The sequence below is a fragment of the Pecten maximus genome, chromosome 19 (genome assembly GCF_902652985.1).
Source record: "Pecten maximus chromosome 19, xPecMax1.1, whole genome shotgun sequence".
Taxonomy (NCBI): domain Eukaryota; kingdom Metazoa; phylum Mollusca; class Bivalvia; order Pectinida; family Pectinidae; genus Pecten; species Pecten maximus.
Window position 1 is genome coordinate 20570715 of NC_047033.1, and position 126504 is coordinate 20697218.

The window sequence follows — 126504 nt, forward strand, 5'->3', positions numbered from 1 at the left end:
TATTGATTTAAAGTAAAATGATAAATATCTTCACATAGTTGAGGTTAATTAATGAGCATTGAGTATACCACGAGGATGAACGGTAGTCATCGTGCTATCTATGAAACATGTAGGTGAATATGTCGGGGGAAAAGTACATTGATTGAACACCATTTTGATCATCACTAACGAAGAGAAATAAGAGTCAGCCGAATTGCATTTAGCCAACAACTATATGTTTTTAATAGTAAAGTGAATCTTATATTCACTGTTTTCTTTCACGTAGGGGAAAAAGGGGAAAACATGCGAGAGTTATTTTTTATTTATTTTATTCTGCTTAAAAAAACAAACAAAAAAAAACCATTTTTTTTGTTTTTGTTTTTGTTTGTTATGTTTGTTTTTTGTTTTTTTGCTTTTGCTTTTTTCGGGGGACATAATATTACATGATGCAAGTTTGAAATGTTTAATATCTTTTAATTTCATTCAGAAATACTTTCTGTATTGTTGCTAAGTTTCATGCGTCTACTATTTGGCGGTTTCGTCAGTTTGCACTACAAACTGTAGTTCGCATGCAAACACGCATTTTAAGCATTCAACAGTAAACATACTTCTCTTTGTATATCTAAATATTTACTGGGTTTTCATTTTCGCGGTAGAAGTGATGACCATGAATTAAGAGAAGTGAAATTTCCTTCGAATATTTCTCACTGTATAATGTACTTTTAGGCACTGACATCTTATATTTCTGCTTATCATTCTCCAAGCGCATTGCCATGACAAAGGATAATATTGCCCTGTGTTTACTTTATCAATAACTGGTAATGCATAGCTAGATTTCTGGCCACACGTTTGCTGGTTAGTATTTGATTTGTTTATGCTTTAGGTGTTAAACGTCCAAGCAACAGCGAGGGTCGACAGAGGACGGGTGTCAGGGCGACAAAAGTCGGGGTCGTGGATTGGCGTCAAAGAGACACAAACGGCCAGGGTCATATGAGGACGGGCGTCAAGGAGACATCAACAGCCAGGGTCATATGAGGACCGGTGTCAAGGAGACATCAACAGTGAAGGTCACAGGAGGACGGGCGTCAAGGAAACACCAACAGTGAAGGTCACATGAGGACGGATGTCAAGGAGACATCAACAGCCAGGGTCATATGAGGGCGGTTGTCAGGGAGACACCAACAGCCAGGCTCAAATAAGGACAGATGTCAATGCGACAACAGCAACCAGGGTCATATGGAAAGGGTGTCAAGGAGAAACCGACAGTCAGAGTCATATGAGGATTGTTGTCAAGACGATACAAACAGTCAGAGTCATATGAGGATTGTTGTCAAGACGATACAAACAGTCAGAGTCATATGAGGATTGTTGTCAAGACGATACAAACAGTCAGGGTCATATGAGGATAGATGTCAAGGCGACAACAACAGCCAAGGTTACATGAGGACGGTCGTCAAGGATCCTCCGACAATCAGGGTCATATGAGGTGAGAATCATTGGGACGCCTATATCGAAAAACACAGAGACAGAACAATCAGGAACGATAGGATGAAATTGTCAGTTGACGTTCTAAGTAGAGACTCAATCACCAATGAATTAGCAGTTTATATATAATGTATGCAATCATTGTTCATGATTTCTTCCTACAAATGTTAAAAAAATGAAAAACGGAAAGCTGTCGAAACTTAAAATCTACAGTCAAATTCTATTTTAGAAATAAACCAATTACAAATACAGTCGCGATGATTTTATTAAGTCTATAGATGTGTTGAGCAAAACATTATTTTCTTTATAACCTACGTTGTGTGTATTGTGAGTAGTTGTTACAGCAAAAACTCAGCTCGGGACTTTGTATGTGACATACCGTTATTACATATAAATTGTTAACCGATCGATATATTCTGTCAAGTCTTGAAAAACAAATACGGGGGTGTTGATAATCTGCATATGCTACTTAGCGGAACATTTGACTGCCGGTAATCTTCAATATATTTCAGAATACCACTCCCAATACACCCCAGAGTTTCATTTATCTTAGAAGGAAAAGCATTCTGCGGTTATGGTGAAAGGGTTTTGAAAGTCTAGTATAGACTTACAGTATAAGGTTGTATTTTCATTCACGGACTGGTTACCGGTTAGGATTTGTATTTGTTGCGTGGTTTTATAAGGGCTTACAATTTAATTTCAAAACTATCTCTCTGATCAGGTCATAAAGCATTACCCAAAAGTACAAATATAATAATATACATGTTATCATGTTTGTTAAGAACTTTACACGACCTTGAATGTAATATTGCGGCACTAAACAAGCTTATGAATTTCGTATAAAATAGTGGCGTTTAAATGAAAATAATATTATGTTTCAAAATTAATTAAATTAATTAAATTAACTATTCTCTATTTCGAAACAGGTGAAAATGATATCTAACACATTTCTAGTATTGCTTAATATACCGACGATTGATATAAGTACTCATTTCAAATAACATGACAGCAGTGTGAGTTTAGGTGAGCATGATGTCATGAAGGAGTTACCAGAAAACAATGATATCTATTAAATTCATGTCAATGACAGAGAAGTGAAGAGATAAAGTAGGACCCGGATTAATTGTACTTGAATACACAGCCGGTTTTGAAGAGAAAACCTCTAGCACATGTGACCAAAACTATTTTTGATAGCTGCAACACAATGTTCGAATTATCGCTTAGGACCAGGAAACAAATAAAAGATGAAATACTTTATAAATAAAAGCGACTCTGATAAAACTATGTTTGATCTATCTACAAGGTTTATAAAACATTCGCACGTAAGAGCCTCATCCGTATACTGGCCAAGTTTATAACAACCAGACCACGTGCTATTCTCCTCCCTTCCAATGTTTGACTCTCCAGGCAGTAGAGGTACGATAATATGTATTACATAGACATGAGTCAGACATATGACCTTTGATCTACTGTTTTCCAAAATATATGGGTAAGCATAGCAGATTGCGGTAATTATATTCACTATTTATCAGAGGTATTTGTTGATTACGACTGAAGTTAGTGAACTATTCAACTCCCTTATGTATGACACAAGGTCGTTTTGTTGTCATTTCGTTCTATAATCCAGGTTTACATTCAAACTGATTACTATTGGCTAGAAGTAGGCCAGCTTTTATGCCGAATTTATCTCGTTCTTAAACTACTAAACTACTATTACTTTCTTTCTCTCCCAAATTTCCATTATGCAAATGATATTTTTTTTCTTATCCATGTAAATCTGTTTTATGTATGTTTTGATGATTTTGGAATGAAAGTAAAAGATTTCTCAATGAACATAAGTAATAAATACAATAACTACTATCACTGACCCTTATTTGAAAAGGTTCAAGTATGTGTGCAAAGAAAAGATGAAAACTTTGTAGAGAAAAATTGAAATTTAATGTATTTATTTTACCTGGCGGCTTCAGGTCAGGAAAAAAAACAACAACTTCGAAACAGCTCGATATTTTTCAAATTTATTCTCAAATGTTTTTCTCTAACATCACTGAGGATTCCAGGTAAGGCAAAACAACGATGTAGTTAAACATTACTCGGCAAATATTGTGTTTTTACAAAGTTTTATGTTAAGGTGCTAGTCGTCTGCCTTACCATTGAGCAGTCAAACTGGCTTGCTCATTAAAATAGAATATTATTTACCATATAACTGCCTAGTGAAAGATCTAATAATATTAGTATTTTTCACTTTCATTCAGTTGTCTTTGACACAGACATAATGGTCTATGGATCGGTTAGTGTTGATCAACAGGATTTGTGATAGTGTTAGATATAAACGTTGCTCAATTGTTTGATTTCAGCAAACCCTTTAGGTTATCATATGATGAATTTTAGATGAACGATATATATATGTATATATATAACTGGTTTGTTATTCATCATACCTTTGTATATGTTTTACAGATTACTCTGTCGAGGTACATTATGTTATGTAGTAAGCACCTTGAGCTGTGGAAAACATCATTTTCCTGACTCTTCGATGATGCTAGGTGCCATTAGTTTGAAAACCAACAACGGAAATTTGGCCTAAGCAATTATATCAAACTTACATCTGTTTATTTTGATTATTTTGTTATTTTATACACCAGATATGTTAAGACATAACAAAAGCATATTCATAACTCGCTCCTCTATTGGTACAAATCTAAACGACAAATTTAGAGGACAAAGGCAATCCTGAACATTTATATCTAATTAGAGTTTGTTGAATATAGACATACTTAGCATCATGACTAGAACTGATTTCTCACTGTCAACTAGTGAGTGGACAATTTGAATTATGGACTCTGGTCTGTCAACATCAAAATCGTTCATGAATAAATGTTGTTTTTAGTAATGAGACAAAGGAACGAAACAGATTTTGATAATAGAGGAAAGAGAAAGGATGGATATTAATAAGCTAGGCTTTCGATTTGTAGATAAAGCAGTAAAGAACCATGATTGTATAAATCACTTCCTTGTTTCCTATAGAGTATTTTTGGCGTTAAATATCAATGATGTGCGCTTTATTACATTTTGAATGTTTCCAATGCCTAACCGTCCTTACAAAATGTAATTATGACGTGTCTAGGCGAGAATTCTAACGCAGATGCGGGCAAATGTAGGTATTCGTTGGGGAAGTAATACAGAATAACTTGTCAGTTTTAAAACAGGTGCCTACAATTTTAAACGAAAGGGTATAGACAACAGTCTGACTCTTAAGTTAGGCGATGGGAGCGGCACTTTGTTTTCATTAGACAAAATAAATATCTTAGATTTCATTAAAAATGCAGAAAGTTCTACGGGTGATGTTTGACCGCAAAACAACGAATACGTCCTCCAACTGAATTTCACAGATGTGTAATATCAAACACAGCTAACTGACCTCTAACAATTTACACTAAACATATCATGCCGTCAACATATACCAGTTCTTGTTTCTTTATAACAGTTGGATTACTTCCGTTTAGATGAAATGACTTTTAAGTATCTAACATGAATACTGGCATAATAACGAAACCGTAATTCTAGCATAGAATCGATTAACGATGGCAAAACATACATACATGTATATATATATATTTGCATGGGAGTCGTTGAACAAGTACAAAGGGAATAAGACCAGGTGTTCCATAAGTGTAAGTGTTTTCTGCTTCATCGACGACACCCAAATTTTCAAGCAAATGATATAAAAGCCGACGTTTTCTTAACCTTTGTACAGGTTCATAATGCTATTTTTACTTCCAATGACATTAATTCTGACGTTTTTCCACAATTGTTATTTTCACAGAATACTATTGAATATTGTCTCTTTTATATGCAAAGTATATTGACGAAATCCGAGCGGAAAATTTAAATCAAGAACTCATGTATAAAACACTGCTTTCCTCGTTAAAGTTACAATTTTAAGTTTTTGTTATAGAAATATTAATTCAATAATTGAAAGAATACTAATTTGACTATCAATGTACAGACCGATAGTCAAAGAGTACCATTTACATCAAACACTCGGTTTACAATAGTGTATTTCAGGTTCTAAGGTGTTCATTCGAATTTGATAATGTGCTTTACAATACAAGCGCTATATCTCCTACGACTAAGAAAACAATATAATTTAAGACTGTGCTTTGTTATTGTAAACATGGGTACATAGATATAGGTAGGTGGTAAGGAGTACCACCGAAATCAAGGTTAAGTAATTTGTCATTCTTAAACCGGATACAAACGTACTTAAAATACACAGACTTAGACAATAACATGAATATAACCCAAAGATGTTTTTGTTTATTTTTTCGTTTTTTGTTAACGAGAAAACTTTTTAGCTTTCAAAACACATGCAAACATGTTATACTCGAGGTTGATCGTATTGTACCGCAAGGACAATAATCATCTTTTAAAACGAATTCTTAAATTTCAGACATAAGAGAAAACTGCTTACGGGTAAATCTGACGTGCGGGAGAAATTTATATAAGAGAAAAGACGCTTTGTCACACAAACGTATTATTCAACATTTCAATTCCCGTTCTCAAACAATTAAGATACGCTTTATATATTCGTGACGATAAGGTATCTGCGCGTTGCATTTATATGAAAAAATATTGTAATCCTTTCATATATACATGATATATTTTTGTTCCTAGTTTTGATCATCGGATTGTACAGAGAATGAAATATATAGTAACTGATTGCGGCAATAAAAAATAGTGATGTTACAATATGCAACAGGAACTAGCTCACTTGAGCTTTTCCCCCTAACTACAGGATAATTTTTGCAAGCTATAATACGCAGCATGAACTAGTCCATTTGGAATTTTACATCTAACTTAAGGATAAATTGTCATTTATACTTACTTTGCAAATAGTGCAGAAGTGTAAATGATAGTTATATTAATCAAACATTTTAATTATTCATGTAAAATGGTGTTAAGAGATTTCACAACAGAATCAAGTTCATATCACTACGCGCAGATAAATCAATCGAACATGCTATTGACTTCCGTACCGTTTTTGTAATATCCTCTCACTGATTAAGATGTTAGTGGTTGTTTTACTATGTTTGTTAATTGTTTTTATATTTAAGAGTAAAATGTGATAAATATACACAAGCATAGAGCAGCTGGTGGACCAAGTGTCAAGCTGGTGTTCCCACACATTGACCAGGAGAGTGGCTGGTGTTGGGCTGTCGCCGTGTGATCCTCTCCGTCACATTGGTAAATAGAGGGAGATTATTTAGTACTCTATTAAATTTGGTGGATTACTAGGTAAATAAACAGCATACCACTATCGATCGTGTGGAATTAAATCGCCATCTCATGAACAAACGGGCCACCTCTATGGTTGATAGGAGAACGATCACATTGAACTTAAATGAAAATTAAATTGTTATGATATATACTTGACACACTCAATTTTCTGATAAACCATTACTGAGCGGTAAGATAACACGACGTCGATATAAAATAAATGCTATATTTAGTATATTTCATTGAGGATATAAGTAGAAAATCTATATATTGATATATATTATTTTTTGAATTTTTGAAAACGTACAAAAAGATGTACCACCAAAACTATGTAAAACAGGGAAAATATACAAGTGATAGGAAAGAAACAAAACAAGGAAATGAAGGAGTTCCTGGTATTTAATAGAAATAAAAGGATAAGGAAATGTGTCTGTAAAACATTTAGTATTAATGTATGTAAACATCCTATTATACCGGGAAACTACATAATGGTGGGATATAATTATCTCTTTGCTATAGGTATTTTTTCGTTATCGGGACCGTGGATTCAACATATCAGTTCTGAGCTTATAAAGTAAGAAGTAGTCATTGCGTCAGGAGGTAAATATTTCGTACACATTATTTCTCAAACAAGGGAGATAACTACAATCCAACATGTCACTTTCACTTTCTCCGTCAAAGGTTCGTTATCTTGTGTTTATAATTACCAGAGGACAAACAACAGCTCCCTATTCCTACACGCCCAGGGGTTCATCAGCTGCAAAGGTATCCAGCCAATCCCGGTTACCGCAAAGTGACGTCACAATTACGGGTGAAATTGGGGTAGGCCTATAGCTAACGGGTATGCATTGACTGCATATTTAAGTGGCCGGGTGCTTCGGTATCTAGTAAAGTATAATTACGTAACAATGTGATTAGATGATAGTTAAAATTTTAAGTATTTCTTTAATGTTTCTTTATCTAAATCTCCTGTTTCCTATTAACTCTTTTACGGATGTGTTTCAAACTTAACTTCATAGTATCACTAATCTACACAAGAAAATATCGAATTCACAATAACTGATAATAATCGGTATGAAGTTTTTAACAAAATGATTTTCAGGTGTCTGAACAATAAGAACAAATCATCTTCGATGTTATCATAGATAGAGAGGGTCTAGTATGTAAGAACGACGACATGATCCAATATCGCTGCTGGATCATAACAAACATATGCCTATTATTATAAATAGATATTTGGTCAAGTAGTAATTACGACAGTACAGACAAGTAAATTGCCGAATTTTCGCGTTAATCTGCCCCTTTATCAAGACACTAGTAAATTCCAAAGGATCACATACATATATATGACATAAAACAGTTACATAAGTTTATTAGATAAACAACGAAAAAATCGTTATAGGTTTTTGTTAATGATTAGATCGGTCGATAATTCATTCGTCGTAGGCCTATATTGTAGTTTATTAGAAAACATCTTGGGGTGTGTATGGATTGTATAAACTAATAGCCGAATTATAGGGGTTAGAAAGTAAAAGCGTGAGGTGAAACGATTTACTGACAGCGGATGCTACGTAGTCAATATTTTTTTTGTTTATCTCTATAGTTGGTTCGCAATATGTATATTTACAGATTATTTTTCATATCATTTTTTAGTTATTTATCGTTTGTTTTTGTTAATGAGATAGTAGAGTCTCTGTTTTGTTCATTTGAACTAGCATATGATTTCTTGGCAAATACAAATCTAAAGTCAAAACAGAGATCTCTATAAAAGCTACCATATTCATGACGTTTGTTTTTCTATTTGACGATCGAATTAAATAATCAAAAGCTAATCCACTGGAAATGAAATACTTTGTCTATTGTACTATTTTCCGCTTACAAACTCTGACTCATATTAATTATATTTATATATGATATAAGTAAAGTGTACTAGATAATTTTTTTATGAGGACACGTTTAAGCATAATGGACTATGTATCACCTGTTCTATTAGATTTGTTATGCAATGATGCAATATAAAAATGTATAGCCTGAATATACATTGGAATAAGATATACAAATGTAAAACAGCATCTGGAAAAAAAGGGAAGCATGTATACATTAGAAGACTTATCCTTTGCGATTGACAAATGTTTGGTGTAATTTTTCAAAACTCCTATAAATAAGAACACGTGTATGTTTAAACGAAGCATGTTTCAAATTGATGAAGCCCATCCAAACAACTTACAACCCATTTTATATACAATAACTAGCTCTCAATTCGTAGTTTTTTTTAACTAAGATAGAAACATGAATACAAAGTTCAACACTGACAACACATTTTCGCTAAAAGAGGAAATGTTCATATAAACCGCCTACTTATTGATAATTGCTTCATTTCTCCTCCCAGGCTTCCGGCCAAACGAACGCTTTCGCTTTTATAAAAGTGCATACATTAACATTCATCTCTTATTCAGCGTCAGTAACATACTGGATTGCATCTCGTAAATGTATACAGTCTGATCTGTGAAATGCAGTGTACATCTGATATATGATGGAGATTAAGATTCAGTTAGAAATATGAATTATTAAAATTGTGTTTTCTAACAGTATTGATAGTCATGTTAAATAAATAGAATAATTGTAATGCCATGAATCGCATTCTGTCATCTCAGTATATCAAAGACGAAAAAAAACGGAGCATTTTTTTTTCTAGTTTGATGTGACATTGTAAGAAATAATCTTCCAAGCGCTGTTAAAATTTGTAATGAGAATGAATCATACTTTACCTTCCTGCTTCTAGAGGGAATAACACGACACTTATCCTCGGACATACGGAATCCAACTGTTTCCTCCAAAAGATCAGGTTGTCCACTAAGCGACAGGTATATTGGTGTAAAATACAGCCATTTACAAACAGTTTGTGTTTGTCGATTAGCACTATATAAGGATGTAGATACCATATAGGTCTGTCCTGGATAGCTGCCTCGCTAGATACCTTGTCCTCTGGATGCCAATTCCCTATTCTGGCTGCTCGTCTTCACCAAGCCACCGACCGTCCACCGCTAAAAGGTGTACCGATATCTGTCCAAAGCATAGTCAGCTTAAAACCATGATTCCACTTTCTATATTCGGTCATCTGTTTGTTCATATATTACTTTTTTACGATAAAAAAATAAAATATTTCGTTATAAGTATTAAGATCGTTGTTCCAATTTAAACTTACACATTGAACAAAAAAGACAAAACGGTTTTGTAGAAAAATTGGTTGTTTTAATGCTAATGGGTCTTCGGTAACGTTAGCTAATTTGGAATCTACTTACCTTCGGAATGAATACGTCAAATTGTTTGGCGCAACATACCAACATAGACGATTAAAGCCCATATCGTCTGATAAACAACTAGCGTTTTACTGCTTAAAGTCACGATAACGTCCAGGTCAAAGTAAGAGTTACCACCTGTCTCTCATAATCGATGATTAGGACAGTCTTATACGTGTTCATTTATCTAATAAGGACTTCGGTAAAAACAACTTTATAGAGACATACATTTATTCGTTATAATCCATCAACGATTATCAATATAAAACCGTGCTTCTAACTCAAAACAGACAAACGATGGGTTGGTTATTATTTAACGCTCTAGCAGCTATGGTCATTTAAGGACGGCCTTCCCTCTTTACGAGATGCATATTGTGTGTCTTTTGGAGGCTGCGGTATATCCGTGATGGTCTGCTGGTGATAGAGCAAACCTAACGCATATAATATAGTGCTATATACTGACGAACACTGCCGAAGACTTCAAGCAAGGCATGCCACCCAGTCTCATTATACTGACAACAGGCGAACCAGTTGTCCCTCTCTCAAAATGCTGAGTTTTATGCCGGAGTATAGACTACCATTTTTACATTTTGATATGTCTCGTTCGGTTGACAGAAACAAAAACCTTCTCACAGGGGCGAACTCTCAATTAAGGGTCCAACGTTTGTCAGCGTCAAGGCAGACATTAGAAAGAAGAAAGTTGTCATTTTTAAGAATTAATTCGCCTCTTCCGATCAAGTAACAGAGCAATAGTTGTTACAATTGTTACGCTCTACCTGCATGACTTGACAAAACGATAGCAATACCAACACGTGATAGATTTGCGTGGAGACTGTTGAATACAAGTAGGAAAAGCTAAACTTGGTGTTCCAGTGGAGCAAGTGTCTTCTGAATCTAGGTCAAATGCAGATGGCGTATTTAGGTCTCATTATCAAAATGAGAACGGAAATAGTGATGACATCGCGCCCTTTGACAAGCCAAGGTCTTTTTGTGGTCGTTATTTTGACCAATTCCAAAACAGATGAGAATAATCCCTGTTTGATATCAAATCAAATGAGAACTCTGGTAGGGAAAGTAGGTCCCTACAATTAGTTACCTCTTGCGACAGTCAGTGAGGTACAGCAAGTATATTCTTCCCCGGCTTCTGCGTCGGTTTTCATGAAGACAGATTTTATGTGTAAACGGGAAACTGATCATCCATACATATATAAATTGTGCGGTGCGATATATCTAGTTCTTATCAAGAACGAGTTATTACCAATGCGGAGATAAATATAACTATTTCTATTTATTGTTACAATTACCTATATGTCGTTACTAGGGAACAACGAAGCAATTGAAAAAATAGATTTTTGAAACATACTCTGTGTATTAGAAAGTTGAGCCAAGGATAAAATGTCTGGCAGCCACTGATTGGCCAGTATGTTATGAAGTAAGAAAATAGTTATGAAGCCTGATAGGTAAACTATCCATAAGAAATGTTGATATAAATTTCGTAAGTCCGATTTAATTTTTTTTCCAAAAGTCCAGGTAACAATAATTAACAGGTTAACATTTGATATATTGACATATTGATTCTTTGTATTTCTTTCTCTTCATATAAAATCTAAGGAAGATTACAAACTCCTACTCTCAAAATCCAAGATGGTTGCCTTATTGCTTTTTTGCTTTCCCTATCAGACATAAAATTGAATGAGAACAACTATGGACCAACGAAAACTTTCATATTGAATTTCAAATGCTTCGCAAGAAATAACGATAACAAACTTCAACTGTCAAAATCCAAGATGGCTACCTCATTGCTGTTTTGTTTTCCCTATCAGACATAAAATTGAATGAGCACAACTATGGACCAACGAAAAACTTCATATCAAATTTCAGAAATGTAATTGCAGTGCTTCGCAAGAAATAACGATAACAAACTTCACCTGTCAAAATCCAAGATGGCTGGCTTTCGGAATTTCATTTTCGCGTTCAGACTTAAAATTAAATGCGCTCAACAAGGGACCATATTAAACCTACGTTCTAAGTGCGGGTGATAACTGATAATGGTGGCTTAAATATAAGGCAAATATATTGATGATTGAATCATATAATGGTTAATGTAGAATTGACTTAATGTTTCTATGTAACCAGTAAATGAACGCAAATCCAACCTTTGAAGCTTCACTTTCCACTTCATAATTCAACGCATATGTATGAGAAATAACAGCTAGCATTGGTAGGATGAAAATGTAAAGAAAATGTATTCCTGTGTGGAATCTCAGGACAAATCGATAAAAATGTTTTTCATGATCGAATGTAACTTTCTATTTTAAGTAATACACACATGAAACAATTAAACAAGTCTATTTTATAAACACTTTTGTGTTTACCAATTTGAACGAAAATACCGGCTGGTCCAGTTATCAAAATCAATTGCAGTAGATTTTAACGCACAATATCATAACATAAATGGAATTACGGAGATCAAAATGACACCCTTAATATCATCGTGTATCTCATAAAAAATGGATAGAAGTCATATACAATCGCAATAGTGAATCATCTTAGTAGAGCTACAAACAAAGTTAAATCGATCTAGCTTATATCTATAAATCTTGATTGAATTACATATGAACACGTTGAGATATTAATTCTGTAATCAATGATGCCAGAAACCATCGATATCATCAAAGCATATTGCAATAACATTATAGTTAATAATTCATCTTTAAGGTTGTGTTATAATTCACTGAAGCATTTTTCAATTGTGGAGAGGGAACTTATATATGGACATTCTGCTCATTTGGATGTCAAATTAAAACACTAAAATTGACTCCTTTTTGTTTCAGTCGACGCCACTATATGTCTAGAACAACTACATTGTAAACATCTACTCAGTGTCAACAAGTACAATTTGGTCAAAACACGAAGGAATAAATGTTGAAAACAAGTGTTTGTTTTTTATTTTAGTTTTTATCATTTTGCTAAACAAACGACTAGGTGTGCTGACCACATATTACCCGCATATTATTGACATACTCTGTCTCTGCCTGTCTGTCTGTGTGTCTGTGTGTCTGTCTTTGTGTTTGTGTGTCTGTCTCTCTGTCTCTATGTCTGTCTGTCTCTCTGTCTGTCTCTGTCACTCTCTCCCCTTTAACATAACACATTACACATCGCCCTAGTATGATCAATGTATAAACATGGCATGTTCTTGACACAGAAAAAAGTGCAATAACTCTGTAAATAGGGGGTTGTCGGCCTTAACTATAGTACACTGTACATTGTTTTAGTCAAAGTGATACCTAATGATCCCTGCTTGTTTTATAATTTCCCAACACTAGCAAGGTAATTAGAGCCAAAACATGACGAATAAATAGCCAACGACAACAACAACGACAACAACATAAAAAAATGTGTAGAAAATGTGGAAATATATTGGTACACGTAATGTAAAAGTAGCTTTGGTTCCTCAGTTCTTGTGGTACAGACCGATAGCTTTTAGAAAGCTTGTGGTTTTTGTGTTTGTTAACAGTCTCGAATTCTTATGCTGTTATATAAATCCTTCCCTTGTAAGTTGTAATCCAATGCAATGCAATCCAATTATTCCTTGCAATGAATTGAGGCTGGCGAGCGTGCATTAATAAGTAGGAATGTATATATGGCCTATCCTGAGATGAGCAAGGACAACCTCGTCTCGGAGATTGTTTCTGTAATTAGGAAATCATACACCGATATATTTTATTAACTATGTGTAATCTCTTGTCTACATATTGACTACATACTTGTTCACTGTGATAATAAAACTGTTAGATACAAATGGTTTAAAATTGGTAAAATGAGCCTTGCCTAACTATACTGCAAACAGGAAAAGGATGAACGGACAAAACGACATCGTTATGCTCCTTCGAATAATTTGATGAGCATTAAAGAGGAACTGTATTGCAAATGACACGAAATCGAGAACGCTGCAAATTCATTTAGAACAAACGGGGAATTATTAAAGTGAAGCTGTTAACGGTATCATTGTTATGTATCGATCGATATCCGTGTAATCATATATCTCAGCTAACCCTTTAGTGTTAGTGACTTGGTGTGGGGTATCTGAGCTGTTCGTTACCTGTAGCAGCAATGCATATGATTATCTCGTGCATCCTTCTGGCGTTTCTCTTTGCTGGTTTCTTGTCTTTTTCTTACTCAACATGTACGGATTTGAAAGACTGCTTTATGAAAGTGAGACCGGGGAGATTAGATGGATTCATCATTAAGAACTTCTCCGACAAGGGATACCGTGATTGTTTTAATGAGTGTTTTCGCCATCGAGACATTTGCGGTTCATTCAACTACAACAAGTTCTCTGGACACTGTGAGCTGAACAACAAATCTCATGATTCCGTTAGTGTTATTGAGGAACCCGCATTTGTGTATAGCTTTGTTCCCTCTGGACAGGTAAGTAAATCTCCCTTTATGTCAGACTACAAACATACTGATTACTGCTAAAGTAAAACCATTCCAATCCAATACACTAATAATAAAAATGTCGTTCAGATGTCTATATCAGATTCCAACTGTATTTTATTAAGAATTTTGTAAACCTGCTAGTGGAATTAATTTTCTCATTTTGTTCAAAACTTTCATCATAGTTGATATTAAAAACTATCTGCAAAGCTGGATTTTAAAATGGGGGAATATTTTGGGAGAACGACGTTGGTTCCCAGTTCCTATTTCCTAATTTCGTTTGAGAAAAACGGAACTGAGAACCAGGGCTCGGTTTCGTTAAAAAAAACAACTTGAAATTGGGAACCATATACTATTTCCATAAACGGAACTTGGAACTAGACACTATAGATTTATTTCAGTTATCAGCAGTCAGCATAACTCCAGTAATGTTGTTCCTTTAAACTGGACTGGATCCCAGGCCGTTGTTACGTTTAAGATCATGTCTACCTAACAAATCGGAAAGTTCTAGGAGCATAATTACATTTGAACCTAGTACAATAATGAAAACACGTAACCTTTCAAACAAAAATAAGACTATCGTAGCCTTTAATAAGTAACGGATCTAAAACTGGACTGACATCTAAACTCCAGTTACATCAAACTTAAACGGAACTGGGAGCAAGAGCCAAAAGTGAAGATGTTGAAATACAGCGTTAGTATGTCTTCTTGTGGAAATTGAGAAATACCTATATTAAATTCCTCAAATCGATAGGATCATTACGAATGGTTTTGCTTTGTTTTGTTTTATTTGCTTAATGTCCTATCAACAGCTTAGGTCATTAAAGGACGACCTCCCGTGCGTGCGATATGTATGCGTGTGGTGACTGCGTATGTGTCTTTTGGGAGGCTGCGGTATGTTTGTGTTAAGTCTCCTTGTGATAGGGCGAAACTTTTGCCGATTTATAGTGCTACCTTAATGAAGAATACTGCCGAGGACACCCAACAGGACATTACACTCGGTCACATTATACTAACAACGGGCGAAGCAGTCGTTCAACTCCTTATATGCTGAGCGCTAAGCAGGAGTAGCAACTATCGTTTTTGAAAACTTTGGTTTGTCTCGGCCAGGGGACAGAACGCACAACCTTCCTTCCGCGGCGAACACTCAACTAAATGCAAAAAGTGAGGCACTGTCCAGGGAGACATACGGAGGAGAAAGAAGAGGAAAGATAAGATTAAAAATTTAGTCGCCTCGCTGCATTACGAATGAATACATATATCTGGACTCCGTTCAGGAATCGAACCCACACTATTTAAAACAAAAGTTAAAAGGGTCGTTGAAATGAGTTGCTGCTATAAAAAGAAAAACGGTAATCATGTATTTTCCTCAGCTAAAGTAATAAACTTGATGTTGATGACGAAAAAATGTGATGTCCCCTTAAACAGTCCCATGAAGAACCTATTCAGAGGTTGAAGGCCTGGAGATGATAACATCGTATTTTGGGTCACCTCAAACGAAGCATCAACTTTCGACTTCTTCTCAGAAACCCCTGATGTAGTTTCAATGAAATTATGAAGAACCTTTCCCTGACCAAATATCAACAAATTTGTTTATTATATGGTCCCAACATATATATGGTTTATTTTGTTCTTTCTGTATTTTTTTCTTTTTTTGTGTATATTTTTGTATTTTTTTTTGTATTTTTTTTTTTTTTGTGGTTGTTGTTTATTTATATTCTTAATTCACCTACATAACATATTCAAGAAAATTTTACTGACTTGTAATGAAAATGAACCCCATAATCGAGATTGGTAGAGTGAAAGTGTAACTGTGCGTGTATAAATGTGAATGTTTGTCCTTATTCATGTTTTTTGTTTGTGTTATGTTCCGTTAACAAAATTTAACACTGAATAAAAAATAAATTATAAAAATCGTTATAAAATATGGTCCAGTACTTCTCATCAATAGAAGGGTATAATGGTGTCTTTCCAAAATAATGGAGTAAACTGTACTCAAGTTAAATCAGAAAATCACAATTTTGGCTATCCGTTGTTGCATTTCTATTGGAATTAATTCTTACTTCGGTGGAATCATCAGAATGGGTAGCAGTTTAGTTATATGCACATGCTAGCCCTGACTGACCCCCAAGGACGAATTGATGGGTAGAAAAGGGGTCAAATTGACTGAAATTAAAAAAAAAACAAATTCCTCTTCTCAAGACCCAAATAAGTTAAAATGAAACAAGAAAAACAATATGACCGATACGATTGGGAATGTAGATACACCATCGGACACTTTGGTATGTAGGTACATCATAGGACTCCGTTCACACTCGTAGATAGTGTTTGATTTCAATGAAATTGGGTATGTAGGTACATTATCTGACACCAGTTAATTTTTTGTAAACTTACTTTCACATGTTAAGAAAATTTTGACAGCCATTCCCTGCCTTCGGATTTGTGGGAATTAAGATAGATTTCTTTTTTTTTTGAATTTTTTTATTTTTCAATATTTATTTCATAAATACAATACATTTGAAACATATATGCACACACATTCTCACACTTACTCCCACAGTAACTATAATCCTTACTCATGATTCATCATCATCATCATCATCATCATCATCATCATCATCATCCTACTCCTCCTCATCAAAATCGGTTCATCATCATCATCATCATCATCACCCTCATCACCATCGATTCATCATCATCATCAAAAGAATCACACTTAATCATCATCAACTATCATGATATCATCATCCATACTTAAATCAATATAATTATCTTTTTTTTTCATCACAATAAAACATCATCGTCCCTATCATCACACAAAAAACATCATCCTCATCACCATCATTTTAAGCTAACATCTATAGCTATACAGACGTCATTCTTGTCATCATCCTATTAAGAGAAATTATCATTTTCATTGTGATTATCATCATTAACATCATCTTACATTCATCATTCAATCACAACAATTGAGTATCATCATCATCATCTTTACATTTTATTATCAAGTTCATTTTCATCATCATATGATGTGGAGTTAATAATAAGGAACTTGAATCACAAGCCTCACATCTACTTACATTATTTACATATTAACACACATACATAACCTAACCTAAATTTATACAGAGTGAGAGAGAAGCAGACAGACGCACCATCACACAGACACACAGACAAGACAAACAGACAGACACACACATATACACAGACAGACGCACCATCACACAGACACACAGACAAGGCAGACAGACACACGCATAGACAGACGCACACTCGGACACACCATCACACAGAGAACACACACACACACACAGACAGACAAACACGACAGAAGCATGGGAGAAAACTTCTTTAAATGGTAAAAATAAAAAGTATTGGAAAGGAGCTAGAACAGGCGATGTCAGTCTTTGGGGACATAAAGCTATATATGCAAAGAGGAACTATCTTTTTCAGATGACTATAGATCTAGGACAAGTTTCCATTTCTTCCAATTGAGTTCAAATTGCCTTTTAATTTTCTCACTTTTACTGTAATTTATATATTGTTGAATCAAAAAATGATCTTTGATGACATTAATAAGCGCATTGAGATTTAAAGAGTTACTGAGATATCTAGTTTTATAAATATAATGCTTGATAAGAATTAAAATTTCGTTATCAACATAACTGCAGTACTGTGATACTATACCAAACAGGAAGGATTCTTTATTATAAGCAAGCGGAATTAAAAGTGTATCAAGTAATGCTTCAAACCTCTGTAATAGTGACTGAACCTCTTGGCATTCCCGTAAGCAATGCATTATTGTTTCACGCTCCATACAACATAAGTTACATTAAATACTAGGACTTAAGTTTATTTTAAAAAGAAAAGTGTTTGTTACCAAAATATGGTGTATAATTCTCACTTGGAAACATTGTAATTTAGAACTTTTGGTAACTATAAAAGGAAGTTTGAATATTTTGGCCCATTCATTTTGATCAATAATGAATTCTTGGTTCCATTTTCTTGTTCCAGTAGGTATGGATATTGGCGCAAGAAGGCATTTATACTAGTCCATGGTATTAAGATAGATTTCGATAAAATTTGGTATGCATGTACATCATGGGACACCGGTCACTCCCGTAACCACACTTTCACGTTTCAACAAAATGACTGCTATTTCCTGCCTTATGATTGGTCTAATTTTATATAGGGTTCGATTTTGAATAAAATTGTTATATGAGGGTATAATTGGGCCACCAATGAAAATTCTAGGGTTTGATGAAAATTCCCAACCATTTATAGTGAGGGGGTTCGCGGACTTCTGTAATGGTCTCCGATTTACAATTAGTAGTCGCGGGGATATCAATATGGTTTCCGTCCTTCTGTCCGTCCGAATTGCTTTCCGCATGATATCTTTGGAAGGAATGATAAGATCTTGATGAAACCCGGTAGACTTATTACCTAAATATCTTGCTCACGTTCGATATTCGGCATATTTAGTGAGACTGCTGTGATATCTGATTGGCTGATTGCTTTCCGCAAGATATCTTTTGAAGGAATGATAGAATTTTAATGAAACTTGCTTGATAGACTTGGTTACTTATTAGGTTGATTACTTTAACAGGAATCTGATGACTGAACACAAATACATGTAAATAGATGTAATGATTCCAAATGCTATTGCACGTGTTTCATGTTTTTATGGATATTGCCAACTTTAATTTCATGCAATACAATACTTGCAAGGGCAAGGGATCTTGACGACTATATCCTTGCCATTATTATCATCATTTTGATTTCTTACACTTTCTTCCGCCTGCGAGGTAAACGAAATCCACAAGGCGGATTTCAAAGAAACTTTACATCATTGTTAAAGCAAACAACGCATAAACTGCTGATTGGTCATTTAATTTACATTGATCGATTTTGATGAAAATTGGTATTTAGGTGTATTGTAACATCACAATCACGACTTCACAATTTACGACTGTATGGGTACTGTTCGGGATATTTGTAACGGTTCCTGTCACTAGTGCCCTATGTGAGAGTGTGTACTTACGTTCTTAAGGGTCGATGTATTGCAATTTGATATTGTGGTGTGATGATATATGCATTTGATAACAATTAATGTACAATATCCATTAAATGCAATTTACAGTTTACACATAATGAATTCGATTCCCATTATTACAGTTGAAATGCTAGTCCAGAAAATATCATCTTAAGCTAAGGGTTCTCGTTAACTATTTTTAGCGAGGTGGTAAAAAACGTGGATCAATAAGCTAGAACATTGCTTTAGATTTAATAACATGATAAAAGTTACTCAGACTGACTGAAAAATCCAACTTAACTCACCGTTTCAAATTGAAATAGACGAGAGGCTAAAACAGTTTGCATGTTTAACGCATGCGCGGTCTTGTCTCGATATTAGCTTAAAAAAAGTGTACCCATGTTGGCACTTGAATAGGGAAAATAAACATTTTCTGGAATCGTCTGGAAAATTCTACAAAACGAAACCTCGAAAATACGCCAAACTTTCAAAACCTACTTTTCTGTACAACATATCGAACCACCAAATGTTCCGTTTTCTTCAAAATTGCTTGGGCATTTAATGTTTGGAGTTTCAGTTCAATAGCTTAAAGCGCTGATTTTTTTCACCTAATGTTGCTTAAAAGATGCGAGTTTAATTATGTTGATGTGGATTTTTTCTCTGAAATTTTCTGAATAACAAAAATGGCCAGGTGATTCTTATATTTGGCCATTAAGGCATTTAAAAAATGGCATTATCACATTTATCACTAAAGTCGACATTGCCCTGCTATACTAAGATTAATTTAAATTATCAATTAGTTGAATCATTTTCCTTTTTCTTTTCCAGGCGAATGATCCCTGTTCTACCAATCCCTGTATGTTATCACAAATGTGTGTCGTCTTGCGTTCCGGAGCATCAACCTGCGTTAATGGTAAGCTTACATAATAATTAAATAATTAAAGAAGTATTTATATAATAATCCGAATTTTGAATGTTAATGGCCGTAGGGACTAAACAACAACTGTTCTGAATACGTATTGAAAAAACTAGATGATCTGACCACACGGGAACATTGTACGATGTTTACTTGCCGAAATATACGCAATTTAATTCCAATCCAAACCGCCACACAGCTTCGGGTCGCCATCTTTGCCCAAATCAAAGCATCTGTGCGTTTGAAATAGTCAGTACTGCAAAGCTTCTAAACGATCTTGTGAAAAAAAATTTAAGATTATAATAGAAACGAAATGTGAATTTTAGAATAATTTGATTTTTTTTTTTTCACTTTCTTTATTTTTCCAAGTTCACATATATAAACACATTGCTACAAGAAACAAAACATGTCTATTTGATTAATTCTTACTTCTGCTTACATATATACTTTTACTGTCTAGTACAAAATATATTTTCAATCTTACTTAATATTATTAATTATTAACTAGATCCAGTGCTGTGCTGATAGAAATCCATCTTTCTCTTATTCGGTTCGCCTTTGTTCGGGAATAAAATATCACACTTTGTTTTTCAATTTGTTTATAGTACATAAAAATTGACCGGATCCCTTCAATAGATGGGATAATATTTTTACATCTGCAGGAATAAATATACTTTTTCACAAGTAAAATACAAAAATTAATAACATCAAATTGAGAGTCATTATTACAACCTAACATGACTGAAGTACAATTCATATCAAACAATATATTTAAATTAGTTATAAATCTATTTTTTATGAATTCCCATAGAACACGAACATAAGGGCATTCCCAGAAAAGGTGTTCAATTGTTTCTCTATTAGCCATACAAAAAGTACATAGTTCACTTTCAACAATTTTCATTTTCATTAATCTAGAATTTGTATAAATAATTCTATGAAGCAACCTAAATTGAAAAGTCCTTATGTTTGTATCATCTGACAACAAAAAAAAACTGACTTAAATATCAGTTTCCAATCTTCCAAATTAAATACAGTTCCTAACTTTCTATTCCATTTTTCTACGACTTTGTTTGGAAATTCCTGCTGTTCACCGATAAGAAGATTATAAAAATGTTTAGCCACTTTTTCGTTAGACTTAAGCGAAGTAATTAAATTGCCTTCAATATTATTTAGTTTTCTACCATTATTAATAATATTTTGTTTCCAGTTCCTTGGAATAGCAGAGAGTAGCCCTTGAAAGGTTAAAATATTAGTATTTATATTATACTTCCGCTGGAATTCTTCAAAAGATAGAAATTCACCAGTCTCATTTAATAAGTCATTAATGAAAAACACATTGTTCTTTATCCATTTATAGTATATAACATGTTTATTATTTACAAGAATTTTATTGTTTAACCACAATGGTTGAGATAATTGGTCATTCGGGGTTGTGGGAGGTACACGTGTCAGGGAAGCCCATATCTGAATTACATTTTGCCAAAATGTGTTAAATTTACATGAAATTTTCAGTAATCCTTCACTATTCAGGTCCCAAAGTTTATCTCCTCCCATCTTTTCCACCTTACTTAATAGTAATATTTTCCAACTGGAATAGTTTTCTGGATTCAATAATTTCTTTATCCATGTTATTTTTTGAGCTTGACAATAAGATTTTACATGCGGCATTCTTAGTCCCCCATTTTCATAAGTATTTATCATTGTATTTCTTTTGATTTTATCTTTTTTTCCCGACCATAAAAAATTGAAAAAAAAACTTTTTGTAGATTTTGGAGAAATGTTTCTGATGGATCTGGGAGTGTAGAAAATAAATGCGTAAATATTGGTAGTACTAGAGTTTTTATAACTGTAATTTTCCCCAAATAACTCAAGTTTCTAAAAGACCAGTCATTTAAGAGTTTTTTAACAGATATAAGTTTTTCTTCAAAATTATGCTTAGTGATGTCTTCCTTAGTCAGATCAAAAGAAATGCCAAGTAGTTTAAATTTCCCACTATGGTTCCAATGAAGACCTCTCTCTTGTAAATATTCCTCACCACAACCCCGTTTAACCCCAATCCATAATAAGTGGGTTTTGTCCAGGTTTGTTCGTAAACCAGAACAGTCTATAAAAAGATCAAGTGTGCTTAGTGCGTTTTCTAATGAAGTTTCATCATTATCAAGGATAATTTGATTTCATTCTTTAGGCAGAGACGTATATACCAGATATACACGTCTCTGGCTTTAGGTTAGCGAATCGTAGCAATTATTTATGATGAAACTTTAATGTTGCACTAAATACTGATTACAATATTTTTATTAAGACCTTTTTTATTTCTTCAATTTCAATTCATTTCAAGTGTTGATTTAGATTTCCCAATAAATTCGCGGGAAATAAATTGTATGACGTAACCGGAAGCCCACTTGCTGTAGAACGTGATCCGGAAAACATGCATGACGATAATAAAAACAGAAGATCATTGAACATTATACCGGATTATTTTCGCATTTTTTGAGACACCAATGTGCTAAAATACAACGACAGGTAACACAGATTTTGTTCATAGCTATCGTATCAAGTAAAACAAACAGTTATTGCAAAAATAGCAGCATTTGCTTCACCTAGTTGGGCTAGACCTACTTTCGTTTTACAGTTTACATATATGGTCGTATAAATAATTCATCTTCTCAACCATAGTCGATCTAATTGCTTATCCGCGGGATTTTTCTATTTAGAATATTTGTACTTCTCATGTACAATGCATCTTTGTTTAAAATTGACTGGTCTGCAGGTCTGATCTGACTCACTCAGCTGACCCTGGCCACAGGGCCACGTTACTATCGTATCCTTTTGTAAAATGTATCAACGGCAGAATCGTCTGGATAACTACAATTTTTACCTTTTAAATACTTTAATACTGTATATAAATACTTATTACCGGTTAGCTTGTAATAATAATTAAATAAGTATTTATATAATAATCCGAATTTTTATGTTAATAACCGTAGCGACTAAACAACAACTGTTCTGAATACGTATTGAAAAAACTAGATGATCTGACCACACGGGAACATTGTACGATGTTTACTTACCGAAATATACGCAATTTAATTCCAATCCAAACTGCCTCACAGCTTCAGGTCGCCATCTTTGTTCGAATCAAAGCATCTGTGCGTTTGAAAGAGTCAGTACTGCAAAGCTTCTAAATGATATTGTGATCATCAATTTTAGGATTATCAAAGAACCGAAAAGTAAATTTTAAATCATTTTAATTTTGATTGGTTAAGATTTGGGTAAGCATATTGAAATAATTATTTACAAAGGGAATTTAATTTTCTACTCAAAACTGATAACTTTTCTTTTATTTAGATAATCTTTATTTCTTTCATTTCATTTCATTTTAAAAGGAAAATTAGATACCCCAATATATTCGGGGGAAATGAATTTGATGACGTAACCGGAAGCGCATGCTTTCAGAACGTGACCCGGACAGATAGGTTCACCTGTAAACGACAGAAACTTGACGATAATAAAAACAAAGGTTATCGAATATGACTGGATTTTTTCCGTATTTGTTGAGGCACCAATGTGCTAGAATACAACGAAAGGTAACACTTATTTAATTCATAGATATCGTATCAAATAAAACAAAGTTATTGCGAAATAGCAGTGTCTGCTTGCTGAGCTACAGTAGACCTACTTTCGTTTTACAGTTTACGCACATGGATGATGGTCTTTTAAATACTTCATCTTCACAACCATTGTCTATATAAATGCTTGTCCGCGACATTGTTCTATGTAGGAATATTTTTAGTTCTGTACAGTACAGTGTAATTACTTTTTTTTAATTGACTGGTCTGGTTTTAAATATTTATATAATTAACTACCCCGACCACAGGGCCACGTAACTACATTCACGTTTTGAACACTTGTCTGTTTACCATACGACTCATAACATGGCTGCCGCAGGTTATGAGTTATTATAGGTTAAAGTGACATATCAAGTGTGTCTCAGGCTAATCATGATTCATAGGGTAAACAAAGATATGTATCAAAATGATTCAAATGTTTACAAAACGCTAAGATTGTGACGAGGCCCTGTGCCCCGAACCTAAATTGCTGAAGACACCCAGCAAAAGAAAAGACACATAATTTATTATCGAACCTCTGTATCTAACCGTCTTTTCTAACCAAAGGTTGATTATTTTGTATTCAACCTTGGCAGATTTATAGCCTTGCATTTAATTCCCCTCATCAGCCACATAATAGTGTAACTTTTTACTATAAAAAACTTTGAAACTTATGATTGTTTCAGCACTGGCCACCTAGTCTTTTTCTTTGTTGACATTAACATTAAGAATATAATCTTTCCCTATTGAGATAAAACAGAAAATTTTCCCCGAATAATTTCAGCAAAAAATCTGACATATTGCACAAATCACCTCAGTACTCTGTGCTGCCATTACTATTTACACTTCCAGGGACTTGCCATGAATTTTAAACCCATGGTCTACCCATATGTTATACACAATTTCATTAGATACTCTTAAAAAAGACGCACACTAAACATTGGAAAGCTTGTTTGTTTCTACGAACATGTAAATGGAAAAGAGGGTACCCAGTTAATTGGTGGATAGGATTTTTTTTTAAACAATCTGGCAAAAACAAATCAACACAGGAAAATCTGAAATAGCGAAACAATTCAACACAGGAAAATCTGAAATAGAACAATGTAACAGTTCATTTAACTGTTTAAGCAACAGATATAAGCAATGGATGGAAAACCTGGAGATATCTATATTTTAAGTGTAATTGAATTAATTACAAAAGTGTACATAAACATTGTAAATTTGTATTACTGACAGTTAAACAGGAATCAACTACACAAAGGTAACAAATATTTGCAATTTAGGAAAAAAACGGATTTGGGGGGAAATCTTTTTAAGGTTAAGATGGGCTAGTAGAAACAAAGCTTTTAGTATATTTGGCCTATCAAGATGAGATGTTACATACTGGGCACAACAGGGAATGACAACAGTAAAAGCAGAAGAAAACATATGTATGTATGGAATCTTTCTCTCTGTCAGTTCTGACAGACTGTAAATTTAACACATTATAAAGATGTAAAATTAAGCTCATTTTACACAAATCACCAGATTGTATTGTCTACATTTTTTAATTTAGTTCATCTCTATTTCCACACTATTCTTTGTAGAAAGAATAGTTTTATTTCTTTGTTATAAATCCTCACTACAATTATTAAAGTCAAATATATATATATACAATATGTATATATACATTGTATGTAAAAGGATATGATTCTTGACAACATGACTACAGAGCAGGAATTAAGCTTTCAACATCCAATGCACTCCACATTATATTGTGTGTTGACATTTTTCTGTGACAATTATAATTAATACACATATTGTTTAGAATACTGTGTTATATCTCTTGGATCAACTCAAACATAAACATTTCCTTCAATTCTGAAATCTGTAATGGAAATAATTACAGAAAATATATAAGTTTGCTTTAATGATACGAAAACAATTTTGTTAAACATTGTATTAACATTGGTAGATCCATCCAAAAACACTGCAACACTTTTTTATCAGGTTTTATTATTAGATCTGGCAATCTCACCTTCTAACAGGTCAAAGACCCTTGATGAGAATGAGTAGCCAGAGTTTCCTCTGACCCAAACACCGGAAGTTAGACACATACAAGCTCTCTTGACTTTGGTTTAGGAACATATTCTCAAAAGACAATCATCACATATTAAATTCAGGGCTGGATTTCCACTAACTTGAAGAGTTGTGTACCTTTATTTTCTTTCCTATATATGTCTTATACAGTTCTAGCTATCTAGCAGTTTATGGTTCAGTTTTCCCCATTGTTCTGCACTTCATAATTAATATACATCTGATGATACATATGTATCTGGAAGTGTTCGAAAAATGAAGTTCGTTATTTTGTTTGGTCTCATTGACTTCATTTCTCAAATTCATCAAGTTCAAAAAATCTTTTTTTTTAAGTTACAGAAGATTCGAAACTTTACAAAGTCATTTCTGTTTCCATGTTTTAATTATGATTGTTTTACTTTCCATTGTGGGGGTAGGGGACTTATTCATATCAATCAGATATAACTTTTATATAGTAAGGTTCCCACTTTCTTATTTGTATATTTCTGGGTTTTTTTCATAATATCTCTTTAGTTAAAGTCCATCAGAAAGACCTTAAAGCAAATAGTCTAAGATAACATCCCTGTTAATTTGTTCTTCTTCTGTATGGCCAACTTGATGATTACAATGTTTTCAAACTTGTTCTGGAGCATTACTTAGCTGGACTAAATGTTTTTAAGAGACTGGAGTTTCTCTCTTAGCACTCTGTATGCTCCCAAGGGGGAGAAATGGGACCAAAAGGGGGATTCTTCCATTCAAATGAACACTTTGTAGTTATAGTCCCAAATCAAGATGTGGTGCCCTAAAATGAAATGGTCTCTGTCTGTCCGTCTATTTTCAACTCAATCACATGCCAGAAAGTCTACCAAGTTTTTTTGAATGAATCACATTTACCTTCATTATAGGGCACGGGCCAAACATGCAAACATTAGAAAATTTTCTACTCAATAACCCAGAGGCCAATTGACCTGATATTGGGCCTGTAGTATGCTGTGGTAAAGTGATACAAAGTTTGTTAAAATGAATTACCTTGACATACATTCACAGTCACAGGAGTCAAACATGCTAAAATATTGAAACACTTTTTTCTCAATAGCCAAGAGGTCCAGAGAAGCAGGTCATTGATACAGGTCCATAGGGAATCTTGTTTGGTTGCTACACAATACCTTAATTACTCTTTCAGGCCTGCAGGTCAATGGTCATTGTCACTATTTCTATAAATTGAAAATCAGTTGAAGTACAATATATTATGAATTCAGCTGAGCAGATTATGCTTATTAGAAGTTATCAAGTTCTACCTTGTGCCTGCTTTCAAGGATAACTTATAAGGGCCCGATGTTCAAGATCACTGCTACTAAAACAAGTATTTGCTTAGAATACTACATGTAGCTTCCGGCTTGAAAGTCAAAGGTCAAAGATAATGTTACTATAAATAAAAAAAAAAAAATTTTTTTTTTTAAATCATGCACATCACTTTTTTGTTTGATTCTATGCACTCAGACTTTGTCCAGTGCTTTATCGAAGAAAGACTTTATTTTCCCCGAAAAAAAACCCTATCTTACACAGATTGTGTTATTCTTCAATGAACGCAGGCGATAGATACAGTAGTTTTTTTTTAAATATATAAATACTTATTACCGGTTAGCTTGTAATAATAATATTTTTTATTTAACCAGGGTAACATATTTAGACAATGTCTAGTTTACAACATGGCCCTGCATCAAATATATTTACACAAGCAAATGTATCCCGCTTTAATATACTGTGATAATTACAAATAGAAAGTACACTGTAACAATTACACATATAAAGTACATTGTAATAATTACAAATAGATGTAAATAACGCTCGAACGCTATTTATACAAACAATGCAGAATTATGATATTCGAGTTCAAATTGCACGTTTCACTCTTTATAGCTCAGAAACTTGTCCCAGTCAGACATTTTCAGATTGCATATTTTCCCGTCACCAGCCCGAGCATTAACATGGAAAGAACAAGCATATTGTATGTCACGACATGTCTTAAAATGCTTGTTGGGAAATATGAATGTTAATTTCATACTTTCAGAATGTCGCTTACCACCAGATAGGATAGCGAGTCCTATTCAACAGTATTACAAAACTGGTGAAGACATCACCTATAACTGCACTACGAAGTTTGGCAATGGTACCTGTCTATCTACTGGAGTCTGGAAGAAACCACTTTGTACATACGGTTCGTACTTGGCTTACATTTTTATTTGAAACCCGTGGATGATTTACTTCATGTCTAAGAAGCGACTAACTGCTGGGGGGGGGGGGGGGGGGGGGGGGGGATCTTCTGTCGTTCAAGGGGCACTGGCGAACATTCAAATGGATAAAAAGTAAGGCCCCCGAGTATTCCACTGCATGTTCGTAGACTAAAAGTGGATGTCATAAATAATCTTTTTTCCGTGTCTTCTATTTGGATCAAATTAAAATTGATCTGCCAGAAATGCAACACTTTGGATCTGTTTTATTTTATTTCCTTAGTTTTCCTTTCTTACCTTTACTTTGCTTTCTGTACTCTGTTTTGTCCTTCAGGAAGGACATAAGAATTCCTGCCGCATTTATCCTATTTTTACTCATCTTTACAAGCAATGTTCTTCTTCCTTATGTCTGTCTTGACATGCCTCAATTTTGGTCTTACGCTGATTGTTCGTGTCCTGTTTAGGAAAGCTCTAGGTACAACGCGGTCGACCTTTTGAGGAATGCTCTGGGTATAACACACATGTGCCACGTAAATAGTTTGGGTCGTCCTTAAATTACTTTAGCTATTGATAAGACGTTCGATATTACTACACTTATGTTATTCGTTTCCTCTATAGAGGTGTACCAATACATGTTTGTATGTTTTACATATTTTGTGCGCTAATGACATTTGCTGTTTCGATGAAATTGAAACGCTTTTAAATCAGTATCTAAAAGATGCGTAATATTTTCAAATCAAATGTAGTCATCTTATCTTTGCAGTCATCTCATTTTGCTCAATTCATGTCTAGATCAGGTTACTTATTTACCATCGAGTAATAAGTAAATATTGCTGTTGTTAATACTATGGTGAGTTGAACCACTTTCCCTTTGGATAAAACTGCCTGCAATGGTTTATAGTGTGTCTGAACTCTTTCAGCCCCAGCACTGTTTACTCATGAAAGCCCCCTCCCTCCGCCTGATGGAGGCAAGGCTAAGTTACCCAGGCCGTAACTGACGTATTACACTGACCAGTAGACACAGACTGGGTTGTCACAGAAAAAACTATTAATTTTGTTTTGTAGCATGTTTTCTTAATGACAGTAAGACGATAAAAGATATAAAAACAAACTTCGCGTTGGTAATTAGTAAGTTCATTTCAAAAGAAAGTAAAAAACCTAAAAATTATGTGAAGCTCATACTACAAATATTATAATTTGATGAAAATTGAACATTATCTATATGTCTTTAGTGAAATATGAAAATAAAAACAAAAATATTTTTTTCGGGTAAAATCGACATGGGAATTCATAACATACACATGAGGACTAATTCATTCAACTCTATAAATACATGTGAACTTTTCATGTCTCAAATGAATTGGCACATACACTTGTCATTTCTGTATTATTTTTAACAGCTGGTTTATGATATTCTATCTGTTACTTTCGGGAAAATCCGTATTTTTGAGATGTCAATAGACACTTTTTGGGTAATTTGGGTGGCATAGGAAAAACTATTGTTGGGTTAGCCTTGAAAACGGTTGTTTTTAGAGTTAGCTTTGAAGGCTGTCTTACATAGAGATTTCAGCCGAATATCTTGGGGAAGTGAGCTATGTGATAAAGTTTGAAGCAATTCTGGCACAGATTGACCTGAGGAGCTCTACCAATGGACGATTGGGTAAAGATTACCTCTTACGTTGGGGTTCAAGCTTCTGTCTAAAGTCCAGTTGAGTCTTTTCTTTGTTTCGGCTGATCTTGGATAGTTTATGGTTTGGGGGTTCCATCATCAGAATGTATGCGCAAACAACGGACACAACAACCATGAACCAAAACAGATACTTCCACCATTTTGCTGCCATCATGATCACCGAATATGATGCCTGTAGATGGTCTGAACGATCCACGCCATTCATGGTAGCATTGTAATTTCTAATGGATTCAGGACACCTTGGATCTTTTATCAGACCTGATTTCTGTTTCTTAGTGACAGTCGTCATTAACAGCGGACACGGAAAGTACCACACACATGACTCGCCGCTCGAACAAACTCATCGATGTGAAAAAATTGTCACAGAACACATGTTGGTTTCCCCCTGAGATATGGCACGTCATATCCCATGTTACTCTCTCTCCAAGTCCATGCTCTGGAACTGGTCCCTTTTTCCCGGTATAGACCTCGAAATCGTTCACGTATCTATTGTTAGGACCAGCACGCATCCAGACATTGATTCCCCGCATCGTTGGTTTCATAGGGACGTACTGCTTAAAGTCTTCTAGTATACCCTACCATGGCCTCATCAATGGACACTGTTCTCCGTGGTCTGTACTTAGATTTCCGGTTTGAAGCGATCTTCTCCATTATGGACCTGACAAAACTCAGTTTGCCATGCCCTTCCTAGCCTTAAGGTGGGTCGTGGCTATTGTTGCAGGCATGGGAATACCGACAGAGGTTTTCAAATCGCTGTCTACTTATCCTCTCCGATATGGTGGTGGGCCTGAACAGGGAGTCTTTAGTCTAATGCATACTTTGAGTCGGCGCAAATATGATTCCCATCACAATATAAAAACAAAAGAGCTTTCATTCTCTCGCATTTGTTGCTCTCCAATTCCCGTCAGGTTCCATTTCTGTCTTTCCTTGGTGTACCAGTTCGTCTCGGCAGCAATGTCACCTGATTACTATTCTAGGCCGACAAAACGGTTGCAGAGCCAGGATTTTCCGTAAATTTTCGAATTTATTCTTTTACATTTTCGTAGTCACTTTAAGACTGTACACCGGATGAAATACCTCGTCTCGCCAATCTACCTCCTCGAGTGATGTTTGGGTGGAATATCTTCATCCCTGGAATCGTCCCAGTTTTCTGAGCTTGGCTCAATACCTAAGTCCGATCCCACGTTATCCCGTAGCCGAGACGTATAATCGTTATTTTTGTCGGTCGATTTCATGATATCTTCTCGATCAAACCCCCCAACTTTCTTTCCGGAGCAATCGCTATCGAATCGTATACAATATACTTTCATCTGTCGCCATATTTTCATTAAAAATGAAGGCGAAAGCCAAACCGACCTGAATAAAGAATTTCCTTTTGTATATCAACCAATCAGATCTCGGTAAACAACCCGCCAATCCTTTCAGTAAAACCTACTCTGATTGGACGAAAACGGGGGTGGGGTTGTGTTTGGAATGTTCTATTTTCAACTAATCGCGTGTATGCGAGATCGACTATTTAAGACAGGCTTTGGGGACCGCGTACATGCGGTATCGGGCCTGCTGTGCGGTTGTAAATATCACGCATAGACGCGGGATCGGCCGCGAAAGAGTTAATAACAACATATAGTAGGAAATGTAAGTGTTTTTTTCATAACGCACACCCTGGAAGTCCGTCATTTTCCTGACTATTCTTGAAACGCGCCCAATAACATCGTCCGGCAAGGAAGCCGGTTAAAAAACTGAAGCACCAAAATAGTAGTACTTGTATATTCAATTTCAAAAACTGTTTTTATAGAATTTTCTAATTTTTGTTTGAAGAATGTGATTGAAATTGATATTGACAGCCATGCGACATCGCATTTTACCTTTATTTGCAAAGCTTAATTCGTGAGATTTACAGAAATACATATCTAATAGGTATGATGTAGATATGTGATAACACTTATATATGCCTTTTATTTCAGATATTTATTGTACGTTTGATGAGCCATGTCACGGTCTAAAACTTAAAGCAGGTACTCGGAAATTTAAACTGCGAAAAAGTTTAACCCCAACGCATAGCACTGGATGTAGTGGGGATCATACCAGTGGTAAGTTAAAAACAATTGTCTTAACTTCTTAGTCACCAAAACATTCATGTTAAGATATATCGATATTTCATATTGTGTAGCTTTTACAAATTAGCAACCTGCGAGAAAATACTTATCAATATCAAATGGTAATTCCACTTTAATGGATACTGATTCAAAAGATCATCTGGAATAATCGTACCTGCTGTCTCAATTGTATTGATTGTAAGAGGCAACGCAAATTGTGATACTATCTTTTCTCTTCCTAAATAACTTTCTTTTTCCTAATGACTCCCTTTCTGCTGCCTCACGTTTGGCCTTTCCGTCCAGCCATCAACCCTTTGGTGAATGCTTTATGTTTTGTGCTCAAGCCGAGAATTATCAGTATGTAAAATAGCAGTTTATACTTCACGAAGAGCATTTGTAGTGGACCAGTTCGTAAAGCTTCAATGAGTTATCACTAAAAAGATGGCATTGTTTCATTACTATTGCAAAGGGGACAAGCATGCACGGACATACCGCTGACATGTTCATTCACAACATGCAGGAAAGCTGCCCTTAGATGACTACAGCTAGACGTAAATAGGAAGTTAAACAATACTTAACCAAACCAAAGTACTTAATGACTATCTTCAACACTAAAATGGAAATGGATTCCCAGTCTCACACTAATATAATTTTTACAGGCATAGCGATTCTTAGTTTTACAAGTTTTCAACTTCATGATTGTACTGCAAATGTTTTATCACTATGTACTTTTTGATTAAAATGTAAACAACCAGGGCCTCTATATTATTCTTGCATATTCAGGTTCAGGCCATTACTACTATCTCGAGGCCATCAATAAACCCACAGACTCTCGACATGGGCTGATAACTACCCACACATTTCCAGTTGGCCACAAGATCTGTGTCGAGTTCTGGTTTCATATGTATGGATCTGACATTGGATCACTGTACATAGAGATTAAGGTGGGAAACTTACTACGGTTACGGACATGATTTAATAGTAACTGTTTAAAGTTTAAATCTTGTTTTATTATTTAAGCATGTTAGGGCTCATCGTTATAGGAGAATAATGTGGATTCTTAAAAAAAAATATACATATCTGCAAATTTAGCACAAAACTAGTCATGCAATTTTTATCAAATTCTTTGTATTTGCTTGACAGGTAGATTCTTAAGATCATTAATAATTTCCGAAGATTCTACCACTCTTTTCCGCAGAGTAACTTTGTGGTAAGATGTTGTAGAAATTATAAGTCACAAAAATAATAAAACTAAAAAAAACCAACCATACTGTTATGATAACAAATGTGTATAGCACGTGACCTCAGGTACAGCTCATAGTGGCGGTTTGTGTTCGAGAAGCTGCAAACAGGCCGGTCTGTGTATAGTTGTGTCCTTGGGCAAGACACTTTACCCTGTTTGCTCTGGATGGCATACGACGGGCCTCCATTATGTTGTTAAATGTGGTTATCACCAACTACTACATGGATACATCGCCTGGAAATGGCCTAGGCTGTCATCAGGGCAATAAAACCAGCACATATACAAAAAGATTGTTTGACATTGAAATGCAAATGGTTGCTATGAATGATATTACAAAATTTGACATAAAAGGAGGATTTTAATAAAAAGGCTCCTTTATCATATCATTAAGGCATCTAATCAGAGTAAGAAGGATGTTTTGTTTTTTCAGAAATATACATTTTTAACTTCAAAGTCAGCGGTTGAAAGTTTTTTTTAAAACAGTCTTCTTGTAAGGTTCATGTAATAAAAACATTTTTGATGTTTAAAATCTCTTTATGTGTGCCATATTTTTGTGATATTATTCACAACCAACATTTGCAGTTCAAGGTCAACATAGCGTCAGTGTTCATACATATATAAAGACATATCTGGACACTTGTGAGCAAGAAACATGGCTATTTTGTACAATATAGGTGCTACAAATAATCCAATTTTGTCCCCTGTTCATTACTTTCTCGCATATTCTGTTGAAATTTACGTGTAACTTATAACAGTTTTCGTGTCAACAGCAAGGCCCATGGTCAGCCATAAGAAAAACTGTAATTAATCAAGTTACATGATATGGTTTGTGGCCATTACAAATGCCACTGATAGAAAGATATTTCCTATTAAGATTACCCTTGACAACTGTCTGTCAAGATTTTGTCAACTTCTTGATATTTATGCGTTATTCCATTTACCATCTTGTACTGATTTTTTTTGTATATTGATTCAAATATTTTGATACGAGTCATGTGAAACAATTATAGCATATGAGATCAGCTCAATTTTGCAAACTTTTCAATGTTTTTATTCGCATGTATTTAAGTCACATAATACTTTTTCTCTCCTCGTCGGTCGCAAAAAATCCTTTAGATACTCTGATATGTAAGAATCAATTACCCTTTACAAAAATGAATTTAATTTCCCTGGGGGATCGTATTTCCCCGTACATCATAGTTTATAAATGAATTCTGATGATTTATTGAATTGCCATTAGGAATGATACAAATTTTAGTGTTACGGGATATCAGTTTGATGGTCTTAACATGCTGTACCCCAGTGACTGATTGGCGGAACAAAAACGGGTCAAATTGACAAAAAATTCATTAAGCTCCTAGTGAAGACCCAGATATGATAGAATCAAATAATATTCAGGGATGGATAGGTCTTAAGATATTTTAGCAAATCTGTGAATTTCGTTACGCTTGGGGCTCATATTTCCCCCTATGGAGCAGAAAAATCTAAAAATCGTTTATGGTCACAATTTAAGCTGATTTGTTTGATAAATTATTGCATTAAATTCAAGCAATAAATGATTGTCAGTTTGCGATGGCTGTTTGTTTGTTATGCACATGTTTTCCCTGACTAAACAATAGGGCTTGAAGGTGGGACCATCAATCTTGTATGTAGTTGAAACTTAATGTATTACAGGAAAACAATGTAGTCTCACCCAAAAAGGTTGCTGGAGGGCCTCAAGGAGACAGCTGGACAACATTCCGGATTAGGATTGTACCCAAGCACAGTGATGCACTCATCGCCATTGTCGGATATGCGGGGAGTGGGCCCTACGGAGACATCTGTATTGACGATGTGGCAATCTTTGTATGTTGATAATACATTGACAACTCACTGACAAGGAAACTGTGTTACAAAGCTTTGTTATTGACAAATTTCGAAAATTTTGCTTAAGATAGATTTCTGAATTACTTAATATTTCACAATGTTTTGTACCTTATGGCGTAAGAATGGTACGTCGATGTGCTAAAACCCCTTTGGATGATCGAAAGTGGCAATTGCATTGGGAATCTTATCTTGTCTTTTCTTTCTAAAAAAGTAATTTTATTCCTAATGTCTCCGTTTTTTTAAGCCTCAATTTTGACCTTTACAGTAGTTAAGCGTTCGCCACGTTGAGGAAGGCTTTGAATTAGGTCCCTTTCCTGAGACAATATGGTAGTTTCTGCTACGGCCTGACAATCACGATTTCGAGAGTGAAAAGACTGGTTCGCTCGTTGACAGTAAAATGTGTATTGCAACGAAACAAGGAAATTAACGCCCTGCAAATGAAGCATGCATGAAGTATGACCATGATTAATTTAGGAATAGCATAAACATTTTCTTTTTTATAAGCCCGTCACATCCTTTGACGGGATTGTCTTTGAATAGCGTTGTCCGTCCGACGTAAACATTATTTCAAAAAGAAACCCAAAATAATTCGATTCTATTTTTGCTACAGTTATTGGCCTTTGTTTATTTCAGTATTTGATATCTTGCCCGGAAATCTATTATATGTTTAATCCTTTTATGTTTTTAACTTGGTATCCATTATAATCTTGAAATGTTGTAAATGTAGGAGGAGATCGCTGCACAAACAAAAGTTTACTACAAACGGACACTGGCCATACCATACTCCAATAATATTTTTGATACTTTGGCGTCTCCCTAAATTTCTCATGTGAAGTTTTCTTTTGTTTAGGCATCCCCTCTCCTCCTGTTGCGATGTTGTTTTGTTTTGGTAACTCACTCTTCATCTGTTATGACATTTCATTTTGGTTTGGTTTCACACTTTTCAGGATGCGATGTTTCATTTTGTTTAATATCTTCTTCTATTTCTGTTATGATGTTCTGTTTTGTTTGGTGTCTCACCAATACTTATGTTGTTATGGTAGTATGGTGTATATGTTGTAATGTTATATTTTGATAGAGTATCTACCTCCACTTCTGTTGTACGATAATGCTGTTTTGCTATTTAGATTATTTAAAAGCTGGTATCGCGCATTGATATAAGATTTAGAGGTGACCGTTCACTCTTGTGTACCCATTAGGGAAAGGGCGGCAACAATGTTTTGATTGGTTAATATGATTCAATTTAGATAATTTTCTTCGGTGTGATATGTTTTCACAACAATTGTATATTCAAGCATTGATATCAATCTTTTTTAGTTTCATCAGGGTATGAAAAAAAATGTGTGCAAACTGTATGAATCCGCGTAGCAGATTTTTACAGAAGTTTGCAAACAAATGTGTTTACTACCCCTATGAAATTTGACATCCACGCTTATAATTAATTTTTGAAAATAATTTTCTAAGTTAAAACATGTTTTATGTACAATTTTACTGGTTTTATATGGGATTCTTTTTCTCAAATCAATACGCATCGTCAATTGTCGTATTGTGTCGTCACATTTTTCGCGCCATTCTCGATTTTTTTTTCATAATGGTATGAAAAAAAATCTCAACCAATCAGAAAGCCGCATTCTACGTAGAAACAATGGAAAATTAATTATTTATGTATACATGCATCATGTATCATATTGTCTGTTGCAATGCACCTGTCATTATACGATGAATTGTTCGTTCTCTCATTTTTCAATGAATTTTACTTTAAAAAAAATCGACAAATCAGACGTAAGAATATGGTAGCCATTTTGTTTAAATTGCAAATGGTTTCGAAAGTGGCCACTATCCTATAGTGTATGTAAATACCAGATTAAAAAAAAACGGAAAACATTTAAACAAATCACAGGCAACCAAATAGCGGTCACTTTGTTAAAATGCGACACTGAGGTGTTGATATTGTTTTTGTTAATTGAAACATATTCTAAACTATCTATATTTAACGAGGATCTAGATTTTATGGCACCGTGTATTGAAATATGCATAAGATACAAGAAATACAAGTACGATTTCGGTTTAGAATTGTTCAGGTGAGAGTTCGATCCAAGTTCTCTTCATTCATGTTTTGTATTTGTTTTGTGTTTTCAATGAATGTTTTTGAATATTGTTTAGTCTTAAAAAAGAAACGAATTCATGACTTTGCTTCTCAAATACATGTTCATGCAAATGAGGTAGTTTTAATGCTGTACATTTCGTGTTTGTTAGGAAAATCAAGATACATGTATTTTATAGGAATTTCCATTTGAATGTCCCTGCATAGTTCTTTTCTTGCTATGTTTTAGCAGAAGCTTTTTTTTCAAACAAACGTAAACATTGCAAAAACATATTAATTAAAATCTGAAATCCATATACATTTGTATTTTGAAAAAACTTTGAAAAACAAAATTTCCTAGTTAATCGGGATGGGTCCTAAAAAGCAATCAATGCTAGCCTATATATTTACATATATATTCTCCGACTAATTGTAAACATTGTCGAATGGAATTGCTAAGTTATTTTTTGATAATAAGAAAATTGGTTAGATATGTTTTTGTTCATTGCTCTTGTTATTACAATGTATTTGAAGTGTTGTAGTTGTGTTAATAAATGTTGTTAAAAAAGGAATTTCTTTTACTGAGTGGTTGATAAATCAGCTTGATAAAACTTTTATTATATGGAGTACAACCTAATCTGTTAAGTGTAAGTAATCAGTGTTTTCTATTTCACTAGACAAAATATAAGAAACCCATTTCCGCTACATGTATACTCAATAAAAGTATATTTCAAAATCTTCAGTTAGCATTTCAGATACAGGTATACAATAAATACTTCTCGTCGGTTAGCTTGTAATAAAAATAATAATGTTTCATAACTTCGCTTTTGGGACATAATTAATAGTTTTAAAGAAAAGAAAATTAATCAGAGATATATGTAGTTATTAGGAGAAAATAAGAGCTACTTAAAAAGAAAATGTATAACACTGACAGGTCAGTAAGGGCCACGTATTTTGGCGATGCATCCCCAATAATAATTCCATATGGCTGATGTTGACATCATGACTTCTTCAAAAGTAATCGCAAGAAAGCAACACATTTGCATTTACTGTTTAGTGCTTGGTTACATATGATTTCCTGTTTGGGGGTTGGTAACCTGATGTCCCGTTTGGGGTTTAGTTACCTGATGTCCTTTTGGGGGTTTGGTTACCGGATGTCCAGTTTGGGGGTTGGTAACCTGATGTCCTGCATTGTGTTTGGTTACCTGATGTCTTGTTGGGTGTTTGGTTATCTGACGTCCTTTTTGGGGATTGATTACCTGATGTCCTGTTGGGGGTTTGGTTACCTGCTGTCCTGTTTGGGGGTTGGTAACCTGATGTCCTGTTTGGGGTTTAGTTACCTGATGTCCTTTTGGGGGTTTGGTTACCTGATGTCCAGTTTGAGGGTTGGTAACCTGATGTCCTGTTTTGGGTTTGGTTACCTGATGTCCTGTCGGGGGTTTGGTTATCTGACGTCCTTTGTGGGGATTGATTACCTGATGTCCTGTCGGGGGTTTGGTTACCTGATGTCCTGTATGGGAGTTGGTAACCTGATGTCCTGTTTGGGGGTTTGGTTACCGGATGTCCAGTTTGGGGGTTGGTGACCTTATGTGCTGTTTTGGTTTGGTTACATGATGTTCAGTTGAAGGTTTGGTTACCTGATGTCTTGTTGGGGGTTTAGTTATCTGACGTCCTTTTTGTGGATTGGCTACCTGATGTCCTGTTTGGAAATTGGTTACCGGATGTCCTTTTGGGGAGTGGTTACCTAATGTCCTGCTGGGGGCTTGGTTGCTCGCTGTCCTGTAGGGGGTTGGTTACCTGATGTCCTGTTAGGGGTTCGGTTACCTGATGTCCTGTTGGGGGTTTGGTTACCTGATGTTCCTGTTTGGGTTAGGTTATCTGATAGGAGTTTGGGGGTTTGGTTGCCCGCTGACTTGTTAGGGTTTGGATATCTGATGTTCTGCTGTGGGTTTCGTAACTTGATGTTCAGTTGAGGGTTTGGTTACCTGATGTCTTGTTGGGAGTTTAGTTATCTGACGTCCTTTTTGTGGATTGGCTACCTGATGTCCTGTTTGGAAATTGGTTACCGGATGTCCTTTTGGGGAGTGGTTACCTAATGTCCTGCTGGGGGCTTGGTTGCTCGCTGTCCTGTAGGGGGTTGGTTACCTGATGTCCTGTTAGGGGTTCGGTTACCTGATGTCCTGTTGGGGGTTTGGTTACCTGATGTTCCTGTTTGGGTTAGGTTATCTGATAGGAGTTTGGGGGTTTGGTTGCCCGCTGACTTGTTAGGGTTTGGATATCTGATGTTCTGCTGTGGGTTTCGTAACTTGATGTTCAGTTGAGGGTTTGGTTACCTGATGTCTTGTTGGGAGTTTAGTTATCTGACGTCCTTTTTGTGGATTGGCTACCTGATGTCCTGTTTGGAAATTGGTTACCGGATGTCCTTTTGGGGAGTGGTTACCTAATGTCCTGCTGGGGGCTTGGTTGCTCGCTGTCCTGTAGGGGGTTGGTTACCTGATGTCCTGTTAGGGGTTCGGTTACCTGATGTCCAGTTGAGGGTTTGGTTACCTGATGTTCCTGTTTGGGTTAGGTTATCTGATAGGAGTTTGGGGGTTTGGTTGCCCGCTGTCCTGTTAGGGGTTTGGATATCTGATGTTCTGCTGGGGGTTTCGTTACTTGATGTCCTGTTAGGGGTTTGGTTACCTGCTGTCCTTTTGGGGATCGATTACCTAATGTCTTGTTGGGGGTTTAGTTACCTGACGTCTTGATGTGGGTTTGGTTTACCGCTGTCCTGTTGAGGGGGTTTGGTTACCTGATGTCCTGCTGGGAGTTTTGGGTACCTGATGTTCTGTGTGGGATTTTGTTACATGATGTCATTTTGGGGGATTGGTTACCTGATGTTCTGCTGGGGTTTTGGTTACCTGATGTCCTGTTGGGGGTTTTGGTTCCCTGATGTCCAGTTTGGTTACCTGATGTCCTGAAGGGGTTTGGTTACCTGATGTACAGTTGGGGGTTTTGTTACCTGATGTCCTGTTGGGGGTTTGTTTACCTGAAGTCCTGTTTGGGTTTTTGTTGGCCGCTGTTCTGTTGGAGGTTTAGTTATCTGATGTCCTGTGGAGGTTTGGTTACCTGGTGTCCTGTTGGGTGTTTTGGTTACCTGATGTTCTGCTGGGGAATTGGTTACCTGATGTCCTGTTGGGGTTTTTGTTACCTGATGTCCTGTTGGGGGATTGGTTGCCTGGTGTTCTGCTGGGATTTTGGTTACCTGATGTCCTGTTTGGGTTTTTGTTGGCCGCTGTTCTGTTGGAGGTTTAGTTATCTGATGTCCTGTGGAGGTTTGGTTACCTGATGTCCTGTTGGGGGTTTGGTTACCTGATGTCCTGATGGGGGTTTGGTTACCTGATGTCCTGTAGGGGGTTTGGTTACCTGATGTCCTTTTGGGGATTGGTTACCTGACGTCCTTTTGGGGATCGATTACCTTATGTCTTGTTGGGGGTTTGGTTACCTGATGTCCTGTTGTTGGTTTGGTTTCCCGCTGTCCTGTTGAGGAAGTTTGGATACCTGATGTTCTGCTGGGAGTTTGGGTACCTGATGTTCTGTATGGAGTTTTGTTACATGATGTCATTTTGGGGGATTGGTTACCTGATGTTCTGCTGGGGATTTGGTTACCTGATGTCCTGTTGGGGGTTTGGTTACCTGATGTCATGATGGGGGTTTGGTTACCTGATGTCCTGAAGGGGTTTGGTTACCTGATGTACAGTTGGGGGTTTTGTTACCTGATGTCCTGTTGGGGGTTTGTTTACCTGAAGTCCTGTTTGGGTTTTTGTTGGCCGCTGTTCTGTTGGAGGTTTAGTTATCTGATGTCCTGTGGAGGTTTGGTTACCTGGTGTCCTGTTGGGTGTTTTGGTTACCTGATGTTCTGCTGGGGAATTGGTTACCTGATGTCCTGTTGGGGTTTTTGTTACCTGATGTCCTGTTGGGGGATTGGTTGCCTGGTGTTCTGCTGGGATTTTGGTTACCTGATGTCCTGTTGGGGGTTTTGGTTACCTGATGTCCTGTTGGGGGTTTGGTTACCTGATGTACTGTTGGGGGTTTGGTTACCTGATGTCCTGTTGGGGGTTTGGTTACCTAAAGTCCTGTTTGGGTTTTTGTTGGCCGCTGTTCTGTTGGAGGTTTAGTTATCTGATGTCCTGTGGAGGTTTGGTTACCTGATGTCCTGTTGGGGGTTTGGTTACCTGATGTCCTGATGGGGGTTTGGTTACCTGATGTCCTGTTGCGGGTTTGGTTACCTGATGTCCTTTTGGGGATTGGTTACCTGCTGTCCTTTTGGGGATCGATTACCTAGTGTCTTGTTGGGGGTTTGGTTACCTGATGTCCTGTTGTTGGTTTGGTTTCCCGCTGTCCTGTTGAGGAAGTTTGGATACCTGATGTTCTGCTGGGAGTTTGGGTACCTGATGTTCTGTATGGAGTTTTGTTACATGATGTCATTTTGGGGGATTGGTTACCTGATGTTCTGCTGGGGATTTGGTTACCTGATGTCCTGTTGGGGGTTTGGTTACCTGATGTCATGATGGGGGTTTGGTTACCTGATGTCCTGAAGGGGTTTGGTTACCTGATGTACAGTTGGGGGTTTTGTTACCTGATGTCCTGTTGGGGGTTTGGTTACCTGAAGTCCTGTTTGGGTTTTTGTTGGCCGCTGTTCTGTTGGAGGTTTAGTTATCTGATGTCCTGTGGAGGTTTGGTTACCTGGTGTCCTGTTGGGTGTTTTGGTTACCTGATGGGAGTTTGGTTACCTGATGTCCTGTTTGGGTTTGGTTACCTGATGTTCTGCTGGGGGATTGGTTACCTAATGTCCTGTTGGGGTTTTGGTTACCTGCTGTCCTTTTGGGATCGATACCTAATGTTCTTTTTGGGGGTTTGGTTACCTGATGTCCTGTTGTAGGTTTGGTTTCCCGCTGTCCTGTTGAGGGGGTTGTTTGCCTGATGTTCTCTGTGGTGTTTTGGTTAACTGATGTCCTGTTGGGTGCTTTGTTACCTGATGTCCTGTTGGGGTTTGGTTACCCGATGTCGTGATGGGTGTTTCGTTACCTGATGTCCTGTTGGGGTTTTGGTTACTTGATGTCCTGTTGGGGTTTGGTTACCTGATGTCCTGTATGGTATTTTGGTTACCTGATGGGAGTTTGGTTACCTGATTTCCTGTTGGGGATTTGGTTACCTAATGTCCTGTAGGGTTTTTTGTTACCTGATGTCCTGTTGGGAGTTTTGGTTCCCTGATGTCCTGTTGGGGGTTTGGTTACCTGATGTCCTTTTGGGGATTGGTTACCTGATGTCCTGTTTGGGGTTTGGCTACATGACGTCCTTTTGGGGATCGATTACCTAATGTCTTGCTGGGGGTTTGGTTACCTGATGTCATGTTGGAGGTTTGGTTCCCCGCTGTCCTGTTGAGGGGGTTTTGTTCCCTGATGTTCTGTGTGGGGATTTGGTTACCTGATCTCCTGTTGGGGGTTTGGTTACCTGATGTCCTGTTGTGGGTTTTGTTTACCTGATGTCCTTTTGGGGATTGGTTACCTAATGTCTTGTTTGGGGATTGGTTACCTGGTGTTCTGCTGGGGTTTAGTTACCTGATGTCCTGTTGGGAGTTTTGGTTCCCTGATGTCCTGTTGGGGGTTTGGTTACCTGATGTCCTGTTGGGGGTTTGGTTACCTGATGTCCTTTTGGGGATTTGTTACCTGATGTCCTGTTTGGGGTTCGGTTACCTGATGTCTTGTTGTGGGTTTGGTTTCCCGTTGTCCTGTTGAGGAAGTTTGGATACCTGATGTTCTGCTGGGAGTTTGGGTACCTGATGTTCTGTGTGGGGTTTTGTTACCTGATGTCATGTTTGGGGATTGGTTACCTGGTGTTCTGCTGGGGTTTAGTTACCTGATGTCCTGTTGGGAGTTTTGATTCCCTGATGTCCTGTTGGGGGTTTTGGTTACCTGATGTCCTGTTGGGGATTTGGTTACCTGATGTCCTTTTGGGGATTGGTTACCTGATGTCCTGTTTGGGGTTTGGTTACCTGACGTCCTTTTGGGGATCGATTACCTAATGTCTTGCTGGGGGTTTGGTTACCTGATGTCCTGTTGGAGGTTTGGTTCCCCGCTGTCCTGTTGAGGGGGTTTTGTTCCCTGATGTTCTGTGTGGGGATTTGGTTACCTGATCTCCTGTTGGGGGTTTGGTTACCTGATGTCCTGTTGGGGGTTTGGTTACCTGATGTCCTTTTGGGGATTGGTTACCTAATGTCTTGTTGTGGGTTTGGTTACCTGGTGTTCTGCTGGGGTTTAGTTACCTGATGTCCTGTTGGGAGTTTTGGTTCCCTGATGTCCTGTTGGGGGTTTGGTTACCTGATGTCCTGTTGGGGGTTTGGTTACCTGATGTCCTTTTGGGGATTGGTTACCTGATGTCCTGTTTGGGGTTTGGTTACCTGACGTCCTTTTGGGGATCGATTACCTAATGTCTTGCTAGGGGTTTGGTTACCTGATGTCCTGTTGGAGGTTTGGTTCCCCGCTGTCCTGTTGAGGGGGTTTTGTTCCCTGATTTCCTGTTGGGTATTTGGTTAACTTATGTCCTGTTGGGGTTTTTGTTACCTGATGTCCTGTTGGGGGTTTAGTTATCTGATGTCCTGTGGAGGTTTGGTTACCTGATGTCCTGTTGGGGGTTTGGTTACTTGATGTCCTGTTGGGGGTTTTGGTTACCTGATGTCCTGTTGCGGGTTTGGTTACCTGATGTCCTTTTGGGGATTGGTTACCTGCTGTCCTTTTGGGGATCGATTACCTAGTGTCTTGTTGGGGTTTTGGTTACCTGATGTCCTGTTGTTGGTTTGGTTTCCCGCTGTCCTGTTGAGGAAGTTTGGATACCTGATGTTCTGCTGGGAGTTTGGGTACCTGATGTTCTGTATGGAGTTTTGTTACATGATGTCATTTTGGGGGATTGGTTACCTGATGTTCTGCTGGGGATTTGGTTACCTGATGTCCTGTTGGGGGTTTGGTTACCTGATGTCATGTTGGGGGTTTGGTTACCTGATGTCCTGAAGGGGTTTGGTTACCTGATGTACAGTTGGGGGTTTTGTTACCTGATGTCCTGTTGGGGGTTTGGTTACCTGAAGTCCTGTTTGGGTTTTTGTTGGCCGCTGTTCTGTTGGAGGTTTAGTTATCTGATGTCCTGTGGAGGTTTGGTTACCTGATGTTCTGTTTGGTGATTGGTTACCTATTGTCCCTTTGGGGGTTTTGTTGCCTGATTTTCTGTTTGGGGATTGCTTACCAGAAGTACGTTTGGGGATTGGTTACCTGATGTCCTGTTTGAGGTTTTGTTACCTGATTTCCTGTTTGGGGATTGGTTACATGATGTCCTTTCGGGGATTGGTTACCTGATGTTCTGTTTGGGGTTTTGGTTACCTGATGTCCTGTTGGGTGTTTTGGTTACCTGATGGGAGTTTGGTTACCTGATGTCCTGTTTGGGGTTTGGTTACCTGATGTTCTGCTGGGGGATTGGTTACCTAATGTCCTGTTGGGGGTTTGGTTACCTGCTGTCCTTTTGGGGATCGATTACCTAATGTCTTTTTGGGGGTTTGGTTACCTGATGTCCTGTTGTAGGTTTGGTTTCCCGCTGTCCTGTTGAGGGGGTTTGTTTGCCTGATGTTCTCTGTGGTGTTTTGGTTAACTGATGTCCTGTTTGGTGTTTTGGTTACCTGATGTCCTGTTGGGGGTTTGGTTACCTGATGTCCTGATGGGTGTTTCGTTACCTGATGTCCTGTTGGGGTTTTGGTTACCTGATGTCCTGTTGGGGTTTTGGTTACCTGATGTCCTGTAGGGTATTTTGGTTACCTGATGGGAGTTTGGTTACCTGATTTCCTGTTGGGGATTTGGTTACCTGATGTCCTGTTGGGGGTTTGGTTACCTGATGTCCTGATGGGTGTTTCGTTACCTGATGTCCTGTTGGGTGCTTTGGTCACCTGATGTCCTGTTTGGGGTTTGGTTACCTGACGTCCTTTTGGGGATCGATTACCTAATGTCTTGTTGGGGGTTTGGTTACCTGATGTCCTGTTGGAGGTTTGGTTCCCCGCTGTCCTGTTGAGGGGGTTTTGTTACCTGATGTTCTGAGTGGGGATTTGGTTACCTGATCTCCTGTTGGGGGTTTGGTTACCTGATGTCCTGTTGGGGGTTTGGTTACCTGATGTCCTTTTGGGGATTGGTTACCTAATGTCTTGTTGGGGGTTCGGTTACCTGATGTCTTGTTGTGGGTTTGGTTTCCCGTTGTCCTGTTGAGGAAGTTTGGATACCTGATGTTCTGCTGGGAGTTTGGGTACCTGATGTTCTCTGTGGGGTTTTGTTACCTGATGTCATGTTTGGGGATTGGTTACCTGGTGTTCTGCTGGGGTTTAGTTACCTGATGTCCTGTTGGGAGTTTTGGTTCCCTGATGTCCTGTTGGGGGTTTGGTTACCTGATGTCCTGTTGGGGGTTTGGTTACCTGATGTCCTTTTGGGGATTGGTTACCTGATGTCCTGTTTGGGGTTTGGTTACCTGACGTCCTTTTGGGGATCGATTACCTAATGTCTTGCTGGGGGTTTGGTTACCTGATGTCCTGTTGGAGGTTTGGTTCCCCGCTGTCCTGTTGAGGGGGTTTTGTTCCCTGATGTTCTGTGTGGGGATTTGGTTACCTGATCTCCTGTTGGGGGTTTGGTTACCTGATGTCCTGTTGGGGGTTTGGTTACCTGATGTCCTTTTGGGGATTGGTTACCTAATGTCTTGTTTGGGGATTGGTTACCTGGTGTTCTGCTGGGGTTTAGTTACCTGATGTCCTGTTGGGAGTTTTGGTTCCCTGATGTCCTGTTGGGGGTTTGGTTACCTGATGTCCTGTTGGGGGTTTGGTTACCTGATGTCCTTTTGGGGATCGGTTACCTGATGTCCTGTTTGGGGTTTGGTTACCTGACGTCCTTTTGGGGATCGATTACCTAATGTCTTGCTGGGGATTTGGTAACCTGATGTCCTGTTGGAGGTTTGGTTCCCCGCTGTCCTGTTGAGGGGGTTTTGTTCCCTGATGTTCTGTGTGGGGATTTGGTTACCTGATCTCCTGTTGGGGGTTTGGTTACCTGATGTCCTGTTGGGGGTTTGGTTACCTGCTGTCCTTTTGGGGATTGGTTACCTAATGTCTTGTTGGGGGTTTGGTTACCTGATGTCTTGTTGTGGGTTTGGTTTCCCGTTGTCCTGTTGAGGAAGTTTTGATACCTGATGTTCTGCTGGGAGTTTGGGTACCTGATGTTCTGTGTGGGGTTTTGTTACCTGATGTCATGTTTGGGGATTGGTTACCTGACGTCCTGGTTTGGGTTTGGTTTCCCGCTGTCCTGTTAAGGAAGTTTGGATACCTGATGTCCTGTTTGGGGTTCGGTTACCCGATGTCATGTTGTGGGTTTGGTTTACTGATGTCCTGAAGGGGGTTTGGTTACCTGATGTCCTGTTGGGGGTTTGGTTACCTGATGTCCTGTTGGGGGTTTGGTTACCTGATGTCCTGTTTGGGGTTTTTGTTGGCCGCTGTTCTGTTGGAGGTTTAGCTATCTGATGTCCTGTGGAGGTTTGGTTACCTGATGTTTTGTTTGGTGATTGGTTACCTGGTGTCCTTTGGGGGCTTTTGTTGCCTGATTTCCTGTTTGGGGATTGCTTACCAGATGTTCTTTTGGGGATGGGTTACCTGATGTCCTGTTTGAGGTTTTGTTACCTGATTTCCTGTTTGGGGATTGGTTACCTGATGTCCTTTCGGGGATTGGTTACCTGATGTTCTGTCTGAGGTTTTGTTGCCCTGATTTCCTGTTTTGGGATTGCTTACCAGATGTACTTTTGGGGATGGGTTACCTGATGTCCTGTTTGAGGTTTTGTTACCGGATTTCCTGTTTGGGGATTGGTTACCTGATGTCCTTTTGGGGATTGGTTGCCTGACGTCCTTTTGGGGGTTTGGTGACCGGATGTCCTGTTTGGGATTTAGTTAGCCGGTGTCCTTTTAGTGGTTTGGAGGCCAGTGTCATATTGGGGACAAATCAGGATAAAAAATATAATGATTTACAAATGTATATTTTCGCGGTCACCAACCGTATCAATACAAAAAATAATGCATATCATCCCAAGACACGTTAAAATGAATTGAAATAGAAATACTGAAAACGAAAAGCGCGCATTTATCTTGGACGATCCTACTGGCGAAATAAACTAAATAATGTAGTATATTTCAGAGGTTTTTAACTTAATCACAGATATGAATATATATCATTGCAAGGCAAGTTAACGTGATTTTGAAATAGAAAAACAACTTTATCTTGGACGGTCATAGTGGAAAAAGAAATATAGTTATATATATGTTGGACTGTATCAATACAGAAATGAGTGCATATCGACAGGTTAACTTGAATTCGAAAGATACTAAAACATACTTGGACGGTTCAAGTATGGAAAAGCAAACATCATATAAACTTACCGTGTTAAAACAGTCTGTTCAAATGCCTATTGCCTTAAAACCGCAATTCTAAATTCCAACTCCTTGGCTGTTCGGGTATATACCGATGTGTTGATTATTTAAACATCAAGCGCCAATAAGGATGTTTTATTATATATTATGGTGGCATAAAAACTGTTTCTACTTAAATAAAATTAGGGTTATTACAATAGTCTCTTTTAAGCTGAACCATTGCCCCATGATACTATTACACCTCTGTTATGTTGATTATCGTCCCATGATAATAATACACCTCTGCTGTGTTGATTATCGCCCCATGACAATAATACACCTCTGTTGTATTGTACTATTGCCCCGTGATAATATTACACCTCTGTTGTATTGTACTATTGCCCTATGATAATATTAAACTCTGTTGTGTTGTACTATTGCCCCATGATAATAATACACCTCTGTTGTGTTGGCTATCGCCCCATGACAAGAATACACCTCTGTTTTGCTGTACTATTGCCCAATGGTAAAATTACATCTCCGTGGTGTTGTAATATTGCCCTATGATAATAATACACTTCTGTTGCGTTGTACTATATATGCGGTCTCGAGTTCAAACCAAATTTCATGTTCTAATCGCCAGTATAGCCACTCAAAACAACGTAGAGTTGTTCTACTATCCCCATTCTAACACGTATACTATCGCATATATTTTAGAAACATCGTTTTACATCACTACAAGTACGCTGTTAAGTACTCTGTGACCTCCGCTAGTGACGTGTCATACTGTGGCGGATTGACCAATCAGAAAGAAGCTTTCAAAGTCGGTCAATTGGCCACGCCCATACTGGCGAGAGTTAGATCTGTATGTTGACGAAGCGGTGTATTTGGATGGTTGTAAAAGTCCTGTTACCGAAGATTTAACGACATATTTGGATTTACTCTGCAGTATACACAACGAAATGTGCGTTTTGACAAAGTCAGTGTTGATGAGTTTCTACAGGCTCAACCGTTATGTGAAGTTGTGTGCACTTGTTCCATTTCATTTCGGATTTTACTTTGCTAAATGCCTACACACGGACGAAATGAACATTTCAATCAATAAAATGACGGTAAGAATGATGTTAACGAGTCTTGTTAAATGTATGCAGTTAATTCATTCTTTTCGATTTCTTCAATTTTGATTCCAATCTCATGGGTCATCAATCAAAAATGGTGCAGAGTGTTGAATTTCGCTACGAGTCGAACTTGACGCCATATTGTTTTGATTAGAAAAGGGGCGTGGCTTAACACAATAGATCATGGTTCTATCGCAGATTAGAACATGGTCCGTAACCAATCAAAACACGCGTTGCAAACGAATCGTGTTAGAATGCCTCATAATAAATCTTCTGTTACAAGTATTGTACTATTGCCCCATGATAATATTACACCTCTGTTGTGTTGTGCTATTGTCCACTGATAATGATACACCTCTGTTGTGTTGACTATTGCCCCATGATAATATATGTAATACACCTCTGTTGCGTTGTACAAATACATCACGAAGATGGGGCTGTTGCGGCTGCAGCTTGTGTAGTTGTCATGGCAGCTGGAGCTGTGGTTGTGGTGATAGGGGATCCGGATGGTTTAGCCAGTGTTGTTGCAGATACATTAGGATCCGGGGACGATATTGTAACATAAGCGTTTGTAGTCACAGCCTGAGGCATCGCTCAGCAGTTTCCGCAGTAAAATGTAAAGGTAGCGTAGTTGATTGCGTGCTTGTAGATGTCGGGATAGAAGTGGGTGTAATGGTCGTAGTAGTAGTAGTTGTTGTAATAACTTAATTCTCTGGAAACAAAAGTTATAATACGACCACGAACAAAAGAAGCATTCAGACTCAAGTCGTCAGTTTTGTTTTTGAAAAAAAAAAGCAGTATAGATCAAAATACCAACGTGAGAAGCATCGAGACAACAATACGGTAACAAACTTAAGCGACAGAAAATCAAAGTGAAAACATGAACATGATTTGCGGGCAAAATAAATCGACACTAAAACAAAGTAAAAACTCATGTACAACAAACAAGTCTAACTTATTAATAAAAATTAATGTTAAACATCGGTATTTTTGTCTGTTTTCAAAATCTAATTTGGTTAGTTGAGCAACAGATGTTGGAGAATAATGCTTCGAAATTCCAGCGATTTGTTGCATCGATAATAGAACAAATCCATATGCCTGATGGCCGGGGGAAATACTGGACCAAATACAATTTTAAGGGTATCGTCTGCTTTTCTCCCACTGTTTACTTAACCATGTAAAAGCAAGGGCAAGTTTAGGGCAGGGGTTGTTATAATACTAAGTATCTACCCTCACTCAACAACATAAGGGTTTAATAGCTTTTTAGTTGAAAGAACACAAACTCTCAGCATCGGACAATCTGTGATCTCCGTTTCCTTAAGTTATACCAAAAACCCCATGTAGTAATAGAACACGTACCTCAGATACTAAAACCTGATGTTATATTGTCCAACGCTCTACCGACTAAGCTTTCGTGGACGATATAGAAGATTTGTTAGTGAAATGGAATAAAACCTAAGCATATCGATTGACGCTCTTCTGACTTATATATCTTCAATATGGACGAGTTGACACTAAACTGTAAACAATTGGATCAGATAAGTCAAAACAACATAGGGGCAGAATTAGATTCCAATCTGGTCAACCGAAAGGACCTACTTTTAGACGTTTGCTCTCCATACTGGCGATTTTGTGTTGGAATAATTATATCTCAGATGGATTTTAACATTTTAAAATTTGTATTGAACTATTTGTTGATAGACAGGTTTATAATACATAGTATATATATATATTGCATCAAAGAGATGTATGGGGCACGTTAGCTACAACGCAATCTTATTGAACGTTCGATAAAATAGCGTCTGATACTTATCCAAACAGATACATTTTTTTGTTGTATGTATGTGCGATATTTCACATATGCTCTTATCGATCGATAAGCAATGTAGCTGTTTAACGAGTTTTACATACCATTTTATGAAAGCCTCAGCATCTATTGTTTCCTTCGCTTGAACAGATATAATACTTTTGCATTTATATAATTTCATACTTTAATTAAATGACAGTTATTTTCATTTGAAAACTCAATAATTATATTTCTCTCCCCCAATATTGATGATAAAGCGCGAGACGTAGACTAATTAATCCCTAAGGCGTAACATCGTTTACCATATATAAAATCGCTAAAATAGGTCCAACGGGTGTTATAAGGAATACATTTAAACTTCGTATACACATCTGGGTCAAACAAGTGTGCGCCAACAAAGATATATCGTCCATTTATCAATTTTACGTCTAAAGTGTTCCGACATCTGCAGTAGTAAATTGTGTATATCATCAAATACATGTATATTATTATTGTATATGTTTGCTCTTGTTATTGTAAAGAGATTTATTGCAGAATTATGTATATCAACCATTGTTTATAGGTGAAAAGACAGCACTCGGCTCCACACTGATAATTCTATGATATCCGATATAAAATAGGGGACTAACAGGATAAATTATACTCAATAACATGATAAAACACTTACACAACAGCTAAACGTAAGAGATATAAAATAAATTTCACTTTAATTACAGATGTCTTTAACTTGTGGATGTTTATAATCATTATAGGTCATTAATGATAGTCACGCCGTGTTCACGTGTTCATAAATGCCGTAAAGTTACCGCATCACAAACACTTGTGGTTTTACTGAACATTTAAAGAAGTTAGAAGTTAAAGAAGTGCGCAGGAAGTTTTAAATTCAGGATTCAATATGTATATTAAACTGATGCTGTAAAGGTATATGTTGGTAAGCATACCAAACAAGAAGCTCTGGGGTCTTAACGATCACCCGATTTCTTATTTATTTCATTCATTTTGACCCAGCTTGGCCCTCCATTCAGCCGCTGGGGGTCACTCAGAAGCTGTCTCGACAAGCCAACTACATACCATAATATCTGAAAACGGATGAAGGTTACAATTATCTAATATGAAGGAAATCTTCACAGAATATGGTTCACTGTTTCATTATTCACGTACAATGTAGTAACACCTGGGTCCTAAGCTTTTATAGCCAACTCTCATTTCACATTAACTACCTGGCCAGACTATGACATAAATATCGCTCATAATCTACCCGTAAAGTTCAGTAACATCCTTATAATTAAACTTAGAAAATTATCTATATGGAACTATACATTGACATACAGAATGTATAATTAGTGTGGACTTTGATAAGTAAGAGAATTGATACCATGCTTAATGACCATGAACATACTGGGTCACGTGCAGTGAAATTCACCACTTATCTATATAGATTGATATCCGTGTTTTATAAAAAGTCATTTGCATTGGAACAGGCCGCATTCATTGGACTACCTGTAACATGAATAGAACATGAATAAGAAATCGACACAGAACAATATGTTATTGAAATATAAGCAGTTGATTTAATTGATGTAAAATCGAAGAAAACGAATACGCCCACACATATAGACAAAACAGGGGGAATGATCATGAACGGTACTTAGTCCAAATATAATTGTTTTGTTAATTATAGGGCGAAGATTGCAAGAGTGGATTTGAAGCATAGTACTGCGGCAAATTTTCTATACCGAACTCAAGAGAAACATAACAATAAAGAAACAACATGGCAAATAACATGAGTTCAGTAGAGTTATTGGATCGCCCATTTGACTGTACGCATACGAAACAATCCTGCATAGGTTGCATCGTGCAGTCATGACGCAGACATCATGCGCAAACTGCGATTCTATTACTGTTTTATATAGCCAACTTCATCAATTTGACGGAGTAATGATAGAAGGGAATGAAAATGGAAAAAGTTTTTTTTTATTGTGTTTTTTTTTTTTTTTTTTGTCTTAGTGTGGGTTTTTTTCTATGTTGTCTTTATTAAGATAAAGGTTTGATCCAATATCTGGCTCAACTTGATGGCGGTATAATGACGGTGGATGGCTTATTTAAAGGAGTCTTTCTTGGGCCAGGAGACAAAGTTTAGTGGTAATTTGTTACACTCATATGTAGTTTTGAAGAAAAAAACAAGTTTTTCTAGTCAGAGTTTTGGAATGATGTATTCGATATGAGTTCCAGTGACTATCACCGGAATATCTAGTTAATGTAGTTAACTTATCGGATTTCATTATAACTTTGTTGTTGACGATGGAATATATGATATAGTCTGTTTGTTTAAACGTATTTTATTGTAACAAATTTACAACAGGATTGGGCACAAGTTATTACAACTTATAAACGCCCTCTCCTAACACAATGACATATAGATAATTACAAAATGCTATAAAATACATATTTAGTATTGAATAATAGATATATATTTGTAGAGAGAGAGAGAGAGAGAGAGAGGGGGGGGGGGGGGGGGAGAGAGGGAGAGGGAGAGAGAGATAATTAATGGATGTGCAATAAAAAAATGTACAAAATAACACAAGCAACAATGGTATACATTCAATAACGTATAACGCATATAAAAAACAAGTTGTAAGGATAAACATTCTCATTTAAGACACAATGGATACACGTTTTACTTTAAAATATAAATCGATTGACTTCTTAAAACCTGTTACTGTCCTTTATGAAATGATGAACACATAAGAATACTTCAGAATTAATATTAAAAGACATTTCTTGATTACCTTATAACAAAAAGTCTTAATCTAAGGGTACATGTAAATTTAAATCATTTAATTTCTGAAAGAGAATGTTTCTTTGAATGATGTAACTGCCACACTCAAAGAAGAAGTGATAAGCATTCTCACACAAATGTCCACACGAGTAGCTCGGAGTTTCCGCAAGGTTCACTCGAAATAAATCATAATATAATGATATAGTCTGACGAGGTTCTCTTCGTCTGTCTGCTAGGGGGCACAATTTCAGGTGATCCAGCATTTCAGACACGCTGGATGTGTGGTGATTGTACCGGTGTTTGTTTAGGATGTAGCGTGCATCCGTGTATTGGACCATTTCTATTCTGTCTATGTGGATTGTGCTCGTTGGTCCAATACTGTACAGGCATATTCTAATGATAGTCGTAGAAGTGATTTGTATGCCTTCAGTTTGACTGATGATGAGCCAATTTTGATCTCAGAGTGGAATTTGCTTTTGAGCAGATGGCATTGATATAGGAGTCCCGTTTTAGTCTAAAGAGCTGCTCACAGACATTTTACTAAACCGACCCTCCTTGCTGGGTTCGGGATATCGTGTAAAAGTATGTAATTAGGGAGTCTTTCTGACAAAAACGATGAATTAATAGATGCGTTTAACAGTGCTCCCAGATTTGCAAGTTGTATAAATCATAAACTTAACAGCATCCGATGAATGGTGAAATATTAGTTTCAATTATTTCTCAGTTAGAATTTTATTACATATACATTTTAGCAGTGAAATATCGTGAATAGTTCATTCTAAAAGAATAAAAAAAAATTCACTAGTGAAAATCATCATTTGCATATAGCTGTTCGTCATGTTATATGACTTCATGATGCAAGAAATAATACATAACGTCACGATTTGGCGTACATTTGTGAGCCGTTCACGGGGGACCACAATGGATTCTTGCATAGATTGAGCTGCCTCGGAATATTTTGCTATAAAATGAAATGAACAGAAAATATAAAGCATTCGTGAAAATATTTGCCATACGAGTGAAATATGTTTGGTATTACAAAAGATACTGTTATATTTCCTCCACATACTTGTCTAAAACTTAAAAATAAGCGACTTTGCAGCTTAATGTGCACGTATACTGAAATTCAGAGACTTCAAACGATCTGCCGTGTGACCGAATATCTTTCTTGACGCATTGTATAACATTTCAAACAGATCCGTCTGGTGGCTCGCTTATCGTGAACTTCTCAAGAAAGACTCAACAAAATATATAAAGATAATGTGGAAGTTTATTGACTTATTTGCACACATAGACTGACAAGATTGTACAAAATAAATACCAACTCTCACATCAGCAGGCTTCAGGATCACATGAACAAAATGAAGGATTACAGACGAATTGTCTCCCTTGAGTTTTATATCTGGTTCATTTGAGTAACTCTCTCCTAAATTCTCCTAGTCACTAATTTCTCCTAATTTCTCATAGTCACTCATTTCTTCTACTTTCTCCTAGTTACACATTTCTCCTAATTTCTCCTAGTTACTTCAAATTTCAAATATTGACTTCTAATGTCCTTTGACTAGGATCACAAAGCTGACTCTTTACATATGAAATCGTAAAATCATTTTCATAAATACACTCCTACTGCTCCTTGTACCTTCGCCCGCGCTGCTACACCTTCATCACTTGATTTCTCTATACTGCTACTGCAGCTCTGCTACACTATATGGCCTCCTCTACCGCTGCTTTATTTGAGTGAGGTCAATACCACACTCTCCCGGCGTTTAATATATAAGGAGTACGGTACGAACAAATGAAATAGCTTAAGAGTTCAAGCAAGAAAGATCTCCCACATCGTCATCTCATAATCGATAAAATAAGACAGAATATAGCAGATGCTAAGCAGGAAACTCTGAAGAGGTTCCGAAAAGATAAACAATGATGGCTGCCGATAAAGACGAACAGTTTAACCGAGATAAACTAAAGCGTGTAACGCCGAATAAAACCAATGGGCGAGCGATTGAATGGAATATACATGTCAGGTATGCTATTATCGCCTCATACTGAACAATTGACATAAGTAAAACATGTTTTAACCATAATACAAGAGATTATCAGATAACACATAGCGGCATAGATATCGTCTGATCGTAATCGTTCGATATCAAAATATGTCCGAATAACAAATCATAAAATCCATTAGACTCAAAATGTCAACGCAAATTTTTAATTGGATGATATACATTTATAATGATGTGATGTGTCACTGTCAGTCAAAATGAGACCATTCATCTGAAAGTGAAATTCCCTAAAGAATGAGGGACTGAGCAATTAATCGTTTCATTTGACAAGTATGCAACAACTGATAATTACTTTTTTACCTAGAAACATATCACACGAAAGATATATATCAAAATCAAATTATGTAAACCCTTCTGAATCAGCCATCTTCAAAATACCACTCCCTAACGGGTACACAACATTGATTTCGTTACCTCTAAATATTATATCGATGCGCGATAAGGGCTTTTGAATGATAAAAAAAAATCAAATTTAATATAACAATAATAGACTAGTTCTGTTAAATAAATAAAAACATCAATTTGAATTGATGAACATTTTTTGTGACCAAATGCCAGTGGAAAGAAATGTAATCAAAGAAAACTAAACCAAAAACAAACAATAATTCAGGGCGACACTTATAGATAAAACACAAAAATACGTACAAACAAAAGCACAACGTTACAATAGAAATTAGAAATATTTATATGGAATATAATATCAAAAGAGCTGTGGAAACACCAAAACTAACAGCTTAGGCTATTCAAAAACAAGCTCTACAGTTGGCAAGATGCACGCACGTGGTGTGCGTATTTTGGAAGGCTGAGGTACATTCGTGTTTGTCTCCATTTGACAGAGATATAGGGAGACATCAAACCAAACTGAAACATCGCAACATATATATAGAGAGATGAAACGAAACTGAAACATCGCAACTGATTTAAGAATAGCACTAAACAAAAATGAAACATCGCAACAGAAGAATAGGGAGGTGCCAAAACAAAATAATATAATTACAGTATAATATCGCTTGTCCATCCTTCGTTAACAAAGTACCAAATTCCTAAGAAATTGGTTGAAAATGTAGATCACTTGACAAAATATCAAATGCTGAAATAAACAAAGGGCAATTACTGTCACAAAAATTGTCGAATACAATTTTTCTTCAGCTAAACACAACTTCATATTATGATCATAATTTAAACTAAATTTCAAAGAGACCTGTCAAAAATTCAAAGAATGGGCAAGCAAAGGACATTTTACGTCAGATGGACGGATATTGCAATATCATAATACTCCTGTCAAATGATGTGATTTACGTATTAAAAGGAAAATGTCTATGCTGATTCAAAATCTATCTCGTTAATACTTCCTACATAATTAACTTGAGGGCGCTTTTTTCTTGTTTCACTACAAAAGAATATACTGACCATGGGTGAACCAGTCGCCCTACTCCGAAATTCTGAGTGTCAAGCGAGAGCAGAAACCACCATTGCCTCTGGAAGGGTGCATAAACCAAAGCCTTCCTCACTGTGGCGAAACGATCAACTACAGTTTAATATTGAGGCAGCATGAAGGAAGACATTAGCACATTGAGCAAAATATGAAACGATTTATAATTCGAATCTTTCTTAAGCAACATTTTGGAAATTTGTCAGTTTCGAAGGTTTGTGAAACATTCTTCTGATCAGGAACTTGTCAATTTATTATTCAGCATACAAGGATTGTCAGATCGTCAATACAGATGTCTGATCTTATTCCACTCCCCTGTTTCCGATAATAGCGACCAGTACATCACTGACCTGGGGTGGAATAACAGTTGAGAATTTGTTCCAGATCCGTCCTTGTGACCCTTCAGCCACCATGATTGGTGTCACTGTATTGTCTACCTGTAATAAACATATCATTTCCACTACATACAAGAGGTCATCCGCGTTTTGAAATATTTCAGTAGCTTTGTCCCATATTTACCCGGCCCATCAGTCCCTGTTGGTCACAAAAGACCCCAAGAATCATGAAGTTGACAATTGTGGTGAAACACCTGAAGATCTGTCCATCTACGTAGCTCACTTGATTCTATCATATATGAGACTTCAGAAGAAGACTTTTGTAATTTCAGTCATTTTGACCCGTTTGGGTTCCACCCTTTATACTGAAAATCCATAATATCTAACTTTGTGTTTTGGCAAAAAATAACATGTGACTTCTCTATATGAACTATAATTTAGTTGACCCTCCACAACAAAGAGAAAAACGACCCCCCTGGGTAATGAAGTTCACACTTTTGGTAAAGGGTCTAACCCCTCACTTTATAAAAACTGACACATTCTAGCATATATTTGAGCGTTTACATGCATATATCACCTGTAAATACCCCACCTGTGTCTCTATGTGCAGTGATCCCATCATCGAACCATACATATGAAACCAGAACTCGACACAGATCGAGTGGCCAGCCGGAAATTTGTTGGTAGTCATCAACTCATATTGTATTCCAATATCGCTATTACTTTTTTTTTTCGTTTTTCAAAATAACATTTGCCTCAACACAGTGTGTAGTAATGTCGGTGACTGCGTTACCATGGGTAGTACTCCCCGCCGTCGAAATGTATCTTCCTCTCGTATTCTTTTAAATAAACACGATCAATGTAATTTTTACATAAATCAGATGTTGTCAATGTCTTTTAAATGTTCAAAGCATACAAACCACTCGAAACATCTCCCAGAATAGGTATTTTAAATGGAACTAGATTTGGTTTGTGTTGTTGTAATGGCGGTTGCTAAGACCGTGCCAAGAACTGTCTCACATTTCCCCGCAAAAACGGTTGTTTTTCTCCGACGTTACTCCCAGGTAAAATATAGAAATGCATTGATCGATGAAGTGATTTTTTTAAACTTGGAATTGCTCTGTCTATAAATTTAATTTAATTGTAAGACTGGGAATTCATTTAAATTTTAGTGTTGAAATGGTATTTTAAAAAGTTTGGGTTTATTTAGCATAGTTTAACGTCCTTTCAACATCTAGCTATGGTCATTTAAGGACAGGTTTTTTCTTTGTGTGATATGCATCTGGTGAAAGTGCATGTGTTTTGGGAGGCAGCGGTATGGTCATGTTTGTCTCCTGTGATAGCGCCAACATGATGCCAACATTATAGTGATACTTCACTGAAGCTTACGAAGACAGCCAGCAGCAAACCCCATCCGGTCACTTAGGAAACGAGTTTTTTCCACTCCTAAAATGCTCAGCGTGAAGTTTAGGTGTAAATTACCACTTTAGAAACTGGTATTTCCCCGCTAGTGGATATAACCCAATGCTATTCTCAAAGATTGATTGCCACGTGGAAAGGCCTAACGTGAGTAAGTGTCAAGGGAGTCATTAGGGAAAAGGTTGTTAAGGAAAAGAAAAAGATAGCATCACAATCTTCGTTGCCTCCTACAATTAATGCAATTTGGACAGCCGGTAACAGCTGGTGAGCTGAATAAGTATTCATTAAACTGAAAATACTAAATTTCATATTTGTATTATATAATTACGTCGTGTTATGCTAATGGAAGTATAAGAAATTGAGCATTTATTAGTTTACATGTCAATAATCAAAATATGCCTTAACGCATATATATACATCCCGAGCCTAAAACTTGTCCAAAAGATATGGGATATTTAGAGGCACTTGCACACAAATATTACATAATTATGTCCAAGTTTCTGGCATTTTTAGAGTGAATATCCCGATCTTTTAGACAATTTTGAAGTTCAGGATATATCTATATGTGTTAAGGAATATTTTGATTATTGCCATTTAAGCTAATGAATGCTCAATAAGGTATACATCTCATTATGTATGATATAAATGTAAATATAATATCATCATTTCAATTTTGATAGTATTTGGTACTTTATGGCAGGTTTAGCTACATAAATGTGGAGAACTCTAAATATAAAGTTTTTGGTAGAAAAATACGTTAAGGCGATGGTGTTGACTTACCACTAGTATGATCTTTGGTACATCCTGTGAATTTGGATGGAGTGCTACCTTTAAGCTTTTTGAAAATTGAAAGCGCCAACTTCCTGTTCTAGACCTTGACATGACTCCTCAAGCGTACAGCTAATGTCTGAAGTAAATAGCACACATAAATGTCAACACGTATCTACATTGGAATTATATAACTATTCGAGACGCATTTCTGTTAATCTTATGAATTAAGATTTACAAATAATCTTATGAAATTTGAATATTTAAATGCAATGTCGCATGCTTATAAACGTTGATTAAATGCCACTCTCATGCTTAACACAAGAGCTAGAAAATTCTATGAAAACAATTTTCAAATTGAATACTTCACTCTTTCCGTACTTCAGAGATTTGTTTTCGAGACGTAGTTATTTGACTCGACATGAGAATTTTAAAGAAGATGACAGACTACCAGGGTGGGTACATAATGAAAAAAGGCGAAAAACACAGCCATGTCTTACTATGTAGCGTTATCAAGACGCACCAAAGGGAAAGTAGTACAAAACCATTGTATCCTGCAACAATCAAACGCATCAGCCGATATCTCCTGTCAGATAAAGAAGTGCTTTACCAATTAATACGATTCCAGATATCTTTTTTTACTTTTCAGACAAGGCTACTTTCGCTATCCTGATTATGCATAAACTTTGACCTTACGATGTTGGCAACAATCGTCAGATGTTATCGTCTGCTTCGAAAATCTGCGACAGAAGAGGAAATGGACAACATTGTTAAAAAACAAAAAGTTATTCCAATATCCTGCCACATTATACTGACACCGGACGAACCAGTCGTCCCATTCAAATATGCTCAGCATATAACAGGATAGTAACTACATTTTTGTAGACTATAATATGTCTTGCCATAGAGCAGAACCAAAGCCTTCCTCACGGAGAAAGTAACCAAAGAAGGGCAGAACAATGTACAGCAGCAAATGAAAGAAAGGAGAAAAGGAATACAAGATCAAGAAGATAAGGGTCCAAAGTGCTGCATTTGGGGCAGACCATTTATTTATTTCATCTACGAACATGCAGTGGGATTCAGCGGGCCTTATATTTTGTTTTATTATCTATTATTATTTTAGAGCCGTTAGTGTCCTCTGAACAGAATACAAAGGAGAAGCACACTCTTTTCTCTTCCCTCAACAATTAGTCGCCTCTTCCAACATCCAGTGAGACACGACAGGTATATTCTGTCCACGCTTGAACGGGTTTCAAATTTAAATGTAAGCTAGGTACGCACCAAGTAGACAAAGTGGTTCCTTCCAGAGCCCATTAAGTAGACAGGTACCATTGCCAAACTTCGTAGCGCAGTTATAGGTGATGTCTTCACCAGTTTTGTAATACTGTTGAATAGGACTAGCTATTCTATCTGCTACTGGTGGTAAGCCACATTCTGAAAGTATGAAATAAACTTTTATATATCCCAACAAGTATTCGCCTCTTATGCCATGCAATTAAACGCAAAAATCTTGTTCTTTCCCCGTTAGTGCACGAGTAGGAAACAGGGATTTCTGCAACCTGCAATTTTCTGACTTTGACAAGTGTCTGAGCAAGGGAAAACAACGCAAATTATAAAAGATAAATATACTAGATGATGTAAATAAGAAATTTCTTAATATTGAAAAAATACGTAAATCAAAGCCTATACAGCTATAAGCATGAATTTGTGAAAATGTAGCTTTACTTTGTTAAAACAAAATATATATATATACTGAATTAATGAGTCTGTAGAATGATTTTTGCTTTCATAACGAGAAAATAAGACAAAATGAAAATAAATGAGTAAAAGAATTGCAACGACATCCTGTGAGAGGCTTTATGTTGTAAGAGGAGTGAACCCTAGGTCTAAACCCTGGCATCCCTCAATTTTGCTTGGACAATAAAGTTAAATTTGAAACAGAAATAAAATGCATGCATACTGAACTTTTAATGTAATTATTTCATTGTACATGTACCTTTACGTGTGATAAATGTATAAGCTTACCATTAACGCAGGTTGATGCTCCGGAACGCAAGACGACACACATTTGTGAAAACAATACAGGGATTGGTAGAACAGGGATCATTCGCCTGGAAAAGAAATTAAATCAACAAATTAATAATTGAAATCAATTTAATTCAATGTCGACTTTGCCAAATATAAGCACCCTGTGGCCAAATTTCGTAATTCAGAAATTTAAACTTAGTGGTATCGTTTAAGGAATAAATGGTGGAGAATTAACGTTTAAAGGTATCGAACTGAAACTCCAAACATCTTAATTCAAGAATATTCTGAAGAAAACCGTATATGTTGGCCTCCTTTTACAGAACAGCCCAAAGTAGGTTTCGAAAATTAGGTTTAATTTCTGAAGTTTCGTGTCGTAGAATATTCCTGATGATTAAAATGTTATTTTCTCAGTATTAAAGCGCTAATTCGAGTACCCACTTCCAGGCTAAAGTCAAGGCAAGAGCTTGTTGCGCATGCGTTGAATACGAATGTTCTACCCGCTTATCGTAAAATAGTGAAAACTTCTCCCGCTGACAGAAAATGTTAACCCAACTTACTCTTTAAGTGAAAATTAACTTTGAGTACAATGTAAGTTGGGTTATATTTCTCTGTCAGTGTGGACAGTTTTAACTACTTTACGATATCTAAAGCGTGGTTCTAGGTAATTAATAGTTTACCATGTACAATGTGTAGCTGATCACGATCTTAGACATCATTTCAGCGTTCAAAATATCACAACAAAAGCCAGTACTATGACTAACATGTGTGTTGGCGTTGTTGAAACAGACGACGCTAAAACGTAGTATCTGAAGATTGTTAGCGGGTCACTTACCCGTTTCTTTATTCTTTGTTTCTCTTTATAATATACATTCTTTGTTTATTGTTTGTTTACAATTGATACTTTTAGATTTCGTTAAGTAAAACAAGTTTAGATATATGTTTGTTTGTTTGTAGTCACAAAGGGAAACGCCAGCCTAAAGTAAAAGTATTCAGTCTAATAACAATAGATCGACGATTTAGGACATTAGGTTCCACCTAACAAGGAAAAATAATTATGAGCATAATTGAAGACTGTTTGATTTGGTTTGGTTCATTTCATCATTTAAAGACGGTCTCTCCTTTTTTGCAAGATGCATGCGTGTGTGCAAGACGGTTATTTAAAAAAAGAGATTGTTTAAGTTTTTGAATGTCCCCTAACATGTGACATGTTCTTGTTGACGGTAATGCAAAACATCAATGATATCGACTTTATAGTGGTACCTCAATGAAGCATGCAAGCAAAGCAGGATCTGTTCGTGCTGTTTCAAGGAGACTTCGGTATGCCTTAAACTGGAGTACGAACTGGCATTTTTAAGACTCTGGTATGTCTCAGACAGTGAATAGAACCCAAAGCCTTACTCATATGAGGCAGTGACAACGGGCCATGAGGACAAGGGCAGGTCATTTGGAAAGCAGGTACAATTCTTAAGCCCTACATTAGAGCTGAGGTCAGTGGTTTACCAAAGGTTGTCTATCTTCAATGACATGTTTAATCAGCTTACGGCCATTTTGAATTTTTTGACAGATTGAAGTTTGTTTCCGCTATTTCTCAGAACGTAGTCCACGGACCTTTCTCAAAATACATGTTTATGGGAGAAGGGCGACTAGTTCGTCCGTTGTTTTAGTATAATATGACCGGGTGGGATATCCTGCTGGTGTGTTCGACATTATACTCCTGTGAATAAGCACTACAAATCATCTGATCTGCGCATTCACAAGGTGGCAAACACTAAAGCAAAGCAAGCTCGCACGCACGCACATTCACACGCACATAAGGTATTATAAAATGATAAGCTAACAACGCTTGCATTTGTTGATATTGGTTTGTAAATTAAACAATTTCATTTCTATCTTTATAGAAGGTTGTTGTTATTGTTGTTGTTGTTGTTAGAACTCGCAATTAACCAAGTGACAGGAACCAATATTTTTGCGGATTGATTGATACCATCAATAAAAGGACAGTTTACTCCAATTACATGTTTTAATGTGATCACAAACCGATAACGACATAATTGATTAACTGCACTTTTATGTACCACGCTTATAAATAACCAACAAAATGTATACCGAATGTGGAATCATGACAGATTTGCATTCATCTCGAGACCGAGAATTTCAAAACGAGTGTTTGTGTTTATTCACGTGTGAGCTTTGCGTTTACATCAAATATGTAAGTAAATTCGCTGTATAACTAATAAATAGAGAACATCGAATGGTTTCTCGTTTAAAATAGCATACAGTGTACATTTCACGAGTATGACAGAATATCGAGATTTGAGCAATCGTGAAAAATATCGAAATACAAAGGGATACAAAGGACTGTGATAATAAAAAATGCTGTAAACAGTCAAGAAAAAAAGGGAGTAAATAAAGCCCATTGAAGATTACAAAAACAAAAACAAAAAACAAAAAAAAGAAATCGGAAATTATGATAAATGATTGCTAGGTTTAGCACTGATAAAGTAAATACAGGTGAAAGGATTAATTTCAATGACACATTTAAAGTGAAGAAAAGGTACGATATAAACCTTCAAACGATATTTTCTTGTTTTCAAAAACGTTTCCTGGAAAATTTGAAATCTTCAGGAGCGTTTCCTTTTACAACGTTACTTTTGACCAATTTGACCCCTTTTTTCACTGTTTTACTATTAGTGAGTCATAGATAGAGAATAAAAATATTCTTACCTTAAGGAAAATAACACATAACAGAAATAAAACCTTAAGGAATAATGAAAATAAAGGTTCTGTTTCAATAAAAAAAGTTATTTTAATGTTAAACACTTAGATCAGTTTTATGCTCACCCATGAATCCAAACATTCTGTATTTGTACTATTTTTAATCAAGCTAACCAAGATTGGCTGTGTTATAACCGCATATCCGCTTTTTGTTGTTATTGATTCGTAAATAAAACATTTATATGACTCTGGTAATTATACCAATGCATGCACTTTAAGTTAGAAATAGTTCATTACAGTTTCTGTTTTCATATTAATGTGTTCATTTATTGATCGTGTGGTTAGGATTGTTCTTTAGCGGCTGCATATTGTCGACTGATAAGAACTCCCAAATGAGGAACACCTACATAGTTACTGTCTTCAATTGAATGAAATTATAGCTTAAATGATGCTTGCCTCTAATTGCATGTCAGTCATGTTTTACTTTTAATGTTATCGCAAACGGACAAAGGCGTAAGTGATTGACCACATTTTTGTTTTGTTTGATAGTTTGTGTGCCAATGCTTCATGAACTCTTTGAATAAATTATTCGCGGTCAAGGCAATCTCTACCCTTAACTTACTCATAGGTTGGGAAAATACAGATATGTTTTATACAAAATATCCATATGTATGTGTTTTCATAGACCAGAGCTAACCAGACGACGTTTGTATGTTTCCGAACTACCGTTCAGTCGAACCACCGGATACGTCGAACGTTTTTAATTTGTCCTTTCGAGTTCGAGTTATCTGTGTTTTCCTAGTGGTTAAATGAGGCTAGACCAAGTACAAATCAGTCCGAGGTCTTTCAAAAATAACGAGCACCTTTTATGGTATCTCAATGCAATCTATACAAATATCAGCTTAACCGCATCACTTCGAATTCGAGCCTAGCGTTTGGAATATTGAGCACTTGTAAAATCTACCGATTGTCGAGACTGGTAGCGGTAAAAACATCGTTAATCGTATCGCTCATGTCATTTCTGCAAAAGCGATCGATCTCGTAGCGACATCGTATAGTATTTTAATCCCCTTCACTTGACCGTCGCCCGACGCTCCCGCAGGGTTTGAGTGCCAAAGCAACCTTCCAGTTATGTGCCTACCTGTACGACGTTTGTCATTGGGTATTAAAATATTAACTTTTCAAAAAGACATTTGGTGTTCCTTTTGAAAACTATCTAAATGAACACACAGAGGTTTCGACATGAGTGATTTATTACTTCGTCTGTAGGTGAGAATCTTCTTCATTTTTGTCATTATGCTACATACATTGCATTCATGTTTGAATCACACACTGGAGTTAAATGGAAAAGGAAAACCTCTTCTGGAAATTTATTTATAATTAAAAGATAATAACTCAGTAGCGATATACATTGTATACAATGTCATGCTATTAGAATATATCCTATTTGTTTTGCCACACTACTAGGGACTTGGAACTGCAGTGTATGAAAAATATAATTTAAATATGCTTCATTTGGCTTTGGATTGTGGTCATGTCCCTAGGTATGTCTTTATGAACATTTTGTCTTGGTTCTTTAGATATATAGTATGTAGCCTGGTGAGCAAAACATGCCTTTGACTCTATTATTTCATTCTAATACTAGTTTCTAGTACTAGTCATAATACGAATGCAAAATTTAATCTTTGTTTTTGATTGCTTTGTCATTCATTCATCTACTATTCGCATGTGTGTGGGACCGCGGTGGCTGAGTGGTTAAGGTGTCCCGACACTTTATCACTAGCCCTCAACCTCTGGGTTGCGAGTTCGAAACCTACGTTGGGCAGTTGCCAGGTACTGACTGTAGGCCGGTGGTTTTTCTCCGGGTACTCCGGCTTTCCTCCACCTCCAAAACCTGGCACGTCCTTAAATTACCCTGGCTGTTAATAGGACGTTAAACAAAAACAAACCAAACAAACCAAATATTCGCATGTAAATAAAAACCAAGTAATTCAAGAAATGCATAGATCTCAACTGTCACATGAGTTATGAAATATTTCAGTCTATATTCGACCCATTTCTGCCCCTCCCGTCAGTCCATGGGGTCAGTCAGGGGCTAATATGTGCATACAACCAAACTGTCATCACATACTGATAATTAAAAAAAGAAAACAAAGCTGGAATAAGTTCCAATAGAACTTCAAAATAGTATAAGAAACAATACGATATTCTAATATAAACTTTTGTAAAGATAACCCTCTTAATTTTGGTAAAACCTTCGATCTATGAAGAGTTTTTGTTTCTACATTCTTCGGGTTTAAGGAGTTTTGAAATGTCTGTCATTTTGACTCCTTTTGCGCCGCCCCTCAGTCCCCAACGGTAGTGGGTCGATATAATTGACAATTTGGTTGATATTTGGCCATGGAACTTTGTAGCCAAATTTCAAAGTTTGTGAAAAAAAAATAGAAAAGATAAGTTGTTCACTGATGCACGACGACGGCCAAAAGGCGATCATAGAATATGTCGAAGTCATTTTAGTGAAAATACAACTCATTGGGAACTATTCATCCAATATATAGGCTTATATCTTTATCAATAATAACCTTCATTGATTTGGCTCATAACCCATGTGTAATAAAAATAACAAGGTGTTAGTTATATATAAGGTGAAACTTAACTGGAGTTTTGATGTCAATTCCGTGTAAGGTAAAACGTATCTGGAGTTTGGATGTCAGTTTCGTATAAGGTAAACATTTAGTGGTTACGGGATTCGGTTAGGAATTAGGAAGAAGGAAATGGGAACCAATCTCAGACACTCAAATTATCCGTCCATACTTGAGCCCTTGTTGCATTCAATTTTAAGTCTGAAAGTGAGAAAAAAAATTCCTACAGCACGCCATCTTAGATTTTGACTTGTGAAGTTTGTTATAAAAGCATTGGAAGGATATTTCTGAAAATTCAGATGAAGATTCAAGTACTCCCTAGTTGTGTGCGCATTCAATTTTGAGTCTGGTAGGGAAAACAAGACAGTAGTGAGACAGCTATCATGGATTTTGACATTGGATTTCATAATCGCTATTACTTCGATTGTCCTTAAATCTTTCTTAGATTTTATATAAAGCGAAAGAAAGGGAACGGAAAGAAATACCAGTGTTACATTAATGACACACGTTTTGTTATAACACTTTGAAGCATTGTTGGTTGGATTTTAATAGGAGTCATCAACTGACCAAATTTCAAGGTCAATGGTTCAAAGGTCACGGTTAAATTATGTTATGATGCTTTGCAGAACTAGCTAGGTCACTGGGTCAAATGACAATATAACTTTTCCCTGCTGTTCACTAATGAACATTTTGTTATGACACCTTGAAACAATGACAGTCATAATAAAAAAAATTTGAAAACTGATCAAAGGTTGAGGTCACTTATTCAAAGGTTAGATTTTGTATCATTTCATTAATAAACGTTTTGTTATGACACTTGTGAATCAGTATTGGTGTGGTTTTAACAAGAAACCAACTGAATTATGATAAAGGTAACTTTGTAAAAGGGAAAGGTACAATTTTGTATCTTTCTATTAATGAACTTTTTGTGATGACATTATGAAATAAATACGAATTTAACCAGAAAAAAACTTATTAACAGTCAAAGTTTCTGGTTAAATGTCATGGCAAATTTTTTTATCATTTTAGTCATTGAACTGTTATTCATGACAGTATGAAGCAAAATAAGTCTGACTTAAAATTAATTCATTTCCGTTAAAAGTATTTAAGGCGGTATTTAAGTAGTTTTGTTTTGTTTATTATATTTCAACATCCTATCAACAACAGCTATGGTCATGTAAGGACAGATTCCCCTGAGTGCTATATGCATGTGATGAGTGTGCGTGTGTTTTGCGAGGCAGCGGTATATTCGTGTTTATTTAAGCATTGGTGTCATTTTTTTTAGTTTCATCGGGGTATGAAAAAAAAATTGTTTACAAACTTCTGTAAGAATCCACTACGCGGATTCATACCGTTTGCAAACAAAATTTGTTTCATACCCCTATGAAACTAAAAAAAACAATTGACATCAACGCTTATACTTAATTTTTGAAAATAATTTTCATATATAAAACATGTTTTATGTACAATTTTACTGGTTTTATATGGGATTCTTTTTCTCAAATCAATACGCAACGTCAATTGTCGTATTGTGACGTCACATTTTTCGCGCCATTCTGAGAATGTTTTACTAGTGTGTGAAAAAAAATATCTCAACCAATCAGAAAGCCGCACAAGCAATGTAAAATTAAACATTTTCTTGTGATAGCACGAGAATAATAATGGTTTTATATTGATACCTCACTGAAGCATACCGATGAAAACACCCAGCAGTTTATCACCACCTAGTAACCCAGGAAACGAGATGTTCCCCTCCGAAAATGCTGAGCGTGAAGTATAAGTTGCCATTTTAAAGACTGATATTTCCCGGCTAGTGGACGGAACCCAAAGCATGGAAACACTATGTACATAATGAAAAACACAGAAAATGTGTGGTGTTATTAAGTCACATTGTAAACCATTGTAGGCAGTTGTTTTTCCAAGGGAAATGATGCAACTCACCATATCGTTAACATCAGCACTTATTACTCGATAGAAATAAGTAACTTGACCACGACACGGATTTAGTAACCGAAATACTGCGAATGACGTTCAATGGGAAAAGCGCTAAAATTATATGACCACTGAACTAAGATCAACCCATCAATTTGTACATTTACGGGTGCCGTAGATGGTGAGTTCGAGGCCCGGTCAGGGCAGGAGTCAAAAAGTTGTCTTCCTTCGTCATTTGTGTTCCTATGTTATATATCTATTTATTAGCACAATGTATCATATACACTATGTGTTGATAATCCTTAGATATAGATTTTAATTTCTTGTCGTTGTTGTACAGAGATTTCACGTTACCTAGTGAGTGTCAAACGAGATTAGCCAAACGCGCTGTCTCCCTTGGACACTCATTACCTGCGGTAGAGAGTATAGATACCGATGGGAAGTTGGCAGGGCTCCGCTAGGCATTCAAATTTTATTTTACATTCATCGATACTATTTCACGTTCTTATTCCTTATGCACGCCCTTTTTATCATTATATTTAATACTCGACGTAACCGGTGAAATAAGTTTATCAGTTTTCAGATTTTAAAATACTGCAGTATATTTTTGTTTCTCCTGAGGTCGTTATATAAACTCTGTCGCAGTATTAAACTTCCAGTCCACTTTTGAAATGTTCGCTCGATAATTAACAAAAAGGTTATATTTGGACTAAGTACCGTTCATGATCATTGGCCCTGTTTTGTATTTATGCGTTGGCACTTTTGTATACGTTTTCTTCTTATTTACATCAATAATATCAACTGCTTATATTTCAATAACATATTGTTCGGTGTCTATTTCTCAGTTATATTCTATTCATGTTACTAGTCCAATGAATTTGGTCTGTTTCTGATATTTCATTGTGCCTTGCTTTATATTTGTTTTTTATGCACATGGCTTTTCTCAAAACACGGAATTAATCTATATAAATACGTGGTGTATTTCACTGCACGCGGCCCAGTCTGATCGTGGTTATCGAGCATGGTATCAGTTCCCTTACTTTTCTAATTAAATCCAATTTAATTGTATGTGTTATATATAGTTCGCTCTAACATAAAGGTCGTTATAATGGAAGTTGGTAAAGTAATGTTTTACGAAAGGTTAATTATTCTGATAATTACATCCAGTATCGTCAGTGCGACACAACCAGGAATACGGTCGCATGTTGTGTACGTTATTTCACAGACTGACCACAAGTTATCACAAACTCCAATATCCACCTCTGTAGAGTCGCAAGCATCTGACTGTGCTGTGAAATGCATGCAGATTTCAAACTGCCGATCATTCAATTTTGGGCCGTCAGGACAGTGTGAACTACTTGGGTCGTTTGTGTGTGACAGTGCTGATATTATAAGTCCTTTTCCAGGGTTCCGACACTATGATATCGAGAATGAACGACTGGACGAGGTAAGTTTAACTTGATATTACATAAATAAATTGATCAAGACATATGATACTATATAATTTGGAAAAAATAAAAGATCATTCAAATTTTATAGAACAGGCATGGTAGAATGATAAAATATATCTCATTCGAGAAATATATACAGTATTTGATAGATGTATAATGGTAGATATATATATAATGATTGCTACATGTATATATGATGATAGACACATAAGGCAAAGAAGAATAGATGTTTAATAGCATACATATAATTAAAGATATATATATATATTAAAATATAAAAAATAACAAAAAACAGACTTTGCCGCAAGGCCTTTCTGCCCTCTCAGACTTCTTCAGGCGGACTGAAGAAGCCTGAGAGGGCAAAAAGGCCTTGTGGCAAAGTCTGTTTTTTGTTGTTTTTTTTTATACATTCACCTTCGCAAGGACAGATTTCAATTTCTTATATATTAAAATATATATACATATATAGTATTATAGATAAAATAATAAAATAGATATATAATAAAAGATATGAAATACAGATATACGATGATAGATAGATAACGAAAGAGATATATTTCAATAGAGATACCTAATGATAAATACAATGATAGATTTATTATGATTGACATATAATGATAAATATACAAATATAGATATTTATTGCATTTTTGCCAGTGAAATATATAAATTTATCAAACTAATAAAACTTATATTTTCGATGCAGCGATGAGCAGTGAAAATATAAGATTTTGCAGTGAAAATATAAGTTTTCCGTTTTTGACCAATGAGAGCGGATCTTGTATTCATCTCGTTGACACTTGCCGATTTTTCCAGTCGAAGCGGAGATAAATTGGTTATTTTGCTGTATTTCTGAAATTTTCAGACTAGTTTTTGACAAAATACTCACTTGACGTTAGCTATTCATGCACAGATTATCCTATAATAGCAGAAAACGCTTAAATTGCGTTGATCAGTCCTTTCAAAATGGCACCGTCAAGTTGACGTGGATTAACGCTACAAAGAGATGACGTCATTACTGATTCCCGCAATTTTTGACACTATTAATTTTTTAATGTTTTTAATTTTGTTTTTAAGTTTATGAAATGCAATAAAAAGAAAATTGAATAGTATAATTACATATCTATGAATAATGATAGGTAAACCATGATATATAAATATTACTTAGATATGTAATGATAGATCGGTATGTATTACAGCGGCTACACCAGATGAGAAACACATCAGCCTGTTTAAGCAATGGACGCTGTTCTCCGAAATGCGGTAAGCTAAAACTTAAAAAGGAAATGTCTTTGCAATACTAAAATTGATCACGGTTATCCGTTAGACATGCTTAATTCACATTTATTATTTCACTGCATTATTTTTATGATTAAACCCCCGTTTTTCTCTAGTTTTCTAAATGAAATTGTTTTTCAATTTTATGAGAAGAATTGCGAAAGGGGCATATTCTGTGTTTTTCTTGTATATTATTTTACTCAATTTTGTTTCTTGTTTATACGTTTAATCTAAAGGAATGTGTATTCTACACTTTTTTTTTAAACAAAGAAACTGAACTTTAAGCGTAGATTCTGTGCGATATTCATGCTATATTCTGACCAGATTGTAATGTTAAATGTGTGTTAGCCATTATACATTTGGTAGTATAAACATTGCACTTGTAAATAAGAACAATACAGAATCGTCTGTGATGATTGCCTTCATATTAGATATTATTAATCTTCACCGGTCTTCAGATAGTATCGTATGTTGTCAGTCGAGATTTACAATCTAGCGAACAGTTTAAACAATATAAATCAGGCTTAAACTATAAGCTGTCATAGCCAATATAAAAGTATATGAAATGAGCAGATTGATTGACAAATTGATAAATATCCGTGTATGTATATTCGTACCATTTGCTATTGAAGTTTAAAGTACAATGTACAATGACTATGAAATAATCGACAAATTGATAACAGATGTAAATTGTCCATTTCATGATATTGGCTAAATAGAACCAGGAAAAGTACACGATAACATTCAAGATGCTGTCACCAACGCAAACTTTTGTGATATATTTACTTCTGGCTCAATTTCTTTCCCTAGCGGTTCCGGTTTCTATATCTTATCCAAGGAATTTATCCTTTTGACTAATATATCAAACCCTTTTGTTGTCATTTCTAGGGAAAAGTATTGGGACGAATTGTACAATACATGCCGAATGCATGGCTATCGATCTGAGCTCGTCTTGTCGAGACGGTTTCTGTAGCTGCTTAGTCGGGTTCGCCTACAACGTTACTACATCTATATGTGACGAAGGTGAGTCAAACCTGATCCCAAATAAGAGAAAATTGCAAGTGTTATCACAAAGGGATAAAGTGAGGACCGGGCAAGATATACAAGGAACATAATTAATGTATCCCCACTAGCTTTACAGTGCATAAACGTCATATTCGTAAAGCTATTCCAATAACTCATTTTACGTTTACACAAAAATACAATAATACCACGTGACATTTTGTAGCCGCCTTCTCTCCGTCATGCGTCGTCCGCCATCCGCCCGTTAACACTTTACATTTCATAAATCTTCTCAGTTACCCCCGAACTGATTACAATTAAACTTTGCTGGCACCTTGCATGGGGAATGGTAAACCATACGAGTGGATTATCGGGTTCTCACTCTACAGGGGCCTCGGAGATAAGTAATTTTTGATATTTCTTTTATTTTTTAAACATTTTGCATGATAAACAACAAACAGGTTACATTTCAGAAGTACAATTAAATAATTACTCGCTCACAAATTTTCTTCATTTACTCATTTGAACAGTTTAACCGACCACACTAATTCTTATGTTAGATCCAACCCACCTTACATTCACGCTCGCATACAACATAAAGACATATACAGTAGAACCGGACAAAACACAAAGAAACAGCAGAACAAAAACATAACACATATAAAAGAGATACTTAATAGGTAAGCATATATTTGCCCAGACTGACCCCGATCGGCAAATGGGCGAAGCCAAAATTGATCAAAATGATTTAAATATATCAGAAATCGTATCATCGTTAAGGCCCATGCGCCTCTTGTTTTACATGTTTGCCTACATATACCTACATGTATATAGCACCGGCTCAATACTAATACAAATGTTTTTAATTAAACTTTTCTTCTACGCACTTCATTTGTTAAATAAATGTTAAGGGTCGTCTATATAGCAGAATAGTGTTGAATTTCAAATACGAATAAATACCTAAAGATTTGCACAAAAAATGTCATGTAATATACCAAAATGTTTGTTGGGACATGTAGCTTCCTACAATCACCAATAAATTGCTATAGATGCTACCAGTTTCTTCTATAGAGTAACTTTGTGGTAAGATGTAGCATGGAATGATTCTAAGTCACGGAAATTATCAAACCTGAAAAATAGCCATGCTGTTATGTTCACAAGTGTCTATAGCACAGGGTAGGAGCATTTGTTTGACCGGATTTTACTGTTTGTACGTATAAACACTTATTTTGTTTTGACCTTGAAATGCAAATGGCGGCTGAGAATAATATTACATAAATATGGCTTAGAGGAGGCATTTCAGTTAATAACAATACTCCTATATCGTACTTTTAAGACATCTTATCATAGTAACATGAACATTTTGAAGTCAATTTGTTAAACTGGTGAGTTTGGAGCCTTTTTCAGAAATAGGCTTATTTTACCCCAAACTCAACGGTTGAACATCTTTTCATAAAAGCAGTCTTCTTGCCACATCAAGAATACTTTATATTGTCTAATAAGAGCATTTTTGATGTTTTAGATACCTCCTAATATGCCATATTTGTGTGATATCATTCACGACCACCATTTGCAATTCAAGGTCAAAATAAAAACAGCGTTTATACATATAATAACGTCAAGGCTGGTCAAACCAATGCTCCTATTTTGTGCTTTAGACACTTGTGAGCAAAACGAGATGGCAAGTTTGTGTAATATATGGGATACAAATGAGTCAATTCTGTCCCCCTGAAACATGCATTTTTTCTTACGTTTTGTTGAAATTTACAAACAGCTTAACACATTACATGTCAATAGCAAGTCCCACGGTTTGCCATGATACATACTAAACGTTCATCATGTTACTTCTGTGACATTGCACCATAATAGGGATTTATAGGCCTGTAAAATATCAATGTTTTGACTGGATTTGCTGTTTAGATGCCCCTTAAGTCAAGCCACAATTGTTTCTGATGCGATAACCTTACGTCATTTACACATGAGCACAGCGTGATTGATATTGGCGGTCTATAATGATTATGATCATCCAAATGCTAAAGTCAGCTTATCGTCAAATACATGTTTACGTCTCTTACGTTTACCTGTTGTGTTAGTGTTTTATTATGGTATTGAGTATTACTGCTACACTGTATACTGTTAGCCACCTACTTTATATCGGGTATCATACAGCTGTCAGTGTAGCGCCGAGTGGTGTCTTCTCACCCTTAAAACAATGGAAATGGTTGATGCACATAATAGAAAATTATAAATCTCTTTAACAATTACAAAAACACAAAAATGTAATAACAATATATAGGATACTATACAATTCACTACTGCAGATCTTGGAACACTTAAGACATAAAATTGATAAATGAACGATATATCTTATAATTGTTATTGCACACTTGTTTGACCCAGATGTGCATACATTTAAGAGGTTACATACATCCAAAATAATGCCTGTTGAATCCATTTTAGCAAATGGTACTCGTTAAACAACTAAATTACTTAACGATCCATAAAATATCATATACATATATGTTTGGATTAGTAGCAGACGCTATTTTGTCCGAACGTTCAAAAGATTGCCCTGTATCTAACGTGTCCTGAAATCTCTTTGATGCGATATATATACCATTTATTATAAACCTGTCTATCAATAAATAGTTTGATACAAGTTTTACTTATGTTAAGTTTCTTCTGAGATATAATTCTTTCCAAACAAAAACCGCTGGTAAGAAAGACGAACGTTCAAAAGTAGGTCCCTTCGTTTAACCATATTGAAATATAATGCTGCCACAGGGATGTTTGATTTTCTAATCCAAACGTTTATACATTCGTGTCAACTTGTCCATATCTAAGAAAAGATAAGTCTCCAGAGCTTCGTTCGATCTGTGTAGGTTTTATTCCATTTTCACTAGCAAATCATCGATATCATAGAGTCCACGATAGCTCTGGCGGTTGAGTGTCGGACAATGTAAGCTCGGGTTTTACGATCTGAGGTACGTGTTCGAATCCTTCCTTGGGTGATTTGTATTTCTCGTGGTGGAAAAGGTGATCACATATCGTTCTGTGTTGTAGAGTTTGCGTCCATGAGCAAGACACTTGAATAGCTATGCATAGCAATTGATAGGTTTCCGTATGTTGTTCAAAGGCGTCTACATAGATAGATTAAAAGAATGCGAGAAAAGCAGACGCTTTAGTGTATATTGTGTCGAGGGCTGATCCCTTGCCATCTTGACATATATAATTGGCACTACTATCAACCCAATAATTGGCTGGCGTCTCGAAACATTATTCTCCAGCATCTGCTCCCCAACTAACCAAAGTAGATTTGAAAACAGCCAAAAGTACCGATGTTTAGTTATTATTCATATATCAGGCTTCTTGTTGTACATGAAAGTTTTCCTTTGTTTTAGTGTCGATCGCCTTCGTCCTAAGATTATGTTCAGGTTTTCTGTTTGTGTTTTCCTGCCACTTAAGTTTGATACTGTATTGTTTGTCTTCTTGATGTCCCGATGCCTGTTTTTTTCTAATTGGTATTTCGCTCTATATTGCTCTGTTCATAGACAAAAATCAAATCAATTACGGCTGAATGATGATTTTTTATGGTATTTTCATAACTCTACCCATGTTTTTTTCAGAGAATGTGGTTGTAACAACGACAGCAACAACTACAACCATCCCATCCACTACTACAACACCCCCAGCATCCTCAAGTACACCATTAACTACGCAATCGCTGAATATTACCACAGAAACTGCTAGTGCAACATCTGTAACTACTCACGTTACCAATACGTCTAATCAGACTCCGGATCCAAATGCGTCAACAACCACGGCTGTACCCACAAGTACCCCTGATGCCACAATCACAGATCCAGCTGCCAACACGACTACGCAAGCTGCAACCACAACAGCTCCAGCAGCCAACACGACCTCGCAAGCTGCAACCACAGATCCAGCATCCAACATGACCTCGCAAGCTGCAACCACAACAGCTTCAGCAGCAAACACGACTTTGCAAGCTGCAAATACAACAGCTCCAACTTCGACAACTCCAGCTTAAACTACAATAACTTTACCACTGTCATTATCAGCATAATCAATATGAAACAATATAGCCAACACTTCACGAATCTTAAACAGTGCAGTGTTCCGGGGGCAAATTAGTTACATTGTATATATACCATGACATTATAAGGACAGTCATACCGACGATTATATCAAGCTAGAATAAAGTTTGATTACACATTATAGATTTATAATATCACTAACAAGTCAATACAATCCATTGGACAATAGTAATTACTGATCATTGTAACAGGTGTTTTAAAATTACAGTTTTCCGTACCATCGAAAAATAATGTTTTGGTTTATTTTGTTTAACGTCCAACTAACAGCCATGGCCATTTAAGGATGTGCCTGGTTTTGGTGGTGGAGGAAAACCGGAAGTACCCGGAGAAAAACCTTCGACCTACGGTCAGTACCAGGCAACTGCCCCACGTGGGTTTCGAACTCGCAACCCAGAGGTGGCGGGCTAGTGATAAAGTGTCGAGACACCTTAACCATTCGGCAACACTAGCTTGTAGCAGAAAGCAAGACCAAAGTGACACATGTGGTGGCTTCCCAACTTATCATCGCCGCCAGCGTGAAATTAGGCTCTGTTGGTTATTTGTGTTTTTAATTATATGTCATTGTATAGAATGCATTAATTCGGTGATTTTCATTGGCGATTCCCGGTGTTGTCCGTTATGGAAAGATGTCCACTTTGGCAGAGTTGAGTGTATACATATTGTATATCTACCAATGATGTAATCGGGACATTCGTCTCTCCTTTTGGAAATCAATCAGTAACCCCTACAGGATTTTAGCTGGAGAAATGTGGATCAGTGTCAAACCTTATACATGGAAATTTATCATTTCTATTTTCAGTCTGTTTTTATCCAGCGCAACATTCCCAGTCTTTTAACCTGGCTTTTTTTTTTTGGTATTTATTTATTTGTGTGTGTGTGTGTGTGTGTGTGTGTGTGTGTGTTTTGTCGTATAACGAGGTTAAATCAACAAAGAATATTTTTTTCATAGACCAGGTAGTCTTTCTCGTGTCTTCAAAAGTATATGTTAAGTAAAATGTCTCGATTTTTTCATCCTATCTCTACCACTATCACGACCGTATATTCCTTTCAAATATAAATTGTTTAATAATTGTTATATGGCTTTGACATATTGTTATATAACTGGCTTGTTATACCATGTAATCGTTTATGACATCAATATTGTAAAACAGACAATAAAACTACTGTTACGTCATGAATAAATGACGTCATCTATTAGATGGTGATTGAATTACAAATTTAGTAAAGACAATAAATGAAATTGTTTTTGTTATTATTTATTTTCAACAGTTGCTTAAAAACAGAAATGTGACCTGCACATACAATATAACATTGATAACAAGGGTGTCATAGAATTTTAACAATAAAACAAAATATATATAATGTGAATATTTGTGAAAAATAAGCACAGTATCACAGCCGGACTGTTCTGGTGGCATTGCAAATTTTACCCACCAAATTAATCCTTTATATTTAAATATTTAACGCATCAGTATATACCTGAACAGCAAGGGAGACACATTGCGAGTTTACTGTATAAGGCATTGGAACAGACTGTTTGATCACTGTAAATCAGGTTTATAGCCACAGAAAACAGCACCTGTGAAATATGATGTCTTATAAACCATCAAGTTGAAATAGGACAGTGACAGTACGTCGATATTCGTTGTTCCCGAATTTTAAGAAAAAGCATTAGTTTGTCATATTACGTTATCAAAAATATTTCACTTCTTCATCAAAAAGACCTTTAAAAGAATTGTTTAGAATTGCAAGTTGGGGGGAAAAACACAACAATTGAACATGTTTAAAGCAAACATTTTGACGCCCAAACTGCTAAAGGTATCATATACTCTGTATGTCAAACAATCATATAATTAATTTGACAATATTGATAAGTAAACAAAAGTTGAAACAAACAGCTGTTACAACAAACAACGACTTTCAAATCGTGTATACAGTGAAACCTGTCTAATCCGACACCTGATTTTTCCGACATCCTGTCAAACCCGACACTATACCATATTTCCTTGATGCCAAGTGTAGTCAACAACAAATGCCTGACTTTTGCGACACCCTGTCTAATCCGACCAAAAATGTCACTCCCACATAGTGTCGGATTAGACAGGTTTCACTGTATATATATGTATGACGCAAGAACTACTAACTGGGATTCGACATTGACGTCCAGTAACTACAGCGCAACAACGACCTGCGATGATGGCATAGTGTTATGATAAACATACCAGTATTCACACTAGCGTTATCACAACACATCTCTTATCAGTCATGCGACATATATGTAGCTAATAATATGAAAGTGTAAGTCTCATAAAAAAATCCTCACCTGCCTGCTCTATCAATTTTCTATTAATTATTTGAAGGAATAGGTGATTGCACAATTTCTCTAAAATGTGTGGTTTGTGATAAGAAAAGTAAGAAAAGTCTTCTCTTTTTTGTTATAGCAAAGTAAGTAACATTTTTCTTAATAACAGATAATGTGTTATAAAGTGTGCGCCACAGCTAGGAATGAACACTGAATCGGTGTTTTCAAAGAAAATGTGAGTACAAGACAACGATAGTTTTGAACACAATACATACCTAAAACAAAGAATGCTTTAGTTCGTTTACATGCTATTTTACATTCGAAAATAGTTTTTACGTCATATAGGTTCCTTTGAAAAAGGAATGTAATATAAAATCTAGATATTTCAAATGAACACTTGTTATGTTTTTTTTTTAAATGGAAACATCATATATGTATAAAATAAATTACAATAATTGGCATTTTCCTCCAAGGCCTTCGAAAAACAGGATGTCAAGAAGTGAATGAGATTGTCATATCTCAGATGTGAAAACGCGTGTTTCTATCGTATTCAAATGGTGTTATTTCATTGATTAAAGGGAAATGACGATTTTTTTTTCTGGCCCATTGGAAGCTAAAATCATATCAAATTAAACCAAAAGGGTGGTTTTTCATTTTACGACACCATTGCCACAAAAATATGACTAGAAGTTCGAAAACTTGTCCTGGTTGTTAGTGTCATGGGAAATACCTGATCATCTTTATCCATTACTAATCATCGATAGTGTATCTATATAAAGATATAAGTATATCTGTTATCTGTCTCCGTTTTTCTTCTCAGATTTTGTTTTACTGTAAACGTTGAAATTTACGCGAGGGGAAAGTTCACGCTAATTAGAAGAACTAATTTTGTTCGCGAAAATTTCCCCCATTCCTTTTATTTTGATATCAATTTGCGTAATATTGAACTTCAAGCGAAAGTGGATCGATCGCAAAAATTACCACCACGCGTATAGTTTATGTATTGAAATGGCGAAATTAACCCCCTGCGAAAATAATCATATTTACAGTACTTAAAGTAAAGTAAATCAATGTCATGGCAACTAATACGTAGGTTAACTTTCAACAATGTTGTGAGTGTCTCATATCTAAATCAGTGCAAGGTTGACGTTGGATGTTAGAGTTGGTTTCATTGTCGGCCTGTAGACCATGATTTGTATAGCCTCCGTAAAATGGTAACCACTTTTGGGACTGGGGTGGTGAAAGATGGTGAGACTGATAGATTGCTGGTGTGTGCGCACGTCCATTGCGCGATAGTGGCGATGGTGAGGGATTGAGTTCAGACAGGTAGGGATTGTTGAACATTACAGGGGTCGGAGCCGAGGAGCGTGATGGGACCTTTCCGTTGTACATATCCTGCAAATAAATAATAAACAATACACTGTACTTGTTTAAATGAAACAAAAAATGGACAGAACTTATTACTGCTTAAGTAATACTGCCGATCAGAGTGATGAAGTTATTTAGGTGAAAAGTACACAAGTACTTATAGAAGTCAGGTGAAATTACCCTAGGCCACAACAGTGAAAACCACTATTCAAGATGTTTGAGGGTTATTAGTGATTAAGTAATTCCCTGATAAATAAAAAAAAAAAATACTCGCCTTTTCTTCGGTAAACAAAAACAAACATGTCAGGTTCATGGTATGGGTGTCATATCAATTGTTTGTTACAGACATACCAAACCCAGAGATCATTTTGAATAGCGGAATTTAATCATTGCAAACAGATAAATCATACAAATTAGATTATTTCAAGAATATTTTCATTTTACAAAATGCACCCACTACGGAATAAGTCTAATGATATGAATTTCCTTTGTGTACCTGAATGAAGTGGCATATATCTTATTATTTACAAACGTGACTAAATGTACATGTTATATAAGGTTATTGCGAAAGATTCACAAAATCCATATAAGCGTTAAACTCACTGGTACTTCGACAGAAGGCGGGGCTGAACTTCCATGCGGAGATTTGTTTCGTTTCATAGCACGGCAGGCTAGACATATTCCAACAGAGATAAGAATGATGAGCAGTAATCCGGACACGCCCACGGACACGCCTATAATCAGCATCTTCAAAAGTTCGTCTGTAAGAAAATATCGACGCTCATTGGACTATGCACGTATACAACAAAAACTTGTTATTTCACAGTACAGAATAAACATCATTGTATATACGCAAACCAATCAGTTGGTGTCACAGATCTACTTTGATATTAACGGTTTGTTAAATGTAAATCATTCTCATTGTGGTATCATATCTTAACTTTGCATTTTATTGACTTCACTGTATCCGATACTGTCATCTTAAATATTTTTGAAGACATGGTGATGATGTCTCTTTATGTAATTTGTTTAAAGGAACAGCAGACAGTTTTGCTATCGGAATTGAACATCATCGTAGTTATATCATGGCAAAATGTTAAGGCAGGTTACTGAAGGTATTTTCGAAATAATGTCATTGCGGAGTACTAACCTGTCGCAGCAGTTGTTTGTGGAGTTGTGGATGGAGTTGTGGATGTTGTTGGCAGTGGACTTTGGGAAGCAGGTGTAGTTGTATCGGGTACAGCCGTAGTGCTGTCTTGTGTCTGTGTAGCTGTGGTTATTTGTTTTGGTGTTGTTGGGGCCGCAGTTGCTTGCATTGAAGTTGTTAGGGTGTTCGCAGTAGTTGTGGCAGGTGTTTTAGTTGTGGCTAACATAGTTGTTGGAGTGGTACTTGTGGTTTTCGGGGTCGTTGTTTGCGTAGTGGTGGTTAATGGTGTTGTGGTTGTTAGAGTGGTTGTTGTAGTTGTTGGAGTGGTAGTTGTGGTTGTTGGAGTTGTAGTTGTAGTAGTCGGGGTGGTAGTTGTAGTTGTTGGGGTGGTAATTGTAGTTGTTGGGGTGGTAGTTGTAGTTGTTGGGGTGGTAGTTGTAGTTGTTGGAATGGTAGTTGTACTTGTTGGAATAGTAGTTGTAGTTGTCGGTGTTGTAGTTGTGGTTGTTGGAATGGTAGTTGTAGTTGTCGGTGTGGTAGTTGTGGTTGTTGGAATGGTAGTTGTAGTTGTTGGAGTTGTAGTTGTAGTCGGGGTGGTAGTTGTAGTTGTCGGTGTGGTAGTTGTTGTGGTAGGAGTGGTTGTTGTAGTTGTTTGAGTGGGGGTTGTAGTTGTCGGAGTGGGGGTTGTGGTAGTTGTCGGTGTTGGCGTAGTGGTGGTCACTGCGCATGAACTACAGCAAATCTCCAAATTCGGCTGACTATAACTTGGACAGTTTTCTGCTTTACATTGCGAGCTTCTATCGCCATACTCACATCCTGCATGGAAATTACATAAGCAAATATTGTATTTTGTTTGCATTTGTTTTAGTTAGGGCACGATTTTCTTTGGATGTTAGAACTCTCGTGTTGGTCTTGAAAACAGAATCTGTTGTTTGTGATGACTAAATAAATGCGGCACTAACAGAATTCACAACTATCAACGGCATAACTTGCAGTTGGTATTTTATCAAGGGTGATATATCTTCGCTGTATTCGCGGTCACCCAATTTGTATTAATGCTATTTATGTATAAACACTAATGTATAGATACTGGTAACTGTTTGCAAATGTAAGGTTGCACGAAATGTTATTCTCGCGAACAAGTTCTCACTTGGACAACCGGGAAAGATAAGCTCGGTGAATTTTCACTATACAGTATATGTATATATTTAACATCATGTTATTTACAAATATATATATATATATATCAACTTTACCTGGAATTCCAGTGTAAAGGGCGCCACATATATTACAACAGTAACTATACCAGCCTGTGGAGTTACAGTTATACGCATTGAGGTCTACCACGCTTGCGCATGTGTGGCCAGCGGAGACTATACCGGCCTGGTCTCCAAATGGGCAGGTGTCTGTGAAAAACAGAATTTTATTGTTGTTATTGTCATTACTCATAATTAATTGTACAATATTAAAATGACAACATGTTGTGTTACAAACCGTTATATACCCAAAATACAATACATGGGAGAATTGTAATATACTACAGACACTAGTGTAAATATATATATACTGAAATAAAAGGAGGCAACGTTTACATTACAGTTACCAAATAGAGCAAAAGGGGGGCATTTCTTACACGATATAAACATGCGATTTATAATTATGATGACCTTATACATACAGAGGATGGCCCCTGTAGCATTGTTTGTAATAAGTAAAGGTGATAAATACTTAAAGATTTACTGTTTATTTCCAATCGTTGAAAACCTACCAGATACGCTCGGTGCAGAAGCATTCGATACACAAGCTCCTTTCATGCACCACTGAAAAAGACAAAGAGGATATGTTAAGTAGCTGTCTGCTAGGTATGGCTATTTTTATCATTTTTGATTTGCCATCGCGAAGGAGCATCATTTCGCTTAAATGATCTTTGCATGAGTCCTGGTCGCAATCATGAGGTACATAGTCGCTCCTTGTCGTGGCGAAGAAAAGAATGATTTGAAACACATTTCCTTAATTGTAATTCTAACACCAGCTCTTTTCATTTGTTCCTTTTTATAGACATCCGTGTAAATCTATATTTTGTTCGTTTACTTTCTTCGTTTTTTTATTATTATTTAATCTATTATATATTTTAATCAAAAGCATTTACGTATTGTTTGCATGTCAGTGTTTTCTGTTGTTTTGTAAACATACGTTCCTCCTAAACAATTCAAAACAACAGCAAATGCACTAATGATTCAAATAGTTCTTCCAATGGTCATTAATATTATATCAGAATGCATCAATGTTTACCTTGTTTTTTCCACACGAAGTACCGTCAGCGGGCACGTGCTCAGAGCAGAAATTACTGCCATCAGCCTTAGAGCAATACATCCGATTACATATACTGGAATAGTCTTGGTAGTAAAACCCCTGTAAACATCAAATATATAGACATTGATTTAACACTAACTATATAATTGTTAAAAATACATATTGTTGTAAGTAGAAGCAAACATGATGGGGAAAACCCGTTTTGATACATTGTGTATTTATAATAACGAATTAATTCATAAATTGGCTTCAACGATGCTTTTTTTCTTCTATCTAATCATAGTACATGTAGATCACAGAACTCGCTCATTCTGTGATACTGTGATACGAATATTATTCACACCAAATACAGTATTCTGACAGATTCGTTACAATGTGTAGCTTGATATACCAATAAAGGTTAACTTTGTAGAAATAAATTTATTTGTAGTATCATTTCTTTCAATTTTGTATCACATATTTAAATAATTCATGGACTTACCCTGCACATAAATGAGTTCTCCCCAACTATTCGTCGACATTGTGCATCTGCATCAAACATCTGACCGGGGATCTGTTGGTCATATGGGGTCAAGGCCGTGGGGTCAATGTTTGTATTTAAAGAACTCATGCAATTCGATCCAGCACTGAAATAGAAAACATAGTACAACTGATGTTTTATAACATGTTGTGCCTAGTGTGGTGCACAAATCGAGTTTATAGGTGTAACTATTTAAAGACCCCGATTATCTACATATGTTGACGATATACGTTAAATTGTCATTCCAGGAAAACGATATTGTACTGAGAGTAAAAAGGAAGAGTATGATCGTGACTTTAATGTGGGGAACCTTTTAAATACATGTCTGAAAGTAGACTGTACGCATTCAAAAATGTTCCTGTAATATGAAATTTATAAAACTCAATTAGTTTAATATTACATAAATTTAAGATGATAAGGAAGGTTAAACTAATGCTGCATGAACGCTTTAGATCTTCTATATAGCGATGTACGTACAAGCATTGCACTGTTAAACAGTTTAATTGTCTATATGACTCTTAATGTAACATAAGTGATTATTGTGATCGAAATTTATAAACTATCATACCATGTTTTCAAAAAGTTATCATGATCCCTTCCAGAAAATGACAGCAATGTATATGTATCTATTGACAATGTATTTAATTTTTCAATTTCTATAATAGTATTACTTACCTGTTTAATGCGGAGATCTTATTTTCAAAGTTGTTGATACTACATGGGGAAAACTGCCAGGGATTAGAAGCCGTATCGCCAGTCTTGATCACGCTTGTTGCAGCCATAACGTATCCGTCTTCAAAAGAACAGAAGTTTCCCTCACCATCATGTGATGCACCCAAACTAAAAAAAAATAAGAATGTGCTCTTTGTAAGATTATAAATGAAAAAAAAAAGAAAACAGAAAAAGAATATTTTCTGATCGATTTAATTTAATTCGGACGAAATCCTGGAAACAAACAAATGTGTCAACAGGAAAATAATCAAGAGAGCTGAGTCCTGTTTTCGGGAATTTATCTCAAGACACCGGTATGATGTGACAGATATCAAATGTAGGCAATTATATTGTCAACAATGATAATGTCAAACTAATGCTTGAATCATTAGTTTTGTTATAAAAGACACTGGTACGTTTGTACTTAACCCGTATTGGCAAATTTGCCATTTCAGAAACAATACTGTTTGAATATTTAAAACTATGTTGACATTGATATATAATGACTATCGGGTAGGACAATAATATACTTGATATCCTTATTGTTTGTTTAAGTGAGTGATATGTCGACTTCAGTGTAGATATACATGTAGCAAACATGGTTCAATTACACTAGAATGATATCGGCTAGAATATACCCGAAAACGTTATAACTGCTAAGGTAAAAATCTTGTTTATCAACATGTTTCTTTTGTAATTAGAAACAGTATAATGCGTGTCATTGTTACATATCTATATAAAATTCAACATATAATCTGTAATAAGGGTTCTTTACGTGCGTGTAAGCTACTGATAAACACAGGAAAAATAAAACGCATTCTATAGAAAGACAATATAGAAGCACGTCACGTGCAGTAAACAAAGGGTGTATAAAACTTACCTATGACCCAGTTCGTGAGCAGCAATCGTCATCATTCCAAAATCAAACAGATCTTCTACAACCGACTGCCTGTTGGATGAGCATATGCCTCCTAAATAGGCAAGACCTGTGGAGGGTAAATGTTTTATAAGGTTAATACATTCTACACACAACTTACATTTTCTTTGCAGAAACGACATTTCTACATGTTAATTTTGATTTGAAAAGGATTCTCTACTTTTCCTCTTAGGGTAGATGGTTTACCTATCACAAATCACGCGCTGTAAACATATTTAGCGGTAATCTTATCTTAGCGTTTTTAAGAAAATTTAAGTTTAATTATGAATGTGCTAATTACATGTACAGTTATTTCTATGGTATATGATATTGGTCTACATTGCGCTAACCTGTGACAAATTGTTAATGTACTTAAAATGGAGTGCACCCAAATTAGTTCGTTAATCAATTAATCTCATTATGTAATTTCCTGCTGAATTTCATCATTACTATATTGGTATTATATATGATACTATAACGAAGCATTCATATCTTTTTATATAAGTTGCTATATGCAAAGTACTAAAAAAAAATTAAATAACTTAGTTTTTAATGATTTGCTTCTTCTCCATTGATGACTTACCTGCTACACCATTATCACCGCTGTCAACAAAGTCATATCTGAAAACAAAGAAACATTGCTCTAAAATTAGCTCAGTAAGAATGTGAAAAGTAATATGCATGTACATGTGTATATAGTTACTACAATGCTATGTACAAACAACGAAAGTGACTTCTATGTCAAAGATAGCAACTCAAAACTTGAATGAGATCACACCCTGTCACCTTTCATCATGTTGACATTATATTCACATCAGTGTCACGTTTAAAATTCGATACTGGTTGTGATATACAGAAATCTCGTCACATTCATACTTACAAACATGAACAAAATGTTTCACGCTTACATTAATCAACTATGTATATCACATGGAATTTACAAACAACCAAAACGACCTCAACGATACATCATAAGAAGACAAAGAATTAATTGTATTCGATAGTGTCTTAACAGTGACATTAAGATATTTGTTGACATGATAGTGTCTTAACAGTGACATTAAGATATCTGTTGACATGATAATGTCTTAACAGTGATATTAAGATATTTGTTGACATGCTGGTGTCTTAACAGTGACATTAAGATATTTGTTGACATGATAGTGTCTTAACAGTGATTTTAAGATATTTGTTGACAGATAATTTACAGTACATTAAGTATTGTTGACATGATAATGTATTAACAGTAACATTAAGATATTTGTTGACATGAAAGTGTCTTAACAGTGACATTAAGATATTTGTTGACATGATAATGTATTAACAGTAACATTAAGATATTTGTTGACATGATAATGTATTAACAGTGACATTAAGATATTTGTTGACATGATAGTGTCTTAACAGTGACATTAAGATATTTGTTGACATGATAGTGTCTGAACAGTGACATTAAGATATTTGTTGACATGATAATGTCTTAACAGTGATATTAAGATATTTGTTGACAGGATAATGTCTTAACAGTGACATTAAGATATTTGTTGACATGATATTGTCTAAACAGTGACATCAAGATATGTGTTGACATGATAATGATAATGTCTTAACAGTGATATTAAGATATTTGTTGACATGATATTGTGTAAACAGTGATATTAAGATATGTGTTGACATGATATTGTGTAAACAGTGACATTAAGATATTTGTTGACATGATAGTGTCTTAACAGTGACATCAAGATATTTGTTGACATGATATTGTGTAAACAGTGACATCAAGATATTTGTTGACATGATAATGTCTTAACAGTGATATCAAGATATTTGTTGACATGATAATGTCTTAACAGTGATATTAAGATATTTGTTGACATGATAATGTGTTAACAATGTCATTAAGGTATCTATTGACATGATACTGTCTTAATAGTGATATCAAGGTATTTATTGACAAGAATACTCACTTGGTGAACAACATCGCATGATCATGAACTGGAAGACCAAGAGTAGAGCGTTCCCATGCCCGAAATTTTGACAAAACGGTATTTATATTTACAGCAAAGCTGGTGCCATCACTAATTTTATCTTCTGTCCACGTTGATGTTGAAGGTGTCTGTCACATGAAGAGAATACAATCAAATCACTGTTAGTTTCAGTAGATTACTCAAGTGTGTGGACAGTACATGAGCAGTAAACGTTCCCTAAAGCCAAGCATCCCTCTAATAGAAAGGCATCAGCTTGATTCTTTGAAAAATACTTCACAGGTATATGATTCTATATTGGTTTTCTGCTTCATATCATTGAATTTTAAATTACCCAAACTGTTTAAATGGGTCCTATTTTGCACTTTGAGATAAAAGTTAATGCTGCATAAAAATTAGATAACCAAACTATGGCAAAAAAAAATATAAAATTTGGTAAAAATGGAATTGCAAACAAATTTAGCCATCGTAAGAAAACAGCATTTATACATTCAAATTTCAATGTCTGAATGCATAAAACTTACAATCAGACAATAATTATAGTTCAGATCAGTCTGATACTATAAATAGCATTTTAAATTATATGTATTTGTGAAGATTCTGGCCTAAAAATGTTTTTTAGAATGTGTAAATATATATATATATATATATTTTTTTAACTTACGTCTGATATGTGTATTCCAGCAAATCCCACACCTTATGGAAACGGAAGAAGACGTAATACTCTTGTATCGAACATCAATCTGAAATCACACAAATTATAATTAGTCAATTTCGTTATCGGTGATAAAATTAACATCATCACTGTGACTATAATATCTCTGCGTGACTAAAATAATGGATAATCGGGTGAAATTGATATTGTAACTTTTTAACTTAAACATATCAATACAACATTTCAAGGGAGATTACTCTCTCGTTGTTACATAATTGACAACCACTTACAGGTAACAACCACGGAAACTGTTTCACATTTTTACCATAATACTATACAGGTATTATCAGAAACTGACAACAAAAAAAACTTGCAAATATATTCTGTTACCTAATAGTTTGTTTTTTTTCAAAATAGAATTAAATTGAACTTTGTAAAGTGGTATGTTATAACGTAATGCATTGGTACTTACAAAGTAATTGAGGATTCAAACACTGTTGTTATAGACAATATATTGTGTGCTTTGAAATCAATATTATTAGTACTATAAATATAACAAAAAAATGCAATAAGTCTAAATAGTTTATTGAAGCATATACTTACCGCATTAATGACAAAAGCATAGAATTGCCAGACGGACGCTTTAGCCTCTTTGTCTTTCTCAGAGGCCGCGGTTGCTGTGCTTTCTTCGTACCAGCTACAAAAGTTACAATATTATATTTTTATAATTTTTCTTAAAATGGACTTCTTATTTAATACTGCAAGAGGTATTGACAGGCATTTTTATATTCATATCTTTGTTCACTGTACACGAAGCGTATGAATAACAATGAATATTAATGTAATCAGATAACTTATTCGTGCTTATATGAAAATATTGTAAAATTCTAAAGAGGAAATGAGTTAACAAATACCAGAATAGAGTAGGATGTATACTTTCCTCTAGTTCGGTCAACATGGACCATTTATAACCAGGGCCACACCTAGTCTGTAAGAATTTAATGTAAGACTGCCACACATTGTATTTGTCATTTGACTGAGTATCTCAATCACATAAACATATAGCATTGTGTATATTAATGAACCTACATACTGTATCATTCTTTAAAGATGGACAAGTTTTAAGAATAAATGATGTCAAAGTTTGCAAAAATGCTCATGATTAGCACCCGTTTATTTAATAGATGCACTATTGGCTTCTTCATCCTAAATGAGCATGTTTTGAATGATAGTGGCTTTAAAATAGCATATTTTATTATTACTTTCCTTAGATCTAGGAGATATTTTTGAAATACTATCTTTTTTTTCTGATGGTGGAGCCGCATATTTAATCATCAGCTATATAGGGGCGGAGGAATTTTAAGAACACGTTGTGGAGTATTAAAAGGAATTTTTCAGAGATGTAAATAGCATGTACACAACCTTTGTTTGGTGACCCCATGACCTTTATTGTGAAATTATAGATCAAAGTATTTATATATGAATAGCAATATTGATGTGTTTCGTAAAACATTTTTCACTATTCTAATATGTAGAAAATAAATTCTTAATGAAAAGACATTGCTTGAGTATTCATTTGGTTCATGTTAGTAAATTTTTATTTGATAGCCACTGTAAATTACGATTCCGGCAAATAGAGACCTGGGCGAGGCTCAAGAAATGATATCTATATAAAAAGGATACAGAGGTCACGATAGGTCAAGTATTCGATTTGGAAAATTAAGTTTTACGCTACACTGAATCATTCATGTATGAATATTCGTATCGTAGTGACGGGAGTAAAGTACGTTGAGCTGCATTTAAATTAAAGGCACTTATGTTACCTTAAACGTCACACTCGGTAGCAGACCAATAAGGATATAATTTTCACCCATTTAATAGGCTCTTATATGAAACAGATTTGAGCATGCAATTTTCATGACGTACGCTGAAAAACCCGAAGACAACATCAATTAATTCATTGTCCACTTGAAATGAATAAAAGCCACGACTTGGAACATATTTAGCCTAAGAGTAATGTTAGTTATCTATTCATGGCTAGGTTTTGTTTTGTTTTTTGTATGTTAATACACGTCTTACAAATTATATAATAGTATATTTCCAAATAATCATATAGTGTTTGAAATCTAGTAGATAAAAATAAACGTCTTTACCTAACAACAAACAAAAAATCAAGAATATCTTTCGCGGAATACACGAACGATTTTTTTTTAATTTCTTTGTCTACCTTGATATGGGTAATCACTAAATCACTCCTATTATTATGCAAATACATTATATATCTATACCCTTTATCTGCTTTAATCTTGTTTAGGATGCAACAAAATCCCCAAAGGGAATTAAATATGCATATCTATTACACGCCAGCGTATATATTATACACAAATAAATAAGTGCAAGCAGGCCTACTACCGTCGAGTTGGAGTGTCCAGCAAGGCGGAAACATACGTTTAAGGCACATGATCTGCGATATTTTCTCACAAAAACACCTGTTAAACTTGATAATACCCTAAAATGTGTAATGGAAAAAAGATGAAAGCCCTTAACTAGAATATAACGCTACAAATGTTATTTTGTAAGTTGAAAATCTGTTCCCATTACGATCATAATGAGTATTCAGAAAACGGACATCAATATCTTCTCATAATAACGATTATGAGAGTGACAACTAGACATGTGAATAAATCCTTTATAGATTATGGGAGATATTTCATTTGTTTATGGTATGTTTAACCGACCTGAAAACTGTCTGTCCGTGTACATAGGAACATGTAAGTCTGAATGTCATGCAATTTGATGTCTTTACACATTTAATATTATTCGTTTATTGTAGATATAGGGTCTTCCATGAATTTTCATTCCACATGATATTTGATTAAATGACGCTTTATAAGAAGTCTTTAATCAAAATTTCGAGATGAGTTACAGTTGGATGATGCAGTTAAGTTCATTTTGTCTCTTCTGTATCAAACTCTCAAAATTGTTTTGAACGGTGCTAACATCTTGTATTTTTAACAACAAAAATGTGGAGGAAAACCCTAATGAAACTGAGGTAGACATTTTGATGAATATAATGATGTCATAATTGATTACCAACAAATCGTACTTACTATTCATAAACTGAGTAATCGGTGACGATCAACAGCTCCACTTGGTAAGCAGTTATCGCCCTTTTAATTCTCACGTGTCTTCCGAAATTGTGGTCAAATTTTCGCCTCATGTTTTCTATTCCAGTTTGACCATCTGTTGTGAAAATGAGATAATTCAATAAAACACCTGTATGTTATGAAGTATCAAAGGTCGTGCATTGTCGTATTGTTTGATAACGTATGAAATTGTACCCATGGCTATAGCATAATAATTAGATTTGTATCCATGGTAACAGTGTTTACATTCTTATACATAGTTAATTGTATATACATTTAGTATGATACCAGTTAGTGTATTGTTTATAGGTAAACAGCAGCTTCAGTCTGGATTAATCTTACGTCAAGTATTATAGATGAAATCTGTCTTCATTGCTTAATGTGAAAAGATACATACAAATAAAAATCAATAAAAGAATATCTCCCATTTGTATAACAAAAAATGACTTGGTTTCACAGCATTGTGTGTTAAAACAATTCATTGTGACATACAGTTTACTTATGTAACGAAATATTGTCTTCGGGTATGTAAGTATAGATAATATAGAGATCTAAATACTCATTTGAGTTAAACATCCTGTCTGATTAATATGTTAGACATAACTGGCGTAATTTCAAATAAATCGGAGAGAATGCTAACTGCGGTCCTATCTAGCGTCATTGATAATATTTTCGTGTACATAAAGGGCACCGGAGTTTCCCCATTTCCCATTAACACAATTCGATGTCAAATTACGACGGGGTTTGCATGCATGAAACTGGATAGAAAATTATAAAAATTATCGTTTATAACTGAAAATAAATCCTTATGGAAGAAATTGGGTATCGGTATATTGTAGTATAGATAGCATGCGGTGGTGCATGGCGTACCTATCTATAACACAGCTAGACATTTCGCTAGCTATAGCTTGATAGAAAATTATAAAAATTATCGTTTATAACTGACAATAAATCCTTATGGAAGAAATTCGGTATCGGTATATTGTAGTATAGATAACATGCGGTGGTGCATGGCGTACCTATCTATAACACAGCTAGACATTTCGCTAGCTATAGCTTGACACATATTTCTAGTATTGTTTTCGTATAAGACTGGTCTACTATTAAACACACCATGATCTAGATTTGTTTCTCCTACTGCCGATATAGCATTGATCATTTAAAGAGCTACATAATGTAAAACGAGGAAGAAATATGATAGTGTATCTGTGTCTATTGCACCCACAAACAATGAGTCTTCAGTCAAGTATGAAACTAGTATTCATGTATGAATAGCAAGAAAGGTATTTGCATAAACAATGTTTTAAAGGTATATAGTTGATTATCGTAGAGAATATCTGTTTACAATGGTACATACGATTTTTGTGGGGTCTATATATGTACATATTTGTTTATTTCATATTATTTCTTCGCTAAAATATTTTACATCTTTAAGAGGTTACAAAAGAATAAGATATAGAGTATATCTAACAGTGTCTTCAGTAATACCAAAATATATTTCACGAGCGGGGCTAATAAATGTATTTTGATATTTTTTTACGAATAACAGCACGAAAAGATACTGTTAGATATTCTGTTTATTACATTCTAATAGCAAACTATACCGGGTCAGCTCTTAATATCCCCGTTGTTGTTTGTAAGCATTGGTTTCATTGGTCAAATCAGAAAAAAAGCAATTATTTTAAACTGTAAAATCCCAAGCAATGTTTTTACGGGCAAAAACGTGTAGGTAAAAGGTAAATAAATGACATTAATAGATTACCTTTTAAAATGTAATCATATTTTAAGTTCGTCTGTTTCGTTTTAAACAACTTGTATAACGTTGATTGATGCCTATTTCGGAATCTCGTTTTATGGGTTGATTCATCCAATGCTTCTGTTTGATTAGTTGGTTCATCCAATACTTCTGTTTGATTGGCCTTTTCTAGGAAGTATTCCTCGTTATGTAGATGTAAAGATCCAAACTGAAAAATATTAAAAGGGTTGAGACTTTATTTGCCAATCCTATTTTACTAAAACGATTTACACAGATTATTGATTTAAGACAACTCCTGGAAAGTTACCAATGATACTCACAAATGTGTAAAGATCTAATTACTCTTTATTTATCATAACAAGCAGGACATCAATGCAAAAACAAACAGTATAGTCTATACTTATCTACCATTACAGGGGAGAGATAAATGTTAACCATCATTACAGGGAGGAGATAAATGTTAACCAGACACTGTAGTCTATATTTATCTATCATACCAGGGAGGAGATAAATGTTAACCAAACACTGTAGTCTATATTTATCTATCATAACAGGGGCAAGATAAATGTTATCAAACACTGTAGTCTATATTTATCTACCATTACAGGGAGGAGATAAATGTTAACCAAACACTGTAGTCTATATTTATCTACCATTACAGGGAGGAGATAAATGTTAACCAAACACTGTAGTCTATATTTATCTACCAGTAGAGGGGAGGAGATACATGTTAACCAAACACTGTAGTCTATATTTATCTACCATTACAGGGAGGAGATAAATGTTAACCAAACACTGTAGTCTATATTTATCTATCATTACAGGGAGGAGATAAAGGTTAACCAAACACTGTAGTCTATATTTATCTACCAGTAGAGGGGAGGAGATACATGTTAACCAGACACTGTAGTCTATATTTATCTATCATACCAGGGAGGAGATAAATGTTAACCAAACACTGTAGTCTATATTTATCTATCATAACAGGGGCAAGATAAATGTTATCAAACACTGTAGTCTATATTTATCTACCATTACAGGGAGGAGATAAATGTTAACCAAACACTGTAGTCTATATTTATCTACCATTACAGGGAGGAGATCAATGTTAACCAAACACTGTAGTCTATATTTATCTACCAGTAGAGGGGAGGAGATACATGTTAACCAAACACTGTAGTCTATATTTATCTACCATTACAGGGAGGAGATAAATGTTAACCAAACACTGTAGTCTATATTTATCTATCATTACAGGGAGGAGATAAATGTTAACCAAACACTGTAGTCTATATTTATCTACCATTACAGGGAGGAGATAAATGTTAACCAAACACTGTAGTCTATATTTATCTACCATTACAGGGGGAAGATAAATGTTAACCAAACACTGTAGTCTATATTTATCTACCATTACAGGGAGGAGATAAATGTTAACCTGACACTGTAGTCTATATTTATCTACCATTACAGGGAGGAGATAAATGTTAACCTGACACTGTAGTCTATATTTATCTACCAGTAGAGGGGAGGAGATAAATGTTAACCAAACACTGTAGTCTATATTTATCTACCATTACAGGGAGGAGATAAATGTTAACCTGACACTGTAGTCTATATTTATCTACCATTACAGGGGGAAGACAAATGTTAACCAGACACTGTAGTCTATATTTATCTATCATTACAGGGAGGAGATATACGGAAAAACCAATACTGCAGTCTCTACTCATATATAATATCTACCTGAACCGTTAGCGTTAGTTAGATTTTAATTTTCTTGCAAAGATATTTTTGTTCAGGTATTTTGCTCTGGTTTTGACGATTTCGAGCCAGATTTACGACTCTTGCAGTAATTAAGATGCTCTCCATATTTGTATGATAATGATTTAGAGGGGTCTTAAGTCTATAATATAATTATATCTAACATACTAACTACATGTGTATTTGGATTATATTTAAACATTGATGTCATTTTTTTTAGTTTCATCGGGGTATGAAACAAATTTTGTTTGCAAACTGTATGAATCTTACAGAAGTTTGCAAACAAAATTTGTTTCATACCCCGATGAAACTAAAAAATAATTGACATTAACGCTTATAATTCATTTTTGAAAATGATTTTCTAATTTTACTGGTTTTAAATGGGATTCTTTTTCTCAAATCAATACGCAACGTCCATTGTCGTATTGCGACGTCACATTTTTCGCGCCATTCTCGGAATTTCTTTCATAGAAGAAAGAAAAGAATTTTTCGACCAATGACATTTGAGTATTTACCATGAAAACAAAGAAAAATTAATTGTATACATATATCAATAGAACAACGTCTCTAATATGATGTGGTATTTATTAACTTTTATATACATTATGTGAATAAATTTCGAAAAATCATTTCGATCATACTTACTATATCATTTATATGCGTATCATTAAATTCGACCATAAATGCTGCTCCTTTTTCCAGATTCTGATAAAATGCTGTGTTCTGAAAACAAAATCGAACAAAAAGTAAAATCTAATACACATCATGTATATCATTGGGTCAAATTGTCTACAAGTTTTGGAATGTGACTACATAGTTTGCTTTTACATTAATTTCAGTTAATTGTCTTTTTCTAATTCAAAGCATGTTTTATGTACAATTTTACGGGTTTTATTTGGGATTCTTTTTCTCTAATCAATACGCAACGTCAATTGTCGTATTATGACGTCACATTTTTCGCGCCAATCTCGGAATTTCTTTCATAGAAGAATGAAAAGAATTTTTCGACCAATCACATTTGAGTATTTACCATGAAAACAAAGAAAAATTAATTATAATGTTTTATTGAAAACATGTGATAGTTACTACAATGCAAATTTAATATTATACATGGCAATGTTTTTCCTTGTCTAGAACAATGGGAAACTAGACGTGCTATAATTATTTATATATAGTACACAATATAATGTAAGTAACACATATTATTTAAGTAATATTAGTAATTATATAATTAGTTGGAAGCATTGTGATGGCAGTAGGAGAAAAGAGCAAATTAGATGGAATTTATTTCAAAATCTTTGACATAACAAAAGCTGCCACTTCGTAACATTACACCAGTTACCTGTATTGAGACAATGCTGGAGCGAACAATATCGTCAATTACAAGACTATATGTACACATACCCCTGAACACAGTATATATGTATGTACGGTGTGCAAACAGGCAAATAGTTCAATGTGTATAAAATTTAACTTCCTACTATAAAGGCCTTATGTAACACCGTCTCCACACACCGCTGGGGATAGTAATATAATAAATCGCACGGACGAGGACCATACACCTAAACTCAACGCGATATGTGAACGTTTGTGATATTATCTCAAAATTGAATTAGTGTGTCTGGGATCTCGAGTTTGAATTAATTCTAGACGCTTGGTTACACATGAGGAGATTTTGTTTAACTTACTTAAGTTGTTATTTTTTAAAGCTATACATTTTCTTTAGCTGATTTTGATTTGTCTATATACCCTCTAACTTTCTTTTCGAGTCCTGCACTTTTGTCCAGCTTCCTTATCACCTATATGAAGCAGTTTTGTTCAGGACTATGTACAAACATTTTGTGCTCTGGTATATTGATGTTTAAAGCTGCTGTTCATACCCATGTCTGTCGTCTGTCGTTTGTTTTTAAGTAAAACCGACCTCGTCTCTTTCATCTGTTTGTTTCAAGTTAACTCGACCTCGAGTCTTTCATCTGTTTGTTTCAAGTTAACTCAACCTCGAGTCCTTCGTCTGTTTGCTTAAAGTAAACTCGACTTCGAGTCTTTTATCCATTTGTTTTATGTTAACTCGACCTCGAGTTTTCTATCTGTTTGTTTTAAGTTAACTCGAACTCGAATCTTTCGTCCATTTATTTTAAGTCTAAAACCATCACCAACAAGATTAAGATTAACATTATTAAGATATGAGGCCGACCTAGGGAACCGGGATTTTATACCTTTCGGGAAATTCCATAAAATGCGATTAGAAATAAACAAAAATGTACCTGCATCACTGAAATATGCTCTCTGATAACATCACCGTCACGGCTTACATAAATAGGCACGTTCCCGTCAACATTATCATTCCGTGTTAGTGGCAGGCTGACGTCATCATTAAATGCTGTAAATCTGATGTCAACGTTTTGAGGGAATATATTCTTGCCTCCGGGGGAACGTCGGTAGCGCCCATTGTTTTCTATTTTGATGTCAACAAAATCTGTTGAAATAATAATACATATAAAATCAATATAATTCATATCAATACGTTAATTGTATTTATTCGAGTGTATACATATGTGGTACTTTTGGATACTCAAAACATGTCTGGGTCTTAAGAGTTACCATACGGCTGGCTAAAGCATTTTGCGACCTCGTTGTTATATTTGAACACAGTTTGTGTGGTAGCTTCGCCAGTTTTCTTTGCCCCGGGTTCCCATTTGGAAACGGAGACATTGTTTTGATACGACTTACATGTACGTATGGCAGATAACTTCTATAGAGTAGAAGACGTTTTCAATTCTTTATGACGTTTTATCAAATTTTGACGTACAATTACGTTTTTACTCGTCACAGAACTTTTTTTTTTGGTGTTTGAAATTTTTTTATAAATTATAGAATAAAAACTGACTCTGGGGGAATCCATATTAGCATTTAACGGTTAAGTTAATTATTTTGCATAGCGGGTCCCGAAATGTTAAGCCGTTTAAGCTTGTGGTATTTCTTCAAACGACCCCTTTTCGAAGTAAGACACTGAAAATATACTTAAGCTGACACAAATATCATAGGGAATGGTTATTTGGTGTTGTTTTTTAATGTACAGATTGAATTTTCATACTGTTAAGTTCGTTGACATTACAGTACATATTTTCTCATGAGTGTACGTGTATATTTCGTGAGTAACGTTTTGAGCTACAATGGTACTCTTGTAATATAATGTAGTGTATATTATGTACCTACACACACCTACAAAATCTGTATATGTGTCTGCTGTTATTATTGATTTCCTAGGTCCTAGGTTATTACAGTATTTAATTCAACATGAAAGCAAATATTTTAAATCTTACCTTTGAAATCAGCTTTAAATTTTCCCTGAAATTTCAGTAGATTTACAGGCGTCACTCCCAATAGCAGTAATACAACAAAAATATAGCGGCGTGTCTGTTGAGCCATGTTGACTGTCTTTACGTTGTAAGACTATCCGGGTATAGTATTATTGATCTGTGTCCATTAGTCAACCACTGTTTCGTCGTTGTCTTTTGTCTCCGGTCTGTTAATTGTATTCCAGGTAAATATTGCCAGGTGTGTTCGATATACGCCACACGGGTGTGAGAATGTCTCCCAAATCCAGTAAACTTAGAATCTATGAATATTTAATTACACTCGCCTGTATGACCTGTGTTAGAGTATTAAACATTCATTCGTCACCATATTTTGTTTTCCATCCAGATATTTCCTAAGCTTACACGATCGTTGAGCTTAATAAGATTGCAAAATTATATACCCCGTGATGTCATAAAGCTATCTTATTCAACAAGTTATTTAGTGTATATAGCGACAAGAAGTTTCGATCCACTGTGTATCATTAGAATTAGCACTTGTACGAACCAGGTTAATCTGCGGGAGTCACACTAATGGGGAAAAAACTACAAGGGAAATATATATATTGAAAGGTCGTCAGTTCCACCTGAACGAGCATTCAACCGGGTATTCAAAGCTCACGTGTTGTTATTAAGGTATATACATTTACGTTGTGTATAACAGAGCTGTTTATGACAGGGAAAGTCTTTTCTCCGAAATGCATTAAAAAGGCGGGTATATCACGTGACGACGATTTGCCAATATTTACATAGTCACACAGAAAGCCTCACGATTCTATAGATATCAAGCGATGTGTGAATGATGTCACGGATATAGTAGTTCTATTTTTAAACCGGGGACTCCTGTTCACCATGAGTCATCGAGAATATTGAATGAGGTTGGTAAATGTCTAAGGAGTCGTGACATAAATATATATGATCGGGTACAATTTGTCGTGATTAAGTTTTGTACATTCAATACCATGACCATATATGGTACCCAATAAAACTCAGTCTCACTTACATGGTCAACCGTAATCATTACGTGTTTAAATATTTAACAAAAGGAACTCCATGGGTACCAGTGTTGGTAAGTCAGGGTTCTTGACTGCCGTTACAATAAAATAAAATATCACATACATAATGTTACTTATATCTTAATATTTCAAATCAGCATTGCTTGATGAGCGGAAAGTTCACATGATATAGATTGAAGGTTGATATTCAAACAGATAAGTTTTCATAAAACATATACATATATATATATTTAGATAAGATAAAGACCTCGGAAGCAAACGTTTCAAAAATACACTAATTTTAATAAAAAAAAAATTAAAAATGTAATACTATATCAATCCTTCGAGATTTAGTGTTCTCAATCTTGAATGTAATTCAATTAATATTTCTTTTATTTTACTTTGATCAAACATGTTATTACAATCAGAAACCATATATTGTTATTAAGTTCTCTGTTACAATGAACATAAAGACAATGATTAATACAACAAAGCTTCACAGACACACGTGTAAACCTACTCTGGTTGTCAGAGACACACGTGTAAACATACTATGGTTGTCAGAGACACATGTGAAAACCTACTCTGGTTGTCAGAGACACACGTGTAAACCTACTCTGGTTGTCAGAGACGCTCGTGAAAACCTACTCTGGTTGTCAGAGACACTCGTGTAAACCTACTCTGGTTGTCAGAGACACGCGTGTAAACCTACTCTGGTTGTTAGAGACACTCGTGTTAACCTACTCTGGTTGTCAGAGACACTCGTGTAAACCTACTCTAGTTGTCAGAGACACGCGTGTAAACCTACTTTGGTTGTTAGAGGCACTGGTGTAAACCTACTCTGGTTGTCAGAGACACACTAGTAAACCTACTCTGGTTGTCAGAGACACACGTGTAAACCTACTCTGGTTGTCAGAGACACACGTGTAAACCTACTCTGGTTGTCAGAGACACACGTGTAAACCTACTCTGGTTGTCAGAGACACACGTGTAAACCTACTCTGGTTGTCAGAGACACACGTGTAAACCTACTCTAGTTGTCAGAGACACACGTGTAAACTTACTTTGGTTGTCAGAGACACACGTGTAAACCTACTCTAGTTGTCAGAGACACACGTGTAAACCTACTCTAGTTGTCAGAGGCACACGTGTAAACCTACTCTGGTTGTCAGAGACACTGGTGTAAACATACTCTAGTTGTCAGAGACACACTTGTAAACCTGCTCTGGTTGTCAGAGACACACGTATAAACCTACTCTGGTTGTCAGAGACACTGGTGTAAACATACTCTGGTTGTCAGAGACACACTAGTAAACCTACTCTGGTTGTCAGAGACACACATGTAAACCTACTCTGGTTGTCAGAGACACACGTGTAAACCTACTCTAGTTGTCAGAGACACACGTGTAAACCTACTCTGGTTGTCAGAGACAAACATGTAAACCTACTCTGGTTGTCAGAGACACACGTGTAAACCTACTCTGGTTGTCAGAGACACTGGTGTAAACCTACTCTGGTTGTCAGAGACACACATGTAAACCTACTCTAGTTGTCAGAGACATTCGTGTAAACCTACTCTGGTTGTCAGAGACACACGTGTAAACCTACTCTGGTTGTCAGAGACACTGGTGTAAACCTACTTTGGTTGTCAGAGACACACGTGTGAACCTACTCTGGTTGTCAGAGGCACACGTGTAAACCTACTCTAGTTGTCAGAGACACACGTGTAAACCTACTCTGGTTGTCAGAGACACACGTGTAAACCTACTCTGGTTGTCAGAGACACTGGTGTAAACCTACTCTGGTTGTCAGAGACACTGGTGTAAACCTACTCTAGTTGTCAGACACACGTGTAAACCTACTCTAGTTGTCAGAGACACACTGGTGTAAACCTACTCTAGTTGTCAGAGACACGCGTGTAAACCTACTCTAGTTGTCAGAGACACACGTGTAAACCTACTCTGGTTGTCAGAGACACACGTGTAAACCTACTCTGGTTGTCAGAGACACACGTGTAACATAGCGAAATTCTCCAGAAGTATGTAAGTAACGACAACTCTGGATACAAACAATAGGAATAGGAAGCGACTCGACTGTGTGCTACATTTGTAAAGCTTGCTCCAACGAGTCATTATTAAAATAAATGTTGAATACATTAAAAATCCAAACTTAGATTGCAATCTATGTCTATGGTATAGCAAATAGGTGTGTATTTAACAATACAATTTTAAAAGTGACCCCATATGATATACTGAATTGTATAAGATGGAATATAATCAAATATATCAGTAAAGTAAACTATAATTGAACTAAAGATAAACTAAAAATTAATGTAAACTTAAATGAAGCTACAAGTTAACTAAACTAAGCTAAAACTGCACTAAAAGTAAACCAATATTAAATCAAATGTAAACTTAAAGCCCCACCTGGCTTCGGAAACAATAAAATTGTGGAAAAAAAGAAAATTTCTGAAATTTGGTAATTTTCCCTAACTGCTAAAGTTATAAACTTTGACGTAATTAAGCTAAAGGTTAATTAAAAATAAACTAAAATTAAACAAAAAGTAAACTAAAAGTAAACTTTAGTTCCTATTAAGCTCTAGAGAATCCAGATATAAGTGAAACTGTTCCTATTTCTGTAGTTACTATTCAGAAGGATATAATGAAATTACAATTTTTACTCCTCTTTATGCGTTTTGTTCAGACGTACATGTATTTCGACAGCTGGGAAGAAAGGAAAAACGTTCATATATTAACTCAGTAGCAGATTTTGCTAGCGGCCTGACTTGTAATTTGGGGATGATTCACTTACACACCTTGGATAAAGGCGCACATCTTCATACTGTTTACAAAACCAAAAACGGGAAGTGTTTAGGTGTTTGTTTTTCTGGAGCAACAGTTTTTCAAAGATTTAGTAAAAGGTAAGCTACTTCATTCACAATTGTACAATTCTATACACATCATTCAAGTGTCATAGTTTTAAATATTGGATTATGAGTACTCATAGACTATTAAAGAGGTATATGGATGATATAGAAAAAAATTTAACTACGTATAACTATGTTGAAAAGTATTCTCAAGGACAATGTTTGATATTATGGACAATATTAATATTACCCTTTTAAATATGTCCGCCGTCGTCCACCATGCGGTGTCAGTAAACTTTTCACATTTTAAACCTCTCCTGAATTTCCAGTGGTGGGCTTCAGCTAAAACGTACATGAAATGATTTTCAGATGGTCCTGACCACATATTCTTATTTGGTTATTTTCAAGTCGGTCAGAAATCCAAGATGGCCACCATGACCTTCATTTGTGTAGAAGAAATATTGGAATAGCTCTTATCAAAGTAATTTTACTCCAACATTTAATATATAGATAAGTTTTCTACTACAACATAACTGAATAAGTGTCTGTATGATTTACGTCATGATGTTGTATGTATATGTAAACTGTCTGTGTTGTTTAGTAGTCTTGTTTTGCCCGCTCGTACATGCTGGCCATGTGAATTTATGTATATTTTCTCTAATACTGTAAGTATGTATACACTTTAACATGTATACAGGCCTAGGATTGAGTAATAAAGTGTCACAGCTCGATGACCCTGATGTAAAGATACAAATAATATTCAAGGAAACATTCCTGCTGTTTAAACCAAGTGGTTTCAGTTGTCGGAAAAAAAATTTCCGTCTTAATCGTCCTTTTTTTCAAAAACACGACTGATCTTACGTAAATTTTGCCATTTCCATTGCCCGTCGGGACGACTGGTTCGGGAGTCGATCAGCAGGTTAGGATCAGTATTCGGCAATGTTTTCATCTGATTTTTTAACGGCCTAGATCTGGATTCTTTATTAACAATGCATGAAGTTCCAATCAAAGATAATTCTCTGGAGGGGAATTAAATGGGTTTTTTAATGTTCATCTAAATAGCAAATCCAGTGATATTTTACAGGTCTATAAATCACAGCTCTGGTGCAATTGAACTGTAGTAAATTTTACCAATTGTTAGTATGAATCATGACTAACTGTTATTTGATAAACTAGCTCATTCCCATCCCTCTTCCTCTTCCTGGACCCTCTCACTTTGCCCGTATACTAACAGCACCATTTAATTCAACGGTAAAAGTAATGGACAGTTTCCTGCACATCGACTAACGTAATATATCTTATTACGTTGGCAAACATTCAGTATATATATGTAGGCAATACCAAAAAATTATTCAATTTTAGGATCAATAACTACCGTTGACCCATAAAGCAGAAACAATAGGACCTGCCAGTAGCGACACATTTCAACATGCCGAGCCATATGTATGGCATGACATGCGGGTGGGCCCCATTGACCACTGCAGGAGTTGGGATGACCAGCAACGCCTGAAAAGGGGAACGACATTGGATCAACCAACTCCAAACAGCTAATCCACCACATATTACGTAGTTGAAGGACTCGCACAGCTTAACCTCTTACTATATGTTATTGCAAGCGAGTCCACCGCCTCTATCTATTATTTGTTAAAATGATGGGATATATATTGCAAATTATACTTTGAAACGTTCGCCACCCATCAATCAATGTTTTTTTTTCACGGGTTTATGATATATAAGAAACCATTGGTACATGTAGGAGAATATCAATGATACCTAAAGTGGACGGGGGATTCCCACTTGGGGAATTCCTGTCATTCTTCATCTGTAGTCCTACGCCATTCCATTTTTAGTTGGAGTGTACATTTTTGTTTTACAGACCTCAAAACATCATCTTTTTTCCTCGTATATAGGAAGTATACCCACACCATATATTTATTAATCAGAACAATTCCTACAAACCTCAAAACATTATCTTTTTTCCTCGTATATAGGAAGTATACCTACACCATATGTTTATAAATCAGAACTTTCCCCACAAACCTCAGAAACACACTTTCTTTAGGGACTTCATTCATGTGATTGCACAGGTAATCGGATTTGGTTGAGTCGTTCGGGTATCGTGACCTAAAAATAAGATTTTCGATCACCTTTTCAATTGATTTTCCATGTTCAAATTATGCTTTTTCTAAATAAATACCTCCAAATTATTTAAATATCTTTTCATTTAATGTCAAAACCAACTATCTTTTGTCAGGAAAATGGAGGTTGCCTCCCGAAATTGTATACAATTGCTACCCGCTGACCGCAAGTTTTGCCGAGATTTGTGGGACGAAATGAAACAAACACATTTGCTGCATAGCACGTAAAAATGTAATACTATATCAATCCTTCGAGATTTAGTGTTCTCAATCTTGAATGTAATTCAATCAATATTTCTTTTATTTTACTTTGATCAAACATGTTATTACAATCAGAAACCATATATTGTTATTAAGTTCTCTGTTACAATGAACATAAAGACAATGATTAATACAACAAAGCTCCAGAGACACGCGTGTAAACCTACTCTGGTTGTCACAGACACACGTGTAAACCTACTCTGGTTGTCAGAGGCACACGTGTAAACATACTCTAGTTGTCAGAGACACACGTGTAAACATACTCTAGTTGTCAGAGACACACGTGTAAACATACTCTAGTTGTCAGAGACACACGTGTAAACATACTCTGGTTGTCAGAGACACTGGTGTAAACCTACTCTGGTTGTCAGAGACACTCGTGTAAACCTACTCTGGTTGTCACAGACACACGTGTAAACCTACTCTGGTTGTCAGAGACACACGTGTAAACCTACTCTGGTTGTCAGAGACACACGTGTAAACCTACTCTGGTTGTCAGAGACACACGTGTAAACATACTCTAGTTGTCAGAGACACACGTGTAAGTCTACTCTGATTGACTGTAATACTGTAAGTATGTATACACTTTAACATGTATACAGGCCTAGGATTGAGTAATAAAGTGTCACAGCTCGATGACCCTGATGTAAAGATACAAATAATATTCAAGGAAACATTCCTGCTGTTTAAACCAAGTGGTTTCAGTTGTCGGAAAAAAAATTTCCGTCTTAATCGTCCTTTTTTTTTCAAAAACACGACTGATCTTACGTAAATTTTGCCATTTCCATTGCCCGTCGGGACGACTGGTTCGGGAGTCGATCAGCAGGTTAGGATCAGTATTCGGCAATGTTTTCATCTGATTTTTTAACGGCCTAGATCTGGATTCTTTATTAACAATGCATGAAGTTCCAATCAAAGATAATTCTCTGGAGGGGAATTAAATGGGTTTTTTAATGTTCATCTAAATAGCAAATCCAGTGATATTTTACAGGTCTATAAATCACAGCTCTGGTGCAATTGAACTGTAGTAAATTTTACCAATTGTTAGTATGTATCATGACTAACTGTTATTTGATAAACTAGCTCATTCCCATCCCTCTTCCTCTTCCTGGACCCTCTCACTTTGCCCGTATACTAACAGCACCATTTAATTCAACGGTAAAACTAATGGACAGTTTCCTGCACATCGACTAACGTAATATATCTTATTACGTTGCATTGGCAAACATTCAGTATATATATGTAGGCAATACCAAAAAAATATTCAATTTTAGGATCAATAACTACCGTTGACCCATAAAGCAGAAACAATAGGACCTGCCAGTAGCGACACATTTCAACATGCCGAGCCATATGTATGGCATGACATGCGGGTGGGCCCCATTGACCACTGCAGGAGTTGGGATGACCAGCAACGCCTGAAAAGGGGAACGACATTGGATCAACCAACTCCAAACAGCTAATCCACCACATATTACGTAGTTGAAGGACTCGCACAGCTTAACCTCTTACTATATGTTATTGCAAGCGAGTCCACCGCCTCTATCTATTATTTGTTAAAATGATGGGATATATATTGCAAATTATACTTTGAAACGTTCGCCACCCATCAATCAATGTTTTTTTTTCACGGGTTTATGATATATAAGAAACCATTGGTACATGTAGGAGAATATCAATGATACCTAAAGTGGACGGGGGATTCCCACTTGGGGAATTCCTGTCATTCTTCATCTGTAGTCCTACGCCATTCCATTTTTAGTTGGAGTGTACATTTTTGTTTTACAGACCTCAAAACATCATCTTTTTTCCTCGTATATAGGAAGTATACCCACACCATATATTTATTAATCAGAACAATTCCTACAAACCTCAAAACATTATCTTTTTTCCTCGTATATAGGAAGTATACCTACACCATATGTTTATAAATCAGAACTTTCCCCACAAACCTCAGAAACACACTTTCTTTAGGGACTTCATTCATGTGATTGCACAGGTAATCGGATTTGGTTGAGTCGTTCGGGTATCGTGACCTGAAAATAAGATTTTCGATCACCTTTTCAATTGATTTTCCATGTTCAAATTATGCTTTTTCTAAATAAATACCTCCAAATTATTTAAATATCTTTTCATTTAATGTCAAAACCAACTATTTTTTGTCAGGAAAATGGAGGTTGCCTCCCGAAATTGTATACAATTGCTACCCGCTGACCGCAAGTTTTGCCGAGATTTGTGGGACGAAATGAAACAAACACATTTGCTGCATAGCACGTAAAAATGTAATACTATATCAATCCTTCGAGATTTAGTGTTCTCAATCTTGAATGTAATTCAATCAATATTTCTTTTATTTTACTTTGATCAAACATGTTATTACAATCAGAAACCATATATTGTTATTAAGTTCTCTGTTACAATGAACATAAAGACAATGATTAATACAACAAAGCTCCAGAGACACGCGTGTAAACCTACTCTGGTTGTCACAGACACACGTGTAAACCTACTCTGGTTGTCAGAGGCACACGTGTAAACATACTCTAGTTGTCAGAGACACACGTGTAAACATACTCTAGTTGTCAGAGACACACGTGTAAACATACTCTAGTTGTCAGAGACACACGTGTAAACATACTCTAGTTGTCAGAGACACACGTGTAAACATACTCTGGTTGTCAGAGACACTGGTGTAAACCTACTCTGGTTGTCAGAGACACTCGTGTAAACCTACTCTGGTTGTCACAGACACACGTGTAAACCTACTCTGGTTGTCAGAGACACACGTGTAAACCTACTCTGGTTGTCAGAGACACACGTGTAAACCTACTCTGGTTGTCAGAGACACACGTGTAAACATACTCTAGTTGTCAGAGACACACGTGTAAGTCTACTCTGATTGACTGTAATACTGTAAGTATGTATACACTTTAACATGTATACAGGCCTAGGATTGAGTAATAAAGTGTCACAGCTCGATGACCCTGAGGTAAAGATACAAATAATATTCAAGGAAACATTCCTGCTGTTTAAACCAAGTGGTTTCAGTTGTCAGAAATCCAAGATGGCCACCATGACCTTCATTTGTGTAGAAGAAATATTGGAATAGCTCTTATCAAAGTAATTTTACTCCAACATTTAATATATAGATAAGTTTTCTACTACAACATAACTGAATAAGTGTCTGTATGATTTACGTCATGATGTTGTATGTATATGTAAACTGTCTGTGTTGTTTAGTAGTCTTGTTTTGCCCGCTCGTACATGCTGGCCATGTGAATTTATGTATATTTTCTCTAATACTGTAAGTATGTATATACTTTAACATGTATACAGGCCTAGGATTGAGTAATAAAGTGTCACAGCTCGATGACCCTGATGTAAAGATACAAATAATATTCAAGGAAACATTCCTGCTGTTTAAACCAAGTGGTTTCAGTTGTCGGAAAAAAAATTTCCGTCTTAATCGTCCTTTTTTTTTCAAAAACACGACTGATCTTACGTAAATTTTGCCATTTCCATTGCCCGTCGGGACGACTGGTTCGGGAGTCGATCAGCAGGTTAGGATCAGTATTCGGCAATGTTTTCATCTGATTTTTTAACGGCCTGGATCTGGATTCTTTATTAACAATGCATGCAGTTCCAATCAAAGATAATTCTCTGGAGGGGAATTAAATGGGTTTTTTAATGTTCATCTAAATAGCAAATCCAGTGATATTTTACAGGTCTATAAATCACAGCTCTGGTGCAATTGAACTGTAGTAAATTTTACCAATTGTTAGTATGTATCATGACTAACTGTTATTTGATAAACTAGCTCATTCCCATCCCTCTTCCTCTTCCTGGACCCTCTCACTTTGCCCGTATACTAACAGCACCATTTAATTCAACGGTAAAACTAATGGACAGTTTCCTGCACATCGACTAACGTAATATATCTTATTACGTTGCATTGGCAAACATTCAGTATATATATGTAGGCAATACCAAAAAAATATTCAATTTTAGGATCAATAACTACCGTTGACCCATAAAGCAGAAACAATAGGACCTGCCAGTAGCGACACATTTCAACATGCCGAGCCATATGTATGGCATGACATGCGGGTGGGCCCCATTGACCACTGCAGGAGTTGGGATGACCAGCAACGCCTGAAAAGGGGAACGACATTGGATCAACCAACTCCAAACAGCTAATCCACCACATGTAACGTAGTTGAAGGACTCGCACAGCTTAACCTCTTACTATATGTTATTGCAAGCGAGTCCACCGCCTCTATCTATTATTTGTTAAAATGATGGGATATATATTGCAAATTATACTTTGAAACGTTCGCCACCCATCAATCAATGTTTTTTTTTCACGGGTTTATGATATATAAGAAACCATTGGTACATGTAGGAGAATATCAATGATACCTAAAGTGGACGGGGGATTCCCACTTGGGGAATTCCTGTCATTCTTCATCTGTAGTCCTACGCCATTCCATTTTTAGTTGGAGTGTACATTTTTGTTTTACAGACCTCAAAACATCATCTTTTTTCCTCGTATATAGGAAGTATACCCACACCATATATTTATTAATCAGAACAATTCCTACAAACCTCAAAACATTATCTTTTTTCCTCGTATATAGGAAGTATACCTACACCATATGTTTATAAATCAGAACTTTCCCCAAAAACCTCAGAAACACACTTTCTTTAGGGACTTCATTCATGTGATTGCACAGGTAATCGGATTTGGTTGAGTCGTTCGGGTATCGTGACCTGAAAATAAGATTTTCGATCACCTTTTCAATTGATTTTCCATGTTCAAATTATGCTTTTTCTAAATAAATACCTCCAAATTATTTAAATATCTTTTCATTTAATGTCAAAACCAACTATTTTTTGTCAGGAAAATGGAGGTTGCCTCCCGAAATTGTATACAATTGCTACCCGCTGACCGCAAGTTTTGCCGAGATTTGTGGGACGAAATGAAACAAACACATTTGCTGCATAGCACGCGCTGTCATCACATCGATCGTTGCGCTGTTATTTTTTAAAACCCTTTATTTTTACTATTTACTTATACATGTACCATCTGTGCACTACCTCAGACTACTTAAGATGTTTTCTAATTAACTAGAATAGATCTTCAGCGAATTGATTATCGACCAAGAGGATTATTACGATATTGTTCCTGGTTTATTTACTGAACTTGTAACTGTTTCATGTTCTATGTCTATATGTGAACGTTTGTAATTTACTTGCGATCGATGAAGAAGAAGGTTGCCTGGGAAATTCGACAACTTTCTTGTCTGTAAACTGTCGTTATTGAACCATGGTCTTAACAGAAACTGTACGTACATGTGTATGTGTGTGACACTAAAAAAAAAACAAAAAAAAAAACATTGTTGTTGATTAATTCTTTATTTGATAGACTTAATTTGATAACATGATAACATTCACAGGGTATACATGTGTTAATATCAATTCAAGCTTGTGATTTAATTTATTCGAGGTCAGCTGCATTTTGTTTCAGTCTCATTTGGTTTGGTTTATTTTGTTTAACGTCCTATTAACAGCCAGGTCATTTAAAAATCTGTCATGTTTTGGAGGTGGAGGAACGCCAGATTACCCGGATAAAAACCACCGGCCTACGGTCAGTACCAGGCAACTGCCCCACGTAAATGTAGGTTTCGAACTCAGTCTCAATAGGGTTGAAAATGAATTTAAATTTGAATTCAAACTTTTCTTATGAAGTGATGATTTCAATCGATTGATATTGACTGCAATTGCCTATTGAGAAATCTAATGTATATAATCACTAACAAGAGAAAATAGATTTTAAAATATAATGGGTTGCGGAGTAAAACTTGTTAGTTCCGAATAATACAATGCTACAGAGGGTTATTTGATACATGTTATATCCATTGTCAGTTTACACTGACAGTCAATATCTTGTTCACCATTTCATTTTTTAATTTAGTTATAAATCACCATGACATAAAAATGTACATGCATGACTGATATCTTTATTTTGATGGTATTTCACAAAACTTGTATTTTTATTTTTCAATTCCGTTATGTTATCTCATAATTGACAATTAACTATTCTATCATGTTTGCTATGTAACGCCAGTTTTGATTGGTTTAAAACCATGTATTATTTTCCAATAATACACGCTCGTGCCAATAATACACGCTCGTGAGTCACGACTGCTACAATTTTATATATCTAAAATTCACCCGTTTCATAAAAGGTTACTATAGCCGAGTGGGCTAATGGGTTAGTCTTTCAATCAATTTTTATCACGACGCGAGTTCGAATCCTACGGAGGCCCCCCCTTTTTTTTTTTTTTTTTTTTCTTTTTTTTTTTTTTTTGATTTTCAAAATCATTGCCATATGATAGATGCTTTTGATCGTAGTACTGTATTGCCTGTATATCTCATCAACAAATAATGCAATACTCAAGAAATAAATTACAAGGTTTTCTCGGGGTTTCTTTGCTGTTTTTCTATTAGAAAGAGGTCGATCTCAGAACTAAACAGTACATGGTAGAATAGAAATAATCAACTTTGACTCGTGTATTGTTGCAGGATATACAACACGAATCATCGTTAATTATTTCTTAAATATAAGATCAGCCATCGCACGTTTACCTTGTGGGGAATCAATGTTGCTCTATTTGTAAAAGCAGGAACCTTCCCCTAGGTAGTACATAGCAGCCAAGACAGCTCAAAGGTAAGCCAAACATTTATCTTAGTAAATAAAATGTAAAGTTGTTAAAATATATTCAAAGAACATAAAAATGCAACAGAATGTTAGAAAATATTGGCCATGGCTGAATCCATGAAATTGATATATATATGGCCATTAAAACCTGGTATTGTTCATTTAATATACATGATGTACATTACAAAGCACTGTATAATATGACAAAGTAGTTGTTCTTAATAATATACTAATTAATAGGTTAATTGATGGGAAATGCAAGTTAAAGACCATTTCAGTAATTGCCATTAAAACAAGAAATAGTAATGTCAATCTTTGAGAAACAATTCATATAATATGCCATTTATACATGTAGATAGGTTTATAATGGCCATTACAGGGTTTAATGTTATAATGGCAATTAATGTAGATATTGGGCTTTTCATTTTCAAATATTCGATAATGGCAATAGATAATTATGAATTATGAAAAATATTGAAATTTGACCATTAATTTCCATTAATTAATGTGTACATTATTAATTGATTAAAAATAAATGTGTTTTTAATTGGCATTTGAAGGGTACATTTGTCAGGAGGTTAACGTCATAATGTAGAAAAGAAAACCATCCGACAGGACCTTGGATTGAATTGAACACTGTTATCCATTAGTACTTCCTGTGACTGTAAGTGCGGTCTGACCACTGGTTTTAGTTCCTACAGCATTTGTAGCTGAACAGGTATAAACTGTGTTGTCATTGCTATTAGCACTAGTGATGGTCAGAGATGGAGTATTGACCGTTTTTGGTTCCATCAATCGTCAGTGTGGTTGGCCCACCACTGTCTATACGCTGCCAGACAACATTGGCGTGGGTAGGTGTGGCAGACACTGTACATCCCAGTGTTACTTCCTGTCCTTCGACAACTGTGTAGGCGTTCAGTATTACTGGCCTGGGATACAAGATGATGTCAAACGATATGTCACTGGTTGCACGATGTGTGCTAAGAGCAAGATACATGACAAAAACCAAGAGAGTACCTATGCAGATAACTGAAACGGGATATCCAATGGAGCGCATAGCTATGGACATTCTGTGCGAATTGCCGGAGAGCGATGATGGCAACAGGCACATCTTGGTTATCTCCGACTACTACACAAAGTGGACAGAAAGTTTTCCAATGCAAAACATGAACGCAGTGACCGTAGCACGCATACTGGTAGAAGAAATTGTCTGTCGATTCGGAGTCCCCAGATCAGGGCTCTCAGTTTGAGAGTGCTTTGTTTCGGGAAATGTGTCGAATACTGCAAATTCAAAAGACCCGTACCACTCCCTACCACCCGCAGTCAGATGGTATAGTTGAGCGGTTCAATAAGACATTGGTTACCATGTTGAGGGCATTTGTGAATGAGCGACACACTGACTGGGACAGACACTTGCCATATGTCATGATGGCATATCGGTCAACCGAACATGAGACCACTTCAAATTCTCCCAACTTTATGATGCTTGGAAGAGAAACTTCTACTCCACTAGATCTACAATACTCAATGCCACGAAATCTGAAAGCATTACCACAGAGTACATGGGCGTGGGAGCTACAGGAAAAAATGAAAGACGCACATCAGTTGGTCAGAGAAAGTGTAAAGGGACGAATGCTTAGACAGAAGAAGCTTCATGATCAGAAACTCTCCTGGCAACCATTCAAGGCTGGTGATGATGAATTCGTTTTCTTTCCCAACGTCAAGCTTGGACAAAGTTCAAAGCTAGCCTGTCGCTGGAAGGGTCCATTCCGAGTGATATCAAAGCTCACAGACGTCACATATCGCGTACGCTGTGGGCGCACAGGGAAGCAACAAGTGATTCAAGGGGACAGCATGAAGCCAAAGAAAGTTCAGATGCTCAGGAATGAGAATGCAGAGGATTTTGCAAAATTTAAAGAGCAACAGACTCAGATTGACGAGACTTATTTCGAGAGCAAGCAAAACAGAATTGATGACAGTAGAAGTGATTGGTGTGAGGAGAGTGCTACTTTCAAAGAGAGTGAAAACGAGTCGGGGAGAGACCTTAAGAATATTAGTTCTAAGAATATAGAAACTAACCCAAAACAGGGTCGCAGACATAGAAAAGCACCTGCCAAACACTCTGACTATGTTTTGTACTAGCCTATGTATTGAGATGTTTTATCATAAAATACCTGTATCACATAAAGAAGATATACCACTAATCAAAGCTTTTGGTACTTTAAGAGAATGGTAAACACAAAGACGACCCCAATGAAGGCCTGTCCTATGTGCAAATTCAGGACCGCTGGGACAGAAGAGCTCAGGAAGCATCTGGTGATGTGTGGTCTGAAACGCTCTGAAAAGAATGCATTTGCCTGTACTCATTGTAACTTCACGACTACAAAGCAAGTATACCTTACTCGTCATGAGAAAAGACACATCATCGAATAGAAGGGTATGGACAAAAACAGCCAACCTGAGACCGTCCATGTGTCCAATCTACCGGAGGATAAGCAGACCGAAGGGTCCAATGACAGCTCAAGCAGCTCCAGTAGTGATAGTGACGATGGGTCGGATGATGATTCCAATCCTTCGCCTAAGGATACAGAAGAATGGCAAAAGCAGGACCCTAGAAGTTTACTGTCCGAGGAGTCGGAGGAAGAATATACTGAACCAGTTGTCCCATCTGACAACAGACCTTCAACCTCAGCTACAGCAGTGGCCACAAATCCTGTACCCTCGGATGATTCTTTGATAGGCCGGGTGATCAGGAAATCGACAAAACCTACACTGCCATTCCAACAGAAGAGAATAGCAGAACAAAGCGGTGAACCAGACAAGAGGCTACGTGCCACAGATCTGCGACATGTCATCCCTAAACCAGTAACTCTGGATCATCCCACGAAGCGACATACGAGTACGGTTAGTCGACGTTTTGTTAATGTTGGAGTCCAGACGGAGCCCGCCATGAACAAAACTAAGCGGACAGTCACGACCACTTGTCGATATCATGAGGCAGGCAAGCAAGTGAAACAAACTACGGTAGATGAAACCTACTTTTATTTGGATGCCTTCACTGGAAATAGAGAATAGGCTAGAGGCTCACAACATTTGGACGGACCTCACTTAAACGAAGTGTCCATACACTAGTTTTTTACTATAACACTGCTGGATTAATAAAGAAAGCTGATTTGTTTTGTGAATAATTGTTTTCCTTTCGTTCTTATGATTTCGTTCTAACATAATTAAGAAGCATGTAAGCTTCAACCTCGAAGGCGTGGGTAGTATAATGAAAATATATAGCACATACCGATCAGGCATCGTTGTTTACATGTGCTCATCCGGGTTATCAGTTATTCTCGTGCATTCTCCCGCACGCTTGATTATGTAATTCTACCCTTACATGTAAAATACTTGAATGACTCAGATGGTCTATATCGGAGGGTATAAAAGCCGGCTCTGACAGACGACAACACTCTGATTTCGGCATCCAAACTGTGCAGACAGAAGCGGAGAGACCCCAAGAAAGGTAGATAGTTGTGGAAAGATAGATGTGACCACGGTCTTCTCCTTGATCCATCAACTAGTTATTTTAACAGAGTGTTTGGCAGAGGCTGATAGCTAAAGGTTAGCGACTACAAAGTAGTTGGCGACTACAAGCAGGTAGTCGACGGTCAAGTCAGCGACTACAAGGTAGTCGGCGGGCATGTCAGCGACAATACTATAAGTAGTGTTGGTGGTCAGCAGCAAACACCAGGGGTTAGGTGGCCGATGATAATAAATAGGAACAATCAGAGCGTCATATCATGTTCGATTAAACATATTGCTAGTCACTGACTCCCCGTATAGTCAGCGGTCACACACAGACCGGCGACCAGTAACTAGCCGTTGTGAGTGGTACGGGCCGAGTCATAGTCAAGTACTAGTTTTAGATGTAAGCAAACAGTGCTAATATAATATTAAGATTAGGCGTCAGCGGTCAGACAGATCACTGTATATATATAACTTATATTTTATGTGTTGTGTGTTCTCGTTAAATGTTAAAGGCTACCAAATAGTAGTAATATTTGTATATATTTGCATCTGTAGACTGGTCACTAACCAGGATCTATAGTCTTTACCTGGTCAAGCTTGTCTATGGGCATACTAACGTACCTGTCGTTGTCGGTACAGTGGACCCGCGATAATCCGGACACTGATAGTCTGGAAAACTCACAGTCCGGGCTGAAATGCACGGGAACGGATTTCCGTAACGTTATTTGTACTCGCCAGTCCGGAAATTCCAATTCCGATTCATGGCTGTATGTTGTGATGCCAGATTATAGGTATTGTGTAGTTGCTGTGTTGATACATTATATCATGTAACAATCACAATATTCGATATCAGCTGGAATTCTTTTAATTTAAGAAAAAATAAGTTTTAATGTCTATTTTTAGTAACAACAGTGAAATACAAGCTATACCATACCTCCCACTAGGCGACATCGTTTGGCCGAGATTCAGTGCAATTTGTGTATGTTGGTGCTATCTGGACTATTGACAGTATCAATTAATTTTGCCCAGGCAGGGCTTCAACCACTGCTCCCTAAGGTATAGTTTACACTGAAGGGGAAACACACACGTGTGACTGTGGTCTACAGTGTAGTGAAGGGACAAGTCCTGATTGTGGACAAATACCTCTGCCTTGGTACATACAAATGCATTGCTTTATATCATCAAATGATAGGATTTAATTAAATTAATGTAGCAAATTTATAATATATGTGACAAAGTTTTCATAGCAAATTTATTGTATGTGGTTCACATATTACGGAAGCGTATTAGGGCCACATTTAAAATTTTTAATTTTTAATTTCCACACTTTAATGTGTAAATTATACACTTTAAACTGTACACTTTAATGTGTAAACTAAAAAATATAATGTGTAAAATTTACAATTTGATCTATAAATTATACACTTTAATGTGTAAATTGTACACTTTAATTTGTAAATTATACACTTTAATGTGTAAATTGTACATATTAATCTGTAAATTATACACTTTAATGTGTAGATTTTACACTTTGATCTATAAATTATACACTTTAATGTGTAAATTGTACACTTTAATTTGTAAATTATACACTTTAATGTGTAAATTGTACATATTAATCTGTAAATTATACACTTTAATGTGTAGATTTTACACTTTGATCTATAAATTATACACTTTAATGTGTAAATTGTACACTTTAATTTGTAAATTATACACTTTAATGTGTAAATTGTACATATTAATCTGTAAATTATACACTTTAATGTGTAGATTTTACACTTTGATCTATAAATTATACACTTTAATGTGTAAATTGTACACTTTAATTTGTAAATTATACACTTTAATGTGTAAATTGTACATATTAATCTGTAAATTATACACTTTAATGTGTAGATTTTACACTTTGATCTATAAATTATACACTTTAATGTGTAAATTGTACACTTTAATTTGTAAATTATACACTTTAATGTGTAAATTGTACATATTAATCTGTAAATTATACACTTTAATGTGTAGATTTTACACTTTGATCTATAAATTATACACTTTAATGTGTAAATTGTACACTTTAATCTGTAAATTATACACTTTAATGTGTAAAATTTACACTTTGATCTAAAAATTATACACTTTAATGTGTAAATTGTACACTTTAATCTGTAAATTATACACTTTAATGTGTAAATTGTACACATTAATCTGTAAATTATACACTTTAATGTGTAGATTTTACACTTTGATCTATAAATTATACACTTTAATGTGTAAATTGTACATATTAATCTGTAAATTATACACTTTAATGTGTAGATTTTACACTTTGATCTATAAATTATACACTTTAATGTGTAAATTGTACATATTTATTTGTAAATTATATACTTTAATGTGTAGATTTTACACTTTGATCTATAAATTATACACTTTAATGTGTAAATTGTACATATTAATTTGTAAATTATATACTTTAATGTGTAGATTTTACACTTTGATCTATAAATTATACACTTTAATGTGTAAATTGTACATATTAATCTGTAAATTATACACTTTAATGTGTAGATTTTACACTTTGATCTATAAATTATACACTTTAATCTGTAAATTTTACACTTTAATCTCTAAATTTTACACTTTGTTCTGTACATTTTACACTTAAATCTGTAAATTCTACGTGGTTCCATAATTTTTTTACCAGCATGCAGATAGATGGATCGATGTTAAGGTCAAAATAGGTGTGAGTGTGATATAAACCGGTTTGGTTTATTTTGTTTAACGTCCTATTAACAGCTAATGTCATTTAAGGACGCCTCCCGTGCGTGCGACATGTATGTGTGTTTTGGGAGGCTGCGGTAAGTTTGTGTGAAGTCTCCTTGTGGCAGGCCGGGACTTTTGCCGACTTATAGTGCTACCTCACTGGAGCATACTGCCGAAGACATCCAGCAGCACACCCCACCCGGTCACATTATACTGACAACGGGTGAACCAGTCGTCCCACTCCTAATATGCTGAGCGCTAAGCAGGAGTAGCAACTACCATTTTTAAAGACTGGTATGTCTCGGCCAGGGGACAGAACCCAAAGCCTTCCTCACAGGGACGTACGCTCAACTAAAGGCCAAAAGTGAGGCATTGTCAAGGGAGACATTAGGAAGAAGAAAGTCTGTAAGAAAGAAGAGAAAGGTAAGATCCCAAATTCAGTCGCCTCTTACGATCATGCAATGGGGGCAGCAGGTACAATTCAGTGTGATATTAACCGGTAAATAGGTGTGAGTGTGATATAAACCGGTAAATAGGTGTGAGTGTGACATAAACCGGTAAATAGGTGTGAGTGTGATATAAACCGGTAAATAGGTGTGAATGGTTCATAAACCGATAATTAGTTGTGAATGGTACATAAACCGATAAATAGCTGTGAATGGTACATAAACCGATAAATAATTGTGAATGGTACATAAACCGATAAATAGTTGTGAATGGTACATACACCGATAAATAGGTGTGAGTGTGACATAAACCGGTAAATAGTTGTGAATGGTACATAAACCGATAAATAGTTGTGAATGGTACATACACCGATAAATAGTTGTGAATGGTACATAAACCGATAAATAGGTGTGAGTGTGACATAAACCGGTAAATAGGTGTGAGTGTGACATAAACCGGTAAATAGTTGTGAATGGTACATACACCGATAAATAGTTGTGAATGGTACATAAACCGATAAATAGTTGCGAATGGTACATAAACCGATAAATAGCTGTGAATGGTACATAAACCGATAAATAGTTGTGAATGGTACATAAACCGGTAAATAGTTGTGAATGGTACATAAACCGATAAATAATTGTGAGTGTGACATAAACCGATACATAGTTGTGAGTGTGACATAAACCGATAAATAGTTGTGAGTTTTATATTAATCGGTAATTAGGTGTGAATATGACATCAACCGGTAACTAGGTGTGAGTGTTACATAAACCGATAAATAGGTTAGAGTGTGCATGTTTGTGAATTGGGAGTTCAAGGCTGCGGTATATTCGTGTTTGTCTCTTTGGGAGAGCGAGAACTTGAATTTCGACTTATAGTGTTACCTCACTGAAGCATCTTGTCGAAAATTTCCAGCAGGACATCCCACCTGGTGATATTGCACTGCCAATGGACGAAACTGGCAGTCGTGCTAAGCAGGTGTAGCAACTACATTCAATAATAATTGTGTAAAAAAAAATCAAAATCGAACTAAAATAAGATAAAAATAGATCCATGCTGTTTGAAATATTTCTTGCGCAATTGTAATTGGTTGCTATTACATATCGCCGGTATCTTATGTGTCTCATGAAATTGAAATTTGTGAAATAAATCACAGGCGTACAGTATCTGGTAAGTACATGTATTTATAGAAATAAAATTAGCCCCTGCTCCTACTGTCTGTGTGTAAATATACTTATCTTTGTTATTGTTTTGTTGATGTCTGGCGGTTACTTTATTTCAGGCATATTAAATTCTAGAGAAACATATCAAATTTAAATGGTATTAATCAATTTAATCGTTGATTGACAAACTACATTACATCGCTGATGTTTGGGGGGGGGGGGGGGGGGGGGGGAAATCCGCATTGTATAGTACCTGTTGGAGTTACTCCCCTTTACACGTATCTGCGGTACGATTGCAACACAGTAGGCTGCATCAGTTATTATTTATAGAAAACCGTTCCCATTTCCTGGACTTACAATCACAGGCCTCTGCACCTGGTAAGTATTATAGAAAAAAAATTAGCACCTGCAATAGGGGCTAATATTTTATCTATAATACCAACTAAATGCAGACGTCCGTGTTGCAATCTGGTTAGTATTTATAGAAGAAAACAGAGAAAAACAAAAACAAAACAAAACATATTAGCCCCTACTGCAGGGTCTACTTTTTTATCTAATACTAACAAGATGCAGGCGCCTGTGATTGCAACTCCAGGAAATGATAACGGTTGTATTTCACGTGTTCATAACACTTTTAAATAATTTCCCATTGCATATTATGGATACCACAGCAGAGGGAATACTATGGATAAAACTGACAGATGTTATAAACAAATACTCTATATGTGTTTGTGTATGTTATCTACCACCAATTAACTCTACCCGTAACGTGGATCATGTTGACTTTTTTACCAATCAGAAGGTATTATCTGCATATGCGGCGATTTTAACGCCCGATGCGGTGAGGATCAGGATTACATTGAAGGAGTAGATCATCTTTCACCAAGATCCATATTGGACCACAATAGTAATAATTATGGAGATCACTTTCTCGAACTTTTAGTAGACACAATTTTTTGTATGCTAAATGGACGTATTGGATCATCAAATGATTTTACAAGTGTATCGCACAGAGGTTTATCTGTAATAGACTATGTTATTATGCCACATGAACAGTTACATTATGTACAGTCATTCCATGTAAGGAGGATGACCCAAGTAATGCAGGATCTACATATACATGCTCCTGATAGGCTACCAGGACACTCTATATTAATCTGGAATATTTCTATACCAAAACATGTGGACACTACACATTACACGGATACAGCAATGGATTCCAAACGATATAATACTAAGAACATTCCGGAAAGTTTTATGAACAACCCAGATACCTTGAACTTATTACACAATACTATTCAACGGATAGAAGCTCTATATACAGAGGAAGACTCGGCTAACCGAGCATATGAGGAATTTACAAACTTTATAAAGCATGAAATGGAAGTTAACCTAAAGTGCATAAAAAACCAACCAAGTGGAGGTAAATCTTTCTACAAACCGTATTGGAATGACGAACTTGACCAGCAATGGAATAAAGTCAAAGAACAGGAGAAATTATGGATTTCTGCCCACTCGGTAACCAAAAATCAACGACTTAAGGATATATACCTTACTGAAAGGAAATGTTTTGATCGCATAAATCGTAAATATAAGAGGAAATACCAGATGGAGAAACAAAATGAATTATCAACAATGTGCGTGGTGTTTGGAAACAGATAGGTAAGCTAGGCCTTTCCAATGAAAGGAAAAAATCAATCCCTATGGAGATCATAGATGGTGAAGGGGAGGTAACCAGTGATGTTCAGTGTGTAATGGATAAATGGGAAAGTGATTATGAATCCCTCTACAAGGAAAGTCATAGTGTGAATTTTGATGAACCAAACCTAGCATCTATTGAACAGCATATGAGGGATGGTACAATACCCAATATGCTTGAGTACGATTCCAGTCCTTTAAACCTGCCTATATCAAAAGAGGAAGTGTACAAAGCAATACGTCATTCTAAAAATGGCAAAGCAGCCGGGATTGATGGTATTCCTTCAGAAGTTTTAAAGAATGATGTATGTGTCGAATTACTTTTTCGTATTATCTCGTATTGTTTTAACTCCGGAAAAATTCCTAATGTATGGAAACGCGGTATTATTCAACCTATTCCAAAAAGTAATAATGGAGACACTCGTGACCCTATGTCTTATAGAGGGATTACCTTATTACCAGTAACTAGTAAAATTTATACATATATTCTAAATATGCGTCTGACAAAGTGGCTGGATACTAATAATATCTTAGTGGATGAACAAAATGGATTCCGGGCTAAGAGGAGCTGCATGGATCATCTTTATGTTTTGTATAGTATTATTAATAATAGAAGGATCTCTCGCAAACATACATTTGCCTGCTTTATCGATCTGAAGAAAGCATTCGACTCGGTGAATTGTCATTGTTTATTCTATAAACTGCTTCGTTTAGGTATCAATGGGAAATTCTACGGTGCAGTTACTTCCCTTTATGACAATATGTCATGTTCAGTGCGTGTTAACAACAATCTAACCAACTTCTTCGCTGTCAACAACGGAGTGAAGCAAGGGTGTAATATTTCACCGACGCTCTTTTCCATCTATATTAATGATTTAGCGCAGGAAATTAAGGACGCGCAACTCGGTATATCAGTAGACGAAATTATCATTGGGATTCTCATGTACGCAGACGATATTGTCCTACTGTCAGAGTCGGAGGAAGACATGCAATCCACGCTGAACATCGTAAATACCTGGTGTAGTAAATGGAGACTGGCTATTAATACTGATAAAACCAATATTGTACATTTCCGCACAAAAGGAAAAGACCGTTCAGACTTCAGTTTTAAATGTGGTAAAACGGATATTAAATTTATAAACTCGTACAAGTACCTTGGACTCTGGTTGAATGAGTTCTTGGACATGAAATATACTGCGAACGAACTAGCTAAGTCGGCCTGTAGAGCGCTCAGTGCAGTAATATCAAAAAGCTACGCAGCAAGAGGTATGATGTTCAACGTTTTTGAAAAGTTATACACTACTTTAGTAGAACCAGTATTATTTTACGGTGCATCGCTTTGGGGACTTACTAAATACCCTAAAATTATTGCTGTCCAAAACCGTGCCAGTCGCTTTTTCCTAGGAGTAAGTAAAAACGCAACGTCAGCCGCTCTCCGTGGTGATCTTGGATGGAACTCGTGTGGAACCAAACAAAAAACTGAAGTTATAAGATACTGGCTACGCCTGAAGGGAACCAGAACCGATAGACTTTTGTATCATATTCATACTTGGTCTTTATCTAAAGGTCGATCATGGGAATCAAGAGTTAAAACTGTTTTAACTGAACTAGATTTTAATCCTGCTACTTTCGGATGTAATGGTTTATTCTTTTTATAGCATTGAGTCATGTAATTCACCAAACAATCCTGTGTCTCTTCATTCTCCGGAAGGTCAATATAGATACTTAATATTCATAGTATTATCTGCATGCCCGTTAACTTTTACGATTTATTTTCTTGTTACCTACAAGTGAAATCCTTTCATATATTGCTTGTATAATAAATGTGTTTTAAATTCAATCAAAATTCAATGGGACACTATGGTCACTATGGTTGGTAAACTATTTGGAAAAAAACTTAAAACAAAATAAGAAATAAAATGAAATACGCGAAAGTTTCACGAGAGGGAAGTATAAATCGCAATCAAGTCAAAACGTAAGCTATTTTGAATTTCACAAATTAAATTTCCTACTGAAAGAGAAAGATGTCTCTCTTGATTAAAGGTCATGAACACGGAGTGAATCTTATTAAACATGCTAAAAATCGCGGTTTAACTTACTAAATGGAAAAAGAAGTAGTAAATTATGTAAAAACTTATTTGTAAAGTAAGTCAATTTTTACAAAAAGAAGAAGAAATATGTAACTCAACTAGTTGGGAAGAATTTAAAGCGAGATAATCATAAAACTAATATAACACAAATGCATTCTGCAATTGTTTGTTTAATTTAATGAGAGTTGGTAAAGATTTTGTGATTACAGTGTTCATAATGTCAACGACAAACTGCGTCGACACACTGTCTGACAACCATACCATGGCTCATTCAACTGACCGGTATAGTATACTGGTTCCAGCTACACTTTGGTTGTGTCATCTTCTTGGCAATTATTAGGTGACCAATTAAATCTCTGACTAGAACCAGATGTTCCTGTCATTACAGCTAGAGAACAATGCGAAGCCAATTGAAAGAAATAACTTATTATGTGTCACCAGATATAACTACCAACAAATCCAATTCTAAGTCAGCTGGCCAGTCTGAGGAAAGTTAAGTATCATCAGCATTACGTAGAATAAAAAACTCAGTAAATATGCAAGTCAGTTTCTAATGTAGCACTGATATTTTTCGAACTCTGAACGGTATTTTGGGCCATGAACTCTAAATAAAAATGAAGATAGAGCTCCCCTTGTTTTAAACCATTTGCACAGGGAAATAGACCGAAAACTCATCATTAAAAACCACGTTTCCTTTAATGACTTGTCACATATTAATTTTTTTCATTACATTTTTGTTCCATATACTTTTTCAACACACTCCATCGATGGCTTTTTCACAGTCAACAAACATACAATAATCATTTGGGCCATATCAATCAAGCTGTGACGACAACTATGATCAATTGTCGAATAATTTAAATGAAACCTGGGACGGTTTTCACATATCAAGCTGACATCCTCTGAATATTTCTGTAGCATTTTATTTAGTATACATGTACTTTTGAATAACTTTCCCATACAACTGACGATTTTAATTCGCCTGTAATTTCATGTTTGATATTTCATTCATACCATTGTCATTAGATGTGTTAACAGATAAGATAAGATGTATTTTATTGAATAAGTTGTACAACTTGTGCCCAATCCCGTTGCTTAAAGGCAATAAGATATGTTTAAATCAAATTTAATCTAAATGTCATTCATTTTAAATACATTAAAGTACACCAATCACATACATTAAAATGACCTACCTTACGAGACACTATAAACATTAAAAATTTAGCGTTCTTCCGATATCTTTCAACATACAATGTATAAGAGTCACTTGTGACACGGGGCCATCCGCCTTCTTGTAAAATTATTCATTTTGAGAAAAAACAAAAAAAAACAAAAAATAAATAAATAAATAAGTAAATCAATCAATCAATCAATCAATTAATTAAAAAAACTTGGATTATATAAGAAAGCCTGACATGGTTAGAATTGTGGATTCTCAGCAAAACCTGTAGGGTGGCGCTGATATACAGTTAATAAAGAAAAGAAAATTGACCGAAATGATATGTTCCTTCATTTTCATGTTGGACAATGTTAGTTATTTCATCAAACATTACACAAAATTCGATTTATGAGTTACAAATTGATGAAATCCATAAATCGAATTATGGATATCCATAATTCGATATATCCATAAATCGAATTATGGATATCCATAATTCGATTTATGGATATCCATAATTCGATTTATGGATATCCATAATTCGATTTATGGATATCCATAATTCGATTTATGGATATCCATAAATCGAATTATGGATATCCATAATTCGAATGATGATTCAAACTATTGAAAATTAAAGATATATATGCATATAATTAATTATATGTGTCACTAATTTTCGTAGAACAGTAAAGTTGACCAACGTTAGGGGTCACCTTGCCAATCCACCGAACAATTATAGCAAATCGGTGTCAACCAACGTATTGGGCACAGGTAAGTTTTGATATATTAATGAATCTGCAACATAAATTATTAACTATATTATTTACTACATTTTCTTTATATTGCTAATAATAAGTTGATTGTAGTCGCATATATGTAAATCATTTTTTGAATGGAGGCTTTTCTGGCACCACCGTTATAGATGCATATAAGCAAATACGATAAAAATTCTTCTTATGACAAGAGAAAATTATAAACATATAAATAGCTCGTGTGTGAGACATACGACGAGCAAACTAGTCCCTAAATTTTGCTTCCAGTTACATGTTACTTGTCTCCTCTTGCTATAATAGAAGTTAGTAACAATACTTAAATAATCTGTATACAGTGAGGACGACTCAATCACGGGTTTAAGGCTTCTAGGATATACTTGTATTTGGTAGACTAGAAATACCGCCGAAAACAACTTAAATGTTGAATTCGAGGGGTTATCTATAGGATGAATTGAAATAACTCCTAATACCTATTTATTGGTTTGCACAAATTATTATGAATATTTACTATTATAATTATGGATATATATCGATATTGATATATCTGAATTTACCCTTTGCAGTTAAAATAAGCACAACTTATTTCTTCTACATCGTGCTTAATACCGAATGTATCATTAAATTGAAAGTAAACATAAGTCCATATCAATTGATAAGTTGTCTCGTTTAAATAAAAATGATAATTTGTTTCAGGTGATAAGGATTTTAATCATATAAAGCATGTGTTGTGCCTGTCATAACATTCGAGTGCATGTCAATGTGTGCGTAACGACATTTTAACAAAAAATAGAATCAAAACAAAAAGAAGACAGAGAAAATGAATAACATACTTAAATAATTTGTTATAACATATATCATTTGAGAGGCATTTTTATCAATTTATTTATATAGTCAGACCTTCTTTATTAAGTAAAATTATAAGAAATAGGTCCACCAAAAAAGTTATGAAAGCTGCAAATCACTGTTTTAATGAGGGTGGTCTCATAAAATATTCTAGTTCAATTTAGACATTATTTAAATTATTTATTTATTTTGTTTCGTTTTATTGCAAGTATTTTGTAATATTACTGTGAAAGAATATGACGAATCGTTTCATTGAATGTTGAAGTCTTCTATAAAAAAGAAATTGTGATAAATTTTATATACGAATTATTATAATATGGTCATAAGTACTTAGAGTTAACTCCCCTGAAATACAGAGATTACTGCACTTCCTGTACTGACAGTACCTTATCGGAGCAAAACAATGTCAAAAGACACAAAAAGAACATACACATCTGTTAAAAATCAAGTTTGACTGTTTATGTTTTTTTTCATTAACCCAACTTC

At 35.7% G+C, this 126504-nt stretch overlaps 3 protein-coding genes across 3 annotated transcripts; 1 reads left to right on the forward strand and 2 right to left on the reverse strand.

Annotated features, from left to right (window-relative positions):
• Positions 1–30595: 30595 nt before the first annotated feature.
• Positions 30596–76570, forward strand: LOC117317460 (MAM and LDL-receptor class A domain-containing protein 1-like). The gene is made up of 8 exons (XM_033872271.1): positions 30596–30686; positions 31980–32105; positions 32895–33055; positions 35029–35199; positions 70014–70235; positions 71439–71502; positions 72406–72540; positions 76146–76570. The coding sequence occupies exons 1-8, from the start codon at positions 30596–30598 to the stop codon at positions 76568–76570; spliced, it is 1395 nt and encodes a 464-aa protein (XP_033728162.1).
• Positions 76571–77872: 1302 nt separating this feature from the next.
• On the reverse strand, positions 77873–81840 carry LOC117317790 (putative uncharacterized protein DDB_G0290521). The gene is made up of 3 exons (XM_033872725.1): positions 81458–81840; positions 80911–81068; positions 77873–80334 (listed from the first exon to the last, which is right to left on the reverse strand). Exons 1-3 carry the CDS (start codon positions 81678–81680, stop codon positions 80041–80043), a joined length of 675 nt encoding a protein of 224 aa, XP_033728616.1. The 5' UTR covers positions 81681–81840; the 3' UTR covers positions 77873–80040.
• A 167-nt stretch (positions 81841–82007) lies between these two features.
• Positions 82008–99176, reverse strand: LOC117317461 (A disintegrin and metalloproteinase with thrombospondin motifs 19-like; the record flags this gene model as incomplete). The annotated part of the gene is given in 17 exon segments (XM_033872273.1): positions 82008–82270; positions 82711–82860; positions 83223–83274; positions 83747–83866; positions 84249–84393; positions 84963–85127; positions 85879–85984; positions 86498–86535; positions 87882–88030; positions 88564–88587; positions 88589–88642; positions 89158–89251; positions 91665–91797; positions 93463–93664; positions 95866–95943; positions 97485–97696; positions 98544–99176. Coding segments are annotated over 17 exon segments (2091 nt in total), but the record flags the coding sequence as incomplete, so codon positions are not given.
• Positions 99177–126504: the final 27328 nt, after the last annotated feature.

Excerpts from the sequence above, each read along its gene's own strand:
- LOC117317790 (XM_033872725.1), bottom strand. The coding sequence starts at position 81,680 with ATGTTAGCCACAACTAAAACACCTGCCACAACTACTGCGAACACCCTA. Across the intron at positions 81,069-81,457 it reads ACAAACAACTGCTGCGACAG|ACGAACTTTTGAAGATGCTG; the intron begins GTTAGTACTCCG and ends ATTTTCTTACAG. Across the intron at positions 80,335-80,910 it reads CGCCTTCTGTCGAAGTACCA|GATATGTACAACGGAAAGGT; the intron begins GTGAGTTTAACG and ends ATTTATTTGCAG.
- LOC117317460 (XM_033872271.1), top strand. The coding sequence starts at position 30,596 with ATGGCCTCATCAATGGACACTGTTCTCCGTGGTCTGTACTTAGATTTC. Across the intron at positions 33,056-35,028 it reads CACTGTACATAGAGATTAAG|GAAAACAATGTAGTCTCACC; the intron begins GTGGGAAACTTA and ends AATGTATTACAG. Across the intron at positions 72,541-76,145 it reads TACATCTATATGTGACGAAG|AGAATGTGGTTGTAACAACG; the intron begins GTGAGTCAAACC and ends TGTTTTTTTCAG.